The sequence below is a fragment of the Canis aureus genome, chromosome 16 (genome assembly GCF_053574225.1).
Source record: "Canis aureus isolate CA01 chromosome 16, VMU_Caureus_v.1.0, whole genome shotgun sequence".
NCBI classification, from domain to species: Eukaryota; Metazoa; Chordata; class Mammalia; order Carnivora; family Canidae; genus Canis; species Canis aureus.
Genome location: NC_135626.1, coordinates 35819150 through 35943229, shown reverse-complemented (window position 1 = coordinate 35943229; position 124080 = coordinate 35819150). Strand labels below are relative to the sequence as shown.

Here is a 124080-nt window from a genome sequence, read left to right as displayed (position 1 = left end):
TCAGTTAAATGGGGTTAGGCCTCCCCCCTCCTAATATACTGATTGTCAATGCATATTAGCCAGGTGGTGCACTTTAGCTACCTTGGACAATGCTATCAAGTGTGCTGGGAAGGGAGGAAGGCCTCTCTCTGCATGTGGAAAAGCCCATGCGTGGAGTCCCCTCCTTCCAACACTGCAACAACGACAGTAGTGATAACGAGACAACCATGACATGTGGGCGGAGTCAGGTAATGCTGTGTGCGAAGTAAACTACCTCAAGGTATGAAGTTACCTCAGCAATTACTTTCCTTTTTGTTCCCCCCACCTTTTTTTTAATCTTTTTTTTCTTTGCGGCTTGCTGATATTTTATATAAAAAAAAAGAAAAAGCAAAGCAAAAGAGAAGCTGATAGTCTTGAATATATTATTTTTTTAATGAAAAGAAAAAAACAAGAAAGTTATGTTTCATAATTTCTTACAACATGAGCCAGTGTAAGCCTTTAGGATCTCTCTATGGAGAACAGGCCCTGTGGGAAAGGCAGCAAGGGCTGGCTCTTTGGGGGAGGAGGCTGAGGCTGAGCAGGTAGGCCCAAGGTTGAGAGAGTCTAGGGGGAGGCCCTGATTTCTTACTCCCAAATTCCTAAGCCACTGGCCTCCTGGGAACTCCTGCCTGCTGGGATTCAGAGACCTAGCAAGCAGAACTGTGGGCCTGCGGAGGCCAAATAACAGTACCCAGCAACCAGCCTCTGGGGTCCCCTCTCTTCCCTTTTTGGTTAAAGGGCATCCCAGCCAGTTTTCCCCACCAGTGGTACTGTTGAGATATTTAAAATATTGCCTCCGTTTTATCGAGGAGTGAAATAATAACTAAAAAATATACCCGTTTAAAAAGAACTCCATTTCTCTGTCTAGAAATATGGGAGCCAAGATTCCGTTGGTAGAAGAGACAAAACTGCTCTCTCACCCTCAGAGAGGTCCACCTGGTTTGTCATTGCAATCTTTCTTTTTCTTTTTCTTTTTCTTTTTCTTTTTCTTCTTCTTCTTCTTCTTCTTCTTCTTCTTCTTCTTTTTCTTTTTCTTTTTTCTTTTTTCTTTTCTTTTTTCTTTTTCTTTTTCTTTCCCTTTTTCTTTTTCTTCTTCTCTTCTCTTCTCTTCTCTTCTCTTCTCTTCTCTTCACTTCACTTCACTTCACTTCACTTCACTTCTTTCTTTTCTTTTTTCATTTCAGTCCCATCTTGTTCTTTTTGGTCTATATCAACAGACCAAGGAGCAGACAGACTGCCCCTCCATCTCCTCCATCATCTTTAGATTGATCTGATTGATTTTAACAGTGGACCCAAACTAAAGGAATTCTTAATTTAGGGTGGTGGATGGTAAGGAGACATAGGAGGTATGGAAATGTGATTGGGGATAGGTTCTAGCCTCGCTCATGCCTTATCCCTTTGTCCTCATGACATTCCTTTATAACCTCCAGAATGGTCTTCCCCCAAAGAGAGGAGGGAAGCAGGAGAGCATTTAGGGGGTAATATCAGGCCAGTATAATTTGAGGTTCCCACCTGTCCTAACGACAAAAAAAAAGGGTCTTCCAACTTCATCTCTGGCTCTCTATGCTTTATCCCAAAATGAAGCAGATAACATTCAGACATCGGCCATTTGGTGATTTAAGGTGAATTTCCAGCAGCAAGCATGCTTTAAGATCTGGTTCAAAATACCAGCAGGAAAGAAAAAACAAACACCCACAGTACCTGAAATGTGATTGTTGCAGTGTTCAGTTTGGGATCCTGGTCCCTTCACACCTTAAGCCCACGTCCTTTTCCTGTGGCTGGTTCGGCTCCCAGAAGAGACCAGGAAGTGTGGCGAGGGACTGTCCCAATGTGAATTGAATTAGGCACAGCTGCCCTCAACACTGACGTTTGCCCAGCAGGAAGGTTGTGAAAGTTTATTCTATCAGAAGCAGAAGGAATATGGTTTGGTGGTTCAAGTTTAGGGGAGGTAGAGGACCTGTCTTGGTTGACCTACCTTGGACTCCTAGGCTAGGTCTCGGGCAGTTCCTTGTCCTGCACATCACCTCCATTTCCCCATCCTTGGTGAGATAAGTCAATGTGAAAAGCACTTGGGAGATTTGGATGATCTAAGAAAAGCGACTTTAAAAAAAACCACTTCTATACTCGAATATTATATATATATGTGTATGTGTGTGTGTGCGCTACATATATATTTTTTAAGAAAGGACCATCTCTTCAGGATCTATATTTAAATCTGTGGAACACACAGAAAACCAAAATGGTTTGATTCACTAACTTTAAAGCTGCATCTGACAGTTACACCCCGATGGCTTTAATCCCCTCTAGGGTCTAGTTGCCTTTTGCAGTGTGGGTTGTGGACTTGGCTCCTCATAGGGGTCTGGGTAGGAGAGCAGAGCATAGGGACAGGGAGCTTTATCCCCTGCTGCCCTCTCCTACCCCCCCCCCCACCTCTTTGTCTTGATTCCCTTCCCGAGAGCTCACCACTTGCTGGGGGCAGTTGGGAGCTATTCCTAGGTATGCCTCACTATTGGCAGAAAAGACCCCATGTAAAACCCAGAGAATGCTGGGGGCGGGGGGAACACTTCAGGTGGCTCTGTGTCCGTTTTCCTCTGTGCCAAAGACAGACAGAGGCTGAGAGAGGCCGCTTCTGAATCAAAGCAGTAGCCATTCTTTGACATATATGTGGGCTGTCTGAGAGGGGCTCTTGGAAATGAGCTAAAGATGCGTCCCTTCCCTTCTGAGGCTCCTCGGGGGGGATGTGGGGGCGGTATTTGCCAAGGGGTAGGGAGCTGAGAAAGGGGTCCATTGGCTCCTGGTTGCACTTTGGGGAAGGAAGGGAAGTTTGGGGCTCCTCCATGTGGGAGTGCTCTCTGCCCCCCCCCCCCCCCCGCCCCCCACTGCAGAGATAGCATGGTGAGTTCCCTTCAGGCCTGGCAGACTGGCAGTGAGGAGGGGCCTCAGTTAGCTCTCCAGGGTGCCTTCCCCTCCTCCCACTCCAGACATACTCTCTGCCAAACTGGGAACCTGCAGTGCTATGTAACTACCTCACAGAGCCCCAGAGGGACCGCTCGACCTGTGGTCCACTCTTTCTCTCCCACCTCCCATCCAGGGGTAGGGGATCTCTTCATTCTCCAGAAGTGTTTTTGGGGAGATCCTAGTGGCTTTGACATTCAAACCACACAATGGTTTTTTGCCTGTTTGTTGAAAATGTAGAAGGAAGACAGCACAGCCTAACAAAAGTCATTGCAGGAAGATGGAAGACAAATCCTCGATGCCAGGGGAGGTAAAGCCATTTCCCTTCCAAACACTCGATGACTTAGATGCAGAGCATTTCTCTTGTATTCAGACTTAGAGTAACACCAGCTGAAAGCTTTGGTTTCTTTCCTTTGGATACATAAGGCTTCTCTGTCGGGGTACAGGGCAGGGGGGAGGCCTCGTGACCCAAGGTGGAGGTAGAGGGTGAGGGCCAGGTCCCAACCTTGACCTCCTTTGGGGCACAGCCTGATGATGGCACCATTCGTATGGCGCCTTAGTATGGTTGAATCCGGACTGACAAGACATGAAAGTTTTTTTGTTTTGTTTTGTTTTTCTGAAATGAAATAGCAGGAAGCTCCTTGGGAGCAGGTGTTTTGAGTAACCACAGGTGATGGATGCTACGAGTAGAAATGGATTAACTACCTCAGTCCTTACAATAAGATAAGATTGGAACAAGGGCAGGGACTCGTGCATGAGGGTATGAATCCCAGCCAGAAGTGAGTTGAGGCTTGTGCCACAAAAGGTTTGTTCTTGAGGAACAGGCAGGCCTGCCAGGATCCCCCACCATTGTCAGTTAGGCTGGAGGTCTGGCAGTTGGGTCTCTCCTTTCTGCCTGCCTTGCCCTGGGGTTCAATGTGTCACCCGTTTCCCTTTGGTTTGCCCCCTCTCACTTTTTGGACCAGAGAGGCTGGCTGAAGGTGAAATTGGGGGGCTTTGGCCTGGAACCCATCAACTCAGCCCTAGTGTCAGGAAGCCTGGGGAAGCCAGAGCTAAGACCTCTTCAGGGTTTCTTTGAGATACTCCACCTCCACTGTACCCCTTTCGCCGTCTTCATGGGGACAGTGGCTCTGGAAGAAGAGGTGGTGCAGGATCCTTTGTTCTGAGAGTCCAAGGCCCCGGTCCTCTGGTCGCTCAGGCATCTTTGTAGTCGGGGAGTCCACTGGGCGATCCCAGCCCCTCCCCACCCTCTAATGGACCTCCTCATAGAAGCCCCATTTCACTTTTGTTTTATCTACCTCTTAGCAAGACAATAGAGATAAATTAGGTAGTGGCAACTCCACTTGCTTAGGTTAGGGGGGGAAAAAGATTTCTTTTTCCAAAGGAAAAAAATATTACCTTAAAAATACTTTCCAAAAAATTAAAAAAACCAAAAAAAAAAGTTAAAAATTAAAAAAAAAAGAGGGAGACATTTTTCCAGTGATCACTGGATGTTTTAATTCCCCAAACTTTTCTCTTTTTTTCCCCCGTAAATAAGTTTCACTCTTGGGCGAGTTTCTCCACTTGTTTAAGATATGTGCTATTCTAACAGGTACGGCTTCCACAGTGCCCCCTGGCTTGTGTCCCCTTCCCCCACACCCTGTTCCTGCAGGTGAGTCTTAACCTGTGTTCACCCCAAGACCCTCCCAGCCAGGTGACTTCAGCCCCCCATCCCCCGCTGCCAAGAATAAAGACTTTGTGTGTTGGGGTGCTTACCTCTCAACTCACCATTTCCCCCTGTGGGGGTTGAGGGGCCACTTGTAACAGTTGTAACACTTCTGTGTAAATTTTATGTAACCCACTGTAATGTAAAGCTGTTCAAAATGAATTTCAGCAGATGATGAGTTAGCCTAATGAATAAACATCCTCTACCACCACTTGGATTCTCCCCTTTCTCCAGCATCTTCATCCTGGTCCTGGAAACCAGAATAAGTCAGAGGAGCCCCCCCTCCCCTGAGGCAAAGTGAATAGGTAATCCAGTCCTGAGACCTCACTTAAGAAGAGTGGGAAATGTGTTATGAATGCGAATCCTGGTGGGGGCTGGAAGGGGCTCCTGCTATCCTAGTCTGTAATTGCGGCCAGGTTGAAAATTGTACTTGGCTGGAAACCTGCCAGCCATCACCACCGGATTTTGATTGTACCCTTTCTCCCACCCTTTCATCTGTTCTTTGCTTTGTCCAGGGAGGTGGGGCAGCTGGCTCAGACTTTGCAAATTTGTTCTTTTGCTGGATGAGCACTCCAGCTTTTCCCGTGAAGGTTGTTTCAGCTACAATCCACTTCGTTCTGCTGTTTCAATTTCAAAATAAAAGGAAACTTCTATTGAAAGCTGCGTGTGTGTGTGTGTGTGTGTGTGTGTGTGTCTCTGGAGGGTTTTCAGGGCCTGGTAGCTAAGCTGCTTGGACCTTCAGTGGCTGACTTAGGCGTCAAAGCCCTGGTTCCCAGGGGGCAGAGTCCCTTAAATACAAACGAAGCATTTTTCTTAAATCAGTCAACAGGAGTGGCTTTTAGATAGTGCACTGCTGTTAACTTCCTTTGCATGCTAGAGTAAGGCCTCCACCGTGAAAGATGTTGCAAAATCACAGTTCAGAGCAGCTCTGCAGTTGCTCTGGACTTTAAGAAGAGGTGTTGCCCTTCCTGACACCTGCCCTATAAAAAACTATGCAAATGGCTGCTTTTTCCTTCCTCTATGATCCTGCCCTCGCCTGTTTTCCCTTTGGAATGTCAGGTCCATGGAGGGACAACCTCTCATGTGACACAACTTACTCTCCCAACTTGCCTCCCTTACTTCTTGGTCCAGCCCTTTTGGCTCTGACTTTCAAAGATGATGTGACCGTACTGGGGACAACATTGTTGAGTAAATAGATGGGCCCTGGTGCCAGTTATGGTGTTGTGAAATCTCGTGTAAAGTGGACACACTAAGAATGGCCAGTCCCTCCCACTTAGGTTTTATGTCTGCTCCGGGTCTTGAGCAGATGAGTGAAGCCTTCACCTCCCATGTGGGACAGTGGGGAGTACTTGCTAAGAAGGGTTATGCCAGTCTCTGCCTTTCCAACTGCTGCTTTCTCCTCCCTCTACATCTTCTCTTTTTCCCTACTTAACCCAGTTTTGTTTGAAAAAGCTTTAAAGTGGATCTGGTGTGTGTGTGGGGGGATTCAAGTCATTAGGCTAGGTTCAGTGTTGCTGTTAACTTGGGCCTTGCCAAATAATTGGATCCATGTTGGGAATGTGATTTTCAAGTCTTGGTGGGAGCATTATATAGGAGGTATTAGTTCCCTGCCTTGTTTCAGAAATCATGAAGGTAGCTTACACGTGGAAATAAAAGCCCCATGGATACTTTTCTGATAATGGTCAATGTTGAGATAAAGATTGTGCCTCTTAGACATGTTGAAGGCATTAGAAGCCTTGCATTATGGAATGTTTAACTGTCACAGCAATCCTCATGAAAATGACCCCCATTTTATAGATGATGATCTCCGAAGATTAGAGAGATTATGTTACTAAAGCCACAAGGCATTTGATTCTAGAATCTCTGCCTTTAAGAGCTAACCACCATCTCTGAGGGAAACTTTTTTTGACCATTCAGGTGAATGATCAACGGTCAATCTACAAGCGGCTCTTTGTATCTTTACTGGTCAAATGAGTCAGAACTGGCTTTGGTCTTGCCTTGTCATGGGTGCTTGAGCTTGACAAATTTGATGCTCAGTGTGGGGCCCATAACACCAACTCAGTGTGCCCTTAAAAAAAGACTTGGAAACTTCATTGGCTGGCACAGGGGATAATATACCGGCCCCAGATCTGGTAGTGCAGCCCTCACCTAAATAGTGGCCAGAGGGCAGCTATCCTATTTGGGAACTGCAAAGGTCATGGATTAGATTAGTGTATCGAATTTTGTGGAACCTGATAGTTGATGCCACCTGTTGATGTTTGGAGGTCAAGTGGCTAGAGGTAGTATTGGTGCCTTCAGGTGTTAAAAGTGAGTTGAGGGGCGCCTGGGTGGCTCGGTTGAGCATCTGAATTTTGATTTTTAGCTCAGGTCATGATCTCAGGGTCCTGGGATTGAGCCCCTAGTTGGGCTCCGTGCTCAGTGTGGAGTCTACTTGAGATGGTCTCTCTCCCCTTCCCCCCCGTTCTTGCTCTCTTTCTTTAAATAAATAAAAAGTACATATTTTAAAAAGTGAGTTTGATACTGAGTTGATGATGGTAACTTAAAGCCAAAGGAAATGCAAAGCTGTACAAGTTGCTTCCCCCTGGGTTCAGGTATTGCATAGACCCCCTGAGCTGCCTCTGTTAAAACTACCTCGTTTGTGTTTCTGTTTAAAAAAAGCACCTAAGAGTTTGGGAAGAAAACTCTCAGGGAAGGGGCACCTGGGTGGCTTGGTGGTTGAGTGTCTGCTTTTGACTCAGGTCATGATCCCGGGGTCCTGGGATTGAGTCCCGCATTGGGCTCCCCACAGGGAGCCTGCTTCTGTCTCTGCCTCTCTGTATCTCATGAATTAAAAAAAAAAGCCAAAAACAAAACAAAAAGCAGCAGTGGGCAGGCTGGGTGGGGGGGTGGGGGCGCGGCAGTGGTGGTGCTGGTGCTAGAGATAAGATGAAGTAATTTTGCCAGTGAAGAGTCCAGCCCATTTATTTATTGTATGAACTGTTGTAATTGATAGTAACATGTCTCATAGGCTGGAATTGTGAATGTGTATGAAATGCTAGAAAGGGGGATCCCTGGGTGGCGCAGCGGTTTGGCGCCTGCCTTTGGCCCAGGGCGCGATCCTGGAGACCCGGGATCGAATCCCACATCGGGCTCCCGGTGCATGGAGCCTGCTTCTCCCTCTGCCTATGTCTCTGCCTCTCTCTCTCTCTCTCTCTCTCTCTCTCTCTCTCTCTGTGTGACTATCATAAATAAATTTAAAAAATCAAAAAAAAAAAAAAAAAGAAATGCTAGAAAGTTCCTCCGGGGTTCATGATTTCCGTCTGTGATGCGTTTTTTTAAAAGATTTTATTTATTTATTCATGAGAGACACAGAGAGGCAAAGATACAGGCGAGGGAGAAGCAGGCTCTCTGCAGAGAGCCCAATGTGGGACTCAATCCCAGAACTCCGGGATCATGACTTGAGCCGAAGGCAGGCACTCAACCACCAAGCCACTCAGGTGGCCCTGATGCATTTTTTTTTTAATCTTCACAGGAAAGTTTTTATTTTTTCTTTATACATTATATATATTTCTTTTTCTATAGCAGCCATATATAATTATGGACTCTTTTATCGAGCATTATTAATTTTAGGTGTAGCACACAGCTGTTTGTAGTGTGTACACACTGTAGAGTGATCACCACAGTAGATCTAGTTACCATTCCTCACCATAAAAGTGACCTGAAACCCCTTTTTGTCCACCCACAGCCTCCTTCCCTTCTGATAAGTGACAGTCTATTCTCTGTGTCTGTGAGTTTTGTTTTGCTTCTTAGATTTCACATACAAGTGAAATCATATATTTGTCTTTCTCTGACTTATTTCACTTAGCGTAACATCCTCACAGTCTTATTTGTGTTGTCACAAAAGGCAAGATCTCATTCTCTTTTTGTGGCAGAGTAATATTCCATTGTGTATATAGGCCACATCTTTATCTGTTCTCCCGTTAATGGCCACTTAGGTTGCTTCCACATCCTGGCTATTGTAAATTATGTTGCAATGAACATAAGGGTGCAGAGATCTTTTTGAGTTAGCATTTTCATGTTCTTTGGGAAAATACCCAGAAGTGGAATTGGAATTGCTGGATCATATGATAGATCTATTTTGAATATTTTGAGGAACCTTTATATTGTTTTCCATAGTGACTGCACCAATTTACATTCCCACCAGCATGTGTGTGAGGGTTCCCTTTTCTCCACATCCTCCCTGACACTTGTTATTTCTTGTCTTTATAATGATGTCTTATTGTTTGGCAAGTTAAAGATCTCATTCTTAGTAGCCTTGGCTGCCTGCCAGTGGGAGCAACCACAACCAATAAGCCCCAACAAGACTCAGGGCCTGCTTGCCAAGTAAAGTGTCTTGAAACAATGAATTTCTCTGACAGTCAAGGAAAAACTGCTGTGTGTGTGTGTGTGTGTGTGTGTGTGTGCGTGGGTGTGCATTTTAACAAAGTAAAAAACTCTGTGTACCTAATTCAAAACTTGTAGTTCCTGACAAAAGTTGACCTATTCATCTTGCTGTAAAAAAGGCTATCTTGGTTTCCTATGGCTGCTGCAACAATGACCCCAATGTTGGTGGCTTAAAACCACAGTTCTGGAGGCCAGAAGTCTGAAATCAAGGTGTAAGCAAGTCAGTTCCTTCTGAAGACCCTTAGACCTATGCCTCACTTCTCACTTCTGGTGGTTGACAGCAGTCCTTGGCCTTCCTTAGCCTGCAGACGAATCACTCCAGTCTCTGCCTCCATCTTCATGTGGTTTTCTCTGTAGCTCTCTGTTTCTCCATCCTGTGAAGACAGTTGTCATTGATTTAGAGCCTACACATCCAGGAGGATCTCATCTTGAGATCTTACAGACATCTGCAGAGACCCTGATTTCAAAGAAGGTCACATTTTTAAAAAGAATTTATTTATTTATTCATGAGAGACCCAACCACCGAACCACCCAGCTGTCCCATAAAGTCCCATTCTAAGGTCTAGGGTGGACGTATCTCTTGGGGAGATGCCATTCAACCCAAACAGAGGCAATATGATATGGGACTAGGCCCACCTGCCCCTGAGGAGTTGGCTCTAATGTATTTTAACACCTCTTCTGGAGGCTGATAAGATCACAATGGAAAGAGAGAAGTGTGACCACCCAACTAACCAACTATGGAATAGGATGCATGGAAGGTAGGGACCCTGGTTGCCAAAGCATTTGGTGAAAAGGGGACCAACTGTTACTTAGCTATTGCCCCAAGATCCCAGTGTTTTGGGTTGGTGACTGGAGTTACAGAAGAAGGGAAGAGGATTCCATAAAGCTAAGAAAAACAGCATGGTGGTTGTTCACCCTTTTGCCCCACAGGGAAAAGAAAAATTCCTTCTTGCCTGTGGCTGTGACCACAAGTGAAACTCCCTGGAGGTCAAAGACAGTTATTTATGCAGAAATGTACTAAGGTCTGCTCTTAAAATGTGTGAGAAAGGAGGAACATTGGGGATGGTTTTGGGCAAAAGCTTAATATCTTAGTCCACCTGGGCTGTTATAACAGGATGTCATTAACTGTGTGGCTTATAAACCACAGAAATTTATTGTTCACAGTCCTGGAGGCTGGGAAGTCCAAGATAAGTCACCTGCAGATTTGATGTCTGGTGAGAGTGTGCTTCCTGGTTCCTAGACAGCCATCTTGCACCCATCCTGCACATGGTGAGAGGGTGAGGGAGCTCTCTTAGATCTCTTAACAAGGGCACTAACCCCAACAATGAAACAATGGCCTGCCCAGGGGGAGCTCTCTGATAATACTCCTGGGCAATGATAAGGGGAAGCTTATAACTTCCCTTGGGTCACTGTAACTTGGATTTATTTTATTTGTTTTTTCATTCATTCATTCATTCGTTCATTTGTTCATGAGAGACACAGAGAGGCAGAGGCAAAAGCAGGCCTCCCCCGAGGCAGCCCGATGTGGGACTCAATCCCAGATCTTGGGATCACACCCTGAGCCAAAGGCAGCTGGCCAACCACTGAAGCCACCCAGGCGTCCCTCAGCCTGGATTTATTATGGAAAACATAAGCCACCAGATGATGTGATAGTCATTCAGGGTCAGATTGACTGGCTTGTTTGATTGGCACGAATTGTCAGGGACAATTACATCTAGAAAATTTCAGCCACTGAGCAAGCAACTCCCCAAAATAGAAGCCCAGATGCATATCAAGGTAAATCCCCTCCAGGCTAAAGAGGAGAAAAAGAAACAAATTGAAGGTCCAGGCTGGAGGACAATGTGGACTTGGCATTTATGCCGAGAAGTCCTCAAAGAAGAAATTGATGGTTTTTCCACAAGAGAAATTCTATCAGGTCATAAGAAGGCCAGATAATTTAAAGATCTGGTCTGTAGGGATGCCCGGCTGGCTCAGTCAATAGAGAGGGCAAATTTGTTCTTGGAGTTGTGAATTTGAGCCCCATATTGGTTGTAGAGTTTACTGATAAACAAAATCTTGGGCAGCCCTGGTGGCTCAGTAGTTTAGCGCCACCTTCGGCCCAGGGCGTGATTCTGGAGACCCGGGATCAAGTCCCACGTCGGGCTCCTTGCATGGAGCCTACTTCTCCCTCTGCCTGTGTCTCTGCCATTCTCTCTCTCTCTGTGTCTCTCACGAATAAATAAATAAAAATCTTTTTAAAAAATCTTAAAAAAAAAAAAGATCTGGGCGGTAGCAGGTAAAGATGCCTGGCCAGCTTTGGCATTATGTGGACAAATGGGAGGACCAAGGGAGCTTAGAACACCTGTCGAGGCCTGTGCTGTTCTGATTGGAGTTTTCCAATGCCTTCACACTACCCTTCTACCCAGATGTCACCACCCCCTTCAATGACAAACAGGACTAGGGTAAAGGCACCTGGGTGGTTCACTCAGTGTCCAACTCTTTTTTTTTTTTTTTTTAAGAATATTCTCCCCCCCCCTTTTTAAAAAATTTTATTTATTTATTCATGAGAATCAGAGAGAGAGGTAGAGAATTGGGCAGAGGGAGAAGTAGGCTCCCTGCAAGAAGCCTGATGCAGGACTCCATCCCAGGACCCTGGGATCATGACCTGAGCCAAAGGCAGATGCTCAACCAGGTGCCCCAAGCGTCCCAACTCTTCTTCTCAACTCAGGTTTTGATCTCAGAATTGTGAGTTCAAGCCCCACGTTGGACTCCATGCTGGTCATAGAGCCTACTTTTAAAAAAGAAAACACAGGACTAGGGCAGAAGCCAAGGTCCCTTCTTTCCTAAGGAGGGCTGGAAAGCCGTCTGTACTGGTCAAGGTATGCTGGGGATTTGATGACAACAAAGGTGGCCAAACTTTTCCCTACCTTTTGGATAGATAACCTGGGATAATCTCTTTATCTCCAATTCAGTTTATTGGGAACTTTAATTCCATCTGGCAATTCTTATTTCCCTTATCAGGTAACAATGTATTCACAGGGTCCAAGGATTCAGATTTAGATACCTTTGAGTATCCATTATTTTGCCTACCAGAGATGTCTTTTCAGAGTGGCACTACCATCTCCATCTGCACCGGACATGGGTGCCATACTGGTAGAGGACTCTTAGATGGACATCACATTTTTGGATTTTTTTGGTAAATCTTTGCAGCAAAACATACCTATTCTGTTAATAGTTTAGTAGTGAGCAGCACCTGGGACGTGTGCTGGCCCTTTTAGGCTTGCATCATCCCCAGGCAGCAGGTGCCACTGAAGGATAGCCTGAACTAAACAAGGAAAAGGTGGAAGGGGTAACTAACTAGATAGCTGAGGCTCAGCTTCCAGCAGAACACAGTTCAGACATTTTGGTCTCTGAGTGTGGCAATTCCCTGGAAGTTCCCTCCATTGATAAAAGCTGGGATTCCTGGGTGGCTCAGTGGTAGAGCATTTTTCTTCGGCTCAGGTGATCCTGAGGACTCAGGATCAAATCCCACATCAGGCTCCCTCCACAGGGAGTCTGCTGCTTCTTCTGCCTATGTCTCTGCCTCTCTCTGTGTGTCTCTCGTGAATAAATGGATAGTCTTTTTTTTAAAGCCCTTTAATTGTGAGTTTGAAGAGGCCCGGCATGTCTAAAAGGGACCCAAATGACATAATTAATCCCCTCACTCCATCGTTTCTCCTCTCACATCATCCTCTGGGAAATGGCTTCCAGCATTTGCAAGTAACAAAGATCTCAGGAGGGAGGTTAGCAACTCTAACCTGGTGCTTTTTTTGCCCCTCCACCCCCACTCTGCCCCTAACCCCAGCTCTGCTTGCTGGATTTGGGCAGTTGTAGACATTGATGATTGGCAATCCAAAGTGACAACTTCTAAGGTGATCTTTCCTGGCAGAGGTGACAGGGAGGTGTTCTAGGGTGGTACAGGGCATTTCAGAAAGACACACCTGAGGATGAGGCTGGGTGTGTGGTGTGGGCCAGACATGGGAGGACTGCAGACAGGGTGACGTGCTGGCTGCAGAGGCTGGACAGTCACATGGCTGTGGAAGGAGGGAAAGGACCCCACCCATTGGGAGAAAGAAAAGTCTTAGACTTCAGGAGGTTGGCTAATGAGGCTAAGTCACGTAATTTGACAAAGGGTTTGCAAGATTTGTGAGACTAAGTGGGCCACCCTGTTATTTTTAACCCCACCAAGTAGCCTAGATGGAGAGCCCCACATCTGCCTGGATGAGGACAGCCGGTGGCGAGTTTTGACAGTTTAACAGGCAAGGGCAGATGGCAGGGAGCTTTGCATGATGGTCCTGCAGGAGGCTAGGAAGAACAAGGAAGTAGCACTGCCAGCAATGGCGGTATCCAGAAGCGTCTACCCTTGTAGAGCTTCAGGAAGGGAAAACAAGATGATACAGCAAATTTGGGGGTAACTAAGGGTGGGAGACGAGACAGATAGGAAAGCTGATCAAGGCTCGAAACCCAATCCAGAGAAGGCAGGAAAAAGGGGACTCAGGTTGGTTTCCATATTGTCAGTCTTCAGGAAGAAGGGTCTTGCCCAGAAGACATCCTTGTTTCCTGAATGTCATCTGAAGATGAAGCCATACCTTCACAGGCAAGTACCAAACTCTTTACCTTCTTTTTTCTCCTTTTTGCCCTGATGGCTATTGTGGCTGGTTTGCTACTTGTGTCAGAAGCCAAAATTCTTTTCTTTTATTTTAGATTTTATTTATTTTGGGGAAGGGGCAGAGAGAGATCTCAAGCAGTCTCCACACTGAGCACGAAGCCCAATGCATGGCTTGATCTCATGGCCTTGGGGTCATAACTTGAGCCGAAGGCACATGCTTAACTGACTGAGCCACACAGGCGCCTCTGTAGACATCACATTTTTACATTGAAGGCTTGTGGTAACCCTGTATTGAGCAAGTCAGTGATGCCATTTTTTCTAACAGCATTTGCTCATTTCATGTTTCTGTGTCAGGTTTTTGTAATTCTTACAATGTTTCAAACTTTGTTGTTGTTATATTTGTTATGGTGATGTGTGATCAGTGATCTCTGATGTTACTATTGGGCTTGTTTTGGGGTTTTATGAACTGTACCCATATAAGATGGCAAACTTATCCATAAATGCTGTGTATCTTCTTACTGCTCTACCAACCATCTCTTTCCCTCTCTTCAGGCCTCCCTATTCTCTAAGACACAAGAATATTGAAATCAGGCCAATTAGGAAGCCTATGTGGCCTCTAAGTGTTTAAATAAAAGGAAGAGTTGCATGTCTCTCACTTTAAATTAAAAGCTAGAAATGACGAGGCTTCGTGAGGAAGGCCTGTCAAAAGCTGAGGGGTGCTGAAAGCCAGGCCTTTTATGCCAGTCAGCCAAGTTGTGAATGCAAAGGAAAAGGTCTTGGAGGAAATTAAAAGTGCTACTCCAGTGAACACAAGAATGAGAAGTGAAACAACCTTATTGCTGATATGGAGAAAGTGTTAGCAGTCTGGATAGAGGATCAAACCAGCCATGACATTTCCTTAATCCAAAGTCAAATCCAGAGCAAGGTCCTACATTTCTTCAATTCTGTGAAGGCTGAGAGAGATGAGGAAAGTGCAGAAGAAAGATACGAGGCTAGCAGAGATCAGTTCACCAGAAAGAAGCTATCGCCATAACCTAAAAGCATAAGGTGGAGCAGCAAGAGCTGATGTAGAAGCTGCAGCAAATTATCCAGAAGGTTTAGCTCGGATAATTCATGAAGGTGGCAACACTCAACAACAGAATTCAATGTAGGCCAAGCAGCCTTATTTGGGAAGAAGATGCTGTCTAGAACTTTCAGAGCTAGAGAGAAGTCAATGCCTTGCTTCAAAGCTTCAAAGGACAGTTGACTCTCTTGTCTGGGCCTGATGCAGCTGGTGACTCTAAGTTGAAGCCAATGCTCATTTATCATTCTGAAAATCTTAAGGCCCTTAAGAAATATGTTAAATCTACTCAACCTGTGCTGTGTAAATGGAACAAAGCCTGAATGACAGCACATCTGTTTACAACATGGTTTACTGAATATTTTAAGCGCACTGTTGAGTACTGCTCAGGGGAAAAAAAAGGTTCAAGACATTACTGCTAATCAACAATGCATCTGGTCACCCATGAGCTCTGGTGGAGATGTTCAGTGAGATTAATGTGGTTTTCATGCCTGTTAACACAATATCCATACCGCAGCCTATGGATGAAGTCATTTTGACTCTCAAGCCTTATTATTTAAGAAATACATTTTAGAAGGCTTTTGTTGTCATAGATAGTGATTCCTCTGGTGGATCTGGGCAAACTCAATTGCAGACTTTCTGGAAAGGATTCACCATTTTTTAAAATTTATTTATTCATGAGAGACAGAGAGAGAGAGGCAGAGACCAGACAGAGGGAGAAGCAGGCTCCATGGAGGGAACCCGATGTGGGACTCGATCCTGGGATGCCAGGATCACGCCCTGGGCTGAAGGCAGGCACTAAACTGCTGAGCCACCCAGGGATCCCCTGGATTCACCATTTTAGATGCTGTTAACATTTTGTGATTATGGGAAGAGAGCAAAATATCAACCTGAACAAGAGTTGGAGGAAGTTGATTCCAGCCCTCATGGATGACTCTGAGGGACTCGACTTCAGTGGAAGAAGTCACTGCAGATGTTGTGGGAACAGCAAGAGAACGAGAACTAGAAGTAGAGCCTGAAGATGGGACTAATTGCTGCAATCTCAGGATAACTTGAACAAATGAGGAACTGCTTCTTACAGATGATCAAAGTGGTTCTTTTTTTTTTTTTTTTTTTAAGATTTTATGTATTTGAGAGAGTGAGAGAGAGGGAGCATGAGAGGGGGGAGGGTCAGAGGGAGAAGCAGACTTCTCACTGAGCAGGGAGCCTGACGTGGGGCTCGATCCCAGGATCCCGAGATCATGACCTGAGCTGGAGGCAGATGCTTAACTGACAGCCACCCAGGCACCCCAATGATTTCTTTTTTTTTTTTTTTTTAAGATTTTATTTATTCATGAGAGACAGAGAAAAAGAGGCAGAGACAGGCAGAGGGAGAAGCAGGCTCCCTCCGGGTAGCCTGATGTGGAACTCTATCTCAGGACCCTGGGATCATGACTTGAGCAGGAGGCAGACACTCAACCACTGAGCCACCCAGGTACCCCTAGAAAGTGGTTTCTTGAGATGGAAACTACTCCTGGTGAAAATACTGTGAAGATTGTCAAAATGATGACAAAGTTTTGGAATATTGAAGAAACTTAATTGATAGGGACACCTGGGTGGCTCAGTGGTTGAGCATCTGCCTTCAGCTCAGCACATGGTCCTGGAGTCCCGAGATTGAGTCTCACATCTGGCTCCTGCATGGAGCCTGCTTCTCCGCCCTCTGCCTATGTCTCTGCCTCTCTCTGTGTGTCTCATGAATAAATAAATAAAATTTTAAAAAAGAAACCTGGGATCCCTGGGTGGCGCAGCGGTTTAGCGCCTGCCTTTGGCCCAGAGCGCGATCCTGGAGACCTGGGATCGAATCCCACGTCAGGCTTCTGGTGCATGGAGCCTGCTTCTCCCTCTGCCTATGTCTCTGCCTCTCTCTCTCTCTGTGTGACTATCATAAAAAAAAAAAAAAAAAAAAAGAAACCTAGTTTATAAAACGGGATTTGAAAGAACTGACTCCAATTTTGAAAGAAATTCTACTGTGGGTAGTACTAAAATAGCATCACATGCTATGGAGAAATCATTTGTGAAAGGAAGAGTCAATTGATGCAGCACAAACTTTATTGTTGTCTTATTAAGAAATTGCCACAGCCCCACCCCAACCTTCATCAGTCAGCAGCCGTCAACATCAAAGCAAGATCCTCCACCAGTAAAAGATTATAACTTGCTGGAAGTTCAGATGATAATTAGCATTTTTCTAGCATTAAAGTATTTTTAAATTAAGTACTTTTTTTTAGACATAATGCTATTGCACACTTACTAGGCTACAGCAAACTGTAAGCATAATTTTTTTTAAAAAGGTTTTATCTATTTATTCATGAGAGAGAGAGAGGCAGAGACACAGGCAGAAGGAGAAGCAGGCTCCATGCAGGAAGCCCCGAGGGACTCGATCCCAGGACTCCAGGACCACGCCCTGGACGAAAGGCAGATGCTCAACCACCGAGCCAGCCAGGCATCCCTAAGCATAATTTTAGATGCATTGGGAGACCCTAAAATTCATTTGCCTCATTTTAATTACAATATTTACTTGATTATGATGGTCTGGAGCCAAGTGCACAATGTCTCTGAGGTATACCTGTACTACTTTTTTTTTTTTTGAGATATAATTGACATTTAACATTATGTTTATGTTAGTTTCAGGCATACAACAATGATGATTCAATATTTGTGTAACTTTTGAATACTTCATTCTTTTTTTTTTTTTTTAAGATTTTGTTTATCTATTTGAGAGTGAGTGAACATGAGAGAGAGAGAGAGAGTAAGGAGAGGGTGGGTGGTGGAGGGTAGAGAGAGAAGCAGGCTCCCCGTTGAGTGGGGAGCCCAAAGCAGGGCTCAATCCCAGAACCCTGAGATCATGACCTAAGCTGAAGGCAGATGCTTAACCGACTGAACCACCCAGGTACCCATTTTTTTTTTAATGAACTAATTTGTTTTTAAGGTTTTATTTTAGTTACTTACTTATTTACTTATTTATTTACTTATTTATTTGAGAGAGAGCAAGCATGAATGAGGGGAGGGAGAGAGGCCAAGGGAGAAGGAGAAGCACATTCCCTCTGAGCAGGGAGACACGGGGCTTGATCCCATGACCCCAGGATTGTGACCTGACCTGAGCCAAAGGCAGATGCTTAACTGGCTGAGCCACCCAGGCGCCCCCATTTCTTCTTATTACAAAATAATATTCTACTGTATGGGTATACCATTTTGTTTATGCATTCATAAACAATGATGTTTGTATTGTTTCCACTTTTTGGCTATTTGGCTTTTTGGCTATTATGAATAATGCTGCAAGAAACATTCCTGTCCACGTTTTTGTGTGGACATATATTTTTGTTTCTCTGGCTATATACTTATGAATGGAATTGTTGGGTTATATGGTAATTCTGTGTTTAACTTTTGAGGAATTACCAGACTTTTCCAAAGCAGTAGCCCCTTTTACCTTCCCACCAGCAATGTATTAGGGTTCCCCCCATTTTTTTTCACATCCTCACCAATACTTGTAATTATTGGTGTCCTTTTGCTAATAGCCATCCTGGTGGGTGTGATGTGTTATCTCACTGTGATTTTTAAAAAAATTTTGTTAAAGGATTTCATTAATTTATTCATGAGAGAACAGAGAGAAAGGCAGAGAGCTAGGCAGAGGAGGAAGCAGGCTCCCTGCTCCCAGTGAGGAGCCTGATGTGTGACTCAATCCCAGGACCCTGGGATTATGACCTGAGCCGAAGGCGGACATTCAACCACTGAGCCATCCAGGTGCCCCTCTCACTGTGATTTTGATTTGTATTTCCTAGATGGCTAATGATATTAAGCATCTTGTCATTACTTCCTATCACTTAGAAGTTTGTTTTTTTCTTATAATGAGAATTTTGAGATGTACTCTCTTAGCAGCTTTCAAATATGCAAAACAGTATTATTAACTATAGCCACATGCTGTACATGACTTCTCTGTGACTTATTAATTTTATAACTGGAAGTTTGTATCTTTTGATCCCCTTCACCCTTTTACCCATGCCCTGCCTCTGGGAACCACCAATCTTTCTCTTTACTTATGAGTTTGGCTTTTAGGTTTTTTGTATTTGGGATTTTTTTAGATTCCACATATAAGTGAGATCATATGGTGTCTGTCTTTGTCTGATTTATTTCACTTAGCATAATACCCTCAAGTTCCACTCATGTTGTTGCAAATGGCAAGATTTCCTTCATTTTCATGGCTGAATAATGTTTGTGTGTGTGTGTGTGTGTGTGTCCCCACGCACGACACTGAAGCATTATTTACAATAGCCAAATGTGGAAACAACCTAGGTGTCCATCAATGGACGAATGGATAAACAAAATTTTGTAACTGTGTATAGTGACAGATGTTAACTAGACTTACTGTGGTGATCATTTCACAATATATATAAATATCTAATCATTGTACACTTGAAACTAACATAATGTTATATATCAAATATACTTCAATAATAATAAAATACCCTGTTAACCAGGTGTAAAGTTGTTAAGGAGGTAACTCAGAGTGTAGAAAGAGAGCTGTAGGATATCATGGAGTTAGAAATTGTCTGAAATAGCTGCAAATAAGAAAAGAAGTTGCTTCTATTGACTGTTTTATTTGCAGATTATTGGTTACATTTTTCCTTCTTCTCATGTCCAGTAATTTTTAGTTGTATGTTGGACATTGTGTAATATGTTGCAGAGGTTTTGGATTATTTTATCTTTTCATAAAAAATATTGTGTTTTATTTTGGCAGGCAGTTAAATTACTAATAGATAACCCTGTCTTGCTGAGGCTTGCTTTTAGTCTTTGTTACAATGGGTCTACTTCAGTTTTGCTTTTATCCCTATAGTGTATGTAGCTTTACTCCTAGAAGAGTTCAGATTATTTGCCAAGCTCTCTTCAGTGCAGGGAAATCTGGGATAACCACAAAAAAAATCTAAGAAGTATGAAAATAAAATTAGATTTTATGGGAAATTTGCTGCCCTCAGCTGGCTCTTCTAGAGAGAATTTTTATTGTTTAATAACATACATCACTTTTCATTTCTCAGAATTAGATTTTCTTCCTCAAGACTTTTAAAAAAATGTTTAAATTTATTTTTATTTTTTTATTTTTTTGGAAGATTTTATTTATTTACTCATGAGAAACAGAGAGACAGAGCGGTAGAGACACAGGCAGAGGGAGAAGCAGGCTCCATGCAGGGAGCCTGACGTGGGACTCGATCCCGGGTCTCCAGGATCATGCCCTGGGCTGAAGGCAGTGTTAAACCTCTGAGCCATCTGGGCTGCCCCAGACATTTTTTTTTTTTTTAAAGAAGGTTCCATGCTCAACGTGGAACCCAGTGTGGGGCTTGAATTTAGGACCCTGAGATGAGATCAAGAGTCAGAAGCTTAACTGAGCAACCCAGTCACCCCTCTTCTTCAGATTTTGTTTTATTTTTAAAGATTTTATTTATTTATTAATTCATTCATGAGAGACACACAGACAGAGGCAGAGACAGAGGCAGAGGAAGATGTGGACTCCATACAGGGAGTCTGACATGGTACTCAATCCCGGGACCCGGGATCGCGCCCTGAGCCAAAGGCAGATGCTCAACCACTGAGCCACCCAGGCGTCCCATTCCTCAGACCTTGTACAACAGTTTTGAAACAGATTGAACAGAATAGGCATAGTTTAGGGGTTAAAGGTGTCAAAGATTCTAGAAGAAGGACCAACATTTATTTAATCTTCAGTGGAAGTCATGAAGAGCTTAGCGTTTATTTTTTATTTTTTAAAGATTTTATTTATTTATTCAGAGAGAGAGGCAGAGACACAAGCAGAGGGAAAAGCAGGCTCCATGCAGGGAGCCTGACATGGGACTTGATCCCAGAACTCCAGGATCACTCCCTGGGCCAAAGGCAGGTGCCAAACCGCTGAGCCACCCAGGGATCCCCCAGCTTAGATTTTAAAAAGCAGAAGTTAGGAGACTGGAAGAAGGAATGAAAAAAATAGAATTTGATAGAAAAACAAATGCTGTTTTTCCCTTCTTCCTTTTTAATAAGAAATTGGATTAGTCAGTAAGTTGCTGTAAGCTAGGCATTAAGAATCATCAGATTGATTCCCACTGTTTGCACTATCATCAGGGATGTTTATTTCAGCCAAGTCTCAGTTATGCATATTGTTAGGGGAGGCCTCTGGATAATGAGAAATTTAAATCCTCACCCTAAGCAATAGCTTTACCTACCATCTCCTTTTAAATTCTTCATCAGAACCACTTACACATGAGAAATACCATGATTTGTAAAATTTGCAAAATCATGATTTAGAAATCTTCTCTCATTTTCTTTCTCTTTCGCAGTGGGGCTATTGTGAGAAAGAAGTGGACTGGTTAAGTCATAAGCAGAAAGCATCACACCCTCAAATCCTGAGAACCAGCTGCATCCTCCCCCTCTCAGGGGCTCAGTTTTCTTTTCTTTTCTTTTTTTTTTTTAAGATTTTATTTATTTATTTATTTATGAGAGACACAGAGAGAGGGAGGGAGAGGCAGAGACACAGGCAGAGGGAGAAGCAGGCTCCATGCAGGAAGCCTGATGTGGAACTCGATTCCAGGTCTCCAGGATCACGCCCTGGGCTGAAGACAGCACTAAACCGCTGAGCCACCCAGGCTGCCACTGGGAGGCTTAGTTTTCCATCTGGTCTCTCTGGAGGCTCTGAACAGGCCCAGGCCATCAAAGGACCTTGGATGAGCACTAGTTAGAGGCGGGGGTCCTAGAATCCACAGTCTCCTCCCCTTGGGAGGTGGTCAATTGAGCAGGTGCCTTCTGGTGCCCAGGGGCGCTTTTCTGCTTGAGATCTCCACACTGTGGACGATAGAATGACGTGAGGGGAGCCGAGGCTTCTGGGGTGTGAACGGATTTTGGACACGGATGTGTAGGTGGAAGGGTGTTCTGGCCTCACAGGCTTCCAGCTGCTAGAGGTCAGGTTTTAGCCGAGTGTCAATATTGGGGCAGCTGAGCTCCCAGAGGGTCATTCAACCTGTGTCAATGGGCTGTAAGTAGTAAGGAAATTTAAAAATTTTTAAAGTATTTATTTATTTTAAAGAGAAAGGAGATGGGGAGGGGCAGAGAGGGAGAAATCCTCAAGTAGACTCCCTGCTGAGCATGGAGCCTGATTCAGGGCTCAATCCCAGGATGCTGAGGTCATGACCTGAGCTGAAACCAAGAGTCAACACTTAGCAGACTGAGCCACCCAGGCACCCCAGGAAATTTAATTTTTTTTTTTTGCCTTTGTTTCCCACATCAGTACTGAGGATATAGCACTGAACAAAATAAATGCAATCTCCGCTCTCCAGATGCTTAGATTCTGCAGGAACTGAGGAACTGGTAAACCAAGAAAGTGATTTACAAGTAAATATTAGGCAGTAGTAAGTCCTGTACAAAAACAAATAGGGCATGATTAGGGGAACACATTATTCTGGAAAACCACCCCCGCATTCTGGGAGGTGACATTAAATTGAGGCTTGAGTGACAAGAAAGGGACAGCCAAGTGACCTGGAAGAAGAATATTCCAGATCAGGGGACAGCAAATATAAAGGCTTCACAGGAAAAGGAACTCAATGTACTTGAAAAAAATGAGATCAGGCTGTGGGGCTGGAGAAGAGAGAATAGACGTCTAAGTCTAAGGGGCACCTGGGTAGTTCAATGCTCAGCAGAGAATCTGCTTTTCTCCCTCTTCCTCTGCCTCCCCTCAACCCTTTTCTTTCTAAAATAAATATTTTTTAATATTAAAAAAAAGAAGTTGAAGTCTGAGAAACACCAGGGACCAGATCATGTAGTCTTATTTTTTTCCTAGTCAGTGAGAGATATTGGATGATTTTATTTTATTTATTTATTTTTTAAATTTATTTATTCAGAGAGAGAGAGACTGAGAGGCAGAGACACAGGCAGAGGGAGAAGCGGGCTCCATGCAGGGAGCCTGACGCGGGACTCAATCCCAGGTCTCCAGGATCAGACCCCGGGCTGCAGGCGGCGCCAAACCGCTGTGCCACCGGGGGTGCCCGATATTGGATGATTTTAAATCAAGGAAGTCTCATCTTCTGATTTTCCCCACGATGTCATGAAGCATGGCTGGTGGAGGAGCAAAAGCAAAGAGATAAGCTAGGAAACTCTTATAAACAAGACAAGAAACAAATGATGGTGATTGTGGCAAGAGTGGCACCTGTGATGGTGAAGACACTTGGACGGATCTGTTGTGTCAGACACAAGGGAGTAAGGAGAAGAAGGAATAAGTTATGATCCACAGATTTTTGTCTTGAGAAACTTGTTGGTTGGGGCAGCCCAGGTGGCTCAGCGGTTTGGCGCTGATCCTGGAGACCCAGGACGGAGTCCCACATTGAGCTCCCTGTGTAGAGTCTGCTTCTCTTTCTGCCTCTCTCTCTGTGTGTGTCTTATGAGTAAATAAATAAAATCTTAAAAAAAAAAAAAAAAACAACAACTCTTTGGAAGATCATGTCATTAACTTAATCCAGAAAGATTGGGGGATGATCCTGTTTGGGGAAAATTCAGGAGCTTTGTTTCCAATACGTGAAGCTTATGATTCCTTTTAGACTCTCAGATGCCAGGTAGACAATTAGCTGTGTAAAGGAGACGATTGGATACGCAAGTGTTATATAGTAAAGTGTTTGGCTGGTCTTTGGCCCTGGTTCCTGAGGGGTCACCCCTAAATCCTTGAAATTTCATGAGTGATAAGAACTATTCCTGAGTTAAGTAAAAGATGCAACCGTGTGATCAGAGGGTTGGAGTTTGGAGCAGGGGTTATCAACCCAACCTCTAGGTAGGGGAGGCTGAATCATGAGTTCAGCCACAAGACTAATGAGTCAATCAATCATGCCTGTGTAATAAGACCTCAATGAAAATTCTGCAAACCCAAAGCTCATTGGGTTGACTTCCTGTTTGGTGAACATATTAATGTGCTGAGAGGGTAGTGTACTGATCCTGTGGGGAGAGGATGTAGAAGCTCTGCATTTCAGACCTTTCCAAGCCTTGCCCAAGTGGTCTTCATTTGGCTGTTCCTGATTTGTATCCTTTATAACAAAACTGTGGGACGCCTGGGTGGCTCAGCGGTTAAGCATCTGCCTTCAGCCCAGGGCATGATCTTGGAGTCCTGGGATCAAGTCCCACATGGGGCTCCCTGCATGGAGCCTGCTTCTCTCTCTGCCTGTGTCTCTGCCTCTCTCTCTCTCTCTGTCTTTCATGAATAAAAAAAAAAAAAAAAAAACCTGTAATAATAAGTGTAGAGTTTCCTGAATTTTGTGAGTCATTCTAGCAAATTATCAACTCTGAGGGGCGGGTATTGTAACCTCAATTTGTAGTCGTTGGTTGGAAGTGTGGGTGGTCTGGTTACCGCTGAACTTGGCATCTGAAGTGAAGGTAGTTTTGAGGACTGTGAGTTTAAACCTGTGGAATCTGTGCAAACTCTGGGAGGTTAGTGTCAGAACTGGATTGCAGTATTTCAGTAAGTCTGGAGTTTAGGGGCATGGTGGAGATACGGATTTGATTGTCATAGGCTTCGGAGCACCTTGGTGACTCAGTTGATTGAGCGTCTGCCTTTGGCTCAGGTCATGATCCCGGGGTCCTGGGATTGAGCCCCACGTGGGGCTCCCTGCTCAGCGGGGAGTCTGCTTCTCCCTCTCTCTCTACAGCTCCCCCTGCTTGTGCTCTCTCTCTAATAAATAAATAAAATCTTAAAAAAATAAACAAAAAATAGTCATTGACATGGAGATGGTCTTTAATACATAGTCTGAGTGAGATTTCCTAGGGGTAGGTATAGTTGGAGAAAGGAGTCTCAGGAATGACCTTGGGGCGCCCCAACATTTTGAGTCTGAGCAGAAAAAGAGCCAGTAAAAGGAGACTAGAAAGCACCTGGCAGGGATGTAGGAGGGAAGCCTAAAGGATGTGTTGAGGTAGAAGCCAAAAGAAGAATGGATTCCTAGGCAGAGGGAATGGTCAACTGTGTTAAGAGTCAGAAGGCAAATAGGAGTGCAGAAAAGGGACCAACTGCATTTGGCGCATGACTTTCTCAGTGGATGCTCTCTGAGCATCCTTCCTGTTAGATCTCCCTCAATACTCACAAGATCTTTCCTTTCTCCCCTTCCTCCTTGGTCACAATGGAAGAAGGCATTGAAACTATGCTCTCTGTTGGCAGAGAAACTTTCTTAGCCTCCTTCCTATCTATAAAGTTGGGAGTATAGAGGACCTTTTACATCTCCATACTGTTTCAGTCCAGGTAGGGGGCAGTTTGCCAACATAGCTCTCTCAAAACTGAATCTTTTCTATGTATTTGGTTTCAGACAACTTCATGGGTCAAAAGCAATGCCCACAATTCTGTCAGGCATTATCAAGCGTCTGTGGGTTTACAGTTAATCATTCTAGGAAACCTTTTGTCTAGCTGAATGGATCTACAGGCTCCACCTTAATCCTTTCAGAAGTCTAAAAAAGGGTGTGATGGCCAAACTTAATTTAATGTTTGTCCTAAAGCCTCCTGGTAGATTGCAATAATGACTACAAATTCCTTCAGTTGCTGTATGCTTGCCCCTCTGCATTGCCACTGCCAATCCTCCCATCAAGAGACAGAGTCTATTTTTCACCCTTTTCGTCTGGGTTTAGCCAGATGTCTTTCTCTAGGCAATGGTAGATTAGCAAAAGTGATGGAAACAGAGACTCCAACTGGGTTATCCCTCTCTTGCTGAACTTAGGAACCCTCTGCCATATGTGAAGAAGGCTGCTGGAAACTGAGAGACCAGATAGAGCAGAGAGCAGGAATTCCAGCTGAGATTTCCTTAGACCACTCAGCCTGTCATGCCAGTAAAGCTTGCTGAAATCATCTAGTCCCTGGGGAACCCGGGCTGCTTAGTTGGTGATGCCTTTGTCTTAGGTCCTGATCCCAGGGTCCTGAGATTGAGCCTGCATCAGGCTCCCTGCTTGGCAGGGAGTCTACTTCTCCTGCCACTCCCCCTTCTTGTTCTCTCTCTCTCTCTCTCTCTCAAATAGATAAATAAAATCTTTTTTTAAAAAAATATTTTATTTATCTATTCATGAGAGACACAGAAAGAGAGGCAGAGACATAGGCAGAGGGAGAAGCAGGCTTCCCAAAGGGAGCCCAATGGCGGGACTTGATTTTGGATCCCATGAGTCAAAGGCAGACACTCAACCGCTGAGCCACCCAGGTGTCCCCAGATAAATAAAATCTTAAGAAAAAAAAAAAAAATCATCCAGCCCCAGCTCCAACTGAACCAATCCAGACTGGAAGAGTTGCCCAATTAACCCATAGAATCATGAGAAATAATAAATGTTTGTTGTTTTAAGCCATTCTGTTTTGGAGTTGTTTGTTATATAGCAAAAGCTAACTGATACAGGCTATATATCTTAATGGCAGCATTGTGGTTTTTGCTGAGTCCTCACATAGTCATTAAATTAGTGCAGATGGAAAAGTAGTCAGAGGTTAAGCTATACATGAACTTCTGGGTAATAAAGAATAGCTCTTTTGGCTGGATGGTCTTGCTCCTAAAAGGAGCAGGACTGGAAGACTGAAGAAAAGAGGTCTGGAGAAGTTGCACGTGGTTGGATCAATGGAAGCAGGCTTTATTGTGCCATCATGGGGCATCCACCTCAGAGGCACGCCACCAGCTGGATACGCTAACTCATTCAGTGGATGTCAGGCAGCCTCTGTCCCTCCACTCCCACCCCTCCTGCCGCAATGCTTGCCAGCAGGCCCATGAGCAAAATAGCCATGGCAGGGATGCAGCTGGTGCATGAGTTCGCATTACCAAGTCTGATCTACTTTCTGCTACTACCTCTGAATGTCTAGTCTGTCAGAAGCAGAAACCGTGGCTAAGCTTCCAATAAGGTACCATCTCTTGAGGAGACCCATCTACCACTCAGAAGCAGGTTGATTATATCAGATCCTTTCTACCCTGGAGAGGGAGTTGATATGTCTCAACTGGGATTAATACATATATATTCCAGGCATGGGTTTGCTTTTCCTACCCAGCCACCCCAGTGCTTGCTCAATAGCCCCAGGTACAAAGTGGTCATAGTGGAGACATGTTCTTTCCTTTCTAAAGCTGATTTCACAGTAGTGAAATCTGAAATCTCTGCTGATTGCCCAACCTGCCAATAGTGGAGACTAATTCTAAGCTCTTAGAATAAATTCCCTGGGAACCAGCCCTCTACCTGGAGGCAAGTGGACCTTGGAGTATGCTTTCCCATCATGGAGGGGCAATGCTTTGTCCACAGGGGAATAGACACATCTTCAGGGCTTGGATTTGCCTGCCTTTGGTGCTCCTGCCAGCATCCCCTGTCATTGGCTTTTGGATGTTTCATCCATCACTATGGTGCCCTCCATAAAGTGTGGAATGTCAACAAGGGGACATATTTTATGGTGAAGTGAGTATGACAATGGGCTCAGACATAATTCCTGGTCTTAACAGTGGTTCCACAGACACAGTCCACTTGACAAAGCAACAGAAGGATCTGCTGAAGACGTAGTTGCAGACTAGCTGGGGGCTAGCACCTGTGCCACTGGGGCTCTATCCTATAGGATAGTGTACATGGGTCCACCCCTAACAGTTGCAAGGCTAAGCCAAGAAGGTAAGTAGAAGCAAACATATCCTATATCTAAATATTTTAAAGTTATAAATCAGGCTAGGGGCTCTTGGGTGGCTCAGGGGGTTAAGCATCCCACTCTTGGTTTCAGCTTAGGTCATGACCTCAAGGTCGTGGGATTGAGCCCTGTGTTGGGTGTTGCACTCAGCATGAGTCTGCTGGAGATTATCTGCCTCTCCCTCTGCTCCTTTTCCTGCTCATGTGTGCTCTCTCTCTCTCTCTCTTTTTTTCTCTCTCTCTTTAAAATAAATAAATAAAATCTTAAAAGAAAAACTTATAAATCAGGCTAACAGTCAAATACAGTATGTTATGCCTTCCCATCTCCATAATGAATTGGAAACAAATTTGAATTTAGAGTTGTTGGATCCATCATGGCAGGCAAGCTGGCTCCCAGCCTATAGACCAGCCCCTTACTTTTCCAACCACTGTCTCTTCATAAATTTGTATAGAAATCCAAACCTCTCTGTCTCAAACTCTGTCCACATGCCCTGCAAACAGCCAACCCATGGCCATTCCATGATCCTGGGGTATGTATGCTGATGGTGATGGCACAGGCCTAGGTAAGAGGGCCCTGTAGACTATGGAAGTGGGCAGGAAATTCTAGGATCCTAAGAACCCAGAGAGTGGCCTGAGGGTGTGTGGGCTTAAGGTTGGCCTAGACTTCTCAACTCATGAGGGTTGAGAGAGAAACAGAGCAGGGCCTCGGAAGTGCAAGGCCCAAGTTAGGGGCTTTTTTGTCTAGGTCCAAAAAGTATATGCCTTACCTCATACCTGTCAGAATGGCTATTATCAAAAAGATGAGAAATAACAAGTGTTGGCGAGGATGTGGAGAAAAGAGAATCCTTGTGCCCTATTGGTGGGAATGTAAATTGGTGCAGCCACTAAGGAAAACACTATGGAGGTTCCTTAAAAAAATTAAAAATAGAATTACTATATGATCCAGCAATTCTACTTCTGATCATTTATCCAAAGAAAATGAAAACACTAATTCAAAAAGAGATATGCATCTCTATGTTCATTGCAGCATTATTTATAATAGCCAAGACATGGAAGCAACCCAAGTGGCCATTGATAGAAGAATGGATAAAGAAAATGTGGTATAGGGCAGCCTGGGTGGCTCAGTGGTTTAGCGCTGCCTTTGACCCAGGGCATGATCCTGGAGCCCCGGAATCAAGTCCCACGTCGGGCTCCCTGCATGGAGCCTGCTTCTCCCACTGCCTATGTGTCTCTCTCTCTGTGTGTCTCTCATGAGTAAATAAATAAAATCTTTTTTTAAAAAAAAAGAAAATGTAGTATATATAGAGAGAGATTTCATTTTAAAAAAAAGATTGTATTTATTTATTCATGAGAGACACAGAGAGGCAGAGACATAGAAAGTAGAGCAGGCTCCATGCAGGGAACCCAATGTGCAAGTTGATCCCAGGTCTCCAGGATCACACCCTGGGCCAAAGGCAGACGCTTAACCGTTAAGCCACCCAGGTGTCCTGAAAATGTGGTATATATATAAATGAATACTACTCAGCCAGAAAAAAGAAGAAAATCTTTTCATCTGTGACAACATGGATGAACCAGAGGGTACTAGGCTAAGTGAATTAAATCAGATAGAGAAAGACAGATACCACATGATTTCACTGATACAAGGAATCTAAAAACAAAAAAACACATGAACAAACAAAACAAACCAGAAACAGACTCATAGATACAGAAAAGAAACTGATGGATACCAGAGGGAAGGGACGTGGGCACACAAATAGGTGAAGGAGATTAAGAGGTACAAACTTCCAGTTATAAAATAAGTCACAGGGATATAAGTTGCAGCATAGGGAATATAGTTAATAATATTGTAATAAATGTATGGTGACAGACGCTAACTGGATCTCTCTTGGTGATCATTCACGTTGTAAAAAAATATCAAATCACTATCTTTTTTTTCGTTTTTTTTTTCAAATCACTATCTTGCAAACTTGAAACATATAATATTGTATGTCAATTATAATTCAGTTCAAAATGTAAAAAGCATTAAAAGAGAGAGAGAGAGATCATATACCTTAAACCAGTGGCTGATATGTGGTGTTTTCTTCTCCTTAGTGTGGATGCATGGACAGTGGAACCACGAGGTGAAGAGTGAAGTAGCCCCCTCACTATTACAAATAATGACCTGCCTGAATACTTTTTGCTTCCCATCTCCCATGACCTTGAATTTGGGGACAAAAAGTCCTAGTGCACACAGGGGAATGTTCTCATCAAAATTCACAGTCATGACATCAGTGGATTAGAGCTGAAACTACCTCCTGGAAGCCGAGAAAGAAGTGGGGAGTGGTAGACAAGCATATATTCAAGTTGGTTGGCACTGTTGTTTTTCTTAGCCTCTCCCTTGTACCTGTGCTGTCCTGATTTTATTCCCGAGGGCACCTGGACTAGCTCTGAGTCACCATTGTTACAGGGCAGGCACTGTTTGTACCAAAGTAGTGGCATAACTCTACTAGCTTCTCTCCACGTTTACACACCCACAGTTTGCTGGCCTCGAGCCAAAGTGCCTACCCTATACCTTGCACCCACTCTTCCACCCCTGGGGTGTTTCACAATTTTCCCCTTTCGTGGTGTTTTTCCTCTAGAGTAAGGTCAGCATATTGGCAAAAACAGGACCTCACCATAATTCATTTCTAAATATTTAGCAATTTCTATTGAGATTTCCTCTTTAAGTTGTGCATTATTTGGAAGTATGTGTCTCAATTTCCAAATCAACTAGGGTTTCTGGCCGTGTGTGTGTTTGTGTGTGTGTGTGTGATTCTAACTGCACTGCATTGTGTGGCTAGAGAATGTGGTCTGTAAACTACAGTTTTGTTTTGTTTTATTTTGAGATTTCTTTTTAGTGCAGTAAATGGTTCATTCTGTAAATGTTCATTTGTATACTTAAAAAGAATGTCAATTCTCAATCTTTGGGATTTATATATGTATATGTTTATTTATGTCTGTGTATGTACACAGACATTTGACCAAAGTTGTTAATTGGGTTGTTCAAGTCTACTAAACCCTAGAATTTTGTCTACTTGAAATTATTATTATGTTAAAATCTCCAAGTATACTTGGATACTTGCCAATTTCTCCTTAGAAGTCTGTTGTTTGAGATTCTCTTATAAGGGGACAGATGATTTCCTCATTGCTGTCTATTCTTGTAAGAGTGTTCCTTTTGTCATTGTAAAAGATTACTCTTTATCCCTGTTAAAATTCATTGTCTAAAAGTTTATTTTGTCTGATTTTGGTATTGCTCTACCAGCTTTCTTGTAGTTAGCTATTTGCCTAGTAAGTATGTTTTCTTTTTTTAAAATTTTATTTATTTATTCATGAGAGACACACAGAGAGAGGCAGAAGCATAGGTAGAGGGAGAAGCAGGCTTCCTGAGGGGAGCCGGATGCAGGACTCAATCCTAGGACCCTGGGATCACGACCTGAGCCAAAGGCAGGTGCTCAACCACTGAGCCACCCAGATGCCCCTAGTAAGTATGTTTTCATCTCTTCATGTTTAACTTTATTATGTCCTTTCTGTTTTGTCTTATTTGCCTTTGGGTGTACCTGACAAAGACCATATACCTCATTTTAAAAATCAAAATATATAGGCTTTTTTTTTTTTTAAAGATTTTATTTGTTTATTTATGAGAGACAGAGAGAGAGGCAGAGACACAGGCAGAGGGAGAAGCAGGTTTCATGCAGGGAGCCCGACCTGGGACTCCATCCCGGGACTCCGGGATCACTCCCTGAGCTGAAGGCAGGAGCGCAACTGCTGAGCCACCCAGGCGTCTTTTATATGTGAATTTAGTCCTTCTATTTATCACAATTTCTAAAATAGTTGGACATATTTCTAACACCTCTTTTGGAGTTTTCTGATACCCATGCCTTTTTACCTCCCCTACATTTCATTTAAGAAAAAAATGTTTTTTCTTCTCCCTGCTTTGTTATTTATGTGGAAGATATGCACCTATGTCTATGTTTTTTTTTTTAATTTATTTATTTATTTATGATAGACATAGAGAGAGAGAGAGAGAGAGAGAGAGAGAGGCAGAGACACAGGAGGAGGGAGAAGCAGGCTCCATGCAGGGAGCCCGATGTGGGACTCGATCCCAGGTCTCCAGGATCACACTCCAGGTTGCAGGCGGCGCTAAACCACTGCGCTACTGGGGCTGCCCTATGTCTATGTTTTTAATTGTTACTCTCACATTCTTTTTTTGTTTGTTTGTTTTTTAAAGATTTTATTTATTTATTTATTTATTTATTTATTTATTTATTTATTTATTTATGAGAGACACAGAGAAAGAGAGGCAGAGACACAGGCAGAGGGAGAAGCAGGCTCCACACAGGGAGCCTGACTTGGGACTTGATCCCGGGTCTCCCGGATCACACCCTGGGCTGAAGGCAGTGCTAAACTGCTGAGCCACCCGGGCTGCCCTGACAGTCTTGTTTTTTTTTTTTTTATTAGTTTCAGAGGTAGAATTTAATCATTCATCAGTTACATATAACACTTAGTGCTCATTACATCACATGCCCTCCTTCATGCCCATTACCCAGTTACCCCATCCCCCCACCCCCTACCCCTCCAGTGACCCTGTTTCCTAGAGTTAAGATTCTCTTATGGTTTGTCTCCTTCTCTGTTTTTTTCTTATTTTATTTTTCCTTCCCTTCTCCTAGGCTCCTTTGTTTTGTTTCTTAAATAACACATATGAATGAGATCATATGATAATTGTCTTTCTCTGACTGACTTAGTTTGTTTAGCATAATACCCTCTCATTTCATCCATACGCTTACATTCCTTTTTTTTTTTTAAAGGTTTTATTTATTTATTCGTGAGAGACACAGAAAGAGAGGGGCAGAGGGAGAAGCAGGCTCCATGCAGGGAGCCCGATGTGGGACTTGATCTCGGGACTCCAGGATCAGGCCCTGGGCCGAAGGCGGCGCCAAACCGCTGGGCTACCGGGGCTGCCCTACTCTTATATTCTTAACACATATACTTATCCTTATATTTTTCCCAGAAAAATCTAATGGTAATTCATCAAAACATCTCTCCTCATTCTGAGAGACAAGAATCTTAGCATCTTTTTTTTTTTTTTTTTACTATATTCTGAACTTTCCCTCTACATATCTTATGCTCTTGTTTTTTGATATTTAAATCTAAAAATATTTACATATCACTCATTATTTATAACAATTATTAATTAATTAAATTAAATTTTTAAAAAAGATTTTATTTATTTATTATGAGAGACACACACACAGAGAGGCAGAGACACAGGTAGAGGGAGAAGCAGGATCTATGCAGGGAGCCTCTTCTATGCAGGGAGCCTGACGTGGGACTCGATCCCAGGTCTCCAGGATCACACACTGGGCTGAAGGTGGTGCTAAACTGCTGAACCACCCGGGCTGCCCTAATTAATTAATTTTTAAAAAAGATTTCATTTATTTATTCTTGAGAGACAGAGAGAGAGACAGAGGTAGGCAGAGGGAGAAGCAGGGCTTCTCATGTAGGGAGCTCAATGTGGGACTCGATCACGGGACTCCGGGATCATGCCCTGAGCCGAAGGCAGATGCTCAACCAGTGAGCCACCCAGGCATCCCTATAACAATAATTATTTAGACACATCAGTTTATTTTCTTGATTTTTTTTTTTTTTAGAGTAGGCTCCATGCCCAATGTGGGGCTTGAACTCACAACCCTTGAATCTAGAGTCCTATGCTATATACCTACTGAGCCAGTCATGTGACCCTGTTTTATTGATTTCTAATCTTTTTTTGTTTTTTTTATTTTATTTATTTATTTTTTTAAATTTTTTTTATTTATTTATGATAGTCACACAGAGAGAGAGAGAGAGAGAGGCAGAGACACAGGCAGAGGGAGAAGCAGGCTCCATGCACCGGGAGCCCGATGTGGGATTCGATCCCGGGTCTCCAGGATCGCGCCCTGGGCCAAAGGCAGGCGCCAAACCGCTGCGCCACCCAGGGATCCCTCTAATCTTTTTTTGAAAGATTCTATTTATTTAGTCATGAGAGACACACACAGAAAGAGACAGAGATATAGGCAGAGGGAGAAGCTGGCTCCCCACAGGGAGCCCAATGCAGGACTCGATCCCAGGACCCCAAGATCATGCCCTGAGCCAAAGGCAGACGCTCAACCGCTGAGCCACCCAGGTGCCCCTATTGATTTCTAATCTTACTGTATCTCGCTGAATTCCACTAACTTCCTTTTAGGTATATTTTCCTAGCGATGTTTGAGTGAATCTGAGGGTTGAAAAGCCCCTTTTATTTTATTATTTTTTTAATAATAAATTTATTTTTTATTGGTGTCCAATTGCCAACATACAGAATAACACCCAGTGCTCATCCCTTCAAGTGCCCCCCTCATTGCCCGCCAGCCAGTCACCCCCACCCCCCGCCCTCCTCCCCTCCCACCACCCCTAGTTCGCTTCCCAGAGTTAGGAGTCTTCCTTGTTCTGTCTCCCTTTCTGATATTCCTACCCATTTCTTCTCCCTTCCCCTCTATTCCCTTTCACTATTATTTATATTCCCCAAGTGAATGAGACCATATAATGTTTGTCCTTCTCCGATTGACTTATTTCACTCAGCATAATACCCTCCATTTTCATCCACGTCGAAGCAAATGGTGGGTATTTGTCATTTCTAATGGCTGAGTAATATTCCATTATATACATAAACCACATCTTCTTTGTCCATTCATCTTTTGATGGACACCGAGGCTCCTTCCACAGTTTGAAAAGCCCCTTTTATACTTTGTAAGTTTGCAAATGCCTATTTCACCTCCTTCTTAAAGTTACATCTATGACAGTTCTTCCCATTGGTGTTCCCATGGGTTTCCAAGATCTACTTGGCAGTGCCTTCTGACATCTCTTGTTGCTAATATACAGACTGCTTCCAGTATGGACATCATTTCCTTGTCTGATAGAAATCTATTAGTATTTGTCTCCTTTTCTGGTAGTTTCAAGTTTTCCATTTGAACCCTTGATCTTTTGCAGCTTCACCATAATAGGTTGATTTGTTTTTATTTTTCCTGCTCAGAACTTGGTGTGTACTTTTTTTTTTTAAGATTTTATTCATTTATTTTGGGAGTGGGCTGGGGAGGGGCAGAGGAAGAGAGAATCTCGGTTCCCACTAAGTACAGAGCTGGAGCCCAATATCAGGGCTGGATCTCAGGATCCTGAGATCATGACCTGAGCCAAAATCAAGAGTCAAATGCTTAACTGACTGAACCACCCAGGCACCCCTGGTATGTGCTTTTCAAGTGGAGAATACATCCTCCTTTTTTCAACCCTGGAAAATTCTTAGCCATTAACTCTTTGAATAATGTGACTCCCCATGTTTGCTATTCTTTTCGATAGAATTTCCATTTGCTGCCTTCTAGACTTTCTCACTTAGTCTTCATGCCCCTTAACCTACTTGTCATTTTTTTCCCCTATGCGGGGAATTTCTATGTGGTATTTTGGGAAATTTCTTCAGATCTGTCTTCGGTCTCCAGGTCATGGAATCTCTTTTCAGCGAAGTCCAAGTTGTTTTTATCTCTCTACTGGCTTTCATTTTAATGCTTTTTTCCACTTATAGACTTTCCTTTGGAATCTTTTTTATATCTGCCTGTTCTGGCTTTTGTCTTAAGGATTCAATGTCATCTGTATTATCCTTGGAAGATGCAAACATACTCATTTTGTTATTTTAGTTTATTTTACTTTTAATTTTTAATTTTTATATAAATTTTATTTATTTATTCATGAGAGACACACACAGAGAGAGGCAGAGACACAGACAGAGGGAGAAACAGGCTCCATGCAGGGAGCCTGACGTGGGACTTGATCCCAGGTCCCCAGGATCATGCCCTAGGCTGAAGGTGGCGCTAAACTGCTAAACCACTGGGGCTGCCCTACTTTTAATTTTTTAAAAGTAATCTCTATGCCCAATGTGGGGCTCGAACTCACAGAGATCAAGAGTTGCGTGCTCTTATCGACTGACCCAGCCAGGTACCCCTAAAGTTGTTTTACTTGGGTTATTACAGTGCTACAGAAATGATACTGATTTTTGTAGGTTGATCTTATCCATACTCATTTTAAAGTTTGTTCCAAATTGTCTTACCATTTCTAGTTCACAGTTTGTTGCATCTGCTAGCTATCTCTCACAGGACTGGTTTCCTTATACACTTTATAGCATTTATTTAGGAGTTTATTTTTGGAAGAATATCTCTTTGGTTATTCCTTCTCATGGGAGCCCCATTATTAGTCTGACATATGAATATGTTATAGTTTGGTGCCTTTTATTTTTAAAGTTTATTTATTCATTTTTAGTACTCTACACCCCACATGGGGTTTGAACTCACAACCCTCCAAATCAAGAGTCACATGCTGCTCTGATTGAGCCAACCAGGTGCCCCAAGGGTGCCTTTTAATAGTTGATCTTTTGGAGTTAGTCGGGATCCACCTGTTTTGATCCATTCTTATGTTAGTCAGCTAGGGGTTTTGGCAGGTATTCATTGCAAAGTCAGTCTATTGATCAAAGAAATTCATATAGTTGGGTTTATAGAAAAAGGGTGAGGATGGGAATCCCTGGGTGGCTCAGTGGTTTAGCGCCTGCCTTTGGCCCAGGGCATGATCCTGGAGTCCTTGGATGGAGGCATGAATCGGGCTCCCTGCACGGAGACTGCTTCTCCCTCTGCCTGTGTCTCTGCCTCTCTCTCCCTCTGTGTCTCTCATGAATAAATAAATAAAATCTTAAAAAAAAAAAAAAAGAAAAGAAAAGAAAAGAAAAGAAAAAGGGTGAGGTCAAAATTCAAGCCTTGCCTTGGATGAAAAGTAGGCATCTCCCACTGAAGGAATGGGTGTAGGCTCCTCCTCTTAGGTGTTAGGTGCACCCCATGTCCAAGTGGCAGCATCTTTTCTGGGTGTGGCAGGGATGGCTGAATGTCTTCCAACATTTATTCTTTCTTGCCTTTTTCATGATGGCCTCTCAATATACTCAGGGTGTCAATAAGTTCAGTCAAAAGACCATGTTTCCCAGCTTACCTTCAAGGTTGGGGTGGTCATGGGACATAGTTCTGGTCAACGAGATGTCTATGGAAGTCACTTGTTAAGGGGCAGATGCAACTGGCAGTCTCTGATTTTTATACTTGGTCCTTCCCCATCACCCCATAACCACCACCACCAATGTGGAGCTGATGGCTCCAACTTTAGCAGTCATTCTGTAAGAATGAGGATGAAGCCTCATCTGAGGAAGACCAGGAGCAAAGAGCTGGAGGAACCAGAGTCCTTGGTATTGTAAAGCTGCCAGCCTAGCTGGATTACCTTCCTCTCGATGTCTTGTTATACAAGCTAAACAGGATTGTTGAATTGCTCATGCCACACTTTTGAGAATTCCTGGTCCATGGAGATTTCAATTCCTAACAATACTCAGCGTATCCCCTTCTTGTTATTGGGTATGTGAACAGTTTGGCTGGGGCTCCAGCACCTTTTTTGTAAGTGCTTGCATGCTGGAAGGGGCTTAGCCCTCGTTTGCTTAATTGGTCATAGATAAAGGAGTGTGGTCAGAAGCTTCCAGGGCTTTACCTCTGTTTAAATCTGAGACCAAGACAGAGCTCCACTTAGGCTCACTTTCCCGGGTTGGTCCTTCTGCTGCTCTCAGGCCTGGGACCTTACAACACAGCCACCAAAAAGCCAACTAAACCCTATGGTATTAGGTACCCTGAGCTTTGCACAGTGCCACCTGGTTGAACGAAAGACCTTTATAAAGTGTTACAGTCTGAAGTACGCTTGCAGTGGACTGCAAATAAGCTCTACACACTGATTACCTGGCTACCTGGGTCTTTCGGGAGCCTCTGAATTAGCTACTGGACCAATGCAACTGGGTAGTATTCTCAGGGGAGTCAGATTACTGGCTGACAATGCCATTAGGGTGTCCTTTGTAGTGGGAGGTCACTCTGTTCCTTGTTATGGCAGCTCTAGAGAAGCTGGGAGCTGGTGGGAGTGCACTGGGTAATGGATGAATAGCTAGCTCTAAGTGAAGACAGAAGCCTCTTAGATAGCTTTGGTGATACTTGCACTGGTTCACAGAATACTACATTCCCTGTATTTGCTCTGGAAGGAGAATGTCCAGTCCAGGTGATAAAAGTCTACGTCTAAACCATTCCTGTGGGGTGCACCTGGGCAGCTCAGTCAGTTAAGCATTTGCCTTCAGCTCAGGTCATGATCTCAGGGTCCTGGGATTGAGTCCTGTGTTGGGCTCTCTGCTCAGCAGGGAGTCTGCTTGTCCTTCTTCTGCCTCCTCTCCCTGCTTGTATTCTCTCTCTCTCTCTCTCTCTCTCGAATAAATAGATAAAATCTTAAAAAAAAAAAAAAAATCCCTGCCCTTGGTTTCTGTCTGGGCCTATGTCACTGGGCAGAAAAGAGCTACTTAAGTCAGTCTTGGCTCTGAGAAACCAGGAGATTTTTTTTTAACTTGTTTGAGGGATATGAGTAGAACCTAGAGTAGGTGGTATATGGAGAGCTGAGGACATAAGAATTGACTGGGTAGTTTATAAATATTCCCCCAATCCAGACCATGGACCTGAAATTCATGGGCAAGATGGCATAAAGACTGTGGTCCCATAATCCAAAACTGGAGGTGGGTGAGGGAGATGTAGGCACTGGTTGGGGTGTTAGGGTCCATTTCCATGGGTGATGATTAGAGCCACACGGTAGAGAGAACAAGGATAATCCCATTGAAAAATGTGTGTGACATCTTACTGAAGAGAGGCTGGTGGGGCATAGTATTGAGCTGTGTGTCAGGAAGAAGAAAACACTAGTGGTCTCTGATGCTGGAAGAATAACCCCAGGTGACATTTCACTTCCTCATCCAGCCATGGCAGTCCTCTTTACATTTTACTTTTTTTTTTTTAATTTTTATTTACATATGATAGTCACACAGAGAAAAAGAGAGAGGCAGAGACACAGGCAGAGGGAGAAGCAGTCTCCATGCACTGGGAGCCCGACGTGGGACTCGATCCCGGGTCTCCAGGATCGTGCCCTGGGCCAAAGGCAGGCACTAAACCGCTGTGCCACCCAGGGTTCCCTACTTTTTAATTTTTTAAAAAATATTTTATTTATTTATCTGAGTGTGCAAGCAGGGGTAGCGGCAGGCAGAGGGAGAGGGAGAGGCAGACTTCCCACTGAGCAGGGAACTTGATATGGGGCTCCATCCCAGGGCTCTGGGATCATGACCTGAGCTGAAGGCAGACACAACCGACTGAGCCACTCAGGCGCCCATCACTTACACGTTTTCGTGGATGGACCATACTGATTAGAGAAAGATTGCTAAGAAACTGTGTTAGCTTGGCAATATAGAGATGGAATAATTTACAAATGAAATTTTTATAGGTCACTTAGCTCTGAAATATGGCTAAAACTGCTGCTGTTGATGAAGCTCCAGGGCCAGTGCCAGGGAAATATATTCCACACAACAGGAATCGTAAAAGGGGTTTCAGAATTTAATAAAGAGCATTTTATTGTTTTCAGAAGTGTTCATATTTACAGTAAAATTCCCCTGGGAATTTATGATCATAACTACCAACCAAGAAAAAAAAAGGATAACCATTGGTAGATAACTGAAATGAACTTTGGTTAATTTCCAGATAGTAGTTCCTGAACCAGCACTCTGTGATATTAATATTTGAAGTCACCTCCCCTGAGGTCCAAACACGCAGATTCCCAGATCCCAAATTCTGATGTGGAAATGTGGGATCCTCACAAAACTGCAAGAGCTGACATGTCTTATTCCTTGAATCTTCCCTTCTTCTTCCATTGCTAAGATCATGGAAGAGGAGAAATGAAAGAAGAGTCCTAATAGAGCCATTGATGAGTAGCTTTGATTTCTATACTAACCAGTTTTAAGGCTTATTGACTGTTTTGTGGGGAAGATACAGTATATCAGGCTATTATTGCTACAAATGTGCTGTTTAGCCCCAAACTCAGTGGCATAAAACGGTAAGCATTGGGGTGTCTCAAAGAATTGATTTGTGGGGTGCCTGGGTAGCTCAGTTAAGCATCTGCCTTTGGTTCAGATCGTGTTCTTGGGGTCCTGGGATTAACCCGTGTCAGGCTTCTCATTCAGCAGAGGGCCTTCTTCTTCCTCTCCCTCTCTCCCCCCATTCACCTCTTTCTCTCTCTCTCTCTCAAATCAATCAATCAATCAATCAATCAATCATCTTTTTAAAAAAATAGTAAGTATTAATTATCACATTCATGCTCATAGGTCAGTGGGGCACCTGGAGCAGCTCTGTTCATGGGTCTCTCATATTTCTGGAACCAGGGCATCTTTTTCTCATGACAATTGTAGCAGCCCAGCAATATGAGTAGACACATGCAATGCATCTGGAGTCCTGGGCTCATTCTGGAACACTGTCACTTCTGCCCCTACTCTACTGGCCAACTCCAACACCAGCAGAGTGGAGAAGGATACTCCACCTCCAGCAGGAGGAACTTCAGAGTCACATCACCGAGGGGACCCATACAAGGAATGGTGAATAATTTAGACCAATGATGCGATCGACTATATGTAGCCTGTTTGTCAGCAGTTGAGGTTATAGAGGTACATATAACCCCACTCTCTCTCGACTTAGGACACTGCCAAGAGCATGAAAAAGTTGAAGGCTCTAAGTGTCCCTTTGATTTAGCAGTGTGAAGATCACTGGGAATCTTAGCAGAAGCAATTTTTTGCAACACTGTGGAGTGGAATCCATAACTGAGTTATTGAGGCAGGTGCGGCAGGTGAAGGGATGGGGGCAATGAGTGCAGACAACTCTTCAGAGAAATCTGGCTGCAAAGGGAGGAAGGAGAGAGTGGCTGAAGAAAAAACTGGGGAGAATTTTTCTTTTTTTAATGAGGCATGAACATGTTTAAATATTGCCTGTGAGGGTCCAGGAGAGAGGTAGGAGGTGAAGATACAGGAGATAGAGGAGGTGATCGATAGGGAAAGGCCCTGAGAAGGAGTGGGTAGGGAGGGCCCAAGGAACAAGTGAGATTAACCCCCTAGGTAGGAGGAACCCACCAGACCTACCCTGGACTCCTGATCAATGAGAGATGACACCAATCCCCCATCTTCTTCAGGGCTGGCGTGGCTAAGTCCTGAGTCCCGTGTCCTATAATGGAGCATCAGTGGTTTGGATCTGAGTGCCCTTCTCGGCATCTACCCCTGCAAATTTCATTGGAATGGACTCAGTCATTAGATAGAGCCAAGTTTCCTCTAGTCTTATTTCTAACACCTAGTACATTAGCTCCACATTTACCTTTGAATCACCTGCAAAATGTCATTAATAGGTCATTAACCAATATTTCTTCTTCTAATTATTCCTGATGCTGGTGTTGGTGGGAGAAGGCAGAGACTTTCAGGGTCTCTCCAGGCTGTGGGAAAGGAATAGGGTTAGAGGAGAGAGTGGAAGCTGAGACCCAAGGGGTGAACGACCTTCTCAAGGACACACACAGAAGGCACAGCTGGAGCTTCACTCAGGGTCGGGTGTCTTGCATCTGGCTTAGAGCTCTGTCACCCCCACTCCACTGGTGTGGATAGCTCCCTAGCTGTGGGGTTTCACAAATGCCTCTTTGTCCTTTATTCCATGTTGAGCGTGTCACCTTAAGATAGAAACCTAAAAAAAAAAAAAAAGAAAAGAAACCTAAGAGTTGGGCAAACTCCACCGTTCTTCAAGATTAAGATAGAAGATTTTTTTCAGCCGCAGTTGATATCTGGCCGAAACAGTTTAAGCAGCAAGGCTTAAGAGGGGTTTCCGCTTTAGCAGAAGCCAGGAGAGCCTGCTCCTTGGAGGTTTCAGGGACTCACCAGTGGCACTGAGGATCCAAGCTCATGCTGTTTTCCCCCTCATTACTGTTTGAAGGCAGCAGCTCCTCTGATGGGGAGAGTGGGGCAGTGCTCTTCCTCTTCCTTGTCTCACTGACCTCCCCGAACCCACTTCCTCTAAGCTCCTTCCCAGCCCCAGCCCCAGCCTCGGGCCAAGCCATGGAGAAGAGTCTGGCTCAGAGAGAAGCACTTGATGTCTCAAATCCCCTTCTGAAGAGTGTATGTTCCAAGCTAGGACTCTGTGTTAGTCAGGGCTCACCAGAAAAAGAACCAGGGCAGCCCGGGTGACTCAGTGGTTTAGCGCCGTCTTCAGCCCAGGGCCTGATCCTGGACACTTGGGATCGAGTCCCACCTCAGGCTCACTGCATGAAGCCCGCTTCTCCCTCTGCCTGTGTCTCTGCCTCTCTCTCTCTGTGTCTCTCATGAATAAATAAATAAAATCTTAAAAAAAAATAGACTTTAGAGTCTTTCAGGTGCTAGTGTATATGTAAGTGGATAGTATTTACTCACGTGTCAAGCACTATTCTGAGTGCTTTCCTTTTTTTTTTTTTTAAGGTTTTATTTATTTATTCATGAGAGAGAGAGAGAGAGAGAGAGAGAGAGAGAGAGAGAGAAGACACAGGCAGAAGGAGAAGCCGGCTCCATGCACCGAGCCTGATGTGGGAATCCATCCCAGGACTCCAGGATCATGCCCTGGGCCTAAGGCAGGTGCCGAACTACCGAGCCACCCAGGGATCCCCAATATGAGTGCTTTCCTTGTATTAACTCTTAATGTTCTTGACAGCTTTGTGAATGAGGCCCTACTATAATGATCATTTTACAGATGAAACAACTGAAGTCCAGAGAAGTTAAAGGACTTGCCCAAGGTCACACAACTACAAGGGGAAAACAGGAATTTGGCTCCAAAGTCTATGCTTTTATCTCCCTGACTACCTTAATTACCGCTCCTTTTTTTTTTGTTTAAGATTTTATTTATTTATTAATGAGAGACACAGAGAGGGAGAGAGAGGCAGAGAGAGAAGCAGGCTCCATGCAGGGAGCCCGATGTGGTATTTGACCCCTGGTCTCCAGGATCACGCCCAGAGCTGAAGGCAGTGATAAACCAATGAGCCACCCGGGCTGCCCTTACCGCTCCTTTATTAAGGAAAGAAATGCAAATTCCATCAAGCACTGAGGAAATTAGATGAAATCTTTCAGGCTGAAGGGCATAGTATAGGGAATGTAGTCCATAGTACCATAATAGCATTGAATGGTGACAGGTGGTAGCTGTACTTATGGAGCACAGCATAAGGTATACACTTGTGGAATCACTGTATTGTGTACCTGAGACTAATGCAACATCGTGTGTCAGCTGTATCTCAAGAAAAACAAAAGAGGGACTCCTGGGTGGCTCAGTGGTTGAGTGTCTGCCTTTGGATCTGGATTTTTTGGGATCGAGTCCCACATCCGGCTCCCTTCAAGAAGCCTGCTTCTTCCTCTCCCTATGTCTCGGCCTTCTCTCTGTGTCTATCATGAATAAATAAATAAAATATTTAAAAAAAGAAAAGAAAAAATTAGGTGCAATCTTGGTGAGAATGAAGACTAGTGTACTCTTTTTTTTCTAATTTTTCCTTTTTTTGTATTTTATTTTTAATTTTTTTTTCAGTATACTCAAATTTAATGACAGGATTAGATAATGGTGTAGTGTGGACTTAGAGGAATAGGTCCTATGACAGTTCCCTGATTATAGGATATGGATTTACAAGTCCCAGCTGGCTGAGAATTTATTTAAATCAGGGAGCAATGGGGACACCTGGGTGGCTCAGTGGTTGAGCATCTACCTTTGGCTCAGGTCGTGATCCTGGGGCCCTGGGATTGAGTCCTGCATCCGGCTCCCCTCAGGAAGCCTGCTTCTCCCTCTACCTATGCTTCTACCTCTCTCTGTGTGTCTCTCATGAATAAATAAATAAAATCTTTAAAAAAAAATCAGGAAAAAAAAAAATCAGGGAGAAGTCTTGTATTCCAGTGAAAAATTTCCAGCTGATAAACAACTCAGCCTGCTGAGATAGTAACCCTAGTTATTTCTGGGTAGAGTGAACTAGTTTCCTTAGTAATGAAATTTAACTCCTGGATAGTTCAGAGTTAAATACAGAGATGAGATAGTAAAAGAAATCAAACCCATTGTATTGGCACGATATTTTTAAAAATATTTTATTTATTTATTTGAGAGAGAGAGTGCATGAGCACACAAAGGAGAGGGAGAGGTAGAAGCAGACTCCCCACTGAGCGGGGAGCCCGATTGGGAGCTCAACCCAAGGACCCTGAGACCATGACCTGAGCTGAAGGCAGATGCTTAACTGACTGAGCCACCCAGGTGTCCCATTTTTTAAAAGACTTATTAATTTATTTGAGAGAGAGGGAGAGCAAGAGGAGAGGACGAGGGAGAGAGAATCTCAAGGACTCCCCACTGAGCATGGAGGCTTCCACAGGTATCCACTGAGCATGGAGGCTTCCACAGGTATCCATCCCAGGAGCCTGAGATCATGACATGAGCCAAAATCAAGAGTTGGGTACTTAATGGACTGAGCCACCCAGGTACCTCTCGTACTGTATTTCTGGGGTCATATTCAGGAATAATTTGCATGTTAGTAAGCAATGGGGTAATTGATTCTAGACTTGTGATATTTAAGAGAAATGTATGAGACTGAATTAAGTTTATAAAGTAATAGGATGTTTTAAGAGAACTTGGGATTTACTATATATTACTCAATATACAGTAATATATTTACTATATTTTGCTATATTTTATTTACTATATTTTACCAATGTTTAATTTTATTTACTATATTTTACCAATGTTTAATTGGTTAGGTTTCCTATGTACCTAAAGTACTTAGAGGAGTTTTGCTTGTCTAATCAGACCAGCAAAGTACTTAAAAGAAAGAAAAAAATGAATATATATATATATATATATATATATATATATATATAAGGTAATATATATATATATATATATATTACCCTTAAGAATGCAACTACAGATGGTCCCTAACTTATGGTGATTTGACTAATAATTTTATAACTTTATGGTGGTGTGAAAGCAATATGCATTCAGTAGAAACTATACTCTATATTTTGATTTTTGATCTTTTCCTGGGCCAGCGATATGTGGTACGATGCTCTTGTGATACAAGGCAGCAGCAGCTCCCCATCAGCCACCTGATTGTGAGGGTAAACAACCAGGAACCTATAATCATTCTGTCCCCATACAATCATTCTGTTTTTTACTTTCAGTACAGTTTTCAACAAATTACACGAGATATTCCACATTTTATTATAAAAGATGCTTTCTGTTAAATGATTTTGCCAAACTGTAAGCTAATGCAAGTGTACTGAGTATATTTAAAGTCAGCTAGGCTGAGGTATGATGTTCAGTAGGTTAGGTATATTACATGCATTTTTGACTTATGATATTTTCCATTTATGATGGGCTTACTGGATGTAACCCCATTGTATGTTGAGAAAGATCTGTAGAAATTTGTTAGGGAATTTAATTGAATAAGATTGTTGTGGAAAAGCAGACTGACCATCCAAAAGGCTGGGCTTCCCTCATACAGCAGGAAGTCCACTATAGCTTGTTGCTAAGGTAGTTGCCGGAAACTGGCTGCCCAGCCTGGGTCTACATTCCCCAAGCCCCTCTGATTCAGTGGGCCCAGTAGCCAGCTGTAACAGTGGAAGGGAGTAGAAGTTACATGTCCCCTTCTGGACAAAGAGGCCAGATCTCTGGTTTGTCTTTCCCATGAGTTTCTTTCTATGGAGTGATGGCCTTACAGCCCTCGTGTTGGGGATGAATGCTTTACAAGATGGAAAGAACCCAAGTCCCTGAATCACTTTGTCACTCAACAGAACAACCAACAACCCAACTGAATTCAGATGGCAGACTGGATTCCAGGAGCTGAAGTCAGATGCCTAACCGAATGAGCCACCCAGGCGCCCCCATGATTTGGGGGCTGTTTCTTAACAGCTAAGGTGGTATGATGATTGATCTGGTTGTAAATGAGACTGTGTGCTAGTTGTTCTGTTCCTCCAGATCTATCTGCCATCCTTCTCCGCTTTGCCTGTGTTCCAGGAAGACATCTATAGTCTGTACAACTCTTGCTCCCTTGCCCTCCTGCTTCCAGTTGGGTTGAACCAATGAGAGAAACTAGCAAGTAGGTAGAGAGTAGAGTATTTTTTAAGGATATTATTTATTTATTCATGAGAGGCATAGAGAGGCAAAGACATAGGCAGAGGGAGAAGCAGGCTCCCCGAGGGGAGCCTTACATGGGACTCAATCCCAGGACCCAGGATCACACCCTGAGCCAAAGGCAGATGCTCAACCACTGGAAGCACCCAGGTGTCCCTAGAGTTTGTTTTTTTAAACCAGTACACTGTATTACCAATTGAAGCATCCAGACAATTCAGAAGATGACTGAGAAGCAATCTGCAGCCCCTCAAGTCTGTGTTCCCTTTGCCTTGGTCCCCATGAGTCAAGGTCAAGGTCAAGCTGAAGCCAGTAGGGCAGCATCCTCTATTTTTGTCCTTGCTTCACTGTTCCAGACATAGCTTTGCTACTTCCTGACTTTGTGTCTCTCGTGTGTCTCTTTCATGCTCACTAACCTGGACTCTCCCTGACACCAGGCAGCAGGACAGGTGGAGGGTTTCACTGGATGTGGCACCAGCCCCTCTGGGTCCTCCCACAAGGCTCTAAAGTTCATCCTCATGTAAGAGTGAGACAGACCAACACCAAAGGTCCACCACTGTCCTGAGCATTGAAGGGTATAATCAAATCCATTCACTCCTTCCTTCATCAGATAGGTTTGTGGGTGTTTTTTTTTTTAATTTTTAAAAAAGATTTTATTTATTTATTCCTGAGAGACACAGAGAGAAGCAGAGACCTGGACAGAGGGAGAAGCAGATTCCTCACAGGAAGCCCAGTGTGGGATTTGTTCCCTGGACCGGGATCACACCCTGAGCCAAAGGCAGATGCTCAACCCCAGAGCCACCCAGGCATCCCTTAAATTTTTTTAAATTATTTATTTATTTGGGAGAGTGGGAGCATGAATGGGGGTTGGGGGGCGGAGGGACAGAAGGAGAGGGAGAAGCAGACTCCCCACTGAGCAGGGAGCCCGATGTAGGACTCGATTCCAGGACCCTTAGATCACCACCCAAGCCGAAGGCAAGCGCTCAACTGACTGAGCCACACAGGCACCCTTCCATCAGACAATTTCTTTTCTTTTTTTTTTTTTTTTGTTAAGTTTATTTATTTATTTTTTTTTAATTTATTTTTTATTGGTGTTCAATTTACTAACATACAGAATAACCCCCAGTGCCCGTCACCCATTCACTCCCACCCCCCGCCCTCCTCCCCTTCTACCACCCCTAGTTCGTTTCCCAGAGTTAGGAGTCTTTACGTTATGTCTCCCTTTCTGATATTTCCCACACATTTCTTCTCCCTTCCCTTATATTCCCTTTCACTATTATTTATATTCCCCACATGAATGAGAACATATAATGTTTGTCCTTCTCCGACTGACTTACTTCACTCAGCATAATACCCTCCAGTTCCATCCACGTTGAAGCAAATGGTGGGTATTTGTCATTTCTAATAGCTGAGTAATATTCCATTGTATACATAAACCACATCTTCTTTATCCATTCATCTTTCGTTGGACACTGAGGCTCCTTCCACAGTTTGGCTATTGTGGACATTGCTGCTATAAACATCGGGGTGCAGGTGTCCCGGCGTTTCACTGCATCTGTATCTTTGGGGTAAATCCCCAACAGTGCAATTGCTGGGTCGTAGGGCAGGTCTATTTTTAACTGTTTGAGGAACCTCCACACAGTTTTCCAGAGTGGCCGCACCAGTTCACATTCCCACCAACGGTGTAAGAGGGTTCCCTTTTCTCCGCATCCTCTCCAACATTTGTTGTTTCCTGCCTTGTTAATTTGCCCCATTCTCACTGGTGTGAGGTGGTATCTCATTGTGGTTTTGATTTGTATTTCCCTGATGGCAAGTGATGCAGAGCATTTTCTCATATGCATGTTGGCCATGTCTATGTCTTCCTCTGTGAGATTTCTGTTCATGCATCAGACAATTTCTGAGTATTATTTATGATCCAGCCCTTGTGCTAGTGGTACAATGGTGAGCAAAACAGAAGTGGTACCGCTTTTCAGGGAACTTGGGAAACATATAGCAGACACATAGGCACACACACATGCACATGTGAATATACAAGTATGAGAAAGTACTGGATTATATAGAAATACCAGAAGAGGAACCTGACCTGGTCTGGAGAAGGCATCTTTGAGAAAGTGATGACAGGCAGAAGGTAAAAGCCAGACAAAGGAAAAATGGGGGTGTGGAGGAGTTTTTGAGGGAGAAGGAATAGCATGTGTGTGCTTGAACAACCTTCACAGCTCCTCGAGATTGTTGCTCCATCTGTTTAGGACCTTCCCCTGTGAGGGTCTAACTTCGTGCACTCAGAGCTTAATTCTTATTCTCAAGCAAATGATACTATTACCCTTTCCTGTGGGATTAGGGCAAGTCAGGTGTTGGATGAGGTAGGTAACCAAGAGGATGTGCCTTACAGTTGGCCCTCCAGCTGGACCTGTGCAGTTGGAGGCTTCCTGTCCCCTCCCCTGTCCCTGGGATGTATGCTCTGCCCACCATTCCCACAATGAGAGCTGTTCCAAAGACCATCTGGACAGTGTATGTGACTGAACCCACTTAAGGCCCCTGTGGTATAAATTTTAAGATCCTGGCAAGGAGATGCACAGATCCACTTGCCTTGCAGCCACCCATCTCATGCAAGTTCCCTCAGTTATTAGAACTGCCAACCGGGGCACCTGGGTAGCTTAGCCAGTTGGGCGTCTGGGTCTGCTTTGGTCATGATCCCAGGGGCCTGGTATAGAGCCTGGTCTTGGGCTCCCCACTCAGTGAGGGTCTGCTTTTCCCTCTCCCTCTGCCCTCCACCGGCCCATGCTCTCTGGCTCTTTCTCTGTCAAATCAAGAAATAAAATCTTAAAAAAACAAAAAAACAAAAAAAAACAAAAACACAAAAGTGCCACTCACCCATCTGGAATGATCTGCTTTTTCTTCTGTCTCTCCTCATCTACCATGTTTGGGGGCCAGTTTGCCAACCAACATCAGAGTGTTTTTTTTTTTTTTTAAGATTTTATTTATTTATTCATGAGAGACACACAGAGAAAGGCAGAGACACAGGAGAGGGAGAAGCAGGCTCCCTGCAGGGAGCCCGATGTGGGACTTGATCCTAGTCTCCAGGATCACGCCCTGAGCCAAAGGCAGGCGCTAAACCGCTGAGCCACCCAAGGATCCCAGCATCAGAGTATTTTGTCACTACCTCTTCAGTCCTCTAACACCTGAACTTCTTTTTCTTCCAACATCCATGTATTGAGCATGAGCAAGGGCTGAATTTGGGGAGGAGGGGGAGTAGTGCCTGTAGATCAGAAAACACTCCCACCACTCAAGGCAATCATCACTCAGCCAGTCAAGGAATAGCACCTACTCTGAGCAGCCCTGTGTGAAGCTGGGAGCATAGCAGAATGAACAGGTAATGGCTGCATTCCTCTGGAGCTAAGAATTGGCCATCAGGCACCAGCACTTTGCCTGGTAGGGTGTCAGAAATCATCTGACTTCCTTCTTCGCTGAGCACCCCTCCTCTTAGCCAAGAGCAATGCTTTAATTGGACCAGGATGCAAAGCTGGCTTAATCAGTCTTTCAAAGAATCCCTTTCAGAAGGCTCATGTATGGCACCGGGATCTACTGGATGCATCTGAGTTCCTTATGGGCCACTCAAAGCTTCTTCCACAAGGGCAAGTAGAAAAGAGCCTGATTATCAAAGAGAAAGAGTTTGGCCGGTGGCCAAGCCACACCAGGGCCGGAAGTGGTTGTACTGGGCAATGGGAATGGCTGGAAGGACCAAGATGGTTAAATTACTTAAGATCTTGATAATTTGTCAAAGTGGTAGCTGGCTCTGGGCCCACAGCTGGGGAGAAGTGGAGGTCTTGTCCTGATGGTAAAACAGTAACCAAGTACAGAGACAAAGCCTGAGGTCACCCACGGGGACTACTTTCCTTTTTTTTTTTTTTTTTTTTTTAAGGGATAAAGGTTTATTAAGTAAAGATACAGAATACAGAGAAAGCTCTCAGGAGGGAGAGGGGTCCCAACAGGGTTGCCTGACAGACAACTTTCCGATCAACCCCAGACAGCATGTGGAGAGAGATGTGCAGGCCTGGCCACACATCCATGCTCCAGGTAGTCTTCAGGGGCCATTTCTTCTCTACCTCTTGGGGCAGCAGCGAACACTCTGCTTGGCTCTGAGTCTACACCCAGGGACCACCACCTGCCTCTGCCATGGAGAGCTGGTGTCAGAGCTCCTGGCTGGGTCAGGCTGAGAAACAGCAAACATGTCTTCGCTTAGCTAACTTTCCCTTCCTGCTAGTCACCCTTAGAGCAAACAGACACTGCCAGTCCCAGAAGATTCATCCTGGACAGGCTATCACAGGTCACAAGGTTTCCTTGAGGCAGAAGTTAGGGTTGAATGAACCCAGTCCCCACTTCTAAGTCACAAGAAAAGTCCTCCTGTTTGGGCAGAGCTGCTGAGGCAGGAGCTACAGTGGAGCCAGCCCTGACTCACCTTTATAGACCCAACTCCTGGGAGCCGGTTCTAGCTCCATCCCTGGCCACAGAAGTTTGAACAAGTCATGAAATCTTTCTGGGGCTGGGTTTTCACATCTGAGAGGCAGCTCACAGCATTATCACTGGGGTTGAATTAAGGAGGATAATGTAGGTGACAGCCTTTTGTAAACAATGAGGACTTTGTACTACTTGCACATGGCCAGTGTGATGCTTTTACTAATTAATCTTTTCCAGGAAGGCATAATAACCTTCTTCCAACTGTTTCTAGAATGCAGTCATCATTAATTGCTGCCTCAGAACTCCCTTCCTGCAAGTTTTTCTTTTCTTTTTTTAAAAGATTTTATTTATTCATGAGAGACCCACACAGAGAGGCAGAGACATAGGCAGAGGGAGAAGCAGACTCCCTGCAGGGAGCCTGATGTGGGGCTTGATCCCAGGACCTTGGGATCGTGACCTCAGCGAAAGGCAGACACTCAATCACTGAGCCACCCAGGCGCCCAGTTTTTCTCTTTTCTGCTGGCTGTTGAGAAGCTTGGAGCTGAACTTGAGACTCACCTGTACCAAGATTGCAGATCCCTATGGCATTTCTTTCTACTCTTTCTGGGCTTACCTGGTTTGACGGATTGGACTATCATTTTTATTTACACGGCCTTCTATTGTATGCATCTGTCTTAAATCCTCTTCGGGACACAGCAGAGTATAATCAAGTACACACTGTATCAAAATAGGAACACCGGTCTTTTGCCAAGCATTTTGCCTGCTATTCTGTTTGCTTAAAAAAAGGTAGGGTTTGCAATATAAGCTAGATCATGGTAAAACACAGTAGAGTCACATCGGAGCGGAACCCAGGACGCTGCCCTACACTGTGCAGGGGAGGGTGAAGGCGCGCCAAAGGCAAAACTCTGCGGCTGCGGCTGGGCTGCGGCTGCGAGCGGAGGGTGGGTTAGGGGTAGCGGCGGGGCTCGGGTCCCCTGCATCCTGTTTCGCCCGGAGGATAATGGAGGGGCTGCAGTGGTCAGGGAGGCTAGAGGTGACCACATGGTTTGTGTCGCTCTTTAAGGGGGAGGCAGAAGTCCCTTTACCAGCCGAGGAGGAGGAGAAGAGGTCCCAGACTAAGGCTGGGAGATGGCGAGAGAAGGGCGGGGACGGATCGCAGCCTGGGGCGGGGAGCCCTGGGGTTCCCCGCGGAGCGAGGAGCGGCGGGAGGAGGGAAGCGCGCGCCGCGGTGACCGCGCTCCTGTCCAGCGCCTCCCAGCCTCTGGCCTTGCGGGGGTTGGGTGATGCGCTGAACCGACGCGCCCTGTCACCTCGGGCCACCGACGCGGCGGAGACTGGCCCGCTCGGGACAGCAAACGCTCCACTCGCCGGCGGCTCCCCAGTGCCCCGGCCGCGGTTCCCATCGCAGCCCCTCCACCTACTGGCTGATCGCCCCACGTTGCCTCAGTTTCCCCGTCCCCAAAGTCGGGCTAATAATTGTACTCGCTCCTCTTAGGGCCGTTGTGACAAATAAACGGCACAACGCAAATAAAGCGTGTAGCGCCGAGCGGGTTCCCCGCAGGTATCCCCGGAGGGGCTGTGGCTTTCTCCGCACCTCCTCCAGGTCCCCAGGGCGTGGGCCCGTGGCGGGTCAGTGTGTGCGAGGCTCAGGGGTCCCCAAGCCAGGACGCAGGCGCACGGGCGGACTGGCCCCCTGGGCGCACGGCGGAGCCAGGGGTGGGCGGGCGTTGGGGCGCGGTGGGCGGGGACCCGCCTCCGTCTCCCGGCTTCCTCCACCTGCCCGGCTCCCGGGAATTTGCCGGGGGCGGTCGGCGGGGTGGCGGTCGCGCACTGCAGCGTGGCCAGCGGCGGGATTCGGGATGACCTGGTGCCGGTGAGTGTCCCGGGCGCAGACAGCAATGGGAAGTGGACCTTGGAGGGCGCGCTGCCGGCGGCCGGGGACGCCGCGGGCTCCAGACTCAGCCCGACCTGTCCCCCCGCGGCCCCCGCCCCCGCAAGAGAGCGAGCCCCGGTTCTTTCCCCAACGCCGCACCCCCAGGGGGCCCTGGTTTTCCAGTTGGGAGAACTGGACCCGGAGGTCGCCTCAGGTGGCTGGGGGTGTCGCGTAGACATCCCGAGCGTGGGATTCGGCCGGGGAGGGTGGCGCGGCTTGGGCCCCGGGGGCTCTGACCTGGGGGACCGCGGGCTCCGGGCGGACGGGCAGCCGAGGCGGCTCCGAAAACGGCCCGAGCAGTCGGGGGCTTTAGCAAGTCGGGTTTCGGGTGCCCCGGCGCGCGGCGTCCCGGCAGACGCAGAGGCAGCGGCTGTCCTGTAGCCCGGGGCGCTGAAGAGCCCGAGGACCAGCGGAATAATCACGGGGAGAAGCAGATCTGATTTCGCGTTTATAGCCTACCGAAAAGGATCACACTGCGTTCTGTGCCTTTGTTCTCCAAAGTTTCTTTTCTTTCTTTTTTTTTTTTAATATGTATTTATTCATTAGAGACACAGAGAGAGAGGCAGAGACACAGGCGAGGGAGAAGCAGGCTCCATGCAGGGAGCCCGACGCGGGACTCGAACCCAGATCTCCGGGATCATGCCCTGGCCGAAGGCGGCGCTAAACCGCTGGGCTCCCGGGCTGCCCTTAATTTTCAATAATTTTTTCATTTAACACTGACAAGACTGTCATCTTGCTTAATCTTGCAAAACAGTGTTCGCGAGATGACTGATGTTGGGGGGGGGGGTTGCACTCATGTTTTATAGGCATTAAAATGAAGCACAAGGGGCACCTGGGTGGCTCAGTGGTTCAGTATCTGCCTTTGGCTCAGGTCGTGATCCCGGGGTCCTGGGATCCAGTTTCGCCTGGGGCTCCCAGCAAGGAACCTGTTTCTCTGCCTCTGTCTCTGCCCATCTCTCTGTGTCTCTCATGAATAAATAAACAAAATCTTTTAAAAATAATAATAAAATGAAGCACAAGTTATACAGAGGAGGTGGCGGAGAGAGGGAAAGGGAGGCAACCCTTGTGACCACGAATGTTCCAGGGCCGGCTTTCATTCTAGTGTCCTTTCTTCCCCAGCATTTCCCCCACCCCACATTCCTTAATGCCAGACCGAGGAGTCCTGGCATCAGGCGTGGTGCCAACTAATTTAAAGCTGCAAGGTCTTGGCAGAGTTGACTTTCCCTTCACATATGGACAGCTGGAAGGCACCAAAAGTCTTGGTTTCAATTGATGTTGTTTGCTAGCCTTATAGCTTTGTGATCTTAAGCCTGCTGGCTTCTGTGATTTGGGGGTATCTAACATTTCTTCCTCAGAGAAAATGAATTCTTTTAAACTTTTCTTTGCCTTTTTACTTTTCTTTTCCTTTTTTTAAGGTTATTTTTTAAGATTTTATTTATTTATTTATTTATTTATTTATTTATTTATTTATTTATTTATTAAGATTTCTTTTATTTACTTGAGAGAGAGAGAGCACACAAGCAGGGAGAGCTGCAAAGGGAGAGGGAGAAGCGGGCTCCCCACGGGGCAGGGAGACCAACTGGGGCTGGATCCCAGGACTCCAGGATCACGACCTGAACCTAAGGAAGACACTCAACCAGCTTAGTCACCCAGATGCCCCAAGCTTTTTGTTTTTGTTTTTTAAGGAATCTCTACATGCTAGTGGGGCTCAAACTCACCTCCGGGATAGCAAGAGTCCCAATGCTCCACTCACTGAGCCAGCTAGGTGCCCCTAGTTTTTTCTTTTTTAATTAAAAAATATCTGATTTGGGAGCACCTGAGTGGCTTAGTCGGTTAAGCATCCCACACTTGATCTTAGTTCAGGTGGTGATCTCAGAGTGAGTTGAGCCCCACTGGGTGTGGAGCCTACTTTTATTTTTATTTTTATTTTTATTTTTTTTTATCTTTTTATTTTTTTAACAATAAATTTATTTTTTATTGGTGTTCAATTTGCCAGCATACAGAACAACACCCAGTGCTCATCCCGTCAAGTGCCCCCCTCAGTGCCCATCACCCACTCACCCCCACCCCCCACCCTCCTCCCCTTCCACCACCCCTAGCTCATTTCCCAGAGTTAGGAGTCTTTATGTTCTGTCTCCCTTCTTTAAAAAAAAAAGGAGGGAACATCTGGGCGGCTCAGTGGTTAAGCACCTGTGTTTGGCTCCCCTCGTGATCCCGGGGTCCTAGGATCAAGTCCCGCATCAGGCTCCTCTGTGGAGAGGACCTCCTCTGTTTCTCCCTCTGCTTATGTCTTTGCCTCTCTCTGTGTCTCTCATGAATGAATAAAAAAATCTTAAAAAAAATTTTTTTGACTTTGAAATGGGTATTTCTAATTTTGTCCCTCTAGGACACACCCTACCAACCCTAGAAATGATCATCATGGTGCCAGGTGTAAACTCAGTAAATTGGTAAATTCATTTCTTTTCCCACACTATGGAGCACTCTTGTATTAGGTGTAGACCCTGTTCTAGATTGATCCAGTACTGCCCCCTCCCTAGATTGACACTCAACCACTAAGCCACCCTGGTGCCCCAAAATTTTAAAATTTTTTATTAGAGAGAGTGAAAGAGAAAGAGGGGTAAGGCAGAGGGAGAGAGAGAATCCCAAGCAGGCTTCATGTCTAGCACAGAGCCCCATGTGGGACTCTTGATCTCACCATCCTGAGATCATGACCTGAGCCAAAATCAAGAGTTGGAGGCTTAACAGACTGAGCCCCCCAGGTTCCCCAGGAGCTTTTGTTTAATATGAGTTTTATCTATTCCTGTTACCACATGAAACATTAAAACAGAAAATTTAGAAAAATGTATTTGTTAAGTCGTTAAAAATAGCAATCGTCAACCTACCAGATGTTAACATAATGCATTTTTATTTATTTTAAAATTTAATTTTATTTAAATTCAATAATTAACATAGTATATTATTAGTTTCAGAAGTAGAGTTCAGTGATTAATCAATTGTGTATAACACCCACTGCTCATTACATCACATGCCCTCTTTAATGCCTATCACCCAGTTACCCCATCTCCCATCCCTCTCCCTCCAGCAACCCTGTTTGTTTCTTATGGTTAAGAGTCTCCTATGGTTTGTCTCCCTCTCTGATATTGTCTTGTTTTATATTTCCCTCCCTTCCCCTATGATCCTGTTTTGTTTCTTAAATTCCACATATGAGTGAAATTGTGTAATTGTCTTTCTCTGATTGACTTATTTTGGTTAGCATAATACACTTTAGTTCCATCCACATCGTTGCAAATGGCAAGATTTATTTTCTTGGTGGCTGAGTAATATTCCATTGGGGACATTTTCCCCAGATCCTTCTGTCATGTGTTCAGAGGAGTTTTTAGGAGGCCTGCATGACTGAGCAACCTTCAACCTTGACACAAACTAAACCATTTGCAAGTTCAATGAAGACAAGAAAAGGAAACACAAGCAAAGAAATGGGTGGTTGAAAACACAAGCAAAGAAATAATTAACTTCTAAAAACAATCGTTTTGACAGATAAAGTAATATGCTCAGAGAGATGGTATCACTAGTTCAAGGTTACCCAGCTGGAAACTAGAAGAGCTCTGACTCAAAATCAAGATTTATGACTTGTACTATTTTGCCAGAGTGACTGAGTAATATGAAATGCCATGAGCAAAGTTAAAAGTGACCAGGATTACCTTTGCATATGGACATTTTCAAATTTTAGAAAGTCTTTCTCCCTTGTCTCTCTCTCTCTCTCTGCCCCCACCTCTCCCCCTCCTTCTATCCCCTCTTTCTCACCCTAGAGAGAATTTGTTTATGTGATTTGTCCCCCCTTATTAAATGCTGTGTTCCTCGAGGAAAGGGACCACAGTTGGGTTTCTTTCCATTCTCTTGCTGCCTAGTGAAGTGCCAGGCATAGTTGGCACTCCCCGTTGAATGGATGTAAGTTAATTCTATGAAGAAAGAGATTAGAGACAGAGCTTTGATTAAACGTGTTGTTCCCTGGCTCAGATTCTGCCTTCAGAGATTATTTCTAGGGCGTGAAAATCGTCCTGGCCCACCTCAACCAGTAGGTTCCACACAGCCCACCCCCTCTGCCAAAGGGGCTCCTCCACTGTGCCATCTTGAGTGCGGTATGGTTCTACGCTGTGGGCTGTTAGCCACATGCATGGCCTCTTCCTGACATTCACGGTGGCCTTGGTGGATAGTTCTGATCCATAACGGCTGACCCCGGTGGGTAGCTGGTGGCGCTGGACTTCTATAATGAAGAAGTTAAGGGAGGGTGGAATGCCATGCTAGAATGCCAGTTTTATGAAGGCTCAATATGTTTTTTTTTTTTAAGTAAATGGTTGACAAAATAGAGGGTTAAGATCAGCAGGTCATTAGGGGATTTTATGGAAGATGTTGCTATAATATATTTCTAAGTATTGCTTTTCTACCTACTTCCCCAAGATTTTGATATGTAGTATTTTTCTTTTTTTTTTAAGATTTTTTTATTTATTTATTCATAGAGACAGAGAAAGAGAGAGGCAGAGACACAGGCAGAGGGAGAAGCAGGCTCCACGCAGGGAGCCTGACATGGGACTCGATCCCTGGTCTCCAGGATCACACCACGGGCTGAAGGCGGTGCTAAACCACTGCGCCACCAGGGCTGCCCAATATGTAGTATTTTTCATTTTCATTTATGTCACACCACTAATTTCCACTGCAATTTCTTCTTTGACCTGTGATTACTTAGAGGTGTATTTCTGAATTTCTAAGAACAGAGATTTTTCTAGTTACTTTTTTTTCCTAAAGATTTTATTTATTTATTCATGAGAGATACACACACACAGAGAGGCAGAGACACAGGCAGAGGGAGAGGCAGGCTCCATGCAGGGAGCCTGATGTGGGACTCGATCCCGGGTCCCCAGGATCACACCCTGGGCTGAAGGCGGTGCTAAACCGCTGAGCCACCTGGGCTGCCCTCTAGTTACATTTTTAATTTTGCTGCTAGCTTAATTGCATGGGGGCCAGAAAATAGATTCTTGATTATTTAAATTCTTTGAAATTTTATTTATTTTTAAAGATTTATTTATTTATTTATTTATTTATTTATTTATTTATTTATTTATTTATTTATGATAGACACAGGGGGGGGGGCAGAGACACAGGCAGAGGGAGAAGCAGGCTCCATGTCGGGAGCCCGATGCAGGACTCGATCCCGGGACTCCAGGATTGCGCCCTGGGCCAAAGGCAGGCGCTAAACCACTGAGCCACCCAGGGATCCCCCAATTCTTTGAAATTTTATTTTATTTTTTATTATTTTTTAATAATAAACTTATTTTTTATTGGTGTTCAATTTGCCAACATACAGAAAAACACCAATTCTTTGAAATTTTAGACTTCATTCCTGATCCAACATTCATGAGGTTTTGTGTATGTATGAAAGGAATGTGTATTCTGCATGTAATATTCTGTATGTTTTTTGTATCAAGTTTGATGATTGGTTCATATAATCTGAATGGTTGCTAATTTCTTGTTTGTTTGCTCTAATGGCTAGGGAGGATAGTATGTTAAAATCTCTCACTGTGATTGTCGATTTGTCTATTTTTTCTTGTAATGCTTTCAGTATTTTCTTTTATATATTTTGGGACACTGATATTAGGAAAAGGAATTTCTTCTTGTGAACTGAATATTTTACAACTTTGAAGTATCTGTGGTTTGGTTTTTTGTCTTTAAAATCTACTTCATGGGGATCCCTGGGTGGCACAGCGGTTTAGCGCCTGCCTTTGGCCCAGGGCGCGATCCTGGAGACCCAGGATCGAATCCCACTTCGGGCTCCCAGTGCATGGAGCCTGCTTCTCCCTCTGCCTGTGTCTCTGCCTCTCTCTCTCTCTCTCTCTCTCTCTCTCTGTGTGTGACTGTCAAAAATAAATAAAAATAAAATAAAATAAAATAAAATAAAATAAAATAAAATAAAATAAAATAAAATAAAATAAAATAAAATCTACTTCAGGTGGGCAGCCCTGGTTGCTCAGCGGTTTAGCGCTGCCTTCAGCCCAGGGCCTGGTCCTGGAGACCCGGGATCAAGTCCCACGTCGGGCTCCCAGTGCATGGAGCCTGCTTCTCCCTCTGCCTGTGTCTCTGCCTCTCTCTCTCTCTGTCTCTCTCTCTGTGTCTCTCATGAATAAATAAAATCTTTTAAAAAATGAAATAAAATCTACTTCAGGGACGCCTGGGCAGCTCAGCGGTTAGGTGTCTGCCTTTGGCTCAGGTTGTGATCCTGGGGTCTGGGGATCAAGTCCCATACTGGACTCCCCACAGGGAGCCTGCTTCTCCCTCTGCCTATGTCTCTGCCTCTCTCTGTGTGTCTCTCATGAATAAATAAATAAAATCTTTAAATAAAATAAAATTACATGGTATTTTTAATCCTTTTCCTGGGTAATGCAAACACTTCGAAATACTTTTAATCTGTTTACTGCCTTTCCTGACTTATTTTGCTTTCTTTTTCTTTCTCTTTTTCTCTCTTTCTCTTTTTTTCTTTTTCTTTTTCTTTCTTTTTTTTTTTTTTTGGTTCTATGGTATACAAAACAGTATTATTACTTTATGTAGTCAGTAATTACCTGGATTTACCCACTTATTTGCCATTTTGATTTCTCTTCAACCTTTCCTTATGACCTCCCACCTAGGACAGCGTGTTTGCTGTTGTTCCTTTGCTAGTGACAAGTTCCTTCAAATGCTGTTCGTCTGAAAATGTTGTCTCACCTTCATCCTTGAATTTTTTTTCTGGTGCGGAAGGTATTTCAATGTCTCTGGCTTCCCATGTATCCTCTGGGAAAGTCAGCTAGCAACCTCTTTTGAACGTAATCTTTTCTTCTCTGGCTGCTTTTAAAAGATTGGTCTCCTTTAATTTTCGGCATTTTTGCTTTGATGTCGTTCGGTGTGTATTTATTTTAACATTTCCCTGCCTGTGGCTTGTAGAACTTCTGGAAAGCATGCAATGAGGTCTCTCATTAGTTTTGAACGTTTTTAACCATCTTTTCTTCAAATATTACTCTACTCCATCCTCTCCTCCTATACTTGCTGCATCCTCTATATCCTTATTTCTTTCCAGTTATTTATTTTTCAGGAAGATTTTGGTTTTTTAAGTAATCTCTACATCCAACGTAGGGCTTGAACCCACAGCCCTAAGATCAAGAGTCACATGCTCGGGGGGATGCCTGGGTGGCTCAGCAGTTTAGCGCCTGCCTTCGGCCCAGGGCATGATCCTGGAGTCCTGGGATCGAGTCCCACCGTGGGCTCCAGTCCCACCGTGGGCTCCCTGCATGGAGCCTGCTTCTCCCTCTGCCTGTCTCTCTCTGTGTGTGTCTCTCATGAATAAATAAATAAAATCTAAAAAAAAAAAAAAAAAAAAAGAGTCACATGCTCTACTAACTGAGCCAGCCAGGTGCTCCTTTCAGGTAATTGAAAATCCTTTCTTCTTCCACCTTTCATTTTGGTGGTTGCCTTCTGCTTTGTCTTCTAGTCTTGTCTAATTGTTAAATTTAACCACTAAGCCATCAAAACTGTTATTTTATTTTTTACTTCAAAAATTTCCATCTGGGGGATCCCTGGGTGGCGCAGCGGGTTAGCTCCTGCCTTTGGCCCAGGGCGTGATCCTGGAGACCCGGGATCGAATCCCACATCGGGCTCTCGGTGCATGGAGCCTGCTTCTCCCTCTGCCTGTGTCTCTGCCTCTCTCTCTCTCTCTCTCTCTGTGACTATCATAAAAAAAAAAAAAAAAATTCCATCTGGGTCTTTTTTGTACTCTTCAATTCTGTGTTGAAATACTCAAGGGATGCCTGGGTGGCTCAGCGATTGAGCATCTGCCTTTGGCCCAGGGCATGATCCCGGGATCTGGGATCGAGTCCCACATCGGGCAGGGAGCCTGCTTCTCTCTCAGCCTATGTCTCTGCCTCTCTCTTTGTGCCTCTCATGAATAAATATATAAAAAATCTTAAAAGGGGGGGGGGCAGCCCCAGTGGCACAGCGGTTTAGCGCCGCCTGCTGCCCAGGGCGTGATCCTGAACACCCGGGATCGAGTCTCATGTCAGGCTCTCTGTATGGTGCCTGCTTCTCCCTCTGCCTGTGTCTCTGCCTCTCTCTCTGTTTCTATAAATAAATAAATAAAATCTTTAAAAAAAAAAGAAATACTCAAATCATTAATTTACAATTCTCCAGCTTTGCAATACTACTAAGTTTACAATATGTCTGAGAATTCCAAATCAAGCCTCGTGTCTGGTTTGGTTTGAGCTGGGTGTTGCCTCATCTAAAAAATGTGATCTCCAGGATGCCTGGGTGGCTCAGCAGTTTGGTGCCGCTTTCAGTCCAGGGCGTGATCCTGGAGACATGGGATCGAGTCCCATGTCAGGCTCCCTGCATGGAGCCTGCTTCTTCTTCTGCCTGTGTTTCTGCCTCTCTCTCTGTTTCTCTCATGAATAAATAAATAAAATCTTTTTAAAAATGTGATCTCCATATGTGCTAAATATTGTCTTTACAAAATAGCTTGTGGAAATAATCTGAGATGTAGGCTGCCTCCAGAAATGACAGTTTATGTTTGGTTCTGCTAGACTCCGGGAGCATTGGCAAAATGTGATTGCCTCAGTTCAATTCCCAAGAGATGTTGGGCAGCCTAGCGGCCAAGCCTGTTTCAGCTTTACCCCTTTTCCTGGAGTAGTCCACTGAAGCTCCAAAGCAAAGAGAAGGGATTCTCCTGGGAACCCCAACCCTACCTCCACCAGTAGTGGATCTTGGGCTCTAATATTTATTCCCCTAATCATAAAAGGCTGAGAAAAGCATGCTCAGCCTCTCAGCTGCCCCCTTAGGAATTGGTAAACACATCAGAGGAAAAGCAACCTCATTCCTTAGCCTCCATTACCCATCGTCCAATCCTCCCCCTGTAATTCACTACCTTGGTAGCCATCTGAGTCCTTCAAGCAGACAGGTTTTTGGTTTTGCTTTTGGTTCAGCTGTTCCAGTTGTCAACAGTGGGAAAGTTGGTCTGAATTGCTCAGCCTGCTCGTACTGGAGGCAGAAGGCCCTCTTGCCGGTAAGGCTCTTAGATGAGCCAGTAGAGGAAGTGGAAACTCCATGAGACTGGTTTTGGACTCTTGCAGCAAGGATAGGGTATAGCTAATTTTAATTGAGCTCAAGAAAATAGAGCTGATATTATTTGTACTCCTAATAATATTGTGAAACAATTAATCATTATTACTATAGAATTACAGTTGATCCTGAAACAAAACAGGGATTATGCACACTGACTCCCCTGCCCATAACTCCTGCACCTTGAAAAATCCACGTATCTCTTTTGACTCCCCCAAAACTTAAGTACTAGTAGTCTCCTGTTGATGTGTCTATGTCTACAGTCTATGTATATGTTATATATGTATTCTTAAAGAATACCTAACCTCTTCTTTTTTCTCTTCTTGTATTTTTTGTTGTTGTTAAGATTTTATTTATTTATTCATGAGAGACACACAGAGAGAGACAGAGACACAGGCAGAGGGAGAAGCAGACTCCATGCAGGAAGCCGGATGTGGGACTCAATCCTGGGACTCCAGGATCACGCCCTGAGCCAAAGGCAGGCGCTCAACCACTGAGCCAACCAGGCGTCCCACTTTTTTGGTATTTTTAAGCTACAGTTTGTCTCCAAGTTTTTCAAATTGTGGCGGATCTCCAAAATATTTTCTAATATATTTATTGAGAAAAATCTGCATGTAAGTGGACTCACACAGTTTAAATCTGTGTTGTTCTATTTTGTCAATTGTATATAGTAATTCATAGTTATTATGTATATAACTTGAATGGGTTTCTGATATTTGCAACCCCAAATTCCCAACCATGGTATGCAAAAGCAGTGTGTATATACCACTTTTGCCTAAAATCTCACCAGAACTTATTTGGTTGTTAATAGGCATAAAATCCTATTTCAAAGTTATTTTAATTTTAATATTATTAACTTCCAGTGAGAACAAATATTTTCCTATGTGTTTGCCAGTAGATATACCTCTTCCTGGGTCAATTTTTCATATTCTGTGTCCACTTATTAATTGGTGTCTTAAAGTTTTTTGCATTAGTGAATTAAGATTAAATCTTTACTCTCCTATTTGTTAGGAACCATTTCAGTAGTCCAATATTACTATTTTTATTTCAGTGGTGTGTTTCACTGAGTAGATATTTTATTTATTTTTTAAAAGATTTTATTTATTTATTTATTTATTTATTTATTTATTTATTTATTTATTTATCACAGAGAGAGAGATCCCAAGCCACTCCTGCAGTTTCTGCATGGTCCCAAAGTTCTGCACCTGGCATAGGAGCACTGCTTGGCAGGGTTAAGTTATTTCACCTGACTTGAAGGGACAAGTTGCCACCAGCTGATCCAGATGACTGACTCATTTCCTTATCTCTCACTGACTTCATAAATTGCATTTGGCAATTTCTTGAATGTTTTTCAAATTTGCTTCAACCAGAATAGCAGACTCGTAGGATTATAATTTTAAGCAGTTCCCACTTAGTGACACGAACAGTGTAGTTGCATCATTGTAGAACACTTGTCGTTACTGGATAAAAATTCAGCTGCTTAGTATTTTACTGGTAATCTCCTACCAAACAGTTCCTATTTGTGACTGCATCACAAATGCTGTCCCTAGCTGGAACCAGGTTCTGTAAATCAGAACCCCAAAGTTGAGAGAGGTCTGATCACATGGCCCAACCTGAGTAAGAGAAGTAAACACTAATTTTCTGCATGTGTGTCTACCCAGGCATCCCCACAAAATTAATTCTTGATCACTGCAAAAAGTAAGAGAGAGTATAGGAATATGTTGATATAAGAACATCTTGATTAGCAGTACCTGGGTGTCTCAGTCGATTAAGCGTCTGCCTTCGGCTCAAGTCATGATCCCAGGGTCCTGGGATTGAGCCCTACATCACTATCTTTCTCTATCTTTCTCAAATAAATAAAATCTTAAAAAAGAAAAAAGAACATGTTGATTGAAAAATTCCTCACTGTAATCTGATTATTCACATTGACTATAATTAACAACTTGGTGTATATCATTTCAGATATTTTTTTCTGTGACTCTGTGACTACACACTTTAAATAGATATGTTGGTGGGCAGCCTGGGTGGTTCAGTGGTTTAGTGCCACCTTCAGCCCAGGGCATGATCCTGAAGACCCGGGATTGAGTCCCACATCGGGCTCCCTGTGTGGAGCCTGCTTCTCCCACTGCCTGTGTCTCTGCCTCTCTCTCTCTCTCTCTCTCTCTGTCTCATAAATAAATAATAAAAATCTTTAAAAAAAAAAGACATGTTGGGCAGTCTGGGTGTATCCAATCCAATAAGGTCTTAGTGTTTTTGGTTTTTGTTTTTTTTAAAGATCTTATTTTTTTTTTTTGGTTTTTGTTTTTTTTAAAGATCTTATTTATTCATGAGAGACACAGAGAGACTCTCATGAATAAATAAATAAAATCTTTAAAATAATATATGCATTTCAATATTTATTTAGATATTTGAACTCTCACACGAGGGTTTTTCAAGCTCGTGAACATAAGACAAATTATTTCTCCCAAAGAACTATAACATAGGGCACCTGGGTGGCTCAGTGGTTGAGTGTCTGCCTTTGGCCCAGGGCATGATCCCGGGGTTCTGGGATCAAGTTCCACATTGGGCTCCCAGCAGGGAGCCTGCTTCTCCCTCTGCCTATGTTTCTGCCTCTGTCTTGCATGAATGGATAAATAAAATCTTAAAAAAAAAGGGGTGGGGGAGGTTCCCTGGGTGGCTCAGTGGTTTGGCACCTGCCTTTGGCCCAGGGCGTGGTCCTGGAGTCCTGGGATGGAGTCCCACGTTGAGCTCCCGGCATGGGGCCTGCTTCTCCCTCCTCCTGTGTCTCTGCCTCTTTCTCTCTCTCTGTATCTATCATAAATAAAAATAAATAAATAAATCTTTAAAAAAAGAACTGTAACATACATTCCCAGACAACAGAAATATATAATTGAACTAATATTAACGTATATAATTTTTTAATAAACGGATTATCAAGTAATAAAACAAAAATTACCATAATAAAACAAATTATCAAGTATCTAAAAATTAGGTAACACAGCTCAGAAGGCATACGCAGGCCATCTCCTGTTTTTTGCAGGTTCATGTTATGCTACCTGGCTTTGATGAAAGACCTACATTAGTACTTACTCTTTTGTTAACGAAAAGAAATCCAAAGAGAATTTTTGCTTTTGTGAAAAAAGATGAAAAGCGAAAAAAAGGGTGAAAAGCAAAAAAAGCGCTCTCCATATGGTTTGCAAGCCCGCTGTAGAGAGGCGGCGCGCACCCTGAGCAGCCACAGTGGCGCCACCAAGCATCTTTCCTGGGAACTACACTCAGCATCTCAACATCAAGCCAACGGAGCTTTGCACTGTCTGCGAGCACCTGTATTATCTCCATTTCTTTTGTGCATCCGTTAGCAAGATGTTCCTAAGGTATCAAAAAAGCCTATGTGTAGTTTGGAGATCTGAGAACACTGAAAATTTTTCCGTATAAATTCATGGTAATTGCCTCTTTGCTTTGTACCATTTCAAAGCCTTATGAAAGGTCTCATAGGATCACTCTCGTTTCAAAGAGTGGGGGAAACCTGTTATATATTAGACTTCTGCTCAATTCATTGGTAGAAACTCACTTCCTTTTTTTTAAAGGAGAGATTGGGAAGAAAAGAAAAAAAATCACACTTCAAAAAAAGTGGTGAACAACTGATAGGTATATAAAAATTATGAGTTGTTCAGAAATTTTATAATTTAAAATTCATTTTAGTTTCAATAACAAAGTATCACTGCCTTTTACAAAATAGTTACTAAGTTAAAGGATATATTCTACATGTTCTGCACAAGACAAAAACAACCTTTTATTAAAAATATGAAGAGCCCTCTCATTTGTTTTCAGGCTTTCGCAGTTAAATTGCACACCATATGCAAACAATCAATGAACTGTACAACTTTTTTCCGAAGACTTTACAGTTGTGCTTCTTTACAATGCAGAGTTTCCAAATGGAGGTTTTCTTTTTTTTTTTTTAAGATTTTTATCTATTTATTTGAGAGAGAGAGGACAAGTAGGGGGAAGGGCAGAGGGAGAGGGAGAAGTAGACTCCCCGCTGAGAAGGGAGCCAGACCTGGGGCTTGATCCCAGGACCCAGAGATCATGACCTGAGCCCAAGGCAGACACTTTACCAACTGAGCCACCCAGTGCCCCAAATGGAGGTTTTCTATTATAGCACAAAATGAGATTTATAGAAAGGCAAAAAAAAAAAAAAAAAAAAAAATCACTGTAAGACTTGATTAAAATCCAACAAAAATCAGCGGTTGCATAAAGCTGACGGATGAGTGTTCACATCGGATGAGAGTGTTCATGGTTCCTGAGATTTTAATCTATAAGACACTAAAAATATATAAGTATTGTGCTGGGTATTTTGGTACTTAACCTCTATATTTTTTGGATGTTGGGCTGCCTAGCTGGTCAGTCGGTAGAGCATATGACTGTTGATCTGGGCATTTATGGGTTTCAGCCCCATGTTGTGTGTAGAGATGACTTAAAAATAAAAATCTTAAAACATTTTTTTTTTTGTCTTGGTTGTTGATAAGATTCTGGCATGGGAATAGATTTAAAGAAGATTCACAACTCAAGATTGCATGATTTCAGGATTTTCCCAAGTATCCAGATAGGACCAGGAGACCAGGATCGCATGGGCCACCTTCAGAGTCTTTGCCATATCTGGTCTCACACGTCTTTGCCTGGGTATTCTATACTTTCATGTTGTTAATTGGAACCAGATCTCTTCTTTCATTATGTTTGACCCATTGTCACTGGCATTTAGAAAACTGCTTAGTGTAACTTTTAGAAGTGTGGTCTGGTTTCCTGCATCCATCACTGATTACACAAGTTACTTTTCCTGGGACGCCTGGGTGGCTCAGCGGTTGGGCATCCGCCTTTGGCCCGGGATCGAGTCCCACATCGGGCTCCCCACGTGGAGCCTGCTTCTCCCTCTACCTGTGTCTCTGTGTCTCTCATGAATAAATAAATAAAATCTTTAAAAAAAAAAAGTTACTTTTCCTCTTGCAGCCTCAGCTAGGCACTGGGTGGAGTAATGCAACCTCTCTCATTATGTTGTTCTGCGAATTAAGTGCGATAATGCACACAAAGCTCTCAGCAGAGGTTTAGAACATAGTGAGTGGTCGGTCATTAGATGATAACTACAATAATTATTTTTATTTTTTATTAACTTTTTTTTAAAGATTTTTATTTATTTATTCATGAGAGACACACACAGAGAGAGAGAGGCAGAGACATAGGCAGAGAGAGAATCAGGCTCCATGTGAGGAGCCCGATGTGGGACTCCATCCCAGATCCCGGATCATGCCCTGAGCTGAAGGCAGATGCTCAACTGCTGAGCCACCCTGGTATCCCTTTATTGATTTTTTTCTTGAAAAGATTTTATTTTTAAGTAATCTCTATACCTATTGTGGGGATTGAATTTACAATCCCCAAATCAAGAGTTGCACACTCTACCAACTGAGCCAACCAGGTGCCCCTCTAATGATTATTTTTGAGAAATATTTATTTTGCACCTAGCTACCTGCAACCTACTACAATCTCACTATTTCCAATAGTTTTTCATTTAATACATTATAGTTTTTCAAGTACGCAATTATTTCATCTGTAAATAATGATACTTTTATTTCCCTTTCTGTCACACATCTTTTTTAACCCATAAGCTAATCTTACTGGGCTGATTAGGACTTTCATAACAATGTTAAATAATAGCAGTGGATATTCTTTTTTAAAAAAAGATATTATTTATTTGAGAGAGAGAGAGAGAGAGAGAACATGAGTGAGCAGAGAGGCAGAGGGAGGGAGAAGCAGACTTCCTGCTGAGCAGGGAGCCCAATGTGGGGCTGGATCCCAAGATCCCAGGATCATGACCTAAGTCAAAGGCAGATGCTCAACTGGCTGAGCCACCCAGGTGCCCCCAGCAGTAGGTACAAGTTCCTAGCTATAGTAGAATTTTCCAGTGTTTCATCATTAAACATTTACTGATTTTTTGTTTGAAATGTAAATCTTGGAACACCTGGGTGTGTCAGTTGGATAAACATCCTACTCTTGATCTCAGCTTAGATCCTGATCTTAGGGTCATGAGTTCAAATCCCAAGTTGGGCTCCATGCTGGGCATTTTATTTTAATAAAATAAAATAAAATAAAACAAAATAAAATAAATAAATAAAATAATAAAATAAAATAAAATAAAATAAAATAAAATAAAATAAAAATCCAAAAAAATGAAATGTAAATCTGTACCATGTTAAGAAAGGATACATCTGTTCTTAAAGGAGCCACTTATTTTTACCTGAGGAATTTTTTAAAATATTTTTTAAAAGACTTTATTTAGGCTGGGGAATTAATGTGGAGGTCGGAGTGGAAGCAGGTATGAGTGGGTCCAGCAGAAGGAGATATGGCTGTCAAAGTGTTTGGGTCCATTGGCAAGTGCAGCCCGGCCTTAGCTGTTGCAGGAGGAGTGGTGAACTCTGCCTTGTATAATGTGGATGCTGGCCTCAGAGCTGTCATCTTTGACCGGTTCCGTGGAGTACAGGACATTGTGGTAGGAGAAGGGACTCACTTTCTCATCCCTTGGGTATAGAAGCCTATTATCTTTGATTGCTGCTCTCGACCACGAAATGTACCAGTATAATCACTGGTAGCAAAGATTTACAGAATGTCAACATCACCCTGCGCATCCTTTTCCGACCAGTCGCCAGCCAGCTTCCTCGCATCTTCACCAGCATTGGGGAGGACTATGATGAGCGGGTGCTACCGTCTATCACTACAGAGATCCTCAAGTCAGTGGTGGTGAGTGACAGGGCCTCAGCCTGGAGCCTAGAGCCCAGACCCTAAGAGATAGGTGGCAGGAAGAGTGTGGCAGTGGGTAGGTTGGCATGTGGCATGCAGTACTTTTCCTGGCCTTTCTGCTTCGTCATCATCCTGACTGGCTCCTCTGCCCTTCTTTGGAACCAGGCTCGCTTTGATGCTGGAGAACTGATCACCCAGAGAGAGCTGGTCTCCAGACAGGTGAGCGATGACCTAACAGAGCGAGCAGCAACCTTTGGGCTCATCCTGGATGACGTGTCTTTGATGCATCTGACCTTTGGGAAGGAGTTCACAGAAGCAGTAGAAGCCAAACAGGTGGCTCAGCAGGAAGCAGAGAGAGCCAGATTTGTGGTGGAAAAGGCTGAGCAGCAGAAGAAGGAGGCCATCATCTCCGCCGAGGGCGGCTCCAGGCAGCTGAGCTGATCGCCAACTCGCTCGCCACAGCAGGCGACGGCCTCATGGAGCTGCGCAAGCTGGAGGCTGCAGAGGACATCGCGTACCAGCTGTCACGCTCTCGGAACATCACCTACCTGCCGGCTGGGCAGTCTGTGCTCCTGCAGCTGCCTCAGTGAGCCCTGCCTGGCCTGCCCGGCCTCGGGCCCCCACATACCACATACCACCATCCTTCTGCCCCCACCCCAGAAATCACTGTGAGATTTCATGATTGGCTTAAAGTGAAGGAAATAAAAGCGAAATCACTTCAGATCTCTAAAAACAAACAAACAAAAACAAAAAAAATTATTTTTAAAAAAAAATTTTTATTTATTCATGAGAGACACAGAGAGAGAGAGAGAGGCAGAGACACAGGCAGAGGGAGAAGCAGGCTCCATGCACCGGGAGCCCGATGTGGGATTCGATCCCGGGTCTCCAGGATCCTGCCCTGGGCCAAAGGTAGCAGGCGCTAAACCGCTGCGCCACCCAGGGATCCCAAGAATCAGACACTTAACCAACTGAGCCACTCCTTACCTGAGGAGTTTTCGTTTATAAATCCCAAACTCTTATTTTTAAAATTGTCAACTGAAGAAAACTTGAAAGAAAGTTACCATGAGGGAATGCCTGAGTGGCTCAATGGTTGAGTGTCTGCCTTCAGCTCAGGGTGTGATCCTGGAGCCCCGGGATCAAGTTCCACATTGGGTTCCCTGCTTCTCCCTCTGCCTGTGTCTCTGCCTCTCCCTCCCTCTCTCTCTCTCTCTCTCTCTCTCTCTCTTTCTCTCTCTCTCTGTCTCTCATGAATAAATAAATAAAATCTTTAAAAAAAAAAAAAAAAGAAAGTTACCACGAGTACTCATACACCTTCTACCTGGAGCCAACAATTATTAAAAATAGAAAATTTTAATTAAAAAATTAGAACTTTGTACTTCTTTCCGTTTCAATGAGCTTGACAGCTTCTCAACATGTAGAGACTTCTCCAATGAGGTTGGTGTTGATATTAATGAATGTGGATTCTTGACATTGCATAATGAAATGCATTAACATTTGGAAGACCCAGCATAACTCAGAGCACCAATATTTTCCATATGACTAATGCACAATGCTATAAAATCATACATGAGTAAAAGATCGATTCAAAGTGCAAGTTAGATCAATGGATTTTAATGTAACAGAGCACAAAACAATCACTGATACGGTTTCAAGTTCCACATCATGATTACTAACCTTTTAAGAAACATCTGGATTTTTGGTCTGGATTTTTGGTGTGTATCGAGATGAATAGCCACAATTATCTGAAAAAGTAAAATATTTCTCTCTTTTCCAACTACATATCTGAGGCTGTATTTCCTTCATATACTCCAACCAACAACGTATAACATTGAATGCATAAACAAATATGAGAATTCATTTTTCTTCTATTAAGCTAGACATTACAAAGATACGCAAAAATCTTAAAATGTTATACTTATCACTTCTTTTTGTTTTGAAAAATGTAGTTTTTTGCAAAAATATGTTAACATGTATTTGGTTCATTATTCTGTTAAGTGAGTAAATACTTAAAATTTTTTCTAATTTAATTTCCAAAGTGGTAAGCATTGATAGATGAAACCACAGAAACAAAGCTCTTGGGGTCCTTAGGAATTTTTAAAATTGTGAAGTGGGGGCACCCGGGTGGATCTTGATTTTGGCTTAGCTGGTGATCTCAGAGTGTGAGATCAAGCTCCATGTTGGACTCTGCACTCAGCACAGCATCTACTTGGGATTCTCTCTCTCCCTCTGTCCTTCCCCCCACTGGTGCACTCTCTCTCTTTCTCTCTCTCTCTCTCTCTCAAATAAATACAGTGGAGGGGTACCTGAGTGGCTCAGGGGTTGAGCATCTGCCTTTGGCTCAGGTCGTGATCCTGGGATCCTGGGATCCTGGGATTGAGTCCCACTTCGGGCTCCCTGCAGGGAGCCTGTTTCTCCCTCTGCCTGCGTCTCTGCCTCTCTCTCTGTCATGAATAAATAAAATCTTATAAATAAATAAATAAATAAATAAATAAATAAATAAATAAATAAAATGGTAAAGTAGTCCTAAGAGCAAAAATATCAAGAACCACTAAGTCAGGCAATCATCATTGAATGGCTGCTAATATCCCCCAAAAAGAGATGATGAGATATTCTGTGCCCTGCCTCTTTGATGGAGGGGCACACACCATCACCTACCTATGAAGTAATTTTCTCAGAAAGGCAAGCTGGAATCTGACAAGCCTCTTGATCTAACTACAAATTTATAGAAAAAGAGGGGACAAAGGAACATGACTCCAGGGGCCTGATAAATTCAGTTATGGAAAACCTAGATTGTATAGGATAAACAACACGGATTCTTCAACAAGTTAAGTTGCAAGAAAAATAAAAGGCAGGGAAACCTATGTATTAAAAGGTCTCCTAAGCAGGAGACATGTCAGTCAATGTATGGACCTTCTTTGGATCTTGATTTTATCCTTAAAAAAAAAAAAAAAAAAGGGCAATGGGGAGATTTAAACCCTGTGGACAGTAACACCTGAATGGCTCAGCAGTTGAGTGCCTTCTGCTCAGGGCATGATCCAGGAGTTCCAGGATAGAGTCCCACATCAGGCTCCCTGCATGGAGCCTGCTTCTCCTCCCTCTTCCTATGTCTCTGCCTCTCTGTGTGTGTCTCTCATGAATAAATAAATAAAATCTAAACAAACAAACAAACCCTGTGGACATTTGATAGTATTAAAGAATGTTTGTTCAATGTTTAGTTGTGATAACAGTATTGTGTGCATGTGTGGCAGGGGTGATGTTTGGAAGAAATTCTGTATCCGCCAAGCCTCAGTCAAGGAAACAGAACTACTATGAATATTAGAGAATGAGAAATTTATTATTGGAATTGGCACACTTGGGGGACAAGCCAGAGAAGTAAAGGCTCAAAAAAGTCACAAACCAGCCTTGGCACAAGTGAATGAATTGGAACTTACAAGAATCCAGAAGCATCCATTTTCTGGAGGACAACCACAAAGAGAGTTGGTAGACGTGTGTATGAAAGATTGTTATTCTTGGCTGCTGCTACTGTGAGCTCACAAAAGAAGCTTTTTTTTTTTTTTTTTTTTTAGATTTTTGTTGTTGTTGTTGTTCATAAGAGACATAGAGAGAGAAGCAGAGACGCAGAAGGAGAAGCAGGCTCCCCATGAGGAGCCCAGTGCAGGACTCGATCCCTGGATCCCGGGATCAGGCCCTCCAGCCAAAGACAGATGCTCAACTGCTGAGCCACCCAGGTGTCCTATAAATAAAATCTTTTTAAAAAATCCATTTTGTCGGGCAGCCCAGGTGGCTCAGCGGTTTAGCGCCGCTGTCAGCCCAGGGCCTGACCCTGGAGACCCGGGATCGAGTCCCATGTCGGGCTCCCTGCATGGAGACTGCTTCTCCTTCTGCCTGTGTCTCTGCCTCTCTTTCTCTCGCTCTCTCCTCTCCGTGTATTCTTATGAATGAATAAATAAAATCTTTAAAAAAAAATTTTTTTTTAAATCCATTTTGTCCATGAGTGGAAGATGGGTGATGTGTACCTGGAGCTTCATTTCACTATTTTCTTTATTTTCTGTATCTGCCTGGAATTTTTCTATAATTAAAAATGCACCTCTTGGGGCTCCTGGGTGGCTCAGTTAATTAAGTGTCAGACTCTTGGTTTCAGCTCAGGTCATGATCTCAGGGTCATGAGATTGAGCCCTGCATCAGGCTCCAGACTCAGTGGGGAGTCTGCTTGAGATTCTCTCCTTCTGCCTCTACTCTCTCTCTCTCAATTAAATACATAAAAATCTTTTTAAAAAATGTACCTCTTAAATTTTTCCTTTGAAGTATCATTAGATTCATGGATTTAATTTGATTTGATTTTTTAAAGATTTATTTTAAAGAAAGAAAGAGAGAGAACAAGTGGGAGGGGCAGAGGGAGAGGGAGAGAGAATCCCAAGCAGACTCCATGCTGAGTGGAATATGTGGAACATGATGTGGGGCTCAATGTCATCTCATGTTCATGACATGAACATTGTTCAGGGGTCCAGGATAACCTGATCTGATTTCAGATTCCTGGGGAAGAAATTGTGGTTGATTGGCTCAGCTCAGACAAGGTGTTCACTCTTGGTCCAATCTACCATAACAAAGCCAGGGGAGTACTGTGCAAAGAAGCTAGGATCCTAGGTGTCACCTTCGTGGGTCAGGAGAAAATTCTTACAGAAGAAAGGTTATAGGGGCGCCTGGGTGGTTCAGTCAGTTAAGCATCTGCCTTCAGCTCAGGTCATGATTCTAGGGTCATGGGATGGAGCCGCATGTCAGGCTCCCTGCTTGTTGGGGAGCCCGCCTCTCCCCCTCCCTCTGCTCTTCCCCCTGCTTATGCTCTCTGGTTCTCTCTCAAATAAATAAATAAATAAATAAATAAATAAATAGATAGATAGATAGATAGATAGATAGATAGATAAATAAATCTTAAAAAGGGGGGGCTAGAAACTAGGCAGGTATCACAAAAGTTGTCCACTCACTGCTTAGATTTAGTAATTATTCCATTTTAGGTTTCTCAAATTCACCACTTTCTCCTTGAATTGTTATTACGTTCTTGTTTCTGCTTTCTTTAGATTTGTTTTTTTTGTCCTTTCTTCAAGTTTCTTCGGTTGCTTAATTTATTAACTTTATGCTTCGTGATTAGAAATTGGTATTTAAAACTTCAAATTCTCCTTTCAGGACAGTTTTAGTGTGTTACATAGTTCTGGAATGTAGTGTCTTTATTATCTTTATATTCTTGTTCTGATGCTCTTGAGCTGCTTTGGAAAGTTTTTCTAAAATTTCCATGTTGTTGGGGAAGGGAGCTTTTCATTAGGTTACATTTTTTTTTAAAGATTTATTTATTTATTTATGATGGACAGAGAGAGAGAGAGAGAGAGGCAGAGACACAGGAGGAGGGAGAAGCAGGCTCCATGCCAGGAGCCCAACGTGGGACTCGATCCCGGGACTTCAGGATCGCACCCTGGGCCAAAGGCAGGCGCTAAACCGCTGCGCCACCCAGGGATCCCCCATTAGGTTACATTTTGATTGCACAGAGTACATGATCTGAACTATTTCTACTTGATTACAGTTTTCTTTGCATGGCCACTTTTTGTAAGTTTCCTAAGAGCTCTTTAACAGAATATGAATTATATCATTTAGTTGCTCTACTGCTTTATATATTTTTGAAACTTGATTTGTGAAGCACTGAGATGTGAGAATGTTAGGTGTTAGATGTGAGAATGTTGGAATCTATGACTATCTTTGTATTTGTAATCCTTCTGTCCTTCTTTTTTCTTTCTGTGTTTTTTTTTTTTTTTTTTTTAAGTAGGCTCCACTCCCAGCGTGGCACCCAATATGGGGCTTGAAATCACTGAGATCAAGACCTGAGCTGAGATCGAGAGTCAGATGCTTAAACGACTCAGCCACCCAGGGGCCCAGCTTTCTGTACTTTAATGCTATTATTTAGTGGATAAAGTTCATGACCACTACATCTGTTTTGTGGGTCATGTATTTGCTCATTGTAAGTGATCTTTTTTGTCCTATTTAATACATTTTTCTGGCCTTGAATTCAACTATGCTGACATAAATATTGCAAAACTTACTTTCTTTTTTCTCCCCCTTGGGATGTTTTTGCACATTCTTTGCCTTGCAATTTTTTTAAAGATTTTATTTATTTATTTGAGAGAGAGAGAGAGCATGAGTCGGGAGCAAAGATAGAAGGAGAGGGAGAAGCAGACTACCCGCTGAGCAGGGAGCCCAATGCTGGGCTCCATCAGGACCCTGAGATCATGATCTCAGCTGAAGGCAGACCCTTAACCAACTGAGCCACCTAGGTGCCCCTCTTTACTCTTTTCTATTTTTTTAATTTAAAAAATATATTATTTATTTATTTACTCATGAGAGACACAGAAAGAGAGAGACAGAGACACAGGCAGAGGGAGAAGCAGATTCCTCACAGGGAGCCCGATACGGGTCTTGATTCTGGGACTCCAGGATCATGCCCTGGGCCGAAGGCAGGCTCTAAACCCCTGAACAACCCAGGCATACCTTTACTCTTTTTTAAAATCAGAAATCAATTTTAGTAAGTAGTATAAGATATAAGGTTTCACATTTTTCCTCAAGTTGTTATTTCCACATATATTATATAATTACATCACTTATTATGTGATCAAGAAAAAAGATTTTAATGGAATTTGTTCTTTTATGTTCCAACAGGTCTGAGTTTCTGTGGCTCCTCAAGATATCAGTTTTAGTCTTAGGACTTGGCATTGTTGTATTTATGTTCAGAAGTGTGGAATTCAATAGCATCATGCCAGAGCTCCCGCATTCTGCTCTGAATGACCAGACACTGAAGCTTCTACCTGAGGAACGTCTCAAGAACCTCTTTACCTATGATGGAATCTGGTGAGATTAAGGTTATTCCATGTTGGTCCCATGTTTCCCTCGCTCCTTCTGTGGTTTACTGTGCCCTCCTGTGCCCATTTTACAGCCAGTTGCCTTGCCTTCCTCAGTCCGTGCTTGTTGTTAAAGTGATCCAAACTGTCGGACCCGGGACAGGTTTGGTCTGCAAGATGCAGTCTGTTCTCTACAGCACCCAGCAAAGTCCCTTAAAACTATAGATGGCAGGGCAGCCCCAGTGGCGCAGCGGTTTAGCGCTGCCTGCAGCCCAGGGTGTGATCCTGGAGACCCTGGATCGAGTCCCATGTCAGGCTCTCTGCATGGAGCCTGCTTCTCCCTCTGCCTGTGTCTCTGTCTCTCTCTCTCTCTCTCTCTGTGTCTCTATGAATAAATAAATAAAATATTAAAAAAAAAAACTATAGATGGCATGTTGGCTAAAACTCTAAGAAAGATGCTGCTGCCTTCCTGTCCCCACTGGAGGGGCCCAGACGCCACTGGTATTCACATGACTCCAGCTTAAAGACATTTGGTGCAGGGAGTAATTCCAGAGAAGGGGCCTTCTTCCCCTTGTCCATCCCCCTCCCCTCCTTGTATTTCTGGGATTCCAGAATCTCCTCCCAGGTAGGACAGGTGTGTATATGGAAAGGAGATTCTCGGGGTGAATCATGCACTGGTTAGACCACAGGTTCTCTCTCACCCACCAGCCCACCCACCAGCTCCATGTTCACAGGCCTTTTCTGTTTTTTTTAGGCTGTTCCCAAAAAACCAGTGCAAATGCGAAGCTACCAAACAGAAGAGAAGCTATAATTTTCAGGATGCCTATGGCCACAGTGAGCTCCCTGCAGTAAAAGCAAGGAGACAGGCTGAATTTGAACACTTTCAGAGGAGGTAATGGAGGCCATGAGGGCTCTTGGGTCCTGGGGTAGAGCAAAAGCTTTCTTTACCATGTCCTGAGGGTATGAGTCCCAAGAAAACAGGAAAGAATTCCTCTCTTGCAGGGATCCCTGGTGGGAACTGTTAGGAATAAAGCAAGGAGAGAGAACCGAGGAAAATGGTCCATAGGTAAACATTTATCAAACTTTGCATGTCTGGAACCTTTCATAGTAAGAAGAAAACAAAGGAATGAAAATAGTCTGGGATGTCAGTGGGGTATTGGTGGCACAGCCTCAATGCACCCAGGCCTTCACAGCAAGTGATTTTGTAGTGTCACCAAGGGTGTGCCACTAATTCATTGTTAAGAACATACTTTCCCCCTCTGCTATGTGCAGAGCCCAGAATCACACACTTGGAGTGTATCGGCCAGTAGTGTTGGTTGAAAAGATCAGCGATTGATTCTGATGGGCTTGTATCAAAAGGGTGTTTGTAGGAAAGGTATTGAAACCTCATCAAAACCTTAGATGAGGGGGTCCCCTGGGTGGCTCAGTGGTTTAGCGCCTGCCTTTGGCCCAGGGCGTGATCCTGGAGCCCCAGGATCAAGTCTCACATCGGGCTCCCTGCATGGAACCGGCTTCTCCCTCTGCCTGTGTCTCTGCCTCTCTCTCTCTGTCTCTTATGAATAAATAAATAAAATCTTTAAAAAAAAAGATTTTATTTATTTATGTATTTAGGGTGTATGCGCGTGCACACTAATGAAGAGGGGGGCAGAGGGAAAAGGAGAGAGAGAATGTCAAGGAGACTCCCCACTGAGCTTGGAGCCCGACGCAGGGCCCATCTCACAATCCCAAGACCATGACCTGAGCCAAAATCAAGAGTTGGATGCCCAGACAACTGAGCCACCCAGGTGCTCCAAGAATTGAATGGCTTTTAAAAGTGGCAAGTGCTTATCTGAGATACTTTTGTAAAATATCACTCTAGCTTTTCAGTGAAGAATACATAGGAAAGTATAGAGGAGGCAGGGAGATTGCAGGAAGATTGTAGGTGGCAACACAGGTACAAGAACAAACAAATCCCAGTCATAATCACTGATGTGAACTGGGTCTCTTGTCATCCTGGCAGTGGCCAGGGAAGAAGATGCTCAGCTCCCACCAGTGCCTCAAATCTTTCTCAGCCCAAGAAACACATGGAATGCCTACTCTGGGCAAGGTGTCAAGTTAGGTACAAAGATAGAGCCTATCTAGATCCTGCTCCCAGGGACCTCCCAGAGGAACAGAGCGGGTAGAGGCAGTGCGCCCTCTCTGCATCCCTTCCACCCACCTCCTCCCCATCCCTGCTGCTGCCATGATTACACAGAGAGCCCCCAGCCCAATGCGGCGGGACTGCAGGTGCTCGGTGGCCCACAGAAGGTGTCCAGCACACTGTGGAATACAGGCGTTCGGCCCAAAGCTCAGTGTTACAACACTAGCCAGGGGGAATGCTGCACTAGGTCTCAGTGGGGAGAGCAGCTTCCAATTCTGAGAATTACAAAAGGAATGTTCAAGAAGGTGGCATTCAGAGCTGGCCTCATTTCTGTTACTGAACAGATGACCTAGTATTCTAGTTATTGGTGTCTCAGTCTGGGTTCTCCCCCTCCAGGAATGGGATTTTCTTGGTCTCTTTGTCCCCACTTCAGCCCATTGCATAGAATAAATAACCCAGAATCTTCAGCCCCTGGCGAATGTCACCTAAGCTGTACAACTCTCCGAAGGTATAAAATGGAGATGACTTCTAACTTACATGTTCTCCACTATGTGAGGCAATCCAGCAAAACCCCATTTGGAGATCATGCCTATTATCCTCTGCCAGAGAGTACCTGTCTAATGTGGGAAGGCATGACAGGGGATCCACCTGGAATGCTCTGTGTGTCCTGCCTGAGCCACATAATTGTCTGTATCCTTGAAATCATTAGTGGAGCTTGATATTGGGTGAGAGCTCTGATTCATTTGAGTCTGATTATCTTCATATTATACTTCACTTAAAAAGTAGTACATGGGGACACCTGGGTGGCTCAGTGTTTGGGCATCTGCCTCTGGCCCAGGGCGTGATCCTGGGGTCCCGGGATCTAGTCCCACATCAGGCTCCCTGCAGGGAGCCTGCTTCTCCCTCTGCCTACATCTCTGCTCTCTCTTTGTGTCTCTCATGAATAAATAAATAAAAATCTTTGAAAAATAAAAAAAAATCATACATGGAGAATGCTCTTTACAAAAAATCCACTTGGGGGTGCCTGCCTGGGTGGCTCAGACAGTTAAACATCTGCCTTCTGCTTACGTCATGATCCCAGGTCCTAGGATTGAGCCTGCTTCTCCCTCTCCCTCTGCCTGCCACTCCCCCTGCTTGTGCACTTTCTGTCAAATAAATAAATAAAATCTTTAAAAACAATCCACTTGAACCAACTCCCTCAATTCTTCTTGCTTCCCTTCTTTATATGATATGATCCCTCACCAACACAATCTGCCCTTAGGAGTTTGGTATATATAATTCCAGACTGTCCTCTATATTGCTATACACACAGATGAACTCACATAATCACTTGCATATTCATATATATGTATATCCACATAAACATATACTACTGGGGTTTTGAGTGTATTTTTATTTTTTTATTTTTGTTTTTTTAAGATTTTATTATTTATTCATGAGAGATGTAGAGAAAGAGAGAGGCAGAGACACAGGCAGAGGGAGAAGCAGGCTCCACTCCGGGAGACCGATGTGGGACTCGATCCCGGGTCTCCAGGATCACACGCTGTGCTGAAGACGGCGCTAAACTGCTAAGCCACCGGGGCTGCCCTGTGTGTATTTTTAAATTTTATTTTAATTCTGCCTAATTAACATACACTGTTCTACTAGTTGCAGGTGTAGTGATTCAACAATTCTATACATGATTAGGTGCTCCTCCTGATAAGTGTACTCTTTATCCCCTTCACCTGTTTCACCCATCTGTGTGTATATTTTTAATGTAATTGGTACCATAAGAACAAATCACTCCAGAATTCAGTATGTTTTTTTAAGGTTTTTGTTTTATTTTTATTTTAGATTTTATTTATTTATTTGAGAGAGAGAGAAAGCATGAGTAGGGGGAGAGGCAGATGGAGAGGGAGAAGCAGGCTCCCCACTGAGCAGGGAGCTGGTCCTGGAGCTAGATCCCAGAACTGTGAGATCATGACCTGAGCTGAAGGCAGACACTTAACTGACTGAGCCACCCAGGGGCCCCTTGTTTTTGTTTTAGAGAGTGTGCATGAGTGAGTGAGGGGGGGCAAAAGAGGAGAGGGGCAGAAGAGGAGGGAGAGAGACAATCCTAAGCAGGCTCCATGCTTAGCCCAGAGCTTGACATGGGGCTCAACCTCATAACCCTGAGATCATGACCTGAGCCAAAATGGAGAGTCAGATGCTTAACTGAGCCACCCAGGTGCCCCTCATCAAATACATTTTTTTTTAAAGATTTTATTTATCTATTCATGAGAGACTCAGAGAGAGAGAGGCAGAGACACAGGCAGAGGGAGAAGCAGGCTCCATGCAGGGAGCCCAACACAGGACTGGATCCCAGGTCTCCAGGATGACGCTGCGGGCCGAAGGCGAGGCTAAACCACTGAGCCACCAGGGCTGCCCTTATTCTCCTATTGAATGATATTCAGATTTGGGGGAAATTTTCATTATTCCACTTACATAATTTATAATAATAATATTACATTATATTTACATTCTTATTTCATTAGGATGTGTATAAGGATGTTCATTTCAAACAGTGCTGAAATGAGCCTCCTTATGCATGTGGTTGTTTACACAGGCAGGTGTTTCTCCCCTTAACTAGCATTTGAATTGCTCACTTAGGATATGCTTGTATCTACTTTTATCTTTTTTATTTTTTGAAGATATTATGTATTTGGCAGAGAGAGCGAGCGCATGAGAGCGGGAGCGCACAAGCAGGGGGAGTATCAGGCAGAGGAAGAGGGAGAAGTAGGCTCCCCAGCCAAGCAGGGAACCTGACTCGGGGCTCGATCCCAGGACCCTGGGACCACAACTTGAGCTGAAGGCAGACACTTAACCGACTGAGCCACCCAAGTGCCCTTTATTTCTACTTTTAGTAAATACTGGCAAATTGCATTCAAGAGGACCTATATTAATTCACATTTTCATGACGAGTGGGTAAGGGTAATACCTTAGATACCCCTTACTGAACCAACACTCCCTATCATTACATTTTAAAACATTCATGAAAAACGCATTTTGTTGTTTTTGTTTTTAAAGATTTTATTTTAAACAATCTGTCCTCCCGACGTGGGCTCAAACTTTTGATCCCAAGATCAAGAGTCACAGGTTCTACTGACTGAGCCAGCCCAGCACCTCTAGTTCATTGTTTTTAAAGTTGCATTTCCCTGACTAATTTTGAAGCTGAGCACGTTTCATATATGTATTAGCCATTTGTACTTCTGTTAATTGCCTGTTTACATAATTTTCCATTTTTAAATTTTCTCTTTTGCATTCTCATAAATATTCACTACAGTAGTCTAATCTGTCTTCCAGGTGATCTAAATGATACCCTTGGCTACGCTGGATTCCCGAAGGCTGCATTTCAACCACATTATCTTAGTCTTGCAAAGAATCAATCTCACTGACTTGTTAAGTGCTGCCCTTGACTGAGGTTGTTATAACAACAAAACCATATGAAAATCGTCACTGTGTTTGCTCTGAAAATATCAAGGCAACAAATCACGTTCTTGGGATATATTTTCTTTCTTTCTTTCTTTCTTTCTTTCTTTCTTTCTTTCTTTCTTTCTTTCTTTCTTTCTTTCTCTTTCCTTTCCTTTCCTTTCCTTTCCTTTCCTTTCCTTTCCTTTCCTTTCCTTTCCTTTCCTTTCCTTTCCTTTCCTTTCCTTTCCTTCTTTCCTTTCCCCTTTCCTTTCCTTTTTCCTTTCCTATCCTTTCCTTTCCTTCTTCTTTCTTGAGTTCAATGCTAGGAAAAGGTTTATTTGCCTCCCAAGTTGTTTGCTTTGTCCTATTGATAATAAGACCAGAGTACTGATTGTCCAACACTTTATACCCTGACTACTGGGAAGTTCACATGTGACCCTGGCATTGGGCTACTGCACTGGGTTGGCCCTGTAATCTGATTGTTTTGTTTCTTCTTTTTCACTGGTTGCATTTTTAATTTTGTAGGTGCTTTGTTGTCAACTGCCTCAATTCCTCTGTGGAATTCAAAGCTGCAGGGAGGGGCAGGAATAAAGGGGGGAGGGAATGGAGGGGTGAACTGGACAATGTACTTTCGATTTCTCCCCGTTGGCAGCACAGAGCTCTGGGCACAGGTACCGCTTTCAGGACTAATCAGGGAGGCACCAGACAGCAGCTGCTAACAGTTCTGGTTCTGTTCCCTGCAGAGAAGGGTTGCCCCGTCCACCGCCGCTGCTGGCTCAGCCCAACCTCCCCTTTGGGTACCCGATCCATGGGGTGGAGGTGATGCCCCTGCACACGGTTCCCATCCCGGGTAGGTACATCTCCATCTGGAGAGGAGCAGGGCAACTTTCTTAACTCTTCTTAAGCAAAACTGGGAAGTGGAAGGGAACAGTCGTTGAGTAGCTGCTGTGTGCACAATGCAGGAAGCTTGACGTGATTTCATTTACTATTAGTTTCAATGTTTCCAACATTGAGAACCCCTGGTTAGCCCTTTCCACCACTGTGACGTCCCCAGGGATCCCAGATAACAAAGAAGAGAACAAAAATCTGTGAGTCTCAGGAATCTTAGGACATGATTGGCTTTTTGGTGTCCTCCAGCATCATGAGAAACAGGGAAAGATGAGCCCAACTCCTAGAAGAGCATATTGAAAAGAGTATTTATGTTGGTTAAAACTCCCCTCTGGATCCCTGGGTGGCTCGGCGTGATCCTGGAGTCCCGGGATCAAGTCCCACATCAGGCTCCCTGCATGGAGCTTGCTTCTCCCTCTGCCTGTGTCTCTGCCTCTCTCCCTCTCTCTCTGTGTCTCTATGAATAAATAAATAAAATCTTTAATGGAAAAAAAAAAAAAACTGGGCAGCCCCGGTGGCGCAGTGGTTTAGCGCCGCCTGCAGCCCAGGGCGTGATCCTGGAGACCCAGGATCGAGTCCCACGTCGGGCTCCCTGCATGGAGCCTGCTTCTCCCTCTGCCTGTGTCTCTGCCTCTCTCCCCCTCTCTCTGTGTCTCTATGAATAAATAAATAAAATCTTAAAAAAAAAAAAAAAAGAAAAAAAAACTCCCCTCTACAAGAGATTTCTTTTTTTTTTTTTAATTTTTATTTATTTATGATAGTCACAGAGAGAGAGGCAGAGAGAGAAGCAGGCTCCATGCACTGGGAGCCCGACGTGGCACTCGATCTCGGGTCTCCAGGACTGCGCCCTGGGCCAAAGGCAGGCACCAAACTGCCGTGCCACCCAGGGATCCCTCTACAAGAGATTTCTACACACTTCTCTAGTCTAGCACCACATCCCTGTGAGGTAAATGTTATTTTGCCAATTTCACGGGTGACATAAGTTATCTAAGGCCACCTAGGGAGGCTATATTTGAATTAGAACTTGAATTAGTCACATTATGAAAACAGAGCTGGATTCTAAAGTAAATACACGGGAATCCCTGGATGGCTCAGCGGTTTAGCGCCTGCCTTTGGCCCAGGGCGTGATCCTGGAGACCCAGGATTGAGTCCCACGTCGGGCTCCCTACATGGAGCCTGCTTCTCCTTCTGCCTGTGTCTCTGCCGCTCTATCTCTGTGTCTTTCATGAATAAATAAATAAGTAAAATCTTTAAAAATAATAATAAATATACTTGGATAAATTGCTAGCGGTTTTGAATAGTCATTTAAAAAGTGATTTGCAAAAAATAAAGTGATTTGCCATGTTGGATGATTCCTTTTCTTATTGTAAAATATACATAATAAATTAATCACTTTTAAGCACACAGTTTTGTGGCATTAAATATATTTTCATTGTTCTGCAACTGTCACCATCATCCATCTCCAGAACTTTATCTGCCCCAATTAAAACTCTACTCATTTAACATTGACTCTTTTCCCCTCTCCTGCCTGTGGCAACCACCATTCAGTAAAATGTCTTTTCTCGTCTCCATGAATTTGACTCTTCTAGGAACCTCATATAAGGATGTTTTGTTACTTATCCATTGCTGTCTTCCCTTCAGTAACAGAGACACCTGGAAGAGGATGGATTAATTCACAGTATCCATCCAATGCTGAGGGTGGGCATCAAAGGCTTTAGCTCCACTGGAATTTGAGAAGGACCATGGGACACCACCTAACAGGACCCTGGGGAGAGGGGAGTGGTGAACAAACACCCTGGATAGGATGTGACACCTGAAAAGATTCTGGAAGGATACATAGGAGTCACCAGGAAGGTAGTGAGCATCAGGAGCTGTTGCTCTCAAATGGTGTTTTTAATCCTTTTTCCTGTGTCCTCCAGGTCTCCAGTTTGAAGGACCAGATGCCCCCATCTATGAGGTTAGTCCCCTTCCCAGCCCCTTTTTGCACTTGGCATCCTGTCCTTGGCTCACTGCTCACACCCCCATCCCCAGTGGTGGCTGGTCTCAGATTTTGACAGAGTGCTTATCCAGATTAGAAATCCAACATGGTCAAAAAAAAAAAAAAGAAAGAAAGAAATCCAACATGAGTCCAAGGTGGAGAGGGGAGAAGGATGCCTCCGGAAGGCATTATTTTTCCAGCCATGCGAGTGGCTGGAGTTTGAAGGAGGACTTCCAGAGACCTGGATCAGCACAGATGCTACTGCTTTTGCTCCAAGAGGAAGCTGTCACCACAGCCTGGCTTCTGTGCATGTTGCCAGTCAAGGTTAGCGCCAGCTAGACCGTTGCTCTGTGCCCTGTCTTTTGTCTCCCACTTAAATATAGCTCCAAATCCAACTCTTATGCACAGAGAGCTGATGAGTGTGGTGCGATGCAAACTGCATCCAGAACCCTAATCGAAAAAGGAGTCTGGAAAAAAAAAGAAAAAGAAAAAGAAAAAGGAGTCTGGGAAATGTAGTTTTTTTCTCATTCTGCCTGCCAGAGGTTGGAATGGGTGATGACTGAGCAAATCTGCCAAACTATTCTATCCTCTGATGGCCTTCTCTTGCCCTCCCCTAGTCTCAGCAAAGCACCCCCAAAACACACCTTTGCCACTTATCCAGTACTCTCTGTTATCTTCATGATGCTTTTCTGTACCTGAATTATTTTATATGTATTGTGATATACTTATCGCCATCCTTCCCGACTAGAATATAAGCCTTCCAGGGAGTTGGTTCTATTTACTCCTCTTTTCCCAGTACCTGTAATTTGGATCTCAGAAAACACCTGTTGGCTGATTGGAGTGTTTTCAGCAAGTGTGACATAATCCAGTGTACTTTTCATAAAAATACCTGGCTACACAGAGGACAAGAAGGCAGGAGAAGAGAGTAGCTCTAGGGGGTAGCAATGAGATGGAGAGATGGGGACCAGTTCTAGGTACCTGTTGAAGGTAGACCCAATAGGACTCTTTTCAAATAGGAATGACCTCCATTAGGGACTTCAACAGTCGAAGAGACAAAGATGCCATTCACAGGGCGGGGAGAAGCAGGTAGAGAGTGACTAACAGGTTTATAGAGAAAACTTAATAGCTCGATTTTGTTTCAACTGCCTGTGGAACTTCCTAGCAAAGCAACCAGCCAGGCAGTTGGGTCTCAGAAAGATGTGAACTGGAGACATATATTTTTAAGTCACTAGCATATGAATAGTATTTAAAAGGTGAGAAGGTGTTGAATAAGAAGAGAAAAGGGCATGGAACCAAACCCTGGAAAACTCCATTTGGAGGTCAGGCAGCGGAGGAGGAGGAGGCAGTAAGAAATCAAAAAGACTGGGCAGCCTGGGTGGCTCAGCGGTTTAGCACTGCCTTTGGCCCAGAGCATGATCCTGGAGACCCGCGATCGAGTCCTGCGTTGGGTTCCCTGCATGGAGCCTGCTTCTCCCTCTGCCTGTGTCTCTGCCTCTCTCTCTCCTCTCTGTATATTCTCATGAATAAATAAATAAAATCTTTAAAAAAAGAAGAAAGAAAAAACTAAGTAAGGAATCTAGAAGGATAGGATCCTGTAGGCCAAGAGACAGAGCAATGACCCTGAACACACCAATCCCCGAGACTTGATTCTACTTCGCTGGGGACAACAGTAACCGGCTGGAGAGCCAGACCCGAGCTTCCAGGACACCACAGAGCGCCTCCTCTCATCCTCATGGGCTCTGCCCCCTGCTGGCCATCCTGGGTATGTGCCTTTCCTTGCATTTAGCGTCTTTCTACCTCACCCACCTTAGGTCACCCTGACAGCTTCTCTGGGGACACTGAACACCCTCGCTGACATCCCTGACAGTGTGGTGCAGGGCAGAGGCCAGAAGCGACTGACCATTTCCACCAGTAATCAGAAGCTTTTGAATTTCATCCTCCAGCACATGACATACACCAGCACAGTGTACCAGCACCACAGAGTGGATGTGGGTGAGAGTCTGTCCTTGGATGGCAAAATGCTTAGGGAGTGGGATAACACCACCTGTCCCTCCTAAAGTCTTCCTCCTCCTGGAAGCCTGCCTGCATTTAGGATTCTTCTCTTGCTCTTGTTTCTAACCCTAGACCTCTAACTTCCAAATACTGTCTCCAACACTGCCCCCATGTTGCCACCCATCCTTCAAAGGAAAGAATGTGCATTCTCTGTGAGGGTAGATCATTCATGCACCTGGAAACCACCAGGGGCTCTATGTCCTATTATCCGTAGCTCTCAGAGCTGAAGACTTCAGCTACAGGACTGGAGGGACTCAGTCTGTGTATCGTTATCTTGTCCTGGACACTAACAGGAAAAGAGGTATGTGGAGGAGCTCTCAGCCCCAAGGACAGTGGCTTTGTTTCCCTCTCCTATCCCTATCTCCCACTCCCATCCTAGAAATTCTTGGGAGAACAGTTCTGGCCAGCCCCTGGCAGCCCCAGTTTCTTTCCTGATGAATTAAAGTCACTCTTTTTCTTTTCACTCCACACCCAGGATGAATTCCCAGGACACCAACAGAAAAATGAAACACAGGATAGATTATGCATGACCACCGACTAAAGAGAGAGCTCTCTCTCAGGTTCCCAGACATTTCTTTTCAACAAATGACCCTGTGAGATAAAACAGGGAGGTAGTATTATCCTGGTTTTGTACCTGGAGAAGTGATTTACCCAAGGTATTTCAAATGTGCATATAGAGGGGGCACCTGGGTGGCTCAGCTGGTTAAGCGGCTGCCTTCAGCTCAGGTCATGATGTTAGGATCCTGGGTTTGAGCCCCACATCAGGCTCTCTGCTCAGTGGGGAGCCTGTTTCTCCCTCTCCCTTTACCTGCCACTCTACTTGTGCCCTCTCTGTCAAATAAATAAAATATTTAAAAATAAATAAATAAAATTTTATGGGGGCACCTGGGTGGCTCAGTGGTTGAGCGTCTGCCTTCAGTTCAGGGCATGATCCTGGCGCCCCAGGATCGAGTCCCACGTCAGGCTCCCCACATGGAGCCTGTTTCTCTTCCCTCTGTCTATGTCTCTGCCTCTCTCTTGGTGCCTCTTGCGAATAAATAAGTAAAATCTTAAAAAAAAAAAATTTGTGTATAGTCCTTGAACAGGGGCCATGCTGATCTCTGAATCCTTCCAATTTGAGTAAATGTGCTGCTGAAGTGAGCACTGATTTACCCAAGGTATTTCAGATAATAAATGGCAAAGTCAAATGTAATCTGGACCCTCTGATTCCAAGCCCACTCCACCCCACCAGACTCTCACAGTGGAAGACATGTGAGCTAAGGGCATTCAAAAAGGGGCACCTGGCTGGCTCAGTCAGCAGAACACGTGGCTCTTGATCTCAGGATTGTGAGTTCAAGTCCCATGTTGGGCACAGAGATTACTTACTTAAAAAAAAAAAAAAAAAAGGCGTTCAGCAAGGTCCCCAGGGACACATAGCAAGTCAGGAGCCAGAGTGCTGTCAACTCAGTGGGTCTCATCCCACGCAGGATGTTCTCTACTGAACCTTCACCCCTGCAGCTTCCTTGAGGCAGTGTGGAGAGTGGCCCAGACACCGTGCTGCCTACCTTGACCTTATTTCTCCTTCCAGTGAGTCTGGAGTCCAAGTCCTCAGTGGCCAAGTTTCCAGTGACCATCCGCCATCCTGTCATCCCCAAGTTATATGACCCTGGACCAGGTAAGGCTCTTGCCCCTGGGGTTCCAGGGTGGGATCTTGTAGAGCTATTGGTGAAATTCGGAAGGGATCCACTCTGAGGTGGAGGAGAATTCATGAAAATAACTGCCCTGATAGAATTCCTGACAAACAAGATTTGTTTGGAGGAAAAAAAAGAATTTTAGGACATACTCTCCTAATATTGCTTAATTGTATTTAACTGATTATGTGTTTCTGCTTATTTTGAAAACAAAAAACAATTAATTATATCATCTTAAGTAATGATAATAAAAACAGAGTGGTATTGGACTATGGCTAAAAATATCAGTGGAATCACATTGGAAATCCAGGGACAAACATGTTGGAGTTTTACCATGTGATAAAGGTAGCTTTTCAGATTAAAGGGTGAAAAGATGGATTATCCAAGAAATCACATGGGACACCTGTGTAGATAAAGGAAGATAAGAGTTGAACCTATCTTACAGTTCATACCAAGATAAATTCCAAACTGATCAACTTTCTCATATTTTTAAAAGCTAAAAAACAAACAAACAAACAGGGACACCTGGGTGGCTCAGCGATTGAGCATCTGCCTTCAGCTCAGGGCATGATCCTGGAGTCCTGGATAGTGTCCCACATCAGGCTCCCTGGGAGGAGCCTGCTTCTCCCTCTGCCTGTGTCTGTGCCTCTCTATCTCTCTCTCTGTGTGTGTGTGTGTGTGTGTCTCTCATGAATAAATAAATAAAATCTTTAAAAAAAAAAAGTGCAGATGAGGGGCACCTGGGTGGCTCAGTTGGTTAAGCAGCTGCTTTCAGCTCAAGTCATGATCCCAGGGTCCTGGGATCGAGCCACGTGTCATCCTCTCCCTCTCCCACTGCGGCTCCCCTGCTTGTGCTCTCTCAGTCTCTATGTCAAATAAATAAATAAATAAATAAATAAATAAATAAATAAATAAATAAATAATATTTTTTTAATGTTATAAAAATTTGGGATGCCTGGGTGTCTCAGTGGTTGAGCATCTGCCTTTGGCCCAGGGCATGATCCCAGAATCCACGATTGAGTTCCACATTGGGCTACTTGCAGGGAGCCTGCTTCTCCCTCGGCCTGTGTCTATGCCTCTCTCTCTCTCTACGTGTCTCTAATAAATAAATAAGCTTTTTAAAAAGTTATAAATTTTTTTATTTTTTATTTTTATTTTTAAATTTTTATTTATTTATTCATGAGAGAGACAGAGAGAGAGAGAGAGTCAGAGACACAGGCCGAGGGAGAAGCAGGCTCCATTTAGGGAGCCCCATGCCGGACTCAATTCCAGGACCCCAGGATCACACCCTGGGTGGAAGGTAGGCACTAAACCGCTAAACCCAGGTATCCCAAAAAAATTTTTTTAATGCAAATGAAAAGCACATTCATATCAGAAAGTATTGGACAAGAAGTGAGGGGCAGGCAGTCTTATAAACTCCCGGTGGGAAATGTAAATTGGCACAGCCTTTCCGGAGGCAATTTGGCAATACCTCTCAACATTTGGGATATGTATTCCCTTTGGGCCAGCAATTGCACTTCTAGAAATTACCACGTAGATACTAGTGTCTGTGTGAAGTGATGTTTGTTTGAGGTTCTTTACTGCAGCATTTTGTGCAAAGACAAAGTGGGATGCACGGGTTAGATCAAGTGTGGTCCGTCCTTATAATGAAATTCCATGCAGTGGCGCTCAGAAGGAGGGAGGAGGAGGGGTTCTTTTTAGACTGATACAAAATGCTTTCTAGGTTATAAGCAAGTACAGAAGAGAAGGGAGAATAAGCTATTATTTCTGTAAAAAGAAGAGGGAAGGGCAGCCCTGGTGGTGCAGTGGTTTAGCGCCGCCTGCAGCCTAGGACGTGGTCCTCGAGTCCCGGGATCGAGTCCCACATCAGGCTCCCTGCATGGAGCCTGCTTCTCCCTCTGCCTGTGTCTCTGCCTCTCTCTCTCTCTCTCTTTCTCTCTCTCTCTGTCTCTCATGAAGAAATAAATAAAATCTTAAAAAAGAAAGAAGAGGGGAAAAATATATATATAATTGCTTGGTTATGGAAAAATAAAGAAGTTGGTAATATTGGTTGCTTCCTGGCTTCCTAATTGGAGAACAGAAATGGGAACAAGTATTTTCAAGGCATAAATTTCAATATATTTAGAATTTTGAACCACTTGGCACTTTTTGGATATATTGCCTATATATTCAAAATGTATTGTATCCAAAGAGTCTATTCTTTTTTTTTTTTTTTAAGATTTTATTTATTTATTCATGAGAGTCACAGAGAGAGAGAGGCAGAGACACAGGCTGAGGGAGAAGCAGGCTCCATGCAGGGAGCCTGATGTGGGACTCGATCCCGGGTCTCCAGGATCACGCCCCAGGCTGCAGGCGGCGCCAAACCGCTGCGCCACCAGGGCTGCCCCGTTTTATGCATTTTTGAACTGTTCATAAAATATGGTATGAAGTTCTAGATTCTGACCTTTTGTCAGTCTGTGGCTTGTGTTTTGATTTTGTTTCTAGGGTCTTTTGTCCTAATACTGATTCTTTGTTTTCTTTCTAGCTTTTGCTTAAGAAAGTCTTCCCTACCTTGAATCCATAAAAATATTCTCCTGTATTTTCTTCCAAGGTTTCACGTTTGGCTTTTCACATTTAGATCTTTAATCCCCACAGAAGCTATTGTTATGTGTGGCATATAACAGGGACCTGATTTTTTATATATGAATAGTATATTGTCCCCACACCATATATTGAATGAGTCCATCCTCCTTCTCCATGGCTTGCGTGGCCAATCTGTCACATACCAAGTTTCATATATGTAAAGGTCTGAATTTTAATTTAAATTCAATAAATTAACATCTAATGTATTATTAGTTTCAGATGTCGCAGTCAGCGATTCAGCAGTCTTATTAACACCTAGTGCTCATTACATCATGTGCCCTCCTTAATGCCCATCACCCAGTTACCCCATCCCTCACCCCTTGCCCCTCCAGTGACCCTCAGTTTGTTTCCTACGGTTAAGTCTCTTATGGTTTGTCTCCTCTGATTTTGTCTTTATTTTTTCCTCTCTTCGCCTATGATCCTCTGTTTTGTTTCTTAAATTCCACACAAGTGAGATCATATAATTGTCTTTCTCTGATTGGTTTATTTCACCTTAGCCTAATAGTCTCTAGTTCCATCCATGTTGTTACATATAGCAAAATTTCATTTTTTGATGGCTGAGTAATATTCTAGTGTGTGTGTGTGTGTGTGTGTGTATACATACATACATGACATCTTCTTTACCCATTCATCTGTCGATGGACACCTGGGCTCTTTCTATAGTTTGGTTATTGTGGACATAGCTGCTATAAACATTGGGGTGCAAGTGCCCCCTTTTTATTTTTATTTGTTTGTTTGTTTATTTATTTATTTGCAAGTGCCCCTTTGGATCATTACTTTTATATCTTTGGGGTAAATACCTAGTAGTGCCATTGCTGGGTCATAGGGTAGCTCTTTTTAACTTTTTTGAGGAACCTCCATACTGTTTTCCAGGGTGGCGGCACCAGCTTGCATTCCCACCAACAAAGTAAGAGGGTTCCCCTTTCTCCACATCTCCACTAACATCTGTTATTTCCTGACTTGTTCATTTTAGCCATTCTGGCTGGTGTGAGGTGGTGTTGTCTTCCTTTTTACAATGTTTTAAAGATTTATTTATTTATTTGAAAGAGAGAGGGTGGGGAGGAGAGCTGGAGGAGGGGCAGAGGGAGAGGGAGGGAATTTTGAGCAGATTCCTCACTGAGCACAGAGCCTGACATAGGGCTCGAACTTATGACCCTGAGATCATGTCCTAAGCCAAAATCAAGAGCCAGATGTTTGGCTGACTGAACCACCCAGGCATTCCTCTTCCTTTTCTTTTAAATATTATAATTTATTTATTTTTCTTGCTTTACTGCATTTGGTTAAAATCCCCAGTACAGTGTTTTTTGTTTGTTTTAATTTATGAGAGACACACAGAGAGGCAGAGGCATATGCAGAGGGAGAAGCAGGTTCCCTGCAGGGAGCCCAATGCAAGACTCAATCCCAGGACCCTGGGATCATGTCCGGACCAGAAGGCAGATACTTAACTGATTGAGCCACCCAGGTGCCCCTTATTTATTCATTTTAGAGGGAGAGAGCCCATGAGAGGGGTAGGAGCAGAGAGAGAAGGGCAAGCAGACTCCAGGCTAAGCATGGCGTTGAACGTGAGGCTCTATCCTACCACCCCAAGAGCTGAAATCCCACCACCTGAGCTGAAATCAAGAGTCAGATGCTCAACTAACTGAGCCATCTAGGTGCCCGACTAAAGATTTTTGTTTCTACTTTCTATTTTCTGTTTTCTTACGAAGAGTTTTTATTATGAATGAGTATTGAATTTTAATCAGATAATTTGCACCAATTGAAATATTTTTCTCCTTTAATTGGGTTCATGTAGTGACTCACACTAATTTGATTTTGTGATGTTGAGGTATCCTCACATTTCAGGAATAAATGCATTTTGATTACAGTGCATTTTTTGACCAAATGCTGAATTATTTTATTTATTATTTTATATAATTATTTTATTTAGGATTCCTGCATCTGTGTTCAAAAATAAGACTATCAAAAAAAAATCTTTTCCTGTAATGTCCTTGCCCAGGTTTGTTATAAAAAGTATATAGTCCCATGAGTTGAGTAGCTTTCCTGTTTTCTTTTTTTTTTTTCTGTTTGTTTTCTTAACTATTTTCTTTCTTTTTTTTTTTAAGATTTTATTTATTTATTCATGAGACACAGAGAGAGAGAGAGGGGCAGAGACAAAGGCAGAGGGAGAAGCAGGCTCCATGCAGGGAGCTTGATGTGGGACTCGATCCTGGGACTTGATCCTGGGACTTGATCCTGGAACTCCAGGATCATGCCCTGGGCCCAAAGCAGGCACTAAACCACTGAACCACCCAGGGATCCCTGTTTTCTTAACTATTTTCTTAAGTGAATTATAACAAAGCAGGAGTTATATGTCCCTTGATGTTTTGTTAAAACTTGTCTGGTCCCTGTGTCTTTTTTTTCTTCTTTCTTTTTTTGTCTAGATTTGCAGGGGAGGTGGTTAGAGGCTAGGGGAAAAAAATGAATGGAAAGGAGTGGGAAAGAGGAAAAAAATCTAATAACATTTCTGTGTGTTTAGTGGTTATTAATATAACCATTGAGTCCATTTTTAAGTATTTCTATAAAATTATCCATTTGATGTAAAATCAACCAAATTTTGGTCATAAGGTTGTTCATAACATTCTCTTATGTTTTTAAGAGCATTCTAATACATCTGACGTCAGGTAACCCTTTTGGCTCTTAACATTTATTTTTCAATAATTTTAAGTTTTTTTGTTTTTTAAGATTTTTAATTTATTTATTAATGAGAGACACAGAGAGAGGCAGAGGGAGAAGCAGGCTCCATGCGGGAAGCCGGATGTGGGACTGGATCCCAGGACTCCAGGATCACGCCCCAGGCCAAAGGAAGGCGCTCAATGGCTGAGCCACCCAGGCATCCCTTAAGTTCTTTTCTTTTTTTTTTTTTTTTAATTTTTATTTATTTATGATAGTCACAGAGAGAGAGAGAGAGGGAGAGAGAGAGAGAGAGAGAGGCAGAGACTCAGGCAGAGGGAGAAGCAGGCTCCATGCACCGGGAGCCCGATGTGGGATTCGATCCCGGGTCTCCAGGATCGCGCCCTGGGCCAAAGGCAGGCGCCAAACCGCTGCGCCACCCAGGGATCCCTCTTAAGTTGTTTTCATATCCAAACATCTTCATTTCATTTATGCCTGATTTGCTTATTTTTTTTAATATTTTATTTATTTATTCATGAGAGACACACAGAGAGAGAGAGGCAGAGACACAGGCAGAGGGAGAAGCAGGCTCCATGGAGGGAGCTCGACGTGGGACTCGATCCCGGGACTCTAGGATCACGCCCTCCACCAAAGGCAGGCGCTAAACCGCTGAGCCACCCAGAGATCCCCTTCTTATTTATTTTTTCATACGCATGATTCTGTAATTTTTTTAAGAATTTTAACATTCTCATTTTTAATAATTTTCGGACTTCTCTATTATTTTTGGTCTATCTGGAATGCATTCATTTGTACACAGTAGACTCATTGGCTGTCATTCATACTAATTTTCTTTAAGCGTTTTGTAATTTTTGTTGGTGAGCTCATGTTCAGTAGGAGGTTTCACTTGCTTGTTTTGTTTTTTCGTCTCTCCTTTCTCTCTCCTGATTCCTTCCCATCTCAGAGCTTTACAGTTGGATTGACTCCCTGTTTCCCCAGATTTCTGATCTACTTTTTTATACTGGAGTCTCAGGGTTCCTGTCTCCAATAATATTGGAGTTATTAAAGAGTTGGTTGCTGGGCCTGAGGATGGCTGTGAGGTAGTGTCACTTTTTTGTTTGTTTGTTTTTAATATTTTATTTATTTATTCATGAGAGACACAGAGAGGCAGAGACATAGGCAGAGGGAGAAGCAAGTTCCCTGCAGGAGCCCAACATGGAACTCGATCCCAAGACTCCGGGACCTCGGCCCAAGGCAGATGTTCAACCACTGAGCCACCCAGGTGTCCCAGAAATAATGTGTATTATTTAAAACAAAAATGTATTTTTGAGCATGGTTATATCTTTGTAGTTTTCTTTATCATTGCTCTATATTTAGAAAAATAAGGAATCTCAAACAGAAAGCTATACCACCAACTTCCAGGAGTCCTCTATCTTGACCACACCCTACAGTACTTCATGCCTCTGATTCTCTACTATCATAAAAGAACCTAACTTGGCAGGTGGCTCAAGAAAAGGAAGGACACAATTTATTTGGCATGTCCTTGAACACAAGTTACTTGACTCTTCCCACTGATCATTTTTCCCTCACTCCCTCAGACCCAGGGGGAACAGGTATTAAAAAGGGCATTCTGGAATGACTTCTGACTTCCATCATTCTGAGAAGGAGCTCTGCAGTGGGGTTCTGGAGCACTCACCCACAAGCCCCAGGTAGTGTTGTGGCTGTCAGCATGCATGGAGTCCAACAGAGCCCACCCACCCAGACATCCAACGGGCTCAGTCAGCTGGCATGGCTCCACATTTGGTGACTAAATCCCAGAAAACACACCAGCAGCTCCAGCTGATTCATCATGAGCCTGTTCCTTTTCCAAGTTCACACCTCAAGCTGGATGATCTGGCCCAGGCCCTCCACTGACCTACTTCCACTCATGTCTTCCTGAGGAGAGAGACCAAGTGTGTTTCTCTCTAGGACCGCAGCTGACGACAGGGGCAGGTCCCAAGTCCTTTAGATGCTTTCTTCCTTCCCTGGGCCCCATGCCCCTCCATCTGGAGCCCCATGATGGGCAGAGCTCAGTGCATTGCAATTCCTAGTGTTAACATGAGGGCAGGATGCAAGCAAAATGCTGACAGGCAAGCATAAGATGAGGCATTCACACAGACAGTAGGGAGTGGCATAGTGGAGCCAACAGGGGAAAGAAATTCTAGAAGACAGACAAAATTTCAACAAGCTAGGTATATTTTAAATATATTTATTCTCTGTCCCAACTAACAAACTCTTACTAAGTGCTAATGGTGTACGAGAGGCACAAGGCCCACACTGTGGGGTCGTGGCATAAGGCAATCATGAAGAGTATAAGTCAAGTCACTAAGGCTTCCCAGAAGGCAGAGCTGTGACATTTACCCTTTTCTTGCTCAGAGAGAAAGCTCAGAAACCTGGTGACCATTGCCACCAAAACTTTCCTCCGTCCCCACAAACTCATGACTCTGCTCCGGAGCATTCGTATGTACTACCCAGACTTGACAGTGATCATAGCTGATGACAGCAAGGAGCCCCTGAAGATTACTGACAACCACGTGGAGTATTACACCATGCCCTTTGGGAAGGTACGTCCCTCCCAGGTGGGGAGACATCTGGGTCTTGGGACAAGAGGGCCCCAAGAGTCAGGTTCTACCCTGGATGGGGATGCCTGAGTGGCTTTCCCAAGGAAGCATGATCCCGGAGTGGAGGGGGTGGGATTCTCCTCGGAGTCCCTTTGCCAACTCCAAATTCACAGAAAAATTGGATCATGCTCCCATTTCTTCATTAACGAGGTAGTTGTTCTGCTTTCCCTCGCACTTGGGACATTCACTGAGGTCCTTCTAAGTGACTTGAGGTGCCTGACATTCTAAGGATTCCTGACACGCAGAGGAACTTGTGATCCTTATGTCACCCAAGCTAGAGGTGCCCTCTCTCTCTCTCTCTCTCTCTCTCTCTTTCCCACACGCACACCCTCCTTCCCACAAGGACACACAGAAGGAAATGGGTATTACATATACCATAGCATTCCACCTTCTCACACCTTCCAGGCATCATAAGGGGCAATAGAAGGAGAGTCACAGACACTCAGCTGAAAAAGGACTTCAATCCATCCACATTGACTCTAGGACCAAGAAAGGACTTCCTAGCCTTTCTTCGCCTCAGTCTTTGATTCAGGGAGTCACTGTTTTTCCTCCAGTGCCTCTGAGACATGGACTCACTTTAACCCAGTGGTTCTCAACCTATTTCGGGCACAGCCTGGCTGCTGGGAATTTAGAAAGCTCCTGGGTGATTCTAATATGTGGCCAAGAATGGCAACTACTGATCTAACCTCATTTCACCTGCAGGGTTGGTTTGCTGGTAGGAACCTGGCTATATCTCAGGTCACCACCAAATACATTCTCTGGGTGGACGATGATTTTCTCTTCAACAACAAGACCAAGATTGAAGTGCTGGTGGATGTCCTAGAGAAAACAGAACTGGATGTGGTAAGGGAGGGTTGCCAGTTTTACCTCAGTGGTGATCTTTAGAGACATCCAGGAGAGGGAAGGGGAAGAGGGAGGAGAGGATGGGGCAGGAGGGGGAGGGTACCCAGGAAGGGGAGGGGCTGTTGTAGGAGATGCATAAACCAGCACAGCTCGGGTTGAGAGCATCACACTAGGAATCAGGACGTCTGTGGCTTCTTTTTTTGCCTCCCATTTTTACTTTTTTTCCAAGCAATTTGGATCCCCACATACATACACACATTAACCCTTGTTCTATCTTTAAAGAGGTGTGTTTATGTATCACTATAAGTGGTGTGGTGAACTGCTCACTACAGCAGTACTCTCTGGTTCTGTCACACACCATTTTAAAAAATGTGAATGTGGGATCCCTGGGTGGCTCAGCAGTTTAGCGCCTGCCTTTGGCCCAGAGCATGATCCTGGGAGTCCTGGGATCGAGTCCCATGTCGGACTCCCTACATGGAGCCTGCTTCTCCCTCTGCCTGTGTCTCTGCCTCTCTCTCTCTCTCTATGTCTCTCATGAATAAATAAATAAATCTTTTTTAAAGAAAATAGAAATAAATAAAAGCACAGGTAGCCCTAATGACATTAAAAAAAAAAAAAAGAAGAAGAGGGGCACCTGAAAAAAAAAAAAAGAGGGGCACTTGGATGGCTCAGTGGTTGAGCATCTACCTTTGGCTCAGGTCGTGATCCCAGGCTGCATTGGGCTCCCCAGAGGGAGCCTGCTTCTCCTTCTGATTCTTTCTGTGTCTCTCATGAATAAATAAAATCTTAAAAAAAAAAGAATGAGAACATCAAAAATCATTTCACAAATAGAAAAGAAAAAGGCAACTACAGTTAATAATACTGTATTGTATTCTTTTTTTTTTTTTTTTTGTATTGTATTCTTGAAATGTGTGAAGAGAATAGATCTTCGATCTTCTGGCCATGTCCTCACTGGTAACTAAGTAGGTGTTGGATATGCTAATTAGCTTGATGGTGGTGATCTTTTCACAGTGTGTATACACATATGTTGAAACATCAAGCTGTACACCTTAAATATATAATTAAAAATATATGTACAATTTTATTTATTTTTTTAAAGATTTTTTATTTACTTATTCATAGAGACACAGATAGAGAGAGAGACAGGCAGAGACACAGGCAGAGGGAGAAGCAGGCCCCATGCAGGGAGCCTGAGGTGGGATCTCCAGGATCAGGCCCTGGGCTGCAGGCGGCGCTAAACCGCTGCGCCACCAGGGCTGCTTCCAAAAATATATGTACATTTTTAATGTGTAGCTCAATAAATTAAAAGGTAGCTCAATAAAAGCTGGAGTTTAAAAAAAATTATTTTTTTATTTTTATTTTTAAATATTTTATTTATTTATTAATGAGAGACACAGGGAGAGAGGTAGAGACACAGGCAGAGGGAGAAGCAGGCTCCATGCAGGGAGCCCAATGCGGGACTCGATCCCAGGTCCCCAGGACCAGGCCCTGGGCTGAAGGCGGCGCTAAACCGCTGAGCCACCCGGGCTGCCCAAAAAAACAATTTAAAAGGGATCCCTGGGTGGCGCAGCGGTTTGGCGCCTGCCTTTGGCCCAGGGCGCGATCCTGGAGACCCCGGATCGAATCCCACGTCAGGCTCCCGGTGCATGGAGCCTGCTTCTCCCTCTGCCTATGTCTCTGCCTCTCTCTCTCTCTCTCTATGGGACTATCATAAATAAATAAAATTAAAAAAAAAAAAAAAACAATTTAAAGAAAGAAAAACCAGGAAATGTATAAGATCAGTGTCATTGTGATCACAGTTACCTCTTCCAGGACAGTCCCCAAGGCATCTGTATTGATGAAGACCTCTCCTGGCTACTCTTCCAGAGAGCAAATCACAGTAGCATCAGTGAGGTAGAAAGCATAGTTGCCGTCATGTAAAAATCCAAGCTGGCACCTGACTCTACTTCCCGCGTCAGCCTGGACTAGCCTCCTTGTCTTGATGCCACACTGTCGTCATGGTCCTCGGCTGCATGGCCGGAAGAAAAGGGGAGAGAAAGTGGAAGACAAGCATCTGTCTTCAAAGAATGTGCTAGAAGCTGCAGACATCCCTTCTAACTTCCATCCTTTCAGCCAGGACTTAGACACATGGTCAAACCTCACAAGGAAAGTGCGGAGAGGGAGTCTTTAGTGATGTAGCTGGCTGTATCTTAACTTAGGCCAGTTAGACACCTGGGTAGCTCAGTAGCGGAGCATCTGCCTTCAGCTCAGGGCATGATCCCGGGGTCCTGGGATCCAGTCCTGCATCGGGCTCCCTCTCCCTCTGCCTCTGTCTCTACCTCTATGTCTCTCGTGAATGAACAAATAAAATATTTTTAAAAAAAAATTGGGCCAGTCAAAACCCAGAGGGTCTGTTTGCTAAAGGCAAGAGGAAAGCACTGATGATGCAGGACGGGGACAATAAGCCACCCTGGATGATGCCGCTGATTCAGGAATGGATGTCCTTGCTCATCCTGTCTTGCTGGGGCTCACACGTGTAAATGCACACATCTTCCGTGAGCGCGTGGACGGCTCAGGAGAGCCAGGAGTGGGAGGAGGGCAGCCTGAGATGCGCGGCACGTGGCTCGTTGCAGGAAGCCTGGCAGCAGGGACTCCAGAAAGGGACCCGTGTGCACGCAGGCTGCCGCTCGCCTGCACCGCAACACTGCTCCTCCTCAAGGAGGGAGGTACTTGCCTTCTGAAAAGAGGGAGCCTGCTGTAGGGGAAGTGGAGCAGAGCGGTCTGCCCCTTGTACTTGGTGCTCTCTGCTCCATGGACATTTCTGGAGTGAGCAGTGATGGAGATTTTTGAATGTAGGTGAGGGTTGGTGGACTCCAGAACCAATGGCCAAGAAAGCATTCTTGAGACGTTTTTGGTGCAAAATGGTGGTTTTATTCAAGAACAGGGACGGGACCCATGGGCCGAAAGAGAAGCTGCCCCGGACTGTGAGGAGCAGCGGATTATATACTCTGGGGTTGGGGGAGGTAGAGATAAGGGAAGTTTCAAAAGGATTTTCACATGCGAAAAAGAAGACTCGGGAACCCTGAGGCGTGGCTATTGTCAAGCCAAGGTTGTTTTTCCCTCTGGCAAGGCATTAACATTAAGGCAGTTGGGGGCTTCCTGTAGGAACTTTATACTCCGTCAGCCTCAAGTGTTTGTCAATGGGCTGCAGGTTAGATGGACGCTGAATTTTATCTACATTTCCTTCTGCCTTTGTTTCTCACATCAAGCAGGATGAAAAGATCAAAGGACCTATATATAGCCAAGTGCCCAGAGGGCTGTGGCTACCACAGCAAAAGAGTATCCTAGAAGGGACACCTGGGTGCCTCTGCGGTTGAGCACCTGCCTTTGGCTGGGGGCGTGATCCCAGAGTCCCGGGATCCAGTCCCACATCAGGCTTCTTGTGTGGAAACTGCTTCTCCCTCTGCCTGTATCTCTGCCTCTCCCTCTCTCATCTCTCATGAATAAATAAATAAAATCTTAAAAAAAAAAAGTATCCAAGGAATAGTATGAAGGGTAGAGAACAGGTGTGTTTTCTTGTAACTGAGGTTCAGTCCAGGAAGGCTTCCTGGCAGAGGCAACATGGATCTATCAAGTCTGGGTTTTCTAACATGCATTTCTCTGCCCACCGATTAGGTAGGTGGCAGTGTGCTTGGAAACGTGTTCCAGTTTAAGCTGTTGCTGGAGAAGAGTCAGAATGGGGACTGCCTTCACAGGAGGCCAGGCTCTTTCAGGCCCTTGGACGACTTCCCCAACTGCGTGGTGACGAGTGGCGTTGTCAACTTCTTCCTGGCCCACACAGAGCGACTCCAGAGAGTGGGCTTCGACCCCCGCCTGCAGCGAGTGGCTCACTCAGGTGGGGACAGGCTGAGTGAGGAAGGTGCTGGCTTGCACACTGGCCTTGGGATTTATGCTTTCCAGGGACCTTGAGCCACTGATCATGGCCCTTGCCTTCAGCAGTGGGCTTCTCTCCCTCCCCAACCCCCAACCCAGGAGTTCAAGGTCTCTCTTGCCTCCCTCCTCCCCTCACTGTGACTTCCTATCTCCCATCTGCTGCTCCCATGTGAGACACCCTTACCCCTCCAGCTGTGTCCCCTCCCTCATTCCCCCCCCCTTTTTTAAGGTTTTATTTATTTATTCATAAGAGACAGAGAGAGAGGTGCAGAGACACAGGCAGAGGGAGAAGCAGGCTCCATGCAGGGAGCCCGATGTGGAATTCGATCCCAGGTCTCCAGGATCAGGCCCTGGGCTGAAGGCGGCACTAATGCGCTGAGCCGGGATCCCTGGGTGGTGCAGTGGTTTAGCGCCTGCCTTTGGCCCAGGGTGTGATCCTGGAGACCCGGGATCGAATACCACGTCGGGCTCCTGGTGCATGGAGCCTGCTTCTCCCTCTGCCTATGTCTCTGCCTCTCTCTCTGTGTGACTATCATAAATAAATAAAAATTTTTAAAAATAAATAAATAAATAAAGCGCTGAGCCACCGGGCTGCCCCCCTTTTTTAAAAAAAAAAATTTATTTATTTATTCATGAGAGACAGAGAGAGAAGCAGAAATATAGGCAGAGGGAGAAGCAGGCTCCATGTGGGGAGCCCAATGTGGGACTTGATCCCAGGATCAAAAGGATCATGACCTGAACCAAAGGCAGACGCCCAACCACTGAGCCACCCAGGTGTACCCCTCATTCCTCTTATTCCCTCAGCTCTGGAGTTCATAGTTCTGTCCAGCTGGAAAGCTCATCTGTGTCTCTCTGTCCATACCTCTGAGAAATGTGGGTATTTATTTCCTTCCAATTCATCAGCTTGGACAGGTGGTTTTGCAGGGCGCTCAACCTCCCCATGGGTATAAACTATACCCCTGCTTCCCTTCCCCCACTAGACCTGGAATATGCTCTGGGTGAAGGTCATGTTCTTCCTCTCTTGGCAGAGTTCTTTATCGATGGGCTCGGGAGCTTGCTCGTGGGATCATGTCCAGAAGTGGTGATAGGTCACCAGGTCCGATCTCCCATGGCTGATCCGGAGCTGGCCATCCTGGAGAAGACCTACAGTGCATTCCGGACCAACACCAACGACCAGGTCCAGTTCAAGCTGGCTCTCCACTACTTCAAGAACCATCTCCAGTGCTCCACATGAGGGTGCCCAGGCATCAGAAATGTTCTAGACTTATTGGTTGTGGGTGTCTAGGACAGCGGAACTGGTGGTTGGGCTACCAAAATAGGGACTCCCGATGAGATGAATGTTGTAAAGAACAAGCCAGAGTGGGTAGGACAGATGAGTCGGGCTCAGTGACTAACAATTTCCATCAGAGACTTAGGGTCATTAGAAATGGACCAATCCCTGAGAAGGGCAACAGAGGCCTATCAGTAATAATCATTATTTGTTTGTATGTTGTGGTACCATTTGTGGAGCATCCGTGCACAGGGCATCTCACATCATCTCATTTGATCTCATGCAAAAGAATATATTATGGGTTGGTATCCTTGGTCAAAAGAATGGCTGTGGGGTTTTGAGGATTATTTGGTAGAAATTATATCATAGTCAGAAGCATCATCTCCAACATCCACAAATGTTTATTTGTTGCTACCTTGGGGACTCAAATAATGGGACTAATGCAGGGTCCTGGTCTTGAGGATGATGCAGCCTGGTCCAGTTCAGTCGGCTAGCAGAATTGTGCAGCCAGGATCAGGGAACCAGGGGAGAGAGGAGTGACTGGGGCCCAGGCAGCTGAGGAAGTCTCTGTGGGGAGAGGTCAGCTGAAGCCGGGAGGATGGATGGGATTCAGGCAGCAGAGGGAGAAAGGGAAGTGAGCACTGTAGCCTCCTGTCTGCCAGAACAAAGGTTTCCCTGGCATCAGACTCGCTACTGTAAGGACACATTCCAGAACACCAGGGATTGAACTCCGAACCTGTGCTAAGGTGCCATGATAAATAGTGTAAGTGCAGTGGTGCTGCCAGGAATTTGAGATCAGTTGTTGATCACTCAAGACCCATGTCATGTGCAGAAAGGAGCCATCACATGTTGTGGAGGAAGGCTCTGTCTGTTATCTCGGGAGTCTGCAGATTCTATAGCTACTGTACCTGCCTTTAGGGCTTCCACTCTTTGCTGCTGAAGGTGCTCTGGGGTAGTTCAGGATCCCTGAAAATGTGGCTCTGAGATATGAATAAAACTCCATGAAAATGTTTTGGTGGTCCAACAATTTTGAAAAATACCGAAAGCTGTATCTCCCTCTTGGAAAGTTGCAATTCACATTAGAATATTAAAGTCTCTAAAAGGGCAGCCCAGGGGATCCCTGGGTGGCGCAGCGGTTTAGCGCCTGCCTTTCGCCTGGGGTGCGATCCTGGAGACTCGGGATAGAGTCCCATGTCGGGCTCCCGGTGCATGGAGCCTGCTTCTCCCTCTGCCTGTGTCTCTGCCTCTCTCTCTGTGTGTGTGACTATCATAAATAAATAAAAATAAAAAAATAAAAATAAAAAAATAAAATAAAAGGGAAGCCCGGGTGGCCCAGGGAGAAAGAGAAGCCAGGTTTAGCGTGGCCTTCAGCCCAGGGCGTGATCCTGGAGACCCTGGATCGAGTCCCACGTCAGCCTACTTCTCCCTCTGCCTGTGTCTCTGCCTCTGTGTGTGTGTGTGTGTGTGTGTATGTGTCTATGAATAAATAAATAAAATCTTTAAAAAACAAAGTCTCCTAGAAGTCCTGCAGTGAAGAAATTGGGTTAATTTTGTTTAATTCAGCATTTCCCAGCTATGGATTTTAATTTAATTTTAATGATTGCTATGGCAATCATTTTTTTTTAATACTCCCAAACCCAGAGTTGAACACCTATCTCATTCCATTTTGTACGTCATCAGGATTCTATTACAGGGAACCCTGGGTGGCTCAGCGGTTGAGCACCTGCCTTCGGCTCAGGGCATGATTCCGGGATCCAAAATCAAGTCCTGCATTGGGCTCCTTACGGGGAGCCTGCTTCTCCCTCTGCCTAAATAAAATCTTAAAAATAAAAGAAAATAGAATTCTATTACAAAAGCTTCGGCAGCTTTAACATGGACAATCATTTGGTGTGATAGTACATGCACTTTACCTATAATAACAGAGCTAATGAAAAAAAAAATAACAGAGCTAATGGGAAGATGATGGTGGATTGTCCCATTCAGTCCTGCCTTTAGAACCAGGCAAGAGGGGATCCCTGGGTGGCGCAGCGGTTTGGCGCCTGCCTTTGGCCCAGGGCGCGATCCTGGAGACCCAGGATCGAATCCCATGTCGGGTTCCCGGTGCATGGAGCCTGCTTCTCCCTCTGCCTGTGTCTCTGCCTCTCTCTCTCTCTCTCATAAATAAATAAAAATTAAAAAAAAAAAAAGAACCAGGCAAGAGAAGCCCCTCGCTGGATCCTGTGCTCTAGAGAACACTGTATATCACAGACACACGTGCTTGCCGATGAATACCGGGAATCTCTGTCACTTGGGATCCAGTGCTCAGCATGAGTACAGCATAACCTGTTATCCTAGATACCCACTCCCGGGACTAACAGTGTTCAGGCCCCAGGGAAATGCTTCTTCACACCTCATGTCCTCAAATGACAACTGCAATCCAGACGCATCAAAACTCTGTGGCAGGGCAGTTTAGTGCCACCTTCAGCCCAGGGCCTGATCCTGGAGACTTAGGATCAAGTCCTGCTTCAGGCTCCCAGTGTGGAGCCTGCTTCTCCCTCTGCCTGTGTCTCTGCCTCTGTGTGTGTGTGTGTGTGTGTGTGTGTGTGCGCCTCTCATGAATAAATAAAATCTTAAAAAAAAAAAAACCCTCTGTGGCAGTGCTTTGGAGTGCAGGTGAGACCTGAGTGGCCAAATGCTTAGGTAAAGGAAAAAAACAAATTTTTAATTTGTTAAATCCTGCCTCTCAGATACCATAAATAGCAGTAGAATCTTGCCTAGTACTAGTGTCAATTTTCTTGCCTTTCATTCATGGTTCTGAAGTGCTAAAAAACTAGTATAGTAGTCAAAGCAACTGCACAAAGTGGCTGAAGGGACATTTAAAAATAGTAGACTGGGATCCCTGGGTGGCGCAGCGGTTTGGCGCCTGCCTTTGGCCCAGGGCGCGATCCTGGAGACCCGGGATCGAATCCCACGTTGGGCTCCCGGTGCATGGAGCCTGCTTCTCCCTCTGCCTGTGTCTCTGCCTCTCTCTCTCTCTCTTTCTCTCTCTGTGTGACTATCATAAATAAATTAAAAAAAAAATTAAAAATAGTAGACTGGGCACCTGGGTGGCTCAGTGGTTGAGCCGTCTGCCTTTGGCTCAGGTCCTGATCCTGGAGTCCTGGGATCGAGTCCCACGTCAGGCTCCCTGTGGGGAGCCTGACTCTCCCTCTGCCTATGTCTCTGCCCCTCTCTCTGTGTCTCTCATGAATAAATAAATAAAATCTTAATAAAAAATAAAAATAGTAAACCATTTGTACTCATTAATTCTTACATATATAGATCTAGATGTATGATGCTTGAAATGTGACATCAATTATTTGCATTGGCAATTTGGTTGGTCATTGAATGCTGAAGTTGCAATAATTTTACTTATATAAAAATATTTAATGACTTAAATGTTCAAAAATTAAATTTAAAATAGCTAAATTTGATTTTTATTTTTTTTTATTTTTTATTTTTTTTAAATTTTTATTTATTTATGATAGTCACACAGAGAGAGAGAGAGAGAGAGAGAGGCAGAGACATAGGCAGAGGGAGAAGCAGGCTCCATGCACTGGGAGCCTGATGTGGGATTCGATCCCGGGTCTCCAAGATCACGCCCCAGGCCAAAGGCAGGCGCTAAACCGCTGCGCCACCCAGGGATCCCTAAATTTGATTTTTAAATGTGGTATTTGTTCATTAGAATTTTGATTTTCTTTTAATCTTTTAAAAAATTTATCTATTTACTTATTTTAGAGAGAGAGACAGCCCGAACTGGAGGAGGAATAGAGGGAGAGGGAGAAAGAGAATCTCAAGCAGACTCCATGCTGAGCATGGAGCCTGACTCAGGGCTCCTTCTTATGACCCTGAGATCATGATGTGAGCTGAAACCAGAAGTCCAACACTTAACTGACTGAGCCACTCAGACCCCACTATCTTTTCATATTAGTAGATAATTTTGAGTATTTAAAAATGTTTAAAAAGATTTTATTTTTTCAGCAATCTCCACACCCAATGTGGGGGTAGAACTCACAACTCTGAAATCAAGAGTCACATGCTCCACTGACTGAGCCAGCCACGTACCCCAATTTTGAGTATTTTAAAGGAAAAATAACTTCTAACAACATAAAAAACAATTTTAATTCAAAAACTTTTTACAGGGGATCCCTGGGTGGCTCAGTGGTTTAGCGAAGCCTTCAGCCCAGGGCATGATCCTGGAGACCCAGGATCAAGTCCCATGTCGGGCTCCCTGTGAGGAGCCTGCCTCTCCCTCTGCCTGTGTCTCTGCCTCTCTCTTTCTGTCTCTCATGAATAAATAAATAAAATCTTTAAAAATAATAAAAATAAAATAAAATAAAAACTTTTTACATTTGCTTCAATTTACCGTTGAGGTAAATTTTGCACACTTTGAACACACTCATCTTTTTAAATTCCTTAGATTATTAAGGAATACAGCACTTAGTGTGCTGGTCCACAAATCCATAAGGAACATGCGTCAAAAAGTAATCAACACACTGTTTCCTTCTTCGAGAAAGTCTTGCCATGAAAAATATCAGCTCAACTAAAACAGTGTGCTTTGTCTTAAAAAAAACAAAAAACAAAAAACAAAAAAACATGCCCCAAGCTCTTTATCTCCATGCAGACTAGTCGCAAGAGTTGGCAGACCAGACCTTGGGACATAGTTTGGATTAAGGGTTGGCAAAATTTTTGTAAAGGACCAGACAGTAGGGATCCCTGGGTGGCGCAGCGGTTTAGCGCCTGCCTTTGGCCCAGGGTGTGATCCTGGGGACCCGGGATCGAGTCCCACGTCCGGCCCCCGTGCATGGAGCCTGCTTCTCCCTCTGCCTGTGTCTCTGCCTCTCTCCCTCTCTCTCTCTGTGACTATCATAAATTAAAAAAAAAAAAAAAAATTCAAAAAAAAAAAAAAAAGGACCAGACAGTAAACATTTTAAGTTTTGTAAGCCACTGAAGGTCTTTTTTTCTTTTTAAAATATATAACTCCTTAAAATGTAAAAATGGGATGGCCTAGTCAGTGAAGCATCTGACTCTTTTTTTTTTATTATTTTTTTTTTAATTTTTTAATTATTTATTTATTTATTTATGATAGTCACAGAGAGAGAGAGAGAGAGGCAGAGACATAGGCAGAGGGAGAAGCAGGCTCCATGCACCGGGAGCCCGACGTGGGATTCGATCCCGGGTCTCCAGGATCGCGCCCTGGGCCAAAGGCAGGCGCCAAACCGCTGCGCCACCCAGGGATCCTCTTTTTTTTTTTTTTTAAAGACTCTACTTATTTATTCATGAGAGACACAGAGAGAGAGACGCAGAGACCCAGGGAGAGGGAGAAGCAGGCTCCATGCAGGGAGCCCGATGTGGGACTCGATCCCGGGTCTCCAGGATCATGCCTGGGCTGAAGGCGGCGCTAAACTGCTGAGCCACCCGGGAACCGCTGAGCCACCTGGGCTGCCCAGCATCTGACTCTTGATTTCGGCTCAGGTCATGATCTCAGGGTCATGAGATCCAGCTCCATGCTCAGCGTGGAGTTTGCTTGAGATTCTCTCTCTCCCTCTACCTTTGCTCCCCGCCCCTCCACCCCCACTCATGCTCTCTGAAATAAATAATAAACTTGTTCTCCTAAAAAAATAAAAAATAAGTAAAACATAAAAATGATTCTGAGCCTGTGCAGCAAAAACCAAGCCATAGGCTGCCTTTGGCCCACGGGATAGTTTGTTGACAGATTAATAACGTCATTGGCAGAGACGCCTAGGTGGCTCAGTGGTTGTCTGCCTTCAGCCCAGGTCATGATCACGGGGTCCTGGGGTCCAGTCCCGCATCGGGCTCCCTGCATTGAGCCTGCTTCTCGCTAGGCTGGGGTCTTTGCCTCTCTCTGTTTCCCATGAATAAATAAATAAATTGTAAATATATATATATATATATATACATATATATATATATATATATATATATATATATATAGGGATGCCTGGGTGGCTCAGCAGTTGAGCGTCTGCCTTCCGCTCAGGGTGTGATCCTGGAGACCTGAGATCGAGTCCCACATCGGGCTTCCTGCATGGAGCCTGCTTCTCCCTCTGCCTGTGTCTCTGCCTCTCTCTCTGTGACTCAAAGGAATAAATAAATAAAATCTTAAAAAAAAAATATATATATATATAGTCATTGACAAAAAAACAAAAAACAAACATAAAATCTCACAAAAAAAAAAAAAAAACCCAAACTGTCATTGGCTACAAATTTTGTGAAAAACCTTGATTATAAAAACATAATTAGTGATTTTGCTGAAACAAAAGAAAATTAAATTATATGGAATAAATATATGATAAAATATAAATTATATCCATCATCTATTTTTTTTTCTTATCCAAATGTCACAAGTGCATCAACTAAACAACCAAACATGCACAATGATGATTAAATTCCATTGCTTTGGTATGTTGCCAACTTTTAGTCACACGGAGACCACGGCTTACCAATATTTTTTATTTTTCCATTATAAAGATATATTTGTCAAGGTAAGAGGATAGGGAATGTATTTCAACAGTTTGCCAGCTTCAGTTGGTATAGCTTTTAAATACTGAAATATTTTAATAATTAAGACATAAATAAAATATTTTAAATATTTAGCCAGATATATCTGACTTGTCTCAGGCCTGGTTCCACGAAAAGGTCTGCCTCCCTGATTAAATATTGCATTCGTGATCTAGGAGGACACAGTGGTGTGCTTTCATGGCAATTAGAGCATTCACCAATGTCCCCGAGCAGGGACCATTTTGACATGCTTGTCACCAGTATGTTCCAGATACATTTTCTTCCCTGTTCCAAGATCTGGAAACTTCTACTCCAGCAGGGAGGAGTAGTTAAAATGGAGCTCTTGTGGGGTGTTTGCCTAAACTTCAGGCCAATTCTCCAGGCTGGTCCACTACCCAGAGACTGTGACAACCCCACTCCCTGGTGAAAATGCACAGGACCAAGAGAGGCAGGCTCCTGCACCAAAGACCAATCAGACTGTCTTAGAACTCGAATTGGGTCTGCAAAGCAAGGCTCTGTGGACCGCCAGCCTTTAGCCAGAAAAAAAAAGAAAAAAAGCAACATATGCACAAAGAGGAACTGAAACAAGAGCTTCCTGACAGGCTTCTGGTTCTTTCCTGAGGTCTGGCTACAGTCCTACCCTGGGATTTTGTGAAATGCTATACCCTTATAATTCTTCCTTTTGCCTAACCTAATTTGAGTTGGCTCCTGTTACTTATAACCACAGTGTCCTGGATAATACAACTATTCTGTGTGTCTGCCTGTTTTCAAAACAGAAAAGCATAACTAAAAAGTTTTCTCTTTGAGTGGTTTGGAAGCAAAAATCAGGTCACAGACAATAACAGCCACACAGACCTCCCTCCAGCCTCGAATTTCAGACACAATCAAGCGGCCCGGATCAGAGCGATGACAGAGGTTTCCTTGCAGGACACTGCAAGTCAGGGAAGTATCCCTCATGGGGAGGTGACAGCGAAGGGCAGTGAAGGTGGCAAGGTAATCTTTGCGGAGACTTCTGCTAAACCTCAAATTCCAAGACCAGTGGGTGCAAATAATCGTATGAGCCCCCCAGGGGGAGCTCCAGCCGGTTCTGTCTCCCCTCTACCCACTTCCTCCCCGCCTCCTGCTCAGGAAAGGAAAAGGGCTGCTGCGACTTTCAGCCAACAGCAATCCCTTGGCCACCAGGCTACTGGCCTCTTGCATGTGTGGGTGTGGCTGTTCCAGGTGGCTGAAGTGGAAATGGCACTGGAATCCGCTTTCTTCTGGATGCCCTCCTCCACCCTTAGGAAGATCCCTCCCCAAATATTTTTTGTGGGTTTTTTTTTAAGATTTATATTTATTTATTCATGAGACACAGAGAAAGAGAGATAGGCAGAGACACAGGCCGAGGGAGAAGCAGGCTCCATGCAGGGAGCCCGATGCGGGACTCGATCCCAAGACCCTGGGACCACCACCCGAGCCAAAGGCAGACGCTCAACCACTGAGCCCCCCAGCGCCCCGGATTGCAAGCCATTCTTAAAGAACCATATTACACCTGCTTTAAAACAGGACACCTTCAGGGATGCCTGGGTGGCTCAGTGGTTGAGTGTCTGTCTTGGGCTCAGAGCGTAATCCTGGGGTCCCAGAACCGGATCCCATATCTGGCTCCTTGCATGGAGCCTGTTTCTCCTGTCTCTGCCTCTATGTCTCTCAAAAATAAACAAATACATGCCCACTTGCTGATTTTTCCTACCAGTTCCCTTTCTTCATATTCTAGAGTCTTGATAAGCACATAGTCTGTGCTCCAGACACCAGCGAGTTTCAGGATCACCAGTTTCCCAGATGGTCGCTGTCTCTACCCAATTTCTTCCACTCAGCCTTACATCAAATGACCTTCACAGAGGATTCATAACTGAATACAGCTCTTCTTTTTCTTAATCCTTTGCCTGGATGCTCCTGGCCCTCATGCCTTCCAGCCTTCTTGCTCTGGCTTCAAACAAGTCTCCCTTACAAAAATCTATGTCTCTTATTCCTTGAAATTTTACCGAGAGTTTATCAAAGTTTTAATTATATAACTCAATAATCTGTCCCTCTCCTATCCCATGTGCTTGGCATAAGATCCCAGCTCTCTGCCTGCAAGGACACCGAAGGCATGAATCATAAAAGATAAAGAAAGAGGTACTGTTTTGTTGTTGTTGTTTAAAGATTCTATCCCTCTATTTGACAGAGTAAGAGAGCACAAGCAGGGGGAGCGGGAGAGGGAGAAGCAGACTCCTCGCCCAGCAAGGAGCCCGATGCAGGGCTCGACCCCAGGACCTGGGATCATGGCCTGAGATGAAAGCAGCCGATAAACCAACTGAGCCACCAAAGTGTCCCCCTAAAAAAGACACATTTGATTTGACTGAAATCAAACCCTTCTGCTAATCAAAGGATACTTAAGAAAGTGAAAAGAGGGATCCCTGGGTGGCACAGCGGTTTGGCGCCTGCCTTTGGCCCAGGGCGCGATCCTGGAGACCCGGGATCGAATCCCACATCGGGCTCCCGGTGCATGGAGCCTGCTTCTCCCTCTGCCTGTGTCTCTGCCTCTCTGTCTCTCTCTGTGACTATCATAAAAAAAAAAAAGAAAGTGAAAAGAAAAGCCACAGACTGGGAAAAAAAATCTGTAATACAAACATTTAGCAAAGGATTCGTATCCCAGATATATAAAGAATTCCTATAGGTACGCCTGGGTGGCTCAGGGCATGATTCTGGGGTCCAGGATTGAGTTCCACATTGGGCTCCCCATGAGGAGCCTGCTTCTTCCTCTGCCTATGTCTCTGCCTTTCTGTGTGTGTGTGTGTGTGTGTGTGTGTGTCATGAATAAATAAAATAAATAAAACCATAAGCAGAAATCTTGCATACCCACTGGATTGGCTGAATTTAAAAGACAAACAATACCACCTCTTTACTAAGATGTGAAGCACCTGAAACTCTCTCATACACTGCTGTTGGGAGGGTAAAATAGTACAGTACAACCACTTTGTTTTGTTTTAAAGATTTCATATATTTATTCATGAGAGACACAGAGAGAGAGAGGCAGAGACACAGGCAGAGGGAGAAGCAGGCTCCATGCAGGGAGGCCGACGTGGGACTCAATCCCGGGTCTCCAGGATCACGCCCTGGGCCGAAGGCAGGCGCTAAACCACTGAGCCACCTGTACAACCACTTTGGAAAGCTGTTTGGCAGTTCCAATAAATATAAATATAAATGTCCACTTACCCTAAGAGCCAGCAATCCCTTTCTAGGTATATACCCAAGACCAAAACAAGTTTGCACAAGAATAGCCATGGTAGCTTTGCATGTATTAGCCCCAAACTGGAAACAATCAGATGTCCATCAACTGGACTAACATACTCTGTATTCATACAATGGAATATTACTTGACAATCAAAAAAAACAAACAAAAAAACATGCCACTGATATATGAAGTGATGTGGATATATCTTGAAAATACTGTGTTGAGCAAAAGATATCGTTCTGTGGTATGTTCTTAATATAGATATAGAATAGGCAAAATTAATCTTTCAGTGATAGAGAAACCAGAGTAGTGATTTCAGGGGAGCAGGGTAGGGAATGACTGAGAAAGGGTACCAGGGAATTTTCTGGGGAGATGGAAATATTCTATATCTTGATCTAGGTGATAGTCACACATGTGTGTATATATACTTGGAAAAAAAAACTGATTTCTTCAGTTAAGGTTTGTGCGTTTTACTTCATATAAATAATATCTCAATAAAATACCACTTAAAAGAATTAGATGTATGTACTATTATGGAACAATCCTCAAGATATGGTACTAAATGAGTAAAACAAGGTGCAGAACAGTATTTTCAGTTTTTAAAGGAAAAGGAATATGGGACACCTGGCTGGTACAGTTGGTGGAACAGGTGACTCTTGATCTCGAGGTTGTGAGTTCAATCCCCATATTGGGCATAAAGCTTACTTAAAAAAAAAAAAAAAAAAAAAGGAAAGAAAAGAAAAAGAGTATGCATATACATATATATTTGTATAATAAAATATCTCTAAAAGGAGAGCATCAGAAACAGCTTCTGAAAGCAGAAAATTATAGTCAGGAAGTTTTATGTATCTGCACATTTCCTTTTATACCTTGTGAATTTTGTATTGTGCTGATGTATTACCCACATATTTTAAAGTTTTTAAGGAAAGAAGAAACAAGATTTTTAAGTAACATGTCATTATATTAAACGCAAAAGCAGAACACAAAACTATACAGTGAAGACTATGTGAAAAAGCATTTTAAAACAGGAAGTGGAAAAAAATCAAGTGTCAAAGGTGCTTTTGGGGAGCACCTGACTGGCTCAGTCGGAAGAACATGGGACTCTTCATCTCCGGGTCTTGGGTTTGAGCCCAGCGTGGGTGGAGAGATTGCTAAAGAAAATGAACTTTTTAAAAAAAGTGCTTGTTGGAATTATAGTTATTTAAAAATCTTTCTACTTCACTGCATTTTCTACATTTTCCCTAACAATGCTTTATATTCTGAAAAGATAAAATAATTATTTTAAAAAGAGAACGTGAAAGCATTCAAGAAAAGGATAAAATGTGGGTGCTGCTTTGTTCAAAGAAAGTGAGCAGCCGATTTCTCCTGATTTCCCAGGTCAGAGCCTCTGGAATGCCAGGCCCAGAGCAGGGGGTGGGGCTGCAGGCTCAGAGACTCAGGGCATCACCTGTCACCCTGCACAAGGTGGCACTTAGGACTTACTGGCATAGCTGGGGTTCCCAAGGCAAAGTAGGGCATCTGTGGCTCAATGTCACCTGTCCTGGGCGGCAAGGACACAGAGCAAAGCTGATTCTATGGCAGCCAGCTGTGAGCAGCGTCAGCTCAGATAAGGGAAACTGACTTGGACTTGACAGTGAACGTGAATACTTTCCACTTCACTCAAAACCTCCCTGCATCTGTTGTTCCATTGGCTGGCCATTTATAGGCTCACAAGAAATTTGAGAGAATACCTTAAAATTCTCTGATCTCAGACTTGTTGTTTTTTTTTTAAGATTTTATTTATTGGGATGTCTGGTCTGGGTGGCTCCGCAGTTGAGCATCCGCCTTTGGCCCAGGGCGTGATCCCGGGATCTGGAATCGAGTCCCGCATCGGGCTTCCTGTGAGAAGCCTGCTTCTCCCTCTGCCTATGTCTCTGCTTCTCTGTCTCTCATGAATAAATAAATAAAATCTTAAAACAAAACAAACAAACAAAAAACAAGAAAGATATGGGAAACCAGAGAGGCTAAAACCATTTAAGTCAATTCAATCTTGTTACTCCAGCCCAATACAGAGACACCCACATCCCACCATAGAAAGTCAGTGGGAGTTTGGTTCATTCCTCGCAATGGAAAATCCTTAATGTTTCTTCTGACAATATACAAGAATCATAAAATATTTTTTCAAGCAATACAGCAAATCATAAACTATGAGAAATGGGGCCTCAATAAATTGATTCCCCAGGGATATCTGTCAACAGCAGACCTTTTTGGATTTGAGCTAAGCAGGTTTTTGGTCCACGGCAAGAGAAACAGACTCTGGGTAACTTACACAGGAACAGTACTTCTTGGAAGGAAGTCAGGTAGCTCATAGCATCAGACTTAAGAAAACTTAAGAAAAGCAAATTTAAGAAAATGGACAAGAAGGAGGGGGAGCTGGGCAACCAGAAACCCAGCCATGGTCAGGATCCAGGGTACACGGGTTAGGACACAACTTCTGCTGCCAGTGGACTTGGCATGGCTGCTATCACTGCGCCTGAGACACTGGGTGACACAACTACACCAGCAGCAGAACAGGTTCTAAAACATCCCTGTTTCTGGGCATCAGTTGCTTTGGATTCTTAGTCCTGTTGGCCCAGCTAAGGGACACCGTCACTCTGGAGAGTGCATCTGCCTTGGAGCCCAGCCCTGCTGTCACCCAGACCCACACTATGCTGGATCCCTAAGACAAGCAGTCAGATGTCACAGGGCGAATAAATGGCAAACGACTATGACACACGTAAACAGTTTGCGTATGTAAGTGGGATTTTATTATACATACAAACTGTTAAGTAGATGTTTGGTGTTGTTCTGGTTAGGCTTATTGCTCTTTTCATGTCAATACATCAATGTAATGCTATAAATCAAAATAATGAAACAAAAAACAAAAAACAAAAAAATGTCAATACAATAAAAACTCATCCCCTCAATTACTGCATATTCATCCTGTGGATACTGTCAACATATACTAAATCGATTTTCGCTTGATGGATATTTATATTCTGATCTTTACCACTGTGAACATCACAGCTGAGAACAACCTTGAACACTTGGCACGGTCTTTTAGGATAAAGTTACTAAAGCGGAACCCCTGAGTCAGGTGTTCTAAAGGTTATTATTAAATAAGTCGACCTGGAAAACCCCAAGAGGGAGTCTGTCTCTTGCTGACCAACACCTACAGGCTGCAACAAACCACCCACAACAAGCCGCCCATAAGGCAGGGTGTCCCGGCCTCGGTCGAAAAGCGTGGCTTCGGGCCCACGCGCCGGTCCTCCGCGCCGGTCCTCCGCGCCTTGGGGGGCGCCGGGGCTTTGAACCGCCGTCCGCCACGTGCCAAGCCGCTTCCCTCCCCGCTCGGCCACAGGGCCCGCGCACCGAGCGCCTCGTGGAAATAAATAAATAAACAAGGCCGAAGCCCAGGCGGCGCGCGCCGAGCCTTCCCTGCTCCGCCCGGGGCCGCCGCCGGCCTTCTCCGCCCCCCAGCGCCGTCCCCCCGGCCTCCCGGGGCGCGGCTCAGGACCCCGGGAGGAGAGCAGGAAGCGCGGCGGCAAGAGACACGAGCCGGGACTGCCACCGTCGGGGCCGCGGGAGCCGGCACGGGCGGCCTCGGGCGCAGAACGCCGGGGCCGGGGCGGGGGCCGGGGCGGGGGGAACCGGGCCTCCGCCGCCGCTCGGGGGAGGCAGCTCCGCGCGCCACGTGGCTTGAGAAGCCTCCCGGCCGCCTAAAGCAGCCAGCAGGTCCCATGGTGTAATGGTTAGCACTCTGGACTTTGAATCCAGCGATCCGAGTTCAAATCTCGGTGGGACCTCTTCAAATCTTTTGGTGCTACAATTCCTGTTTTGAGGACCGCTGGCGGCGGCGGCCACTTCGAGCTGTGTCGTTACCCCAGTGACCTAGGGGATCGCGGTTTAGGGTCCCTCCCCCTCTCTCGTTTCAGGGCCGGCCTGAAAGTCGCAGCGCGCATGCGTGGGAGTCCGGGCGGAAAAGTGCTGGTGGAGGGGGAGCGGGAGAAAGTGAGAGAGAGAGAGAGAGAGAGAGAGAGAGAGAATGATTTTACCTCGGAGGGGCTGGCGAGGGAACCCGAGGGACCCCAGGGAGCCTGCTCCCGACCGCGGCCTTCGGGTCCGGGACGCCTCCTCCCCCCACCCGGGAACCTTTCTTCCTATTGGCCAACGTGCAGAGCGCGCTCCAGGCCTGCTCCAGGAACCGGGAGTGAGCGGCTGGGCGGGGCCACGGGGCGCGGGAAACGGCCACGGGCTGGGGCGGAGGGTGCGCGCCGGCGGCCGCTCCGCCTGAGTCAGCGGGTCGGACCGTGGGGTGGGTCTGTCGGTTGTCCGGCCCTCGGGCAGTAGGCAGAGAGGTCGCCCGTGCCCTTCGGGCCGTGCCAGCCGCTCAGGGTGTCTCGCCCGCGGTTGCCCGGCCCGCGGAGGCGGGTAGGACTCTGCGTGGGGTCCCCACAGGGTCGAGCACGTGTTAGCCAGCCTGGCCGGGACTGGCGCGCGCGATCCGCGGGAACCGCGTGTGTCTTGGCTGCGGGGGAAGAGGCGCGCCTGGAGTGTTGTCTTCTTTGAGTCCTTTCTGGGTTTTGAGAGCTGCCGGGCCCTCTGGGATGAGTGACGAGGGAGCCCATTGACGCATTTGTGATCTCCCTACAGGGTGATTGGCACCGTGGCTCTACGTGCCCGCCCTTTGGGAGGATGCCATGGAAACAGGATCCTCTCTCGGCTTTCCCCCGAGCACCCCTACCCCCCCCACCCACACACTGCATAAACGTTTGAATGGATCTGTGTGTATGAACCATCCCAGCCTGAAAATGCGTAGGCGTGAGAGGTGGGAGGGCTTGCTCTACCAGATATTAAACCTTATTATCAACTATAAACTGTAGGAATTAAGATAGTGTGGTACTGGTGCAGCAGGATAGACAAACATGCCAATGGAATGTAACAGAAGGCCCAGATAACAGCCCCACACGTATTTGGGCAAGTGATTCATGACAAAGGTAGCGCAGCAGAGCAGGAGGGGAAAGGATCTACTTTTCAATAAACTATTCTGGGTGTCCAAAAGGAAAAATATGAAATCAAATTCCTCCCAGCTTACACTAAACACAGCAATATATTCCATGTGAATCATAGACCTTCATGGGAAAGGAAAAGCAATAAAGCTTTTGGAAGAGAACATTGGAGAATATCCTCTTAAACAAGACAAAAAATTCTAAAAGCTTAGTATATGTCACCATATTCATGTAATACTCCATGTTCTTCCTATCAAAAATCCCCAATAAGGGACACCTGGGTAACTCAGTGGTAAAGTGTCTGTCTGTCAGGATCCTGGCATCAAGTCCTACCTACATCGAGCTCCCCACAAGGAGCCTGCTTCTCCCTCTGCCTACGTCTCTGCCTCTCTCTGTGTCTCTCATGGATAAATAAAATCTTTCAAAAAAAAAAACAAAAAAAACCCAATAAGAAAGTGAAAAGTTAAGCCAAAATAAGAAAAATAAGAAAAAAATATTTGTAATGCATAACTGGCAAAGAAATTGTAGATTACTTAAAGAACTCACAATAATCAATAAGAATATAAAATTAAAATTCTAAAAATCAATTAAAATAAAGACAACCTAAGAGAAGAACCTAAGAGAAGAATAGCAAAGTGCTTGAACTGGTACTACACCAAAAAAAGGAAATCCAAAATAACCATATAGGGGCACCTGGCTGGCTCAGTAGGTAGAGTATATAACTCTTGACCTTGAGGTTGTGGGTTCAAGCCCCAAGTTGGGTGTAGAGGCTACTTAAAAATAGAATCTTAAGAGGTGTCTGGGTGGCTCAGTCCGTTAAGCCTCATACTCTTGATTTTGTCTCAGGGTTGTGAGATTGAGTGTAAACTGGTAGAAACTAGGGGATCCCTGAGTGGCTCAGCAGTTTGGTGCCTGCCTTCAGTCCAGGGCGTGATCCTGGAGTTCTGGGATCGGGGTTCCGCATCGGGCTCCTTTTTAAAGATTTTATTTATTTATTCATGACAGAGAGACATAGGCAGAGGGAGAAACAGGCTCCATGCAGGGAGCCCGATGCAGGACCCCATCCTAGGACTCCAGGAGTTCACACCCTGGGCCAAAGGCAGGTGCTAAACCGCTGAGCCACCGGGGCTGCCCCTGCATCAGTCTCCTTGCATGGAGCCTGCTTCTCTCTCTCTGTGTCTCTCATGAATAAATAAATAAAATCTTTAAAAATAATAATAAACTGGTAGAAACTAATTTTACATTAACTACTGAAGCTGAAGACACTCATACCCTGTGATCTAGCAATTTCACTCTTGTATGCATATCCACAGAAATGTGGGCATTTGAGACATGCATAAGAGTGTTTTTGCCACATGATAGCCAAAAACTGGAAAGGACTCAAATGTCTAGTAGTAGAATGGATAAATAACTTACAGTAAGGCCATAGAATGGAATATTATACAGCAACAAAATGGACAAGTCTTTTTAAAAAGGTATTGAACAAAAGAAGGCAAATAAAGAATAAATGACTCCATTTATATAAAGTTACTAAACAGGCAAAAATAACTACTGTATATTGTTTAGAGCTGCAAACTTAGATGGTAAAACTCAAGCAAAGCAAAAATTCCCATGTAAGTGAGGATACCCAGGGGAACAGAGAGGGCCATGATTGGAAAGGGGCCAGCAACAAGTCTTCTGGGGGTAGTGGTATTATTATTTTTTAAAAAAATTTTAAAAAGATTTTATTTATTTATTCATGAGAGACACACAGAGAGAGACAGAGACACAGGCAGAGGGAGAAGCAGGCTCCTCGCAGGGAGACTGATGCGGGACTCTATCCCCAGACCAGGATCACTCCCTGAGCTGAAGGCAGATGCCCAACGGCTGCACCACCCAGGCGTCCCAATTATTATTTTTTAAAGTAATCTCTCTGCCCAATGTGGGCCTTGAACTCACGATTCCAAAATTAAGAGTCATGTGCTCTATCAACTGAACCGGTCAGATACTCTGATACTGGTGTTATCCTATTTTTTGTCCTTGGTGGAGGTCACATAGCTTGTTCACAACAAAAATTTGTTAAAATGCACATTATGTTGTATTCATTATTCTGAATGTATGTGGTATTTTTTCAACATGAGAAGTGAAAAACAATACCTATTTAGAGACATGTTTCTGTCGGGTCACGAATGAGGAAATCTGAAATGAAGAGTTTGCCCACAGACTGGGGAATCAGGATAAAGATCCTCTACTCTGAGCCAGCCCAAGGGCATTCAGAGGATCAGATTTAATTCTAGGCATTGCAGGAGAACATTTTCACCCTGCCACTAACTGTCTGGGTACATCTGGGTGAGCAATTTAAATGTTCCAAAATTGGGGGCACCTGGGTGGCTCAGTGCCTGAGTGTCTGCCTTAGGCTCAGGTCGTGATCCTGGGGTCCTGGGATCGAATCTCGCAGTGGGCTCCCCACAGGGAGCCTGCTTCTCCCTCTGCCTGTGTCTCTGCCTCTCTCTGTGTGTCTCTCATGAATAAATAAATAAAATCTTAAAAAAAAAAAAAACATGTTCCAAAATTGTAACTATATGAGGCAATGCCTGTGTTAGTACACTTATTGTGGTAATCATTCCACAGTACACGCGTATAACGAATCCTTGTGTTGACACCTTAAACTTATACAATCATGCATGTCAATTACATCTCAACTAATCCAGAAAAAAATATTCAAAGCCTCACTTGTAAAGGAAAAGGGACAACAGTGCCTTTTTCATAGCAGTGTGGCAAGGACTAGTAAAATAGTAAACAAAAGTCCTTTTCTGGGTATCTGAGCCAAAATAAGCCCTATAATGATAACTGCTAGAAAGACCTTTAGAATAGCGAGGACTATAGAAGCTAAGACTCTTAAAGGAACAGAAAGGAACACATGCTTATATGGAGAGGAAAACAAAACTTGAAGGGTAGCAACAGAGGCAGAGAAAGAGAACCCGTGGGCAGAAGTTAGAGGGGTAACTGGAAGAACTTTCTTTCTTTCTTAATATTTATGATAGTTACAGAGAGAGAGAGAGAGAGAGAGGCAGAGGGAGAAGCAGGCTCCATGCACCGGGAGCCTGACGTGGGATTCGATCCCGGGTCTCCAGGATCATGCCCTGGGCCAAAGGCAGGCGCTAAACCACTGCGCCACCCAGGGATCCCTCTTTCTTTCTTAATATTTATTTATTTATGATAGTCACAGAGAGAGAGAGAGAGAGGCAGAGACACAGGCAGAGGGAGAAGCAGGCTCCATGCACCGGGAGCCCGATGTGGGATTCGATCCCGGGTCTCCAGGATCGCGCCCTGGGCCAAAGGCAGGCGCTAAACTGCTGCGCCACCCAGGGATCCCTCTTTCTTTCTTTCTTTCTTTCTTTCTTTCTTTCTTTCTTTCTTTCTTTCTTTCTTTCTTTCTTTCTCTTTCTTTCTTTTTCTTTTCTTTTCTTTTCTTTTTCTTTTTTTCTGGAAGAACTTTCTAACAATTCGCACTGTCCACCCACAGAATGGAGCTTGAGAAGTTGTGAGCTTCTCATGCCTGGCAGTCTCCTGGGGGCACTCGAAGGTCTTTGTCACCTGCAGAGGTGGGAAGATTTCTCAAAGTTGGTCCCGAACTACTAAACTGATTTCATAACTCACTGATGGCTCTTAACCCACAGTCAGTAAAACATTTATGAACTGGCCACCGCCACCCCACCCCACTCCGTCCTTTCCCTCCCGGCTCCAGATTTTCTGAGAGCTTCTCCACATTTCCTTCTCTTTCCATCCCTCCTAGCACAGGAAGGAACCTCCCTCTCCTCCCAACAGTCTAAGAAGGGCCCCTCCCAAGGATTTTATTCCCAGGAAGGTCCCCGCAAAGGCAGCAATTTTCAGAAGGTAGCAGCAGTCATATGTTGTCCTTGACCAGAGTCACCAGAAGAGGGCAGAGCATCAGGCCACCAGGGAAGCCAGGTCTGCGGCTTATGCCTTATGCTCACTCAGTTCCAGGGGTTGTCGATGTATTATCTTTGTCTGTTCATTTGTGCATGGGATCATGTGTGTACAATACTTATCACAATGCCTGGCACATAGAAAGTCTGTAAATTATGAGAAATGCACAGTCATTTAACACCCATTTGTTGGGCACCTACCATGTCCAAGGCACTGGAAACCCAAAAGGAAAGACTCCACTTCTACCCTCAAGATGCTTAAAATTTGGGCTGATAAATTAAGGACTAAAGTAGCGCGTAAAATCAAAAGCAGTGGGCTGGGGGCGGGGCTGTGGGTGGACACACTAGGGAAGGGGGTGACCAGAGGGGCCAAAGGGATGTTGAGAAGATACTTCAGAGTCACCTCTCCTACCTCAGCTTCTAATCCTCAGAGACTGTGAAGGAGGGCAGGGAGTAGGAGGGTGAGGGTGTCGTGTTAGTTTTTTTTTTTTTTTTTAAGATTTATTTATTCATAAAAGACACAAAGAGAGAGGCAGAGATATAGGCAGAGGGAGAAGCAGGCTCCATGTAGGGAGCCCAATGCAGGACTTGATTCCAGGACCCCAGGATCACAACCTGAGGCAAAGGCAAATCCTCTATCCCTGAGCCACCCACCTTATACTCTGCTTCTTGGTAAGCATCCTGCCTCCTCCACTGGGCTGGAGCCTCTGCCTCCCTACACAGGACCAGATAAGGAATATGTGGGGACTAGGGCAAAATGAAAGTGTGGGGCTCCTGTTCAAAAATTATTTTTTTTAAATTTTTTTATTTGGGGATCCCTGGGTGGCGCAGTGGTTTGGCGCCTGCCTTTGGCCCAGGGCGCGATCCTGGAGACCCGGGATTGAGTCCCACGTCGGACTCCCGGTGCATGGAGCCTGCTTCTCCCTCTGCCTGTGTGTTTGCCTCTCTCTGTGTGTCTCTCATGAATAAATAAATAAAATCTTAAAAAAAAAAAAAAAAAAGAATGGTAAAGTGAGGGATGCCTGGATGGCTCAGTGGTTAAGCTCTGCTTTCATCTCAGGGCATGATCATGGAGTTCAGGGATCAAGTCCCACATCTGGTTCCCTGAGGGAGCCTGCTTCTCCTTCTGCCTATGTCTCTGCTTCTTTATCTCTGTGTCTCTAATGAATAAATAAATACAATCTTTAAAAAAAAAAAAAAAAAAAAAGAATGGTAAAGTGGTGGGTGGTTGAGTGTCTGCCTTTGGCCCAGGGCCTGAGGGGAGTCCCTCTGCTTATGTCTCTGCCTCTCTCTCTGTCTCTCATGAATAAATAATTAAAATCTTACAAAAACAAAAACAAATCAAGCACAGGGCTCCTTTCAGTCCGAGGCCCTATGTGACAGCACATGTCAAACGCACCCATGAAAAGCTGGTCTTGTTCCTGGGCCTCAAGCTCAGGTAGGGAATTAGGGTAGGGGCAGGCCAGGGGGCCCTGAGGTCATGGCTGAATAATCATCCTCTGCCTAAGGCACCAAGATACCAAGCAGACTAGAGCCCATTTCCTCCCACTCACAACTCCTCCAGGTAGCAAGGGTGCAATCCTGGACAGGTGGGTGGGAGGGGCTGGGCTGCCTGATGCACTAGGGCTGCAGCCAGCCTCAGGCACTGAGCCCCAAATTAGCTAGTCAAATTTGGCTGTTCTCCTCTTCCCTCCCCTCCTTCTGAGGCCTAGGGATCCCACCCTGGGAATCTGGTGAAAGAGTGTGGAAGGAAGGTGACAGAGAATTTAAGAATTATTTGGCTTGACATTAGTTGACCAAGAAATCAGGAGCCCCTTTCCCGACTTGGCCTCATTTTATTGCTCAAGATCATCAGATTTCTTTTTTTCTTTTTTTTTTAGGATCATCAGATTTCGATGGACTGCTTTCTGCTTGGCCTCCTCACACCATGATCCTCCCTGCTTGGCTTTCCATGGCCCTTCCTCCTCCACTTCATCTGAGTCACTGTCTTCTCTGAGCTCTATCATTGGGCTCTTCCCATCCTGAACCACACAGCCATCCTGCATGGACTCACGTCCTTCCATATTATCAGCTGTCACCTCGAAGTGGTTTTCAACAGAGCACAAGAAGAGGTAGAAGAAGCCAAGGGGAGTCACGTAGAAGCACCTGGTGAGAAGGGCCTTCTGAATGGTGACACCCCATTTGCTCAGTCATGCCAGAAAGAAACTTGAAGTCACGAGTGACATTTCCCTTTTTTTTTTAAATTTTATTTATGTATTCATGAGAGACACAGAGACAGACAGAGAGAGAGAGAGAGAGAGAGAGAGAGGCAGAATCAGGCAGAGGGAGAAGCAGGCTCCATGCAGGGAGCCCGATGTGGGACTTGATCCAGGGACTCCAGGATCATGCCCTGAGCCAAAGGCAGATGCTTAACGGCTCAGACACCCAGACGTCCCACGAGTGACATTTCCTTGCCATCCTGCCAACATTCACGCAATCTCTAAGCCTTGAAATATTGTCTCCTAATTATTTCACCAATTCATCACCTCCTCTCCTTTCTTATTCCACTTCCCCAGTTCAGGCCCTGATCACATCTGAGCATCTGCACCCAGTGATTCTCCTCTGTCTGGGAACCACCCTCCTTGGGCTGACCCCAAAAGTCAATCGGGAAGGGAATTCCTCCTTCTGATTCCCAGCGAGGAATTAAGGTTCTGGTCAGAGGATCAAGGTCTTAGAACCCAACTGAAAAACCTGGAAACAAGGATATCTGGGGAGAGTTATGTGGCTGGTCCCCATAGGGGGAGTTTGAGACTGAAAATATTCCAGGGTTATGAAGAGGTTTACCAGAAGTCTGCCCACGTGGAAGCGGCTCTTTATAACCACCTAGACAGGGTGACTAATGGGTGGACTGGCGCTCGCGAAATAAAGCCCCAGAGAGGCAGGAACAGAGGTTCTGGGTGAGTAGAACAGTAAGGGCTTTCTTTCAGCAAGACCAGCACAGCTCCACCAATGGCAACCCTGAGCCCCTAATAGGATCCCAGGCCTCAAGGCAACCAGCCAGTACTCTGGTGGCAGGTCAATGGAGTGTACAGAGAGTCATTGGAATAGGCATTTTATTCAGGAATCGAGTTTGTATTCCCTGCTTGTCATGTCTCTGCCAATGCTATCGTCTATGAACTTATGAAACGTCTTCTAGATGACCACGATATCCTAGACCATAGTATTTCCCATGTAGGAGCCCTTCCCTAGGGGCGCCTGAGTGGCTCAGTTGCTGGAGCAACTGATTTTGGATCAGGGCGCAATTTCAGCGTCCTTAGATGGGATGGGGCCCTGCGTGGGGCTCCCTCATGAGCAGGGGGTCTGCTTGTCCCTCTGCCCCTCCCCCCACTCGTTCTCTCATAAATAAAATAAAATCTTAAAAAAAAAAAAAAAAAGAAAGCCCTTCCTTGAAAAAATAGGTAAGACAGGGCAGCCCGGGTGGCTCAGCAGTTTAGTGCCGCCTTCAGCCCAAGGCGTGATCCTGGGGACCTGGAATCGAGTCCCGCATCAGGCTCCCTGCGTGGAGCCTGCTTCTCCCTCTGCCTGTGTCTCTGCCTCTCTCTCTCCCTCTCTGTGTGTGTGTCTCTCATGAATACATAAATAAAATCTTTAAAAAAAAATAGGTAAGACACTAAGTGGAATGTAGGTCCTGGAACAGAATAATGACTCTAGTGGAAAAGTTAGGGAAATCCAAGGTACAGTCTGGAGTTTAGCTCATAGGATCCTCCCAATGTTAATTTGTTAGTGCTACTACAAGGATCAGGGTTACGGAAGACGTTAATATTAGGGGAATTTGGCTGAGGGGCACATGGGAACCTGCTGTATTAGCCTTTGCAAGTCTTCTGTAAATCTAAGGCAAGGGGTGAATACGGACAGGATTTGCTGACCTCACCACATGTCCATCATCTGGAAGCTGCTGGCTTTACGGAGCAAAGGACTGGCTTGGTAAAGCCCTGGTTTGGTGCCAGCTGGGAGAAACTGTCATACAGCTGGCTGTATGTGCTCTGAAGTGAACCAGTAACAACACATGGTGCTTTTCTTTGGTAGTATGAACCCACAGGATCTATGAGACAGAGGCGGGGGACAGGTAGGCTTAGATCACACCCTCGACCAGCCCTCAGGATTATCATGCTCATCCCCTCAATTTGCTAATGTGAAGGTCTGGGCATGCAGGGAAGGAATGCGGCCACCGGGGCACAAAATAATTCCTTTGAGGTGGAAGCTGAGATTGCCCTGGGCCATTTGAGGCTCCTTTGGGTACTAGGTAAACAGATGAGGGGTTCAGAGCATTGGGTCGATGACTGACTTGAGGCTTAGGGGTCCTGTGATTGTTATCACACCTTGGGGTGGACAGAAAGGGTATGGGAAGGATATAGTTTTGGAATGTAGATGAGGTTTGGTGGGGTGAAGTTCGGAGCCAATGCCAAGAAAGAATTCTGGAGACATCCTTGGTACAAAATGGTGGTTTTATGAAAGCATGGGGACAGGACCCATGGGCAAAATGAGCTGCTGC

General features: G+C 44.5%; 1 protein-coding gene, 2 non-coding genes and 1 pseudogene across 4 annotated transcripts; 3 read left to right on the top strand and 1 right to left on the bottom strand.

The window, feature by feature from the left end:
• The first annotated feature begins 51743 nt into the window (after positions 1 to 51743).
• On the top strand, positions 51744 to 101808 carry B4GALNT2 (beta-1,4-N-acetyl-galactosaminyltransferase 2 (SID blood group)). The gene is made up of 11 exons (XM_077852879.1): positions 51744 to 51858; positions 74533 to 74721; positions 75466 to 75603; positions 81003 to 81109; positions 83067 to 83104; positions 84937 to 85117; positions 86745 to 86831; positions 94531 to 94718; positions 95478 to 95618; positions 99273 to 99492; positions 100559 to 101808. The coding sequence occupies exons 1-11, from the start codon at positions 51845 to 51847 to the stop codon at positions 100762 to 100764; spliced, it is 1509 nt and encodes a 502-aa protein (XP_077709005.1). The 5' UTR covers positions 51744 to 51844; the 3' UTR covers positions 100765 to 101808.
• LOC144285323 (prohibitin 1-like) lies at positions 67383 to 68438 on the top strand (annotated as a pseudogene). The gene is made up of 2 exons (XR_013353629.1): positions 67383 to 67833; positions 67999 to 68438. The product of XR_013353629.1 is annotated as a prohibitin 1-like (transcript).
• LOC144287293 (U6 spliceosomal RNA) lies at positions 86218 to 86321 on the bottom strand. The gene has a single exon (XR_013355131.1). It is a non-coding gene; the product is annotated as a U6 spliceosomal RNA (small nuclear RNA).
• A 12537-nt stretch (positions 101809 to 114345) lies between the features above and the next one.
• On the top strand, positions 114346 to 114417 carry TRNAQ-UUG (transfer RNA glutamine (anticodon UUG)). The gene has a single exon. It is a non-coding gene; the product is annotated as a tRNA-Gln (tRNA).
• The last annotated feature ends 9663 nt before the right edge of the window (positions 114418 to 124080 follow it).

Coding starts and splice junctions, on each gene's coding strand:
- B4GALNT2 (XM_077852879.1), top strand. Junction 81,110..83,066: donor GCACACGGTTCCCATCCCGG/GTAGGTACATCT, acceptor TGTGTCCTCCAG/GTCTCCAGTTTGAAGGACCA. Junction 95,619..99,272: donor AGAAAACAGAACTGGATGTG/GTAAGGGAGGGT, acceptor CCCACCGATTAG/GTAGGTGGCAGTGTGCTTGG.